Genomic DNA, 144179 nt, shown 5'->3' on the forward strand with positions numbered 1-144179 from the left:
TTTTAAATCCGGAGTTGGAGGATTGGGGATCAAGGATTCGTGAGGGATCATCTCTTCAATGGAAAAGAGAGAATCCGGTTCTTCTGAATTAGTTTGCACCGAAGCATTAGGGTCAAATAGTGGTACTGACTCTAATAATGCATGGACATCCCTTATGTACGAGTCATCGTCAAACTCCGGATTATCAAAAGAAAGAAATTGGTGTATCTCGTCTGGGGGAAAAGAGTTTGCGAAATAATCATGTTCCAGACTATCAACCAAGCTAATCTCGCCCTCCATTATAGGATCGGGAAACTGTTTCATTAATTTGAACCGCGTTGAGTTAAATGAGAAAAGGTTCGAAAGACAATGTCATTGAACCGTCCCGACAATTTATAAGAGCGTTGGCAGTTGCAAGGAAAGGACGTCCCAAGATGATAGGGATGGAGTCACAGGCTACTTCAGTATCTAGAATGACAAAATCAACTGGGTAGTAAAAATCTTGGACCTTTACTATAACGTTCTCTACTATGCCTTTTGGGTACTTGATGGAGCGATCCGCGAGTTGCAGAGTCATATTGGTAGGTTTCAATTCATGAAGACCTAACTGCTTAAATAAGTAGTAGGGAAGTAGGTTAACACTGGCACCTAGGTCTAAAAGCGCAGTAGCGGTATATTTGTCGCCCAACGTGCATGGTACAGTTGGTCGACCTGGGTCCTTGTACTTTACCACACCATTGGTAGTGGTAATCGAGGGAAACGGCCAGTGAGGAACGCTTGTTGAGGTACATTAAATGCGTCGTTTGGTGGTGCACATGTCTTTCAAAAACTTGGCATGCTTGGGCAAATGCTTTTAGCGCATCTAGGAAATGTAAGTTTATGGTAAATTTTTGAAGGTTTCACGGATCTCATCAAAATGTTAATGTCATGTTTGTTCTTTACCAAGCGGCAGTGGAACGGAGCTTTTGGACGGAATCGCATACAAGGATCAATGGTATCTTTCCTAGGGGCGTAGGTCTAGATTTTGATGGTACAACCGTCCGTTATAGGTTGCGAGGTAGGAGTTGGAAGGACGTTAGTCGTGGCTTCCGTTGATTCCTCGCCTGGCATACGTATATTATTGTCGATGGTTCGGCCAGAACGAAGAGTGGTAATGGCATTTAACTCACCCTGGCTTGGATTACTAGGTCCTGGTGCATTGTTCGGTTCAAAGGCAGTGTTAGTAGGCTTAGGGTTTGGAACTGCTTGGCCAGGGAACACGCCCTTTTGACTTTTATCCTGAGCTAACAGCTGAAGGATTTGATTCTGTTGATTCATGTATGTCAGGAAAGTTTCAGCCATTTTATCGGCTGTGGATTAGACTAAAGGGGCAGCAGGAACTAGTTCACGGTTATTATTCACAGGTTGATTTTGGTAGCCATATCCTTGACTAGCGGGAACAAGGTTGCGGTTGTTTTGGTACCCTATATTTGCGTTGTTGGGAAAATTATTTTGCCCTTGCTGAAATTGTGGAGGATTTCCTTGACGATAGGAATTGTAGTTCGCAGGTGGTCGTACAGGAACGTTGTTGCCACCTGAAGGAGCTTGTTGTTGGACAGGGGGTGCCCAAGCTAAATTCGGATGTTGTCGCCAAGGTGCATTAGGGATGTTGAAAGCACAAGCCTCTTGAAGGTTGGGGGGAGGACACTCGTATACCAAAGGACAATAAGAATCGGCGTGTTTCGGGACTTAAACAAAGAGGGCATGGGGAAGCGTTGGCAGCCATGACTGTTTGGGTTTTGTTCATTTACTTGTACCGAAAGAGCATCAACCTTTTGTTTAGGGACTCGATTAGAGTTTTAATTCGGATCGGGTTTGACCTAGAACATAGGCGTAACTTTGGTAGGAGTGTCTTTAGAAGACCTAGAAGAATCGGTGTTTCCCCGATGGGTGCCGTGAAGCCTGTTTCAAGAAAAGTGTATCTTGATGAAATGCGCCCTTGTCCATGAAACAACCGCCGTTCATGATATCTAATGTTTCCTTTTGATGGTCGAGAAACAATTAAAGAATGAACGGACTAATACAAATGATGTCGAGTTGATGATGGGGACATTCGAGAAGTAGATCGATAAATCTGCTCCACGCCTTCGAAAAGGATTCATGGGGTGCCGGGCGAAAGAATTAAATCTTTTGAAGCATTTCGTAGTTTTTCTCCGAAAGTATAGAACTTTATCATGAATGTTTGAACAAGTTTGGCCCATGTGTCAATGGATTGCGGCGCTTGTCCGGCGAGCCAAACTGAAGCTTTATCAGCTAAGGTGAAGGGAAACAACCTAAGCAAGACTTGTTCGTTGGTAACGGTCGGATGGCGAAAAGTGGTGACTACTTGTTGCATCCGACAAAGATGATTGTATGGTTTTTCATGGTCTAAACCATGGTAAACAGGTAACAAACCGAAAATGTTTGGCGGAATACAAAAATCACCTACAATCGCATCGAGTTTAATGCAGGAGCGGGTCTTTCTGTAAAGGCGATATAGAAATCCGAAGGGGTTTTCATTTGTGAGATTTTCTTCACCATAATTAAAGGAGATAATGGAAAGCGGAGATGTTTGACGAGGTTGATTTACGGAGGAGGAACTATGCCTAGGAGATAACATAAGCAGTTGTTTCTTGTATTTTCGGCGATGATATGTAAGTTCTAATTCCTTATGTTTACGGACCGTAGTCTCATACAAATATGAATTTTAATTTAGTGCTCATAAGGAACGAATAATGACTGGAGTTTTTTAGAAGTTAGGAAGGAGGGAGTTGAAGCACGTCTTCTTTGTTGCTAACTTTCGGCGGGGAAGCTAGGATAGCGATGTGAATATTCAGCAGCGAGGTTACCCGAGAGAATTGAGGGAGGTTGTTCGTGCTAGCACGTTCCTTAATTAGGCAATCTCAATTTTTTTCTCAAGTTTCCTAGGCACTGATGGAATAGGATGATGATTTATGATGATGTATTATGCGGGGTGTTATTAAAATGATTTAGATGAAATTTTTAATTACTATGATTTTTTTTTTTATTATTATTATTTTTTTATTATTTTTTTATTATTTTAATTTACGTAATTAGTGTATTATGGAGACGTGATTACGAAATATGCAATTAAAAACGATAGATGCTAAAATAGAAACTAACTAACATATACTAGTTACGCAGAAAGTCTACCCATACAAATCTATATTACCTATACGTGCAACTATGTGTAAGTTATCGTGAGCTAGGGGAATGTCGAAGCGAACTCATGCAATTGAATCTGCGTCGTGAATTGATGTAACATACACATACAAAAATATTCTAAGCGGTGGTTTTGGCTAGGCATATATCAAAATATATTGAATCATATTAATTGTGTTACATGAATATGTGATGACGAACCACCTTTACATGCCACGAGTTCTCATGCCAACATACAAATATACGAGGTAAAACAGGTTATAGCAAATAATATCCTCGACAAAGTTTGAGGAGTTTAAAAGTTTGAAACACGGCGCCCCGCGATTCCTGATATAGCGGCCGACTACTCCCAAGCTTATGCTTACTAGAAAAAACGGGACCAAAGAGCCCAAAAGAGTCTTGAAAGGAAAGTGGCTCAGACTGAAAACCGGAGTGTTGATACTCCAGGTTAGTTTTGCTTGCTTACTAATTCAGTCTCGTCCGAGACTCTTTTGTCTGTTTAGTACTTCAAATTCCTACGGAGTACTTAGACTGTACTAATGAAAATAAACAAACTTGGCTCACAGTTATTTGTTAGTAGAAAAAATTACGGTAAAGAGTTAGTATTGTAACAGAAATGAAAATTAAAAAGATGATGAGGTAAAGGAGGGGTTTTTATGGATGTATTCCAGTTATTACGTTAAGTCCAGAGTCCTTCGGCGTGCAGCGGCGCCATTTGATAAAACAAGATTTACACACGTTTATTGGTTTTCAGTTACTTATTTCCTTAAGTCCGAGGTCCACAGTCCAAAGTCCGAGGTACAGTCCAAGTCCAAAGTCCAAAGTCCAACGTCTGTATAGTCGTACGTTTTAGTCAAGTTACCTTACTCACGTGGGATTGGTAGGATAGGTGGAGTAAGGGATCATCCAAACCTTAGGGCTCGGATAGGTTCACAACTGGAGTTACACTTTAAGTGAGTAGGATTTTTAGGTTTCTTTTTAGTTGGTTTTTAATTAAAATAACGGTAATGCAAATAAAATAAATTACTACGGTGATTATATATAGGTAAACAAAAGTAGAGAAACAGGGAGAGAGTTAATCATGCTCATGCAAGAATCATTTTTCAACAGGTTTTATTACCAAATCACTACATCTCTAATTCGCCTCGTTTCGAGACGGCCGAGTATTGATCCCTAGTGCATGCCCACATCTCTAGGTCGCATCTCACTAGCATAAGGAGTTTCGATAATACCTCGTCTCTGGTATATTATTTCAGCTCCTGGCACAAGTTCACATCAGCTGGACGAATTGGAGAGTTGTCTGACACAAGAGAGTCGCGCGCGAGACATTTTGGAAACTTTATATATGGGCCCGTCCCGCACTGGTTCTGTTCTTTTGGAAACTTCGGCTCTAGTCAGGCTTTGTTGGGTTTCACGGGGATTGAGTGGGAATTCCAAATATTCGTATTCTTGTATCGGGGCAGCTTCACTAGCCAACGTCGGCACCTAGATTTATCGATTTGAGCTCGGAAGTTTCTCGCTTCTTTTATATGTGGGGGCCCGCTTCGACCGGTTACGTTCTTTTGGGAACCGGCTCTAGTCGGGCTTTGTTGGGCTTCACGGGGATTGAGTGGGAATTCCAAATATTCCCGTATTCCTGTACTTGGCAGCTTCACTAGCCAACGTCGGCATCTAGATTTATCCGATTTGAGCTTCGGAAAATTGCTGCTTCTTCATATGTGGGCCCGTCCGCACTGGTTCATTCTTTTGGAAACTTCGGCTTCATTGAGGTCGAGTGGGAAACTCCAAATATTCCGTATTTCACTGCCCGATGCATGTTTTATCACTATATTCATTTTAATTGCGGAAACCTGCAAAAGTACGAAAATATAATTATTGCATGATTATTAAACACATAATCGACCAAAATGCTATGTCTCTCGGGGTTTAATATTACAGTTTTGGGTGCTTATCAGTTACCCTGGTTTACACTAGTATTAGATTTATACCAAAATTGAAATGCTCGTTTTCTAACCTGACAGTGATACTTAATATGCCCTTCACCACCACAATAATAACAAACAACAAGAGGCCTAGGGCCTTTCAATATGAGTAGTGGAAGGGCGTGGTTGAGACACGCGTTCTAAAGAAGATGGAGTTGACTTAGAACAAGTAATAAGACTATCGTGATCACTGGAACACTCCCCAACACTTGGGATTGTATCCAAAATTTCAACATCATTACACAGGTTTGGAAATGTCATATTCGAGTCAAAATTCTTCTTTAAAAGATCAAAATCAGTTTCAATACATTTTTGCCTTTCCTTGATCATGTCAAACTCACATTCCAAAGATTTATTCATATCACTAAGAGTTTCATTCTCCGCTTTCAATTTATTAGCAACATGCATAAACTCATTAGCTTTGGAACTCAAAACAATGTTTTCACTCTCAAAAGATAGCATCTTGTCAGACAACTTCTCATTTTCCTCAAGTAATTGTTTATTTTTCTCTAACAACTCAAAATAATCCTTAGCAACTTTCTCATGAAAGTCATTCACTACAATAACACAGCTAGAGTCAAAACATGGAGTGGAAGTACTAGAGAGAGGGACGATGGAATTAGGACATGAAGAGTTAACTTCAAGAGTACTATCAAGAGAGAGTTCATCAGATAGAGTATGCACTACCGCTTTTAGTACATCATCATCATCACTATCAGACAACCAAAAATCATCATCCAAAATCGAACTAGCATCATTATTAGTGCTTAATTGTTTGCTAGCAGTCTCGACCATATTAACCTCGTATATATTCTCTAACTTTCCAAGTTGTTTGCTCACATCAAAAACATTAAGCTCGACTGTCATATTACCAAAAGAAACTTTCATGACACCATTCCTACAATTTATAATGGCATTAGTCAGAGCGATTTAAAATGGTCTACCAAGAATCACAGAATATTTTCTTTAGAATTTTGGACGGGTTGAGTATCAAGAACCACAAAGTCCACTGGAAAATAAAATTTATCTACTTGAATCAAAACATCTTCAATAACACCACGAGGGATTTTAATTGATCTATCGACAAGTTGTAATGTTATTGGAGTGAACTTAAACTCTCCCAATCCTAATTGCATATACACGGAAGGAAGGGAGTAAATTCACACTCACTCCCAAATCAACTAAAGCTTGCTCTATCCTATGACTTCCTATAACACATGAAATGGTGGGACAACCTGGATCTTTAAACTTAGGTGGAGTTTTGTATTGAATGATTGAGCTTACTTGCTCTGTGAGGAATGCTCTCTTTTGCACATGCATCTTACGTTTCACAGTACACAAATCTTTTAAGAACTTGGCATAGGCAGGAACTTGCTTAATAGCCTAAAGAAATGGAATATTTATATGAACCTTTTTAAAAACATCCAAAATTTCATTAGATTGTATACCTTTCGTTGCTTGAACCAATCTTTGAGGAAAAGGAGTTTTTGGTATATAATGTGGCACAGGACTAGACTCCACAGGAATAGAAGGTTGCCTAGAAGCTTTACTAGCATGAGGACCACTAATATCACTCTCCTCACTCTCATGCTCTCCCAAATCAGACTTAACCTCTACCCTAAGCATCTCAACCTTATTATCAACATGTTTACCACTCCTAAGTGTAGTAATCGACTTTACTTGCTCATGGTGGTGCCCTTGGCTCAAGTTAGAGCCTACCTCATGTTGACCATTTGGATTAGCTACTGGTTGACTAGGAAACTTACCCTTGTCCCGCTCATTCAAAATATTAGCAATTTGACCCATTTGAACTTCCAACTTGGCAATGGATTGTGAGTTCGAGAACAATTGTTGTTTGACATCTTTTGAAATTGAAAATTGGTGCGTGTTAAGCGATTAATGGCTTCCTCCATAGGTGATGAATGAAAGTTTAGGTGGTTGGGGTACATATCTTGTTGTCTTTGGGTTGGAGTTACTAACTGGACTTCCCTGGTGTATACCTTTAGACCAAGACAAGTTAGGGTTATTACGCCACCTTTGGTTATAACTATTATTAGAAAAAGAGTTATTGCTTGGGTTACGGTATGTGTTAAAGGCATTGACTTGTGCAACAATGGGCAATTATCAATAACATGATCAAGACTATCGCGACAAAAGACAAACGGGGTCTCAACATTATTAACTTGGTGGAGATTTTGTCTCTTTTTTCTAGCTCAAGAGCCTCAACTCTTCTAACTAAGGCAGCTATTTTGGCATTCGAGTCAAAATCTTTATCAACGTGAAACATAACATTCTTTGTAGTATTACTAGCCACCTTCTTAGGCTCACGACTAGTTTTCCACTGCTGAACTTTTTCAGCAACGTCTTCTAAAAATAACCATGCATCATCCACAGTCTTATCACAAAAATCTCCCGTACTCATGGTCTCAACCATGGCCTTAGAATTAAAATCAAGGCCCTCATAAAAAAATTGTACCAGTCTACCTTTCTCAAGACCATGGTTAGGACACTGCAAGAGTATGCCTTTGAATCTCTCCATACACTTCCATAACGACTCACCCTCATTTTGGCAGAAAGATGAAATTACTTTTCTAAACGCAGTTGCCTTATGATTAGAGAAAAAATTCTTTAAGAATACAATGTATAATTTTTCCCAAGTCGCGATAGAATTAGATGGAAGAGTGTGAAACCAACTCTTCGCTTTCTCCTTCAAGGAAAATGGGAATAACTTCAATTTTATAGCATCGTCACTAAACTGTTGAAGCTTAACAGTCCCACAGATATCCTCAAATTCCCTTACGTGAAGATACGGATCTTCCTCATCCATTCCCCTAAACTTAGGAAGTAGCCCAAGTAGATTGGGCTTTAACTCGAAATGATTAGCATTGGTCGGTGGAGGAACGATGCAAGATGGTCGAGTTGTCCTAGTGGGATAGATAAACTCCTTAATGGATCTAGGTACTTGGGCAACAACTTCGTTATTATTGCCTCCTTCCATTTTTATTTATTTATTTATTTATTATTATTATTATTATTTTAAGACTCTATAGGACGACACCCTAACAAAAAGAAAACTAACTTAATACATAAGACTATAATTAATGCAAACGATGCACACACACAAATAATATCAAACAATTTTATTTCAAGCCAGATTGAATTTTCAATAATGTTTAATATATTTGCTCCTAAACCCAAATAACACGATTCCCAGTTCTTGTGCAAAAGCACCGTCACTCGATCCACGTGTCAAAATGGCTTTCCTAGTGAGCGGGCTAAAACCTGTCCTAATGCAATATGCCTAAGGCTGGGCAAGGTGATTTAACCTTCCTAGATGCAAGAAACAATGAAAACAAGCAAAACACACAAAACAAACAAAGTCCAAGCCCACAAAGGAAAAAGACGTACCTCCGGCGTGAGCCTTCAAGGGCTACTTGCGACGCCGGGTGACGACAAGCAAGCAACTTCACAAAGTCCACAACAAAATCATGACTATCAACCTTGTAAGAAGAAATCTTTGCTTAACTATCTGCAAAAATAACTAAAATTAAACACGTAAACTACGAGTCACGATAAATAAAACTTTAAAACTCAATTGTGCCACTACAATCCCCGGCAGCGGCGCCAAAATCTTGATATGAAATTAGTCGGTCTAAATTAATTAGACTAATCTAACCCTAGTTAAACTGCAAGCGCACAGCTATCGTTGAAAATAGTTGCGACGGCAAACGGGTCGATCTCACAGGGACTGCTACTTAGAACAACTGATTATTTATCCTAATGCGAACAATGGTGGTTTAGAGAAAGATTGAATTAACTACTCACTAAACTATTTAAACTATGAAAACTATAAACTAAATAATTGGGTTTTATCAAATGGGAAGAACTCCAGGACTATAGAATCCACCATAGACTTCTGTTTATATTTCTAAGAGTAATTTTGATGTTCCAGATTTAATACGAGTAGCATGAGGAAAAGGTAACCCTTGCTTTCTCAATGATATGATCATGATAATCTTAACTAAACATGTATCTTCTAAAGTTTCGGCACTACAGATCAAACTCAAAAGATTACTCGTCTCTTTACGGCACGAATAATATCTAAATTTGACGTCAACAGTTAAAACAGGCTTAACTAATAGCAACGAATATCGAACTATAAAGCATGCGTGACATACTATATGAAAGATATAAGCTAGCTAACAATACATAAAACTAGAAGAGTATAACAATTTAAACTAACTAGAAATCATCGAAATTAATCAAAAAAACACAAACATTAGCCTAAGGTTTCATCTGCCCTAGACTTGGAGTTTAGCTATACATAACAATGAACAGAAAAACGAAATTAATAGAATAATTAATCATTGCAAAAACCGTAGTCTCGCGTTGAAGTCTTCTCCTCCAATTCGTTCTGTCCCCAAGTTTTAATCTGCGTACTAACTCGAACTCCACTTTTTTTCTCTCTTTCCTCTGTTTTGATGTGTTCAGTAGCCCCCTCTCTTGTTTCTCTCTTCTATATATAATGGATTAACATTCAGAGTTTGATTTGAATTAGAAGTATCTAATTTGGTAGAGTTGCGTGAAATTCGGGATTGGATTGCAAACCCAAAGATCGACCTGCTCACGTCTCTTAGGAATTGGATACTGTTTTCTCCAAAAGAAAAACGGAATTAGAAATAAGGGTTTAAGCCCATGGGTGATCAGATGGTGCGGTTCAGTCAGTTGGGATTTTTGATTGGTTCGGGTGTTGATTTGGATCGCCGAAATTAGAGGGATCGGTTTATGGTTTCTTCTGTTCGTGCGAATTGAATTTGGAGAAGGAAACTGTTTGATTCGGTGGTCCAAGGTGCAACATAGTTAGAATATGGCTTGGTGGGTTATATGTTTGTATGGGCTTGGAAGTGTGGGCTTTGATGTTTAGTTATGGGTTGGTCTAATTAGTTGTACATGGGTGCACATGGTCCAGTCTTCAGCACCTCCTTTAGTCATGTGAGTTTAGACTTTAGATGTTGGCACATAGCTCACAAGCTTGTAATGTTCACGTGCTACTCAATATCTTTGAGCCAATATATTCAAGGCCCCATATCTGCCAGTTCCCATAGATTAAGCCCTCGACTGATCTCGCACCATATACGTTCCATGCCAGTCCGACTAGAACCATTGTACTAACTTCGATCAGCGCTTTACTCCCCCGGAATGCTGGCGACAACATAGTAGTTATGCATTAATATTTCCACGTTAACTCCAATTCCTGCAAAGTCACTAGAAACACAAAAACTAAATCAAACAAATGAAATAAATGAACTAACTAATATAAACCTGGGTGTAAATATATGTAACATTTACGTGTTTATCAGGCAGTAATAGGACCCTTAATAAATTGTTATCAATTAAAAAATAATCCACTCAAAATTTGATGAATAAAAGGACGAAATTTTACAAATTCAAATGTGAAAATGGCTTCCCTTTTCTAAGATAATTCTTAAAATCTAATTCCAAAAAAACAATTCTCAGTCCAATTCCCAAACGACCCGACTGGGTCGCAGAAACTAAGCCCAAACGATACCGCTAAATCGTTGGGACACCGTCAAATATTGAATCCAATTCCCAATCAACCGGTTGGGTGTCGCAGAAGCTAAGCCCAAATGACATTGCTAAATCGTTGGGACACCGTATTGAATTCAATTCCCAAACGACTCGGCTGGGTCGCAGAAGCTAAGCCCAAACGGCACTGCTAAATCGTTTCGAAATAGAAAATGCGGCGTGTGGGAGTTGCTCGGTGTCTGTCTCTATTATCAAACCATACCAACCTTCCTTTTCATGATGACAAGGTTCGAGTTAGACAAGGTTCGAGTGTTCTTCTCCTAGTATCACTTGGAAAATCACTAAGATCCAAGTTTTGGCACTTCTCCAAGTCCTCCTTAAGCACTTCTACTCCGATGAGAGAATAATCAAGTAGGTGATGTATGTTCTTTCTTTCACCATCCGTTTCTCCATTTAAAGAGTGGCGGCTCAAGTAGGTCATCGCGACGAGACAAGTCTTCGACAAGTTGCTGAGAATCTAATAGATATTGTGATATTGATTCACTTTCCGACCATTTCAAATTTTCAATACAATCGTCATTATAACCCAGCATGTGATTTTCCAAATCTTCTGATATTGGGTTATTATGATCCTCAAGCACCCCCTCCAATGGTACGCCATCATCTACATTCCCAGTTACAAAATTCTTGAACTACAAAAGAGGAAGGCAGAATATCAGTATTACATTGAGAATAGAATATAAAATAATTTGAGTGAATCACCTCTAATAAGAAAAAGACTCGAGACAACAGACAATTCTTGTACCTGAGAAGAGTTTACAATGTCCCATAACACACGTTTTTCTCCATAATCAACATCAGAATGATGCCTTTCGGTACGAGGGGGTTCGGGAATCACAGATTTTGGAGTCAAACAACATAACCATTATTATGTACTACCATTGAAAACACCCTTATTTGCATGTGCTTGGTGTGAATCAATTTTTGGTTTTTGGTTTTGGTAGGTTTTTGTTGAATTCGCGGAGACAAAGAGTGGTAATTGGTTATTTCGGGTTTGTTTTTGTTCGGATTTAGTGATGTGTCTGCCCAACACTCTCTCATTCAACATAATTCCGGACCCCAAATTGTAGTTTCTGGTCCGCCTTCCAACACAAAATGAACATGACCTTCAAAATTTGAGTCCAATGGCTCCCTATCCCTTTAAAAGTAGAGCTAAAGTAAAACACATTTTACTCTCTATCATTAATTTTCTCTTTATATATACTGGATTCTATTTCTATCTCTATTTCATTTTCTATTTCTCTATATATATAGAAAGTAAAAAAATAGAGATAGAAAGTGAATCTTTATTGACTTTAGCACTATTTTGCACTACTTTATTGACTTTAGCTATATTTTGTTGACTTTAGCTCTACTTTATTGACTTTAGTACTACTTTAGCACTACTTTGCACTACTTTTAAAGGGATAGGGAGCCATTGGACTCAGCCTAAATCCCCAATGGAGTGAATGAGTGATAGACTGATTGGACTCTGAGACAAACAAGGTCACGTGATATACTTTGCCTTCTTTTAGTGAAGCCCGCGAGAATTGGTCACGTGGAGAAATCAAATCACTGAGTCACCTCTGTACGTGTCACACAATCCCAAAACACGATGCCCATTCAGTAACTAGCATATTTTTTCACCATAACTCAAAATCTTCTCTTCCAAGTTCGACCGACCTCTTACAACTAGCCAACTTCTCCATCAAACCAAATAATGCATACGTGGAATTAAAAGCGCGAATCACTCTTTTAATATAAAATGCCTTTCATTTCACTTTTATTATTCCTCACACTCATTTTTCATTCTCTCTGAAGAAAAAAACAGAGAAAGGAAAAATAGAGCGAAGAAAGAAAAGATGTTGGAAGATCAGGTGGCGAATTTGTTACAGAGATATTTAGGAAATTATGTTAAAGGACTTAATAAAGAAGCGTTGAAAATCAGCGTTTGGCAAGGTTCGATTCATCATTTCATTTATTTTTCATGATCATCTCGTTTATCAAATTAGTCATTTTATGAATAAGTTTTAAATTGAGGAGTTTGCACGGCACTCATTTAAATTGTTTATTAGGACATACTGACTACATCTCAATACTACTAAGATAAGGTCTTAAATTTGATCGCTTTAGATGTGGGAGTGGATGAAATAAAATACAAGTTTCTAGATGGATGTTTAGAATGACCTGTACACTTAAAGTTAGTGACGTCGAGTTTATCTTGATCCCGTAACCACCTAGCATTAGTGGAGTATATGCGAATAATGATACTATTTTTCTAATGCTTTGAATATAGAACGAGGTGCAGCTTAAGGTTTGTGAATGGTGGGAAGATAATCTCTTGAATACGAGGTGATGCTAGATGTGTGATAAGGAAGCGATTTATATCTTCTTCCAAGAGGTTGTATATAGGGGGAGGGGGGGAGCCCCCCAAGATTTTGTCAAAAAAAAAAAAATTACATATGTCTTTGTGTACTTTGTACTTGCTGTAGACTATAGGTTGCTGATGAATAGTTTACTGTTAGATCCAAAAGAAAAAAGTAATAGTTTACTGACATAGGGCTAGGCCCCTAGCTGATGTTAATCTATGCATATTAGAATTGGTCTTGCATAAGCAAGTGTCTAAAGGTATGCATGACACATTGACACGAGGGAAATCAGCAGCAACTATACTGTTGTGCAATGAGATTTTCTTTATATCAGCATTGATTCATGGTCGCTGTCAAGTGTAAACTAAGAAGGCCCACCATTCATTACATACTCAACCAAAAAAAGTTGAGAAAGGACGATAGGCTATCTAATCTCTCTCTCTTTTTTTCCCGCTCATATTTGATTCTTTCATGGCCTCTCTCTCAACTCTCATGACATCTTTAAGGAGAACTAAAGCCCAAAGAAGCAACACATTGTCCAAAGTCTAAAAGCACACATGATGGGAAATGTAATGTGCCACTGTTGTATGAAATGCCGGTGGCACTGGGTTGTGCATGGCCAAAATTTTAAAAGATCGCCAAAAAACATTTTTCGTAATATACGTAGTACAACCCTCGCTGTTTTAAATTCCTAGATCCGTCCCTGTATATAGGGTAAAAAGTAGGAATATACAACTTCATTATTATGGTTTAAAGCTGTTTTTGTCTAGCGAAGCATTTTTCACAAGCCATTGTGTTGACATTATGGAAAGAAAGGAACTTGCTGGTATTTGACTATTTGAGAAAAGAGAAGAGGAGATTCACGAGATCACAAAGATAGGGAGACCACGGAACTACTTTTAGATTGGGCTTTTCTTAGCTTCAAGGGGGTGAAATTTTTTAATTCATTTGTAATGGGGATATTTTATTTTATTTTATTTTGCTTTATTTTTATATTTATTATTATAATATCCCCATTTCATAAGATGAAATGGGTATGCAATTGGGACATGCTTGCACTGTGAGAGTAATTATTGTAATAGGGGGTCTTTGGTATTGAGGCCGAGTAGCTCCTACCCATGGTGGCCTATCGAGTTGTAATCTCTTTGTAGATTTTCGTTAATGTATATATTGAATTTTTTGATAAAATAAATAAATAATGCTTTCAAAATGTTTTACCGGTGTAATAATAAAAGAGCAGAGAAAAGAATGACATGTTATTGGATTGTGCAAACTTTTGTGGTTAATTTTTCCAATTGATGCAAATAATGTAGAAAGAATAATACGTTTGGTTAAGTGGAATCGCCTAGTGACCTCCAGTTACGTTAAACCGTGGTCTAGATAGGCACCTTCATCTTCCTTTAGGAGTGTCCTGCGACAGACTAGCCTGGTGAATTGCTCTTTTGCCTCTAATATTTATTATCTTTGAAAATATAGCTACGCCTCAGATTGCGGATTGTTTAGGTAACATACTGTTGCAGTGCTCCATTGTCTTTTTGGAATATAAAGAGTTGGTTGTATTATGCTTACTAATTCTTGAGATGGAAGTGCAGGGGATGTAGAGTTGACAAATATGCAGTTGAAGCCAGAGGCACTTAATGCATTGAACTTGCCTGTTAAAGTTAAGGCAGGATTTTTGGGATCAGTGAGGCTTAAGGTTGTTATGCTAACTTAATTTTAAATTAATTAGTGAATTAAAAAATTGTTTCCTTTGTTACTGGCTTCAGAATATTGATATGATTGTCATCTCCATATCTTATTTAGGTTCCTTGGAGCAGGTTGGGCCAAGAACCTGTTTTAGTTTACCTGGACCGTATATTTATATTAGCGGAACCTGCAACTCATGTCGAAGGATGTAGTGAGGATGCCCTCCAAGAAGCTAAGAAAAGTAGAGTGCGAGTAAGACAATAGTACATTTATATTGTGCTGTGTTTTATGTTAGATGTGTTATTGGATACTCAATGCTTATTTATTGTGATAACAGGAAATGGAGATAAAGCTATTAGAGAGTAAGCAACAACTGAAATCAGAGATGGTAATTGATCATATAATTCCTCAGTTTCCTGCAAGTTTATTTGTGCTCTGAATATTTTAGTTTTCTGGGATGCTAGAGTTCTGTGCATGTTACACATTTTGTTCAAAGTATTGATGAATGCAAGGTAATGATTTTGATTTATAATTTTTCATCTATTGATTGTGTAATGCATCATTCTATTGCAACGGGTTGGTTTTAAAATGCCAACCACGAAAGAATATACACTTGGAAAGGAATTTTTGATTTTTGTGGATGAAAAAACAGATGATGAGGGAGAGTGTTGTTGTCTTCAAAGGAGAGTGGAAAGTTCTAGCAGCTCAAAATGCGTGGAGACGCGGGAAAATAATGAGATCATGAAGAAGATTGTTGACGTACATTTGACTGGTGTAGTGGTTAGGAGCCTAATCTCTTTCATTGAAGAGGAGGGGCCAACTATTGAGTAGAGATTTATATTTAGAAAAAAAGAACACATCAATTGAGAAAGTTATGGAGGTGGTTGTGGTGGGGCTGCAGTCAGAATGAAGGAAGGTTTAAACAATTGATTTTTGAGATCAGGCTACAAAGCAACTGTTCTGGGAGGTGTGTCTCACACAGTAACATCGTGTTCAAGGAAGGAGGAGCGGGTGACATTTGGTTTACCCTAAGACCGAGAGGGAAGGAGTGGCAGAAGGAAATTAGGCAGTAGGCAGTAGGCAGTAGGCAGTAGCTAATAACTCTAGCACCTGTCCATGAAGGTCTTAAGGGAAGCCAGCCATCCTACCAAGAAACCCAAGATACACTAATGAAAAGGCCTAGACACTATCTAACAATTAGTCAGATGAATCTAGGACACATAGACTAAGTAAAACATTTATTGTTGTTAATGTAGAAGAAAGTTTGGAGAAAATAGTTTGGAGAAAAAAGAGAGGATATGGCTTTCATTTATTTCAGCCTTGTATTACTCTTAGGGTAAACCTGTGTTGCATGGGTACTCATACGAGTGTCCAATTTGGACACCGGTACGGAGATTTGGACACGGCATGGTCTAAAAAGCAGATATGTTGACACACCTAATATTTTTTTTAATTTTAATTTTTTTATTAGAAAAACTATTTGGCAATAAGGTTATTGAAAAGACAAGTAAAATTATGTGGTTACAGGATCTCAATTCTAATATTTTATGTTTCTGTGGGTCATATCTTATAAAAGATACATTATCCTACACCTCTTACTGTAGAAGTGTAGGTGTCGTATTTGGGTCGTCCGCGTCACACGCCGACACTCCAGTGTCGGACACGGTGACACGAGACACAACAGAAAATATGAAGTACCCATGCAACAGAGCTCAATATATATCAGAAAATAACAGGGGTTTCACACTAAGTAAGTGACATTGACACAGATACGTGCGAAATATAAAAAATTGAGGTATATCACATACAATATGTCTGTGCCGTGTCCGTACGGGGTACGTATCTGACACGGATTATTTTCAAAATATGGTGTGTCCATGTAACATAGGTTTTACATAATAGAAACTTCCTAACAAATTCGGGTTGGGAGTAGCGCCCCCGAACCCCCAATGGAACATCCACACACGAAAGACGCAATGTCCTTAAATCCCTTGGGAGATGTCCTCTTAGAACATTAACAGACCACAAACCCTTCTGAGAAATATACCAAAAGAAACACAAGGGAGACCAAAAAAAACAAAAAAAGCGAAAAAATCTGATAGACACTGGACCCCTAGAACAGATCTGAACAACTGAATATATAAGATGGTCACCCTCCTCTTTGTTTTCGAGATCTTTGAAATTTCGCTTCCTTCTCTCTAGCTCCTGCTCTAACCTTCTTTTCTCAATGTCGTCATGCAGAACTGTTTGGGGCTGAAAAGGTTGATTAGAGGATAAGAAGGGAATGGACTATGAGTTGTCGGAACCACTAGATGACACGAAGTTAATTTAGAAGTGATTTACCATATAAAATATACAACTCTTAGTGGAATGTGATGGCTGACAGCCTGACAGTAATAGTGCAGTTCAATTAGTTTGAGTAACAGTAAGGATGAAATAATGAGAATTTCTGTTGTTCTGTGTTTTTTCCCCTACAAATAAATGAGACAATGAACTGTAATATGCATTACTTGTTTTCGACTCGGAACTACTGATTTAACATGCCTGTTTGCTTGATTATCTTTTCTACGACAGAATACATCATGGCTAGGATCTTTAATCAACACAATAATTGGGAATTTGAAGCTCTCCATCACCAACATTCACATTAGATATGAGGATCTTGAGAGGTATAAACCTTCTGGATTTCATTAATCTCATTTTCCCCCAGCTAGAATAGAAACTCATAATTGCCATTCTGTAGCAATCCGGGACATCCATTTGCAGCTGGTCTGACCCTAGACAAACTTTCAGCAATGACAGTCGATGAGAATGGAAGGGAAACATTTGTCACTGGTGGTGCCCTAGAGCGTATTCAAAAGGTGCTTTTTATGTACTATCCCATTATTATTTGTCATAATTTGTTATCATTATTATTGATGTTATTGTTATTATTTTCTTATTTAATAAGTTCCAAATATTTGAAGCTCCATCACTGCGGTAGTCTATTTGCACAAAGCAATCACTGAAAGGCGGGTTATTGCTTCCTGTGGTCAACTTCTTGGATCTACTTGTCTAAAATTGATCTATCAATCAATCCAAAGAAAATGATGTGGTCTAGTTGAATATCAAGTTAAAAATCTCAATAAACAATTGGAAACAGTCGTAAAGTTAGTCCACTATAGCTTGATCAGTACATTTCTTTCTTTTTTCCATGACATCTCCTGGTCTCTGATGGCATTGGGCGTTTTGGTTCTGCATGTCCAACTAAACATTTACTTGTGGCACCTCTAGTCCTGTATAAATCTTTAAATTTCATGTTAACGTACTTTGGTTTGAATTACGTAGTCACTTTTTACATATAATTTGTGATCTCCGTCCTTTTGGTCTCGGTGAAACCACTGTATTGAAGATGAATGTCCATCTTAAAACGAATTGGTAATAAGTGGAGAGGCCCCCAAGACTTGTATACTTTTATGCGTGGCTTAACATATCCCATGTGGGACTAAACATCTCAACACACTGCTCTGTAATATATCATTCAAAATATTTTATACACTTTGAAATGGCTTCATATACAGCACCAAAGTCTATCTGCCTTCATTATCATAAACCTCACTTTTACAAAATATGTTGAAAAGCTTATTTCATGATTGCTGTCTTGTAATACAGCTACATAGCTCCAGTTTCCATAAAAGGCGTACTTTCGTTGAACAGAGTGTCTTGGATTTTCTTTCCGAAATCATTTTAGCTATGCATGCAATTTGAACTTCTATAATGACATGTGCTCCTTATCTTTGTGACATATCACTATGCATTTTCAGTTGTTACATTTCATAAAATTAATTCTGAGATAAAGTGGAACAAAGTATCCGGCAGGAGAGTACAGCCAAAATTTAGTGAAATTCATGGATTAATGAACTGGTTATGATTGTCATGTTTTGCAGTCCGTAGAACTTGAACGGCTGGCGTTGTATTTGGATTCCGATATTCGCCCATGGAGTATTTGTAAATCATGGGAGGATTTGCTTCCATCAGAGTGGAGTGAGGTATACTTCTCTCTGCTACAAGATCTTTGGAATCTCCATTTCCTACTGGTGGATGCAATCTGCGTTTATATCAAAATATTATGAGTTTCAGGTGTTCGAAGTTGGTAGTAAGGAGAGCAATGCTAGTACTGTTGTAAAACCACACAGTTACGTCCTGCAACCAGTTACAGGTAATGCAAAATACTCGAAGCTGCGTGTAGACGAATCAAAGAGTTTGGGCCAACCTCTGCAAAAAGCAGCTGTTTACTTAGATGATGTTACACTTTGTTTATCAAAGGTATGCTTTAAGCTCTGTATTCCTCTTCTTTGTTTATTGAAAAAAAAAGGAAAAAAAAAATCCTCTTCTTTGGTGTTTAAAAGATGAAAAGTTAGTTTCAATAACTTATGCGTTTGCAGGATGGATACCGGGATGTTCTCAGGATGGCTGATAACTTTGCTGCCTTCAATCAACGCCTAAAATATGCTCATTTTCGTCCAAATGTCCCGTTAAAATCTGACCCGAAATTGTGGTGGAAATATGCATATAGAGCTGTATCTGATCTGATGAAAAAGGAAAGGTACAAGTGTTAACTTTTTTCTCTCTATTTTTCTTAAACCATGTCTCTGTTTTGTAATAGAGAGAGTTCTGCTATTCCAATTTTGTGTAGGGTGTTGTACATCACAATTTATGTGACATGAATATGTCAAAATCTAAGCAATGGGAATTTGATTAATTATGAAAATTTTCACATCTGTGCAGTGGAAAAGTGTTTTGGGAACAGGTCTTGAAGTCTACAAGCTTACGCAAGAGATACATATCACTTTATGCAACCCTACTGAAAGCTGATCCTAGTCGGCTGGTAGTGGATGACAATAAAGAGATTGAGGCATTAGATCGTGAAGTGGACACGGAAGTAATTCTACAATGGAGGTATGCTCATTTCACGATTTCACAGGCATATTAAACTTGTTCTGCTTGGGTGAAACTGTTTTGGCTCTGTTTGGCCACAATGATTTCAGTAGTGCGTAACCATGTTTTAGGTAACCAAGTAAAGTTGTGGGTAACCAAAGAGTTGGTAGTTTAGAAGTTGTTTGGTCTTCACAAAAAGAAGAAATGATGTTCACATCCAAATGTTGTAAGCACAATTATAACTTCTAATAATGAACAGAGAAGGCAAGACCCAACAATATAATTACGGGGATAACAAGGTGATGCACTAGTGTGCATATAGATATGAACATGACGCCGAAGAATCACGAACTGGTTGCTTGTGACAAGTTATCGCTTGTAATCACCCTGCAAATAATCAATAACAAGAACACACAGAAAACTTTTCTCACACAAACACAAAGTTTTTTAATCAACAACCAAGTATGGCCAAAGGCTTACAACTCAATAATAACTAAAGGAACTAATGGATTTAGAAACTAGTTTTCTAATTCAATTATAGAAACTAAAACAACTAATTTTTGTAATAAAACATAAACCTAAAAATAACCTATGCTAAAAACACCAAAATAGCAATCAAACTTGCTTCTAAAATCCCTTAATAATTAATAATATGTGAACCAATATGGGACTAAACCAAGGGTTTAGAACCTTAGAATACATCAACTCTCCCCCTGTTCAAAAAAGTTCGCCCTCAAACTTGCGCTCACTTGGACACTCTAGAAGGACTTGCATCACGTGTGACCACACCTACTACACATGCATCACCATCATCTGAAGAAGGTTGAAGAATGACTCTGTTTTTCTGCCAATTCGAAGAATAAGTATTGTACTTCCCGCTGTAGATGACATTCCTATCATACAACCATGGACGTCCCAACAGTAAATGACCAATATCCATATCAACGATGTCACACCAAACATGATCAGAATAGTCTCCAATAGAGAAAGGAATAGAACACTTCTTAGTAACTGCAATCTTAGAAGAATTATTCATCCACTTGAGATTATGTGGCTGAGAATGAGTAACCGTTTTCAAGCCAAGTTTCCGAACAATAGTAGATGACACCAAATTGGCACAACTTCCAGGATCAATCACTACAGTGCCCAACTTACCACTCATGCTACATGAAGTACGGAAATTCTGGTCTCTTTGAGAAGGTGAGGAGTGAGGCTCAGTAGGCACAGGAGATTTTTCAACCATAAGCATTGGAAAACCTGTATCAGCTGGAGTTAAAGTGCCCTCTGTCTTTAAGTCTTGTGTTACAACTTCTGTCACAAATTCACTCTCAGCTACCAAGGCTTTCTTAATAGGAGGCTTCTTGCAATCATAAGCTTTATGCCCATTTGTTCTGCAATTGTTGCAATTACCATCAAACTTGGGTTTAGTATCAGTAATCTCAGAAGAAGATGTACTAGAACTCTCAGTGCTTAAATCAGTGGTACTTTTATTTATTCCCAACCATTTATCCAAATACTTAGCTTTATGTTGGGCATCTGCTAAAGTGTCAGGGTCAAACACCATCAAACACCAGGAGAACATTTGGAATATTTGGCTTCAAACCATTGACAAAGCAGGAAACTCTAATAGATTCACTCTCTTGAAAACCACTACGAGCATAGGCAGAAGTAAAATCATCATACTAATCATCAACATATTTCATACCTTGGCGAGAGTTAAGTAGTGCTTGATGTTGGATGTTTTGGTAGTTTAAGGAAGGAACTCTGGTCGCATAGCTGTTTGCAAATCACCCCAAATGCGATAAGGTAACTAAACCCTTTATGAAATAAGCCGCTTTTTAGTTTGCCACCATGCCTATGCTCTACCCCTGAATCTCATAGCAATATTAGGAGCTTGTTTATCATCTGGCATATATTTGGCTGTAAGCACATCATCAACAATACCTTCCCAATCCAGGTAGTCATTAACTTTGGTAGTGCCATGAAATTCTGGGATAACTTCTACCTTAAAATTTTGCTCCCAACGTGTGTTGTTGCTCGTCATCTCTAAGTATTGGTACACGCTATGCTTGTGGTAAATTTGTTCGACAAGGAGCATTAATAAGTTCGTGCAATTCAGCAAAATTATCATCAATTTTTTTATCCAATGCGTCAAATTTCGCATTGTGGCTAGCAATATCAGCAGTCAAACCATTCAAATTTAGCTCCATAGCTTCAAACTTCACATTAAGCTCCTCAATAGATTTGACACGATGAGTTGCCATTTTTTTTTGTTTTTTGTGGACTGGTCTGGACGGACAGCACAGACGGACGGACAAACAGAACAGACGGACGGACGGACAAACAGAACAAGACGGACAGACTATTTTGGGCTGAACTTAAAACAGATTGGGCTTTGGGGAAAAACTAGGGGTGCAGATGGATACTCGAAAATCTGAATCCGATTCGTATTCGAAAAATCAGATATTATCTGAAAATTTCGGATATCAGATTTGGATTCGGATAAATTTTTCTATCGGATACGGATACGGATTTTGGTGATATCCGTTCCGATTTGATTTATTAATATAGTTAGATACACTACGTGTGGTGGACTGGTGGGGGCCTCCACTAAGGCCTGATATCCGAAAGAGTGCTTTGTAAAAACCACAAAAGCAATCACCAAAAAAATCATATATTAAACCATGAGAAAGCTAGTGTTTTCTGTCACTTGCAAAGTTAAGATTGAGAACCGATTAAATACAAAGCAGGCTACTCCAGTCGGTAAACGAGCGAAGCATCAGCAACAATTTCCTCACTTGTTGTTTATGAGTCTAATCGCTTTAGCTTCTTCTCCTCCAAACTTCTTTTTTTCTTAGTGCCTGTTCTTGTTTTGGTTACAAAATCTCTAACAGTTGGGGGAGCTGCCATTTTAACTTGAGGTAGTTCTTGGAGCTACTCGATCGGTTTTGCCAACCAAACTTCGCAAAATCCATCTTACTATCCTACTGATTTGTGGTTTTGTGAACGGATTGGATATTATCCGATATCCGATCGGATATCGGATTCGATTCAAATGCCACTGTCACACATCCTTCGGATACGGATTCGGATGTGAGTGACAAATTTCGGATTCGGATTCGGATGCGAGTGACAAATTTCGGATTCGGATTCGGATGCAGGCATATTCGAATCCGAACCTATCCGTCTGCACCCCTAGGAAAAACAATAGCTGGGTTAATAAGGACTTAACTAGGAAGTGGACTGAGTGGCTTACTAATTAAACAGAACCGGGTGTAAATAATTAAACCAAAAATAGAAAGTCGGCTACTGTTTGCACGTAGTGTGAACTCAAAGGACAAGTTCCTAAAACCAGAAAAGGAAAAACACGAACACGAACAGACTTTGAGGAGGAGAATAGCTCAAGAAAGTTAAAACTACTTCCCAGGAAAACTACTCAAGAAAGTGTAACCTTTTTTGTTTTTGTTTAATTACGTAAAAGAGATTATATTAATATACTAAAAAAGGATTACTATAACACTTAAATTATCAGCCAGTAGCTAATTTTTCATGATTCATAACCCTAATACATCTACCCCATCACCCTAATACACCCAATTTGATCTGGTGGTAAAGTTCAAGTGGTTTAATGCTTACAAGATTTTTAATGCTTACAAGACCTAACAATAGTGGACATAATTGGAAGAAACATAATTGTTAAGTTTCCTTTATTTGTAAGACATCATTAACTTTTTTCTGTAATTGATGTGCTTCACAAAATTTCTTACATGTTGTTTGCTCTTGGTTTAAGTGCAGGATGTTGGCTCACAAGCTTGTGGAGCAGTCAACAGAATCCTTAAAAAAGCAAAAGACGAAGAAATCATGGTGGTCACTTGGATGGTTGTTAGTTTACCTTGATTTTATTTTTCTTTTGTGCTTTATTGCTCTATTTTTTAAAATTATTATTAGTAATTATTGATATTATGATGCTTGAGGCTTAGTAAAACCTGATACTACTCTCAGGACCGGTGATGCTGCTAATGACGAAGATGAGCCTTGGCATTTTAAAGAGGAAGACTGGGATCAACTAAATAGAATTATAGGGTACAAAGAAGCTGATGTTGGGCTGGAAACGCAAGACAATGGGAATGTGCTTCATACCTTCTTAGAAGTTCACATGAAACATAATGCCTCAAAGCTTGTCACTCGTCAGCAGTGTCTTGCTGAATTATCCTGCGAAGATCTTGATTGTGTTATAAAGCTTTATCCAGAGGCGAAAGTGTTTGAGGTGAAGTTGGGATCTTATAAGTTGTCATCTCCCCATGGGCTCTTAGCTGAGGTTTGGATTTGATATTGAGAATTACATGCTGATAGCTTCTAATCTTCTTGTTTTGTTATTATGAGCTTAGACTCTGTTTAAAATTTCATGCAGAGCGCAACTGTTGATGATTCTTTAGTTGGTATTTTCTCCTACAAACCTTTTGGGACCAAGTTTGACTGGAGTTTGGTTGCGAAGGCGTCTCCATGTTACATGACGGTACGCTATTTTGCAGTAATTCTGTTAGGTAATATACAAAATTGGAGGGAACTTATGGTGATACACTTTCCTTGCAGTATATAAAGGACTCTATTGATCAAATTGTCAATTTTTTTGAAAGTGGGGCTGCTGTCAGTCAGACCATTGCTCTGGAGACTGCAGCTGCAGTACAGGTATGGTCTTGTCCTATGAAATTGGCAGTGGTGTATATTAATGTGCATGGGCTTGCCTCTTTTTACATCTTGAATAGGCGCGGCACTAAGACCTCATTTACATTCCTAGTTGGGCCTGTGAAGTATTTTTTTCACACCTTGGAGTTTTAGAACTTCTTGTTATGCACCTGTTGACTAATTCTTAATGCTGAGGTCTCTGTTCTTTCATGAAGATGACAATTGATGGAGTAAAGCGTACGGCTCAACAGCAGGTGACAAAGGCATTGAAGGATCATGCAAGGTAGATTAGTCCGAAATGTTGGGTTTCCTGTTTGGCATATTTAATTTCTTTGTTTGTTATTGAGTAAGAGAGAAGGAAAGGAAGAAAGAAATAAGAGATGGAGCAGAAGGGAGAGTACGTCCTCAATTGATTCGAGCTCTCTCGTTCTCTTTTTTATAAACAAAAGATAGTAGGGTTTTATATACATTCAGAAAAACCCGTGCTGCCATCTAGAAAAATACCTCCTTTAAGATAAGAACTCTAATGGCATATTCAATTAGGAATTTCCGAACCTCCAAGTTTTGTGTTATTAAACTTACGGATAGCATCACTAGGTTATATATATTTTTAGCTCTGAGAGAGGAAATTTATATTTTGCTTTAACAGGTAATTTCTTTTTAATTCTAAATTGCTGATGTACTATTATTTGTATGCCGCGACTGGCGGTGGGCACTAATGAAGATGTTGAAAGACATCTCTACTGTGAATTTCTCCATTGTTCAATTGATTGTAAATGGTGGAGGCTGGTACCAGAGGGAGGGAGATAGGACGGAGGAGGCAGGAAGCGTGGCTGAGAAGGAGTGACGTTAGGTGCTTGAAGAAGATAAAGGCGTGAAGAAGATGGAAGTTTTTTAAAGAGAAGAAACCTCAAGACGGTCACAATTCGGACAGAGAAGTGTTTCCTGTACACCCGTAGCCAGAGGATTCACTTTGTATGTGGAATATTTCATATGAATTAAAGACATCAGTAGATCAGATTTGTAAGAGTATGACACATTTTATAGCAACTATATTGCTCGGATACGCTAAGATAGCCCTTAAAATGAAGTGGATGCTGGCAGAATTGGAAGTTGATCAACTTTAAGACAACAGGATGAGTTAGAAGGGAGTGTTTATGATTATGAGGAGGATGCCAAGGTCGATTCACGTGTTTGGGAGAGGAGATAGGAAGGTCTGATGATGACTGGGAAGGGGCACATTAAGGATAGGAGATGTGCGTGGTGCAACATGGGGGCTGTGTGGATTGTTTGGGTGGTATATCGACTGGTTACGGCATGGTGGCACTTCCTGGGATTCTGCCATCTGTTGTGTTCGTTTTATGTTTTTTTATTTTTTTTATTGACTTGTACCTTATGCTTTCAGCTTTATGTAATTGGGCGTATTAGCCTTTAGGCAGGGTAGGGTTCCTCTTTTGGTCCTGGAATTTACCTTCGGCTTGTTTTGGGTATATTGATATAATGTCCTTGGCTATATCAATGTAATACCTTTTATGGACAAAAAAAAAGAAAAATCCACTACATGGTTTCAACAATATAGATTAGGAATTGACGTATCCAACATTTATACCAACCCTTTGGAAATCCTTATTCTCTACTACATACTTCTCTGTTTGATGAGTTGACCCCTATTAACTATTTTGAGAATTTAATTTAATAAATTTACTGAGTAATGGAGATGGACAACAGTTAAAATAGTTAAATAGGATCTTAAATAAGAGACATAGTAATTAATATGGTGTGCTACTTTCATCTAGAAACTTGGTTATCTGATTTGATGCACATTATATTCATCAATGGCGATGTTCATTTGCTGCTAGGTTTATGTTGGATCTGGATGTTGCGGCTCCAAAGATTACCATTCCCACCAACTTTTGCCCAGACAACTCTCATACAACTAAGCTTCTACTTGATTTAGGGAATTTGGTTCTCCATACACAGGTTCTTCCGTGGATTTCATCCTGCATCCCAGTTGATATATAGAGTGACATGTGCACAAAACTTGCATCTTAAAAAGGGAAAAATAAATGAGTACTAAGAAAATAATTAGTACTTTGAATTCCTATGCTTCATTAATTCTGAATTGGTGTTTCTGCATGAAAAACAGGATGAATATGATCTGAAGTCACCGGAGGAGAATGATATGTACTTGCAGTTTAGTTTGGGTTTAAGTGATGTATCTGCCTTTTTGGTGGATGGTGACTATCATTGGAGTCAAACTCCTCTTAATGTGTCGGACAGTTCTTCCCTATCAGATCATATAAGTTTCTTGCCAGTTATAGACAAGTGTGGGATAGTTTTGAAGCTTCAGCAGGTGGCCACTGTACTTGATGTTTCTCTGCGTATATTTTTATTGTAAAGTCTGAACTGATACAAACCCGTTTTCTACTCTCATCATCTACAGATTCGGACAGAGCGACCATTCTACCCATCAACAAGAATTTCTGCACGCCTTCCCACCCTTGGATTCCATTTTTCTCCTGCTCGTTACCATAGATTGATGCAAGTTGCAAAGATCTTTCAGAATGAAGACACTGAGAACTTGGATTCTCTTCGCCCTTGGGATCAAGCTGATATCGAAGGATGGGTGTCTGTTCTTGTGTGGAAGGTTTGTTTGGCCTAGACCCTAGAATCCGCATCTTTTTTGTGTATTTTTTGGTAACGAAAACACTTATTTTTCTAAATCTCTGATCTTCTACAGTTTCGTGTTGTAGGGTGTAGGGAATAGAGAAGCAGCGTGGAAGCGCCGATACATTTGCCTAGTTGGTCCATTTTTATATATACTGGAGAGCCCTGGGTCTAAAACATACAAGAGTTTTCTCAGGTTAGTCATCTATAAGTTTTCATTGTCCCTGTATAGCATGAAAATATTGAACTGCATTCCTCTCTTTCAACGGCTACAATATTCCTACCAAATATTTTACTGACAAACCACGAGTTAAGGTCTGATATCTATATTTTCTTTTCCACTCACATGCACTATGCACTAGTAAAAATCATTAGCTTTGGCCCGTACGTACTTATTCCTTCTATTTACTTATGCTTTCTTATGTCCATTATGTTCAAGAGTAGCATTTATCAACCCAACTTACTTTATACCTGGTTAATGGCAAACATGATGGAGTAGACACTTGGGAGGTCCATTGGTGCACTTTAGAGTTTCTCTTTTAAGAGCAAAGTTTCAGTATGTTAAGGGATATTTCTGAGCGTCTACCAGACAAGTAGACACAGGAAACTCAAAAAGACTTGCATTAGGGAGACAACGCATCCTATGAGATGCCGACTATATGATGATGTTGTTCTTCTAAGTTACATTACATCAGTAAAGATCACTCTTCCTCGTAAGAACTGGATTGGATCCTTTTATACCATATCCTATGTCATTGTTGTTACTGACAAATTTCATTAAACTTGTCCAAAAAATAAAAAACAATTTCATATTAGTTGTGCGTCCGCTCATGTTTATCTAGTAGCAATGGCACTGTCTAAATCTGTTATCTTGGTTCAGCCTTCGAGGAAAACAGATATATCAGGTTCCGACAGAGTTTGCTGGCAATGAGGGGAATGTCTTAGCTCTTTGTGAAGCTGGGCAATCCAATAGCAAGGTTTGTTCTGATCATCAATATTTTGTTTAAAGTTTGAACTGTTTCAAGATCTTTTAATAATTTTTTCTTGTCTTTTTATTTTGATTGGTAATGTTGAAAATCATATCACCACATTCAAAGTTCAAATATTTGCTAAAAACTAGTCTCGAGGACCATCTGCCCCCTACCCAAATACATGCATAGCCCTAATATAACCTACCACCAATACAGAAGTTGGAAGACAGCGAAGGAAATATGAAAAGAGGAAAACCAAAAAAAAGAATAAACAGAAAAAACAGAAAGAAACCAAGGTATCACCACCATGCCATTACCAATGCCCAACAAAACGACCATCAGATCACACATCTTCCCCCTATCGTCCTCCCTTCACCTCTCTTTGCTATCAGCTTCTCAATCAAACTCAGAACCAACACCATCATTGTCTACATCGAATTCCTCCTCTGAGCACTCCAGTTCCAGCCTGGCCTCTTTCTCGTCGTCTTCTAGGTCTTCAAAGTCCTTGCTTACCGCGGTCCGCATGTAATCTCTCATCTCTTCCATCCTTCGCTGGTCTCTGTCATCAAGCATTTCCAGTGTCTTTCCTTTCTTCTGTATCAATGTTTTTTTTATTCTTCTGGTTTTATCTTCCTATATCATGAACTTTTTTTTTATTTTTTTTTTTTGCAGGTTGTTGAAGATGTCAATGCCGTAATTTTACGTTTTGATTCTGAAGATTCTAGGAGAACTTGGCAGGGGCGTTTTCAAGGGGCTATATATCGTGCATCGGTATCTATTTGTAACACCCAGAACACTAATATTTTAATTTGTTCTATTAGTATTGTAGTGTGGACACGTTCGACCAGTATAGCATCAGCGGGTTAGAATTGTAATATCAAATCATATTGAGTTAGTTTATGGAGTACGGACTACACCCATACAGTATTGAGTTGCCTCATTTTCTTTGCGGTTCGAGTTAACTCGCGAGTCAAATCGTGGTTTTTTCCGGTTCCTACAACACTGCCCATACTTGTTTTTCAGAAGTCATTTTGGTAGAATTATCTAAAATTGCCACTCTTCCATTCGAATCATTGGGTCGTAAAAATTATACATAAACCAATAACTATAACTATAAGAAACCTGGCAAAACTTTCTTAAAAATCCAAAACTCATTTTGGTTCCCCAGGCCAGTGCATTCTCGTTCATATCCTATAAGCTATATGTTTGGGATGTTTCTGTAGTGGCATGGATTTCAACTGAGATCGACAGCACTCTCTTTGCCCAACTTTTCTTCAAGTCCAGTAGTTCGTAGCAACATTCAATCCATGCACTCTGTGCTTCGCAAAATGCTTTTACTCCTTTGCTATCACCTTAAACTCTTTAATAATCGGAAATATACATTTACCAATAAGTGCGTCAGCTTGGTGCATTTTTGGACTTCCCTATCATTTTCAAGGTGATGAAGCCCTACATCCCAGCTGATTTCCCCCCTGGATTCCAGTTACATTTGTTTAACCGTTGAGAGTTTTTGTTGCGATATACTACTGTATAATTGAATGGAGGAAAAGTTAACAAAGTGGAGAGTAAGAAAACATAATAATTAGGTTTTATATGAAAGTAAACCTTTCAAATAATGAAGAGGATGAACAGTTTTTAGACTTTGGTAGAAGGTGGAGTGGGGAGTTGCCCTAACGAGAGGAAAGACTCTAGAACTACTTGACAGTAGGAGAGAGGAAGGAGTTAGAAAACAGGAGGGTGGTCGACTGCGATGATGAGTCTGGGGAGAACATTGATTATCTGTACAATCCGGAGCACGAGAAGCTAGACTTGGAGCTGTCGAACGAAGAAAGTAATAGGGAGAAGAGGGTCTGTGAAATTTTTGTGCTGTATCTTCTTTTGTTTTGTTTTGATGGGTGGGGTGAAAGCTCTTCCCTGGTGGGATGTTTGTACTAGGGGTTTATGGAAGGTGCTATGGGGGTCTTGGTCTTGTTTAATTAACTACTCAAGTATTAATGTATTGTCTTTTGATTACAGTAATGAATTATTTTTCATGGATCCTAAAAGAAAAAAAAACCTTGTAAGTTAACTACTGGGTTGTTTCTAATTACATGCCCTAATAAGGATTTACTTGCTAGCAAAGCAGTCTAATATGAAATCTAGCAAAAAAATAAAATTTCTTTGTATAGCATCGATCAATTAAACAAAATCCTTCATAATATACAATATTTTAAACAAGTGCTATTATAAATATTTTAACCTGTAATTTACCAATATTTTTTTATTGATTATCATTTATCAAGTATTTTAAACGGGGAAACAAGTGCCGGTCTACTTCTTTCCCATTGTTTTGAGTTGAGTGATCCCGATCTGTTGGTAGTATTTCGACTTGAAAAAGCTAGTCTTATGCTCGGTAGAGACTCCCCTGCTCTCTGTGTAGCAAACCTCTTTCTATTCTCCCAAAGGAATTTAAATTTGGAAGAGTTACCTACATACCTCTAGTCATCATATGGAGAAACAAACAAGGTAGTCTTTGAAAATGTGGAAGAGGAAACGTAAAGTATTATCCTTTATATTATAGTATCCATTCTTCTTTAATCCATTACCATTGAACTTTAAGAGGTTATTTTTGGGGTTCTTGTTGTAATTGAAGCACAAGGGCCCTGTATGCGGGATTGCTTTTAGTTTTGGTTGGTCTCGTATAATAATCTCGAGCTCTTTATTTTTTACTTTTCTCATTTCTAGTACTATTAATTTATTATTATTTTTTTCTTATGCTTCTTCACATACAAAACCTTGAAAAAACCATATGCCCACTGATATTAGATGGTTTATGGTGATTTTGACGCATGGTACTCAATGTTTTCTAATTTTTGTTGACCTGTACATATATGCAGCACTTTAATGTTCTGCTGTGGTATGAGATATAAAACCACCTTTATATGGTGACGGAGAAAACCTATTCTTGGATTTGTTTGCAGAATTCTGCTTCTGTCACTGGTATGTCTGAAACTTCTTCGGATTCTGAAGATAAAGAAAGTGAACTTGTTGATGGAAGTAATGTAATGGATCTGTTGACCATGGAGAAAATGTTCATTACCGGAGTTCTTGATGAACTAAAGATCTCTTTCAGCTACAACTGTAATGTAAGCTCAAAACAATTGTTAAAAGTTTATCACTTAATTTGATTCTTTTGTAAATTACTGTTGAACAGAAAGGACCTAATAACAAATCTTCTCTTGCCCATTCTTCCCGCTAGAGCAATCCAAGTTTCATGAATATGCTTCTATCTGAAGAAAGTCCGTTATTTGAGTTTCGTGCAAAAGGTGGTCAGGTATTTTGTTACTTCACATTATGAATATTCCTTGTAATCTTACTATATTAGAAAAATATGGGGGTCGATGAACAGTAAGTTTGGTGTATGTCCTAGGGGTATTTTAGTAATTTTACTGTTTAAAATATTTTTTTATGGGCAAAATAGTAATTTCATTGTTTAAAAAAAATGAAATAATATTTGGGTTAACTAGTATTACCCCACTAGATGAGCCAATTAGGATTGGGTGGGGTAATACTCGTTAACCCAAAATATTTTGTCAACATCAAGGGCTCCACATCATTTACTGTTCACACACACACACACACACACATATATATATTTTTGGTGTCACATTGGTGGGCTCTATATGTTTTCAATACATTTTTTTTTAACATTAGTGGGCCCTACGTGGCTTGGCCACGTGCAAGAGGCTAGTCTCTATATATTTGATTGTGTTTTTTATGTAATTTTCAAAATTGTCTAATTGAATAAGTAGGTGGAGCTGTCAACTAGAGGAAATGACATGTTCATTGGTGCTGTCCTGAAATCGTTGGAAATTGAAGATTTAGTTTATTGGGAGGGAACGAGTCGGCCCCGCTATCTTGCACGATCCTTGATTAAGAACACAAACATCCCGACTATTGATTCAACTCCATCACCTGGTGATGCTAGAAATCGCAGTAGTAGCGGGACCGAAGTAGCTCAATCTGATGGAGAGGATAAATTTTTTGAGGCATCGGAGAATCTTAATGATTTTGTTGACTGTCAAGTCCAGCTGTCAGGAAATATATCAGAGTACTTAAGCGCTGAAAGGAGCTTTTCTTCTGGAAAAATTCCCATGAACCCGCCCAGCTTTAGTCGTATTAGTGGTTTACTTCCTGATTCTGAGCCTCAGCGGGGGAATGAAAATTTCAAATCTGACACCTTGGATAGTTTTGTGAAAGCTCAGATTGTTATTTATGACCAGATGTCTCCTCTATATAATAACATAGATAAACAGGTTTCTTCTCCTCACTAGTGCTTACTTTCATTAGCTGTTTTATTGAGTTGTTACTTCAATTAAAATGTTTAATGGTACTTTGCAGGTTACGGTAACCTTGGCCACACTATCATTTTTTTGTCACCGACCAACAATTATTGCGATTCTGGAATTTGTGAATGCTATTAACATTGAGGATGAGAGCTGCAGCACTTCAACTGATAATTCCTCAACATCCATGGTACAACTTGATGAAAAGAGTGGTTCACCTGATGAAGAGTGTTCTTCTACAATTCAAGAGCCCATTGTTAAAGGTTTGCTAGGAAAAGGGAAATCCAGAGTCGTTTTCTACTTACGATTAAATATGGCCCGTGCACAGGTTATATTGATGAATGAAAATGGTACTCAGCTTGCTACTCTGTCACAAGATAATTTACTTACGGATATCAAGGTATGCTGGCCTGCCTATTTTCAATAACTTCTTGGTTTATTGCTCATCTTTTGTAAAGTTATTTAATCTCTTTTGTGTTCCCCAGGTCTTCCCTTCTTCGTTTAGTATAAAGGCCACTTTGGGGAATTTGAGAGTAAGTGACGACAGTCTCCCTTGTAGCCATTCATATTTCTGGGTTTGTGACATGAGAACTTCTGGGGGCAGTTCATTTGTTGAGGTAAGCTGTTTCCTTAGTTTTATACAGCTCCTGAAATTATGCATTCTGAAATACCGAGTGTGTAGGGTTGTTTTGAATGACTAAAAATAGTTAAATGTTGACATTCTTAGTCTATACTGGTATTCCTTATCTTATAATTAATGTTGTTATTGCTGTTATTATTACTACTATCATTCTTATTACTACAATTGTCAATAATATTTTTTTGGTTGGCGTGCCTGTTTTTAATTAGATCAGTACCTCGGTAATGCTGGTGGGGTTCGAATCCCAGACCTCTGGTTTCATCACCCAAAGGTTTTACTAACTAAGCTAGCTGACACCTGCGATTATTATAAGTATTATTAATATTATTAATATTCCCTTAACTCCTTGTCCACTCTTCTGAACTTTAGAAGTTATTAGGCAGTCACTATTAGCAGAATGATATTCTAAGTTGATAGGGTTTAACTGCAATTGGAGAGTGTTCGAGAACAAGGAAACGGAAAGGCACAATATTTTGGTGGATATTATGTTGCTATCGTATGATTGGTCGAGGAACGTCGCCATCTTTAGGAGTTGAGGTTTCCTGATTTTATTTGTAATTGGGATACTCTAGTTTTATGATTTATGTGTTTTGGAATCATGTGGGGTTCTAGTAGAAAATCTGAGTTCCTTGGTAAGTAGAGCTTTCTTGTTTGTAATAGTATTAGGGGAATGAAATATAACTTTTTCGGATCAAGAAGAAAAAAAGAAAGCAGAAGGAGATTCTGGCAGAAATTGCTTCAGTAGCGGTCTTGGTCAAGAAAAAAAGGATAAAGCAGAAGGAGATTCCGACAGAAATTGCATCCGTAATGGTCTTTGCCCTCCTGTTGTAGAATCCGACACTCCCTTTAAGCAGGAAAATCCAATCTGTCACAAGAATCAATGTTCTGAAGATGTATCTAATTCTCATATAAGCACCGACTTTGGCCTGAATGCTGAAAATTAAAATTCAAAAGATTAAGAATGTGTGTAATTGGGATGGGATTGTGAGATGAGTAGGTCTTTGTAATTTGGGGAACGTGGGGTGCTTGTGTGAAGTTGAGCAGTTCATCCTTACTTAGACCGGATAAACTTGTAATAGTTACTGTATTATCTGTATAAAGTGAATTTTACTGATATTAAAAAGCAAAGGATTTGCTCGTAGCTTCTGGACCGTCAGTGATCTATCCACATCAGTGAAAATGCTGGGTAGAACACACTTGTATGGCTGTAGAGAACAGATTAGGTTTTTCTCAGAGAAACAAAACGGAATGATTATGAAAGCACTCTGGAAATACTCTACTTGGCTTATTCACGACGTTGACAACCTTTCATCCATTCGAGGTTAAACATGACTTGTGTTCTGCAAATTCTCTGCTGCCACATCGTCACCCTTTTCACCAATGGCCTCTTCAGACTGATCATCTGTACCCTCTTCCCTCTTCTGGTGTTTTCTGCTCTCATGAACCTCTCTCCTTGTTTCATGGCCAACAACCTAGCAGTGCAGTGCTTGGCCCAGGCAGGAAAGACTAATACAGAGACATCCTCTTTGTTCCCATCCTTTTTAATTCCCAACTTTATGTTTGTTCCAGAAACATTTCAGGGCATTTCTCAAGAACCACTTGCCTTCATAGTTGTTTTGTGAGCTCCAAAATCAAGACCTGGGCACATGTGAATGTTTGATAAGTTGAAACACTGGAATATCAGCACAGCACTTTTGGATTAACCGAGTGATCAGATCTCACTGGAAGCTCTGGAAATCCTGTTGGGTTCAATATACTCTTGTTAGTGGCTGCTGTGTTTTTTCCCTGCACCTTACATCTCGTGGACAGAAAATCCGCCAATCTTTCCATTCCTTACCGCCAGTATCCAGAACTACAATCACATGAATTTTCCTACTTGAAGTGAACTCATTCTGAAAGCTCAACCTGTTCATATTCTTTCCAGAAATGTTCTGCATGACTGATCTGTTTCCATTGCCTTCGAACTTGAAAATCAGGCTGCGTAACAGGATAATGGGAGTGTCAGACAGATTGTTCATGGTTGAAAGGAGTCTTCTGCGATTATGCGAACGGAATTCAAGTGTTTAGGCGCTTTAAATTCTTACATGTGTCATTGGGATACCATTGTTGATGGATCGATATTATAGTTGGAGACTGGGTTGGTTAGCTACCTTGCCGCGTTGTTAGGGATTTTTTTCTTTCTTTATTTGTTTTTTTATTATAGTTTTTAGGGGTGTCTTAAATTTTTGTCTCCGCTATGGGATGCTTTGTTATGTTTTTCACTTCAGTGAAAATCTTATTGAGTTATTTTTTCCGAAAAAAGAAAGAAAGAGCTATGCTCAGAAATTCAAGCACTCATCCCGACTTGCTGGCAAGTTAGGCCAATAAAATGTTACTCGCGCAACCGATCTTAATATGTTCTTGTCTTGTTTCTGCGAGCATTAGTTGTACCATTTTATGTTGTTGTCATGACTTGCTCTACATCTAAGCAGTAATATTTTGACATTCATGTAATAATTTAAGAGAATTTTTAATGATTATGCAGCTGGAGTTCACTTCATACAGTGTTGTCGATGATGACTATAAAGGTTATGACTATAGCCTTTTCGGACAACTATCTGAAGTCAGAATTATATATTTGAATCGCTTTATTCAAGAGGTAAACATCATGGTGATTAATAGTCGTTTTCAATTGCATTCACATCTCTCATGTTTTGTCTTATGATTTCCAGATTGTTAGTTATTTTATGGGCCTTGTTCCAAAGGACACGAAGGGTGTGGTAAAACTGAAGGATCAAGTAACCAACTCGGAGAAGTGGTTTAGCACGACTGAAATTGATGGATCACCTGCTTTAAAGTTGGATCTTTCACTTAGGAAGCCAATAATAGTGATGCCTCGGAGAACAGACAGTCATGAGTAAGTATATATCGTCATGTGTTCCTTAATTGATTTTACACTGCTTTATGCATGAAATTATATGACTTCCTTGGTTAAACCACTTGTTTATGCCCATTGCAGTTTTTTGGAGCTTGATGTGGTTCATATAACTGTACAAAACACCTTCAGGTGGTTTTGTGGTGATAGAAATGAGATGGGTGCTGTCCATGTGGAAATAATTACAATCCAGGTATATTGCATAAGACGAGGATAACATGGAAATCTTGTTAAGACATTATGACACTACATGATCTAATTCTACTCGGAGCCTTCTTAAAATATCTATCTCGTGGAACAATTTTCGTCATCTGTGTTACAATAATGTACGTTACCTATGATGTTTCTTATCCTGCAGGTTGAAGACATTAACTTAACTGTTGGTGCTGGAATGGGGCCAGGTCAAAGTATTATTCAAGATGTAAAAGGGCTTTCTTTTGTTATTCGTAGGTCACTTAGGGATTTGTTGCATCAAATCCCGACTACTGAAGCTGTTATCAAGGTAAGTTACGGATAAAAAACAGCTTTCTGTTTATGTTTACAGGTTTTTTGGTTTATATTATTTATGTGATTTTGATCTTTAATCTCCAGATAGAAGTTCTTAAAGCTGCTTTATCTAACAAAGAGTACCAGATAATTACAGAATGTGCACTATCAAATATCTCTGAGACTCCAAACAGTGTACCTCCTTTATGCCAAAATAGTGCAGACTGTTCCGATGATCTGGAGCTTCTGGAGCCTTCAATTCCTTTGCCCTCAGATGTTGAACGTGAATCCCTCAATGAAAAAGCATGGACTAGTATGATTCTTTCTGTTGCACTTGATTTGGTTGAGTTGTCGTTGCATTCGGGTGATACAAGAGATGCTTCTCTAGCTACTGTTCAGGTACTCAATTTTGATCTTGATTTCATTCCATCTCCAAGCGTATTGGATTTAAGTTTTTGTTTTTTTTTTGGAATTTCTGATTGTTTCCATGAATACTTTTTGTTAAGTATAAGCATGCTAAGGACATAACACATACTATTAGTCCTACCTACTCAATGTGGGACTAAAACCCTATATTGTAGCACACTCATACTTGTACTTTTTAACACTCCCCCTCAAGCCGAAATATACACAATTTATATTTAAGGCTTGCAATTACAATGACGAGCCCCAACAAAATACATAGATACCAGTGAAATTGTATTTTTGTTAGTGGAGAAGAAGCTTGGAGAGGAAAGAGAGTAAAAAGATATGTCAGTTTTCCTACAGGACGGAAAAAAGCTTCAACTACGAAAAAGAGGGCTTGCAAAACGAAAATACATTTTCCGAAACACTCGTTCCTCGTTAGAGGCTCAGGCCAGTAGGCCATTAGAGGAGGAAGAAACCAATATAGATAAGGACAAAAATTAGAAACCAATATAGATGAGGACAAAAATTCTTCGCCAAAATCTGGCCGCCGGTGACCGGAAACGTGAAACCCTGGGTCTGGGATACCAACTAAAAATCTAGAATTGTATTGGTTACAGCAAAAGCGAATGGTTACATTGGACTCACTCTTCTTAAGTAAGGACATAACACACACTATTAGTCTTACCTACTCAATGTGGGATAAAACCCTACTGTATTGCGCTATACTTCTCAACTCTTATGTTGTTTCTGTAAGCTTTGAGTTTCTTCTAAGTTTGTAGAATTCATTTACAGTTTACTCACCTGTTTTCTACTAGATATACACGGGCCTTTGGCCAAGCCCGTGGTATAGCATCCATGACTTTAGTCATTTATTATAGGCAAATTTTTGAAAATTACAACAAAAATATTAAGGTTAAATGGGTTTGTAAAAAGGCAGACCTTAAACTTGTTTTTTGCTAGATCTTTTTTGGTTTTTCGAAGTTTTTGTTTCTTTAATCTCATTTATTGGTCTGTTACATTACTTTTTGTTTCTCATTTATATTATATTTATATATATACTAAGGTAAATGCAATTTATGTCACAATATGTTTTTCTCGTAATTGTTAGATTGAATGGATATCTGGCATTCTTTGCAGGCAACTGGTGCTTGGCTTCTGTACAAGTCTAATACAGTAGGAGAAGGCTTTCTCTCAGCAACTCTCAAAGGTTTTTCTGTGATTGATGATCGTGAGGGAACTCAACAGGAACACAGGCTAGCAATTGGGAAATCCGAGAGTCTTGGTTACAATGCTCTTATCCCAGCTCATGGTGATTCTGACAAAAACAGCGTTTTGTCGGATAGTAATGTGATAAAACAAGACAATGTTAAACTAGTTCCCACAATGCTTATTCTTGATGCCAAGTTGAACAAGTCATCTACTTCTGTATTTTTATGTGTCCAAAGGCCTCAGTTGCTTGTTGCACTTGATTTCTTATTGGCTGTTGTGGAGTTTTTTGTTCCAACAGTTCGCAGCATGTTATCAAATGAAGAAGATGAAAACCCCTTACATATGGCTGGTGCTATCATTCTAGAATATCCAATTTACAATCAGCCTTCTAAAGAATTCTCACTCTCACCCGAGAGACCTTTGATTATAGATGATGAAAGATTCGGTCATTATATTTATGATGGGAGAGATGGCATTTTGCATTTACAGGATAGAGAGAACATTGATCTCTGTAGCCCTAGCACTGAGGCCATTATCTTTGTGGGAAATGGAAAGAGGTTGCAATTCAAAAATGTTCATATAAAGGTATTCCTGTACAGAGGGCTTGGTCTAGTCATCTATTTTTTTTAGTTCTTTTCAAGTATTAAATAAGGGTTGCCTTCCTGAAGTATGTTGGGAATCAAACTGTTTTATGCTAAATTACATTGACATGGACCAAATGCAACACGGATAATATTTAAAATATGGAGTGTCCATGTAACATAGGTTTTATGTAATTGGGCTGCAAAACTATTATATTTATGTTAATGAAACGATTCATCATGCAGAATGGGAAGTATTTGGATTCATCTATTTATCTTGGAACCAACAGCAGTTATTCAGCTTCAGAAGTTGATAAGGTGTTCTTGGAAAATGGGAATGAAGGTATTCCCCAGCATCCTTCAGAGGAAGGGGTCAATGGTATAGCGGTTCAAAATGTTGCGGCTGACCGATCCACTGAATTCATCCTTGAATTTCAGGTTAAGTGTGTGTGACCTCTCTCTCTCACTCTCTCTCTCTCTCACACACAGACACACACATTGAGTTTATCTGGTTTCAGGGTGCACTCTGCAATTCACTTCTTGTTTGCACTATTCTATCTGTTGGTAGATTAGTTTTTTTTTTAGTAGTTTATTTTAAAAATACATACTCCTTAATGTCATTATCCATCATTTCCTTCACAGGCTATCGGTCCAGAACTCACATTTTACAATACTTCAAAAGATGTTAGAGAATCGTTGATGCTTTCAGATAAACTTTTGCATGCAGAGTTGGATGTGCTTTGCAGGTCAATATCTGTGGAACTCTGTTTTCCTCTTTTTTGGTTTTATTGTAATTTCAGTTTAGGATGCGATTGTTGTGCCAATGTGATGTTTCATAGAGGCGTCATTGCTGTAAACGGTTAAAACTTATCCCCACAGAACTTAAGCCACTTGGCATCCCAGTTGCAATCCCCCTCAATGCCTTGAAAGTTGAAACCAACAAATTGGGGAGCTAAAAATACCTGTCTCAAATGATCCAGTGTTTAAATAGCCTTGTACAACCGCTTCCTTTGCCAATTGAAGCTCCACACATGTCCTCCCTGATGCGAATCATCTTGGACTCTTGAACTTCTGGTTTCCTCATGCTTCTTTTGGAATCTTGTGCCTTGGGATTCATTTTCTGACCAAGATATGCGAACAAGATAGATGTATGTTCATTGCTTATCAGGCTCTTTCGGGCTGCACGGTCATGTATGTCGCACAGACCCCCTGGTGGACGTGCCTGTGACGATTGGTATCGGATATATTAAGTCAAGCTTTTGGGCAAGATTCTTTCCGCACCCTAATGACTCCTGATCCGAGTACGACCCCGTGATCACATTTGGTGCTCCTTGATGCTGTTCAGGGAGACTCTCTATGCGGTGTGTGTGGCTCAGAGACCTACGTTAACCAGTATTTTGGTTCCTAGCAAATATGGGATTGGTGGGGCCAGCAAAATACTGGTTAATGTAGGTCTACGAGGCAAACAAATCCCAAGCATCAAGGAACACCTAATACCGACTTACTTCGGTCTAGTAAGGGATTATGGGGTCGTACCCGGATCAGGATTCGTTGATGTGCAGAAAGTGTAGTGCCATTGGCTTGATTTGATAGCTCTGCTACCAAACTTCACAGGCACGCCCTGAAGCATATGCAAGAGGGGTCCATGCTGCGTACATGATCGTGCAGCCTGACCAGTACAAGCATGATAAGAAATACTGCTTGAACAACCTCACAGAATATGTCCTTCTAGTTACTTTGTATGAGGTGATGTATAGCAATAAATGAAAATTATGGCTGATATATATTTCTGGTATTGACAGGCTTGTTTTGAAAGGTGAAGATATTGAAGTGTGCGCAGATGCACTTGGATTAAGAATGGAGAGCAACGGGGTCACAATTATAGAGCCTTTTGATACTTCTATAAAATTTGCAATTGCATCTGGGAAGACAAATATACACTTCGTTGTTTCAGATGTATTTATGAATTTCTCCTTCAGCATTCTGAGGCTGTTTTTAGCAGTAGAAGAAGATATTTTGGCATTTCTGAGGATGACATCAAAGAAAATGACTGTGGTCTGTTCTCAATTTGACAAAGTTGGAACAATACAGGGTAAAATTATTTGAGAATCTGTTTACCCAGTTTTCTATGTTGATAATAGATAAGAAAATCTTTTCCCTTCAGATAACGTTTACACCCTGACTATCTATTGGGTGTGCAGATCGCCACAATGACCAAACTTACACCTTCTGGAGACCACGTGCACCTCCTGGTTTTGCTATTCTTGGAGATTATTTAACACCAACGTCAGTAATTTCTAGGAATAATCTTGTTTAGTCTACACTTAGTTTAAGAGTTTCACCACAGTAATGTTATTCCTTGCTTCACATGATAGGAGTAAGCCACCTACAAAAGGAGTTCTTGCTGTAAATACCAATTTTGTACGAATCAAGAGACCTTTATCTTTCAAGCTAATTTGGCCATCACTATCATCCAAGGCTACTTCTGACTTCGAAGATACTGATGACATCATCCAAGACTCAGCACAGCCAGATGACAGCAAACTTGAAAGAAGCTGTTCGGTTTGGTTCCCTGAAGCTCCTCCTGGTTTTATTGCACTGGGATGTGTGGTCTCGATAGGAAGAACTGAACCACCTTCTTCTGCTGCTTTGTGTATTTCAGCGTCTTCAGTTTCTCGTTGTGCTCTGAGAGACTGTATTACAATAAGTTTAGCTGAACGGTACATGTTGACTTTCGGCCTTTCTTTTTCTCTTTCTTTGGTTGTTTCTATTGTAAGATACCACATCCTACTTTTTCTTGTCTCTGTTACTTAAATTCATGAAATATCTGCTTACCGAAAAAATAAATAAGAATTTATGTTATTTCCTAAGTTACATTGACACGGACACTTGTGTGTCCGTATCTGACTTGGATACGAAGTGTCTGACACATCGAAATATCAGAAGTTGAGGTATGTCACATACAAGATGTGTCCGTGTGTATCTGAAACGGACACGGGGATTCGTATCCGATACGGATGGTGTGTCCCTGTAACATAGGTTATTTTAGTTAGTGTCACAAAAGAACTATGGGACACTCAAATAGACATGGTGCAACACTAGTGTCGTCATGTCATTAATGTCTGATTGATTTTCATCAGTTTGCTCTTTAGCGACCACCAGAAACAATATATGTTTATATTGTCACAATATATATACACACTGCGGATCTTGTTTTTACATATTTGTTTTTCTGCTGGTGTTTTCTTGATTTTTTTTTTTTTTTTTTTTCTGCTGGGGCTTTCTTGATTTTCTGTAGTATATTGTGCTTTACTATAGAAACATAATATTAGAGTACTCGGAATGATGATCATTGAGTGTGTTGAATTTTGGCATGGTCAATGGATTCTACACAACCTTTACTGTGCTGCTTGTACACTAGGCTATTACGATGACCAGTTGACCATGTTAGCTGTCCATTTATGTGCTATTATTGTGTTCTTCCACAGCTCAGTTGTGCTCTTTTGCTTTTCCTTTTCAGGTACCCACCTACCCTAGCATTTTGGCGTGTTGATAATTCAGTGGGGTCCTTCTTGCCTGCAGATCCTGTTAATATGGATTTGATAGGTAGAGCATCTGAGCTGCGTCAGGTAAAATTTGGGTGCTTCGATGGCTCTTCTAAAGCATCTAAAAGTTCAGACATCCAAGATTTTTCTCTCAGCCAGGATGGCAACGACCGAAATCTGCATTCAGAAAGGTCTTCACTAGTTAATTCAACACGACACTTTGAAGCTATAGCTAGTTTTAGACTGGTCTGGTGGAATCAAGGTTCAAGCTCTAGGAAAAAATTATCAATATGGCATCCAATTGTCACAACAGGGAAGGTTTATCTCGGTGATATTGCTGTTCAAGGGTGTGTACTACTATATATAGTTTTCTTTGGTTTTACTTTTTGAACTTTGCGTTGATATTTATTTTTGATTTTTGGAATACAGGTACGAGCCTCCAAACGTATCCATTGTTCTTCATGATACCGGGGATGAAGTTCTTTATAAAGCCCCTATTGGTTTTAAGCCTGTTGGTCAGATTAAGAAACAGAGGGGAATGGATAGTATATCTTTCTGGTTGCCTCAATCCCCTCCAGGATTTGTTTCCTTGGGATGTGTTGCTTGCAAGGGTGCACCAAACCAAGAGGAGGAGCTAAGGTCATTAAGATGCATACGGTCTGATATGGTAACCGCGGATCAGTTTTCAGAGGAGAGTATATGGGATACATCAGATGTGAAGTCTATAATCAAACCATTTAGCATATGGACAACTGGGAATGAAGTGGGTACGTTTGTTGTCCGCACGGGTTACAAAAGGCCTCCCAAAAGATTTGCTCTAAGGCTTGCTGATCCAAATGTATATGGGGCGGATAATACAGTCATCGATGCAGAAGTTGGAACAATCTCTGCTGCTCTTTTTGATGATTATGGAGGCTTGGTGAGGACTTCAATACAAATCTCTCTCCCCACTGCCCTACCCTTCTTTGATTCCCACATTATTCAGGATACTTTCAAAGCATCTGTCAATAACTCTTTGTGCATACAGAAATGCACAATGCACAAGAAAACTTAATATCTGAATTATATTAGGATTGAGTGGGGTGATGAATAGAATATCACCTTATGCCTTCGAAGAAATGACTGTAGAATCTAATTAGTCCAATGTTTAAAAATAAAGTGCAAAGAGTAACCTGTTGATGAATGATGATCACAACAATCTGTTCATCCAGAACTTTTTGTGTGTGTTTGTCTATTCTGACTGTTCATAAGAAGTCAGTGGGATGATTTTACTGGTTAGTCGCACAAGTTTTTTTTTTTAGATAATTGTCATAAGAGATATTTAGTGAGACCAATTAGGGGTTGAGTCCTGAAAAGGTTCACAGTTTCTGCAGACTAGATATCTACTCAAGTGCATGATACATCGTAAATATGTTTGAGTCATGTCTCTTACTAGTCTTCTGTTATTTGGCAGATGGTTCCTTTGTTTAACATTTCATTAAGTATGATTGGGTTCAGTTTGAATGGAAGGCCAGACTACTTAAGTTCGACTGTGAGCTTCTCCTTGGCTGCTAGGTCATATAATGATAAGTACGATTCTTGGGAGCCTCTTGTTGAGCCGGTGGATAGCTTCTTGAGGTGATATTTCTCCTTTGTACCTATACTTAAATGACTTGGAGCTTTAACCTTTTATGTCAGTTGTTGATTCACTTGATTCAACTGTTGGTTCACTTGTCAGTTGTGTATTTGTGTTGTATAATCAGCATTTGCTTTCCTTCTTTATTTTGTTGTTGCTGCATTCCCCCCCCCCCCCCTCTTTTAGTCTCTTACCCATATTCAGGACAGGTACCAATATGATGTCAATGCACCTGGTGCTACTTCGCAGATACGTGTGGCCTGTATGGGGGATCTGAATTTGAATGTTTCGGTATCTAATGCAAACATGATTTTTCAAGCGTATGGAAGTTGGAATAATCTTAGTCATATCCAGGAATCAAGTATTAAAAAAGTAAGTTATGCCAGTCCTTTCTCTGTCAAGCTGTACGGAATCTTTTGTAGGATGCTTTATCTAGTCTAGCTATCACTATAATTGTACTTAGCTACAGTATTAACTTCAAACTATTTTCGATGACAGGAAGCAGTTCTAGCAACTCTTGATGGGAGATCTATCATTGACATCAATCACCGGAGAAATTACTACATCATTCCACAAAACAAACTTGGTCACGATTTATTCATACGAGCTACTGAAATGCGGGGACTCGTGAACATTGTTAGGATGCCATCTAGTGATATGAAGCCACTTAAGGTTCCAGTACCAGAAAATATGTTGAATTCACACTTGAAAGGAAAAATTGGTAGGAAACTTAGGACGATGGTGACTGTTATCATTGCAGATGGACAGGTAAATTAGCTTTGTTTGAATGGCAGAAATAATTCGATTTCATTGAAACAATTATTTTATTTTTCTTATATGGTCCCTTTTTTTCAAAAGCATGATTATAGAACGTTGATTTTTTTTAATATAGTATGTTTTCCACCTAGCATCAAACCTGTAATAGCCTCTTCTTGTAGAAAGACTAGACAATTAATAGAATACATCTATGGGATTCTTGTTCTTTCCGTTTGGAGATTTTGGTTAGGTAGTTGGTGCAGTGACCACATAGTGACTCGAGAACCCTAAGCGCCGCCTGGGCAGCACCTTTGACCCGTCAACCTACAGTTTGACCTCAAAAACCATTTAAAACCCTATGTTCTACACTGTTCTACACGGTTAAAGTAAGTCAATAGCATATGCCACATCGTTTCTTGCAGTTTCTAAAAACTTATGAATATATTCTTTAAGTAATAAAGTATACTTCATAAACATTTAGAAATTATTAAATTACACAGGGATAATTCATCCACACTTGCATAGCTTTCACGTTACATTACGAAAGTTGATGAAAAAAAAAAGTTGAACTTGGAGTAGTGAAGTGAGGAATCTAAAAAAGAAAGAAAGAGGAGGATTTAGAGTACAAAACTTACCTGCTGTGTGGTGGAGACTGGAGACGTGAATACTGGAGTGGAGTGAGGAATATGATTGGTTTTAGAAGAAAAGGACATTCATTTCTTCCTCAAAACCGCTGGACTCTGACTGGGCATTTTCTTTTCTTATGTATCCTGGGCATTTTTGGGGCTGCCCTGTTTTCTTCATACTCTTAATGCTTTTTACCGCTTTTAAAATGCCCTGCCTAACAAAAGGCGGAAGCCTGGGCGGCGCCACTGCTGATGGGCAGCCTTTCAGCTCGGCGAAGCGTTCTTGTTAAAAACCCGCCCAAGCGGCGCCTTTGACAGCACAGCCTATGAGCTCTACTACGATAGGATATTTTGTCTAGTCTGATCGTGGAGGTTTCGTGATTCAGCACTTTTAGCAACTCATAATTGCATATTGCTTATTGGATATATGGTTTAGCAGTGTATTATATTTTCTCTCCCTTTTTTTGTTGAGAAGGTTTAATCCAGTTTTTTTCCATGAGTTATACTGCTGTCCAGATTGAGTATGCAAAATGGGAGTGCGCTTTATTCCATTTGCTATATTTTTTGCAATGCAGTTTCCTTGTGTTGAAGGTTTGTCCACTCACCAGTATATGGTGGCGATCCGTCTTTTTCCTAACCAATCTACACCTAGTACTTCAACATTGAAGCAACAAAGTGCACGAACATGTGGAATATGCTCAAACCCATCCTTATCCGCTGGCCTTGAATTGGTGAATTGGAGTGAAACATTTTTCTTCAAAGTTGATAACCTGGTATGGAGAAACCTGACATGTATGTTTTTATTAATACGTTTGTCTTGATCCCTAAAAAATAGTCTAGAGATTACATCGAGGAAAAGATATGATTTTATTAGTTATTTTATTTATCCTTTTATTTGATTCTGTTTAATCATAAAGAATGAACTTCTTTCCTGATTGCTTGCATATATGCTTTCAAGTATTTTAGATGAACAACATAGCGTGGGGATAATAGTTGCATTAGAACTTAGAAGAATAAGTGCTTGGAAAATGATGTTTAAAGAGCTCTGACTGCTTCATGATGATCTGTTTCTTTTAAACATATCTTTGTTAAACCTATTCTTTACTTGTGACTTGTGAGGTATATATAGATGTATACAATTCAACTTGAATTAACATGTGCATAATATGACAATAATACAAGTCAATTATGGCACAACAGCTCATGGCTCTACTCTCTTACACTTTCAGTAATTTATATAGTTGGTTTACAATTAATGAAGAGTCAATAACCATTGTTTTTACTACAAGCAGAGCGATTTTCGGTCATGTGAACCAAATTATGCCTGTGATCCAATCCAGCTGGCTTGAAATGTTAAAACGTGTTTACTGGACTTGTCCCGAAGCAAAGACATTTCTATCCACTTATCAGTTCAGTTGAAATTTATCCCAGCTGAAATAAATTGAATATTTACCTTTTCGAAACGCTCATACAGGATCAGAGAAACACTCCCCCCCCCCCTGTAGCATCGGTTCAGGTTGTGATTTTCCCAGCTGAAATAAATTGAATATTTACCTTTTCGAAACGCTCATACAGGATCAGAGAAATACTCTCCCTCCCCCCTATTTGTAGCATCAGTAAAGGGGTATTCTTCTTCAACTAAAAGAAAACAAATGGAAGTCCCTATGGTGTTTTGGGTTGGGTTGGAGCCCGTTATATGAACTCCACCTTATATGAACTCCACCACCTAAAATAGATTTATAAGATGAATTGAGGGCTGATTTGTGGTGAAGATAGTTTTCTCATAATGGAGAATCTTCCTACAAAAAATCAGCCCAAACAAAAATGTTTAACATTATCAAAAATTGTTTTGAAATTTGAAAAATCTGGACCGTTGGATAATTTTATAACATTGTAAGCAAATTTTGATACGTCTAGACATCTTCAAATGTGCTGAATTTTTCTAAGGATGATCTATATTGTGGGGAGAACATCTCCACCAAAAATCAGCTTCTAATTCATTGTTTTTCATGGAGTTTTTTTGGAGTTCGTATAAGTGGAGTTCATATAACGGGCAGGGAATACGAATACTGTAAATTCTGTTTCCTCAGAAAAAAGGAAAGAAAAGAGTTTGAACTTTGAAGGTATTGTTCCTTGTGTTGGAACATTAGTGGAACACTATGGATTTGGAATAGTGGAACACATAAATTAGGCAGACCCTTTATATTATCCATATAAATTGCCAGAGAATATATTTCTACTGGAAAGAATCTTCTTTATTGAATGGTATTGGAATTGTGTCAGCATAGTCGAGTGACTTTTCTGTCCATATTGTTCGGAGAGATTACTAATTCTACTGTGTGAACTATGAACAGGCTTATACTTCGCAGACTTTGAGTTCATGGTGATCTTATGCTTTTAGTTTCCATTTAGCTTCTATTGATTTTTCACTTATACTCCTGCAGGATAATTACATGGTGGAAATGATAGTAAAAGACATGGGAAAAGGTACTCATTTGTTTGATATTTAGGTGTTTGTGTGTGTCCCTCTTTCTTGAACTATTACGGTTTGCAGGTGAGAATGTTGGATTCTACTCTGTGCCCCTAAAGAACATTGGAATCAACATCAGTGATAGATCAACTCCCTATGATTTAATACATGATCTGGGTTGGATAGAGCTAGCTTCAGGAACACCTGCGGTGAATTACTTCTCCATATTATTCACATTTCTTTGTTCTATCTACACCAAGAACCAAGGATTGCTTCTGTCTGTCCTCTGGATTATTGTATAGTAAATCTTCATAGTGGAGATTCTTCTGTTGGTTAATAAATTGTCTGCTGTGCAGAGTATGCCTCAAGGAGATGTTTATGAGAATTTTAATGGGAAAATCAGATGTGCCATTCTCTTTTCAGCCACATCTGAAGTTGAAGATGATAAGCAAAGCTTGAACAACGGAAGGAAACCTGGACTTCTTCAAATTAGTCCTACCAGGGAAGGGCCTTGGACTAGTGTGAGACTAAACTATGCTGCTCCTGCAGCGTGTTGGCGACTCGGTGATGCTGTTGTTGCCAGTGAATTAATTGTTGAGGATGGTAAAAGATATGTTAATATACGTTCCCTGGTGTCTGTTAGCAACCACACAGAATTTGTTCTCGATCTGTGTCTCAGTTCCAAAGATTCTTCTGAAACTCAACAGTCTGTGGATAATTGCAGCAAGCAAGAAGAAGAAGAAAATTCTGAAAGATTTGAAACCGATGAGTTCTTTGAAACTGAAAGATATGACCCAGAAATAGGTTGGGTTGGTTGTTCCACTCGTCCAAACAAAATTGACCCTGAAGGTGGAAGCTCCTATGAGGTGAGTGCTTATTATTTATGGTGTACCAGTTTACCATATTGCAGGTGCTCAGCACCACACTGTATAATGGGCCTCATAATTGTACAACCCAGTATCCGTTTGAGTGCCATCGTGTCTGTTAATCTCAGTATGGCCTAGGACCTACGTTTCTGTGGTCTAATCTGTTTTTTATATTTTTAGTCACTTAAAACTGTCATTCTTGTACAAAGTTTTTGAACAGAACATCGCAATATTTTGAAACGTACGCATCCAAGGGTCATTCGGTGAACCACCCAAAAAAAAAGAAAAAGAAAAACGTAGGAAAGAAAAGAGGAGGTTTTCAAGGATGGTCATTGTTTTTTGCAATCCATAGCGTATACCATATAATACATAATTGATTCATATTAAAAGGAGGCTTTTTGGCTTCTCTTGAGCAGGACATGGGCGATTCGTTATCGATTTCTCTCCTCATATATATTTTTATCCTTTTCGCAGGATATTCTTAGAGCTGATTTGCCATCAGGGTGGCAGTGGGTTGATGATTGGCATGTCGATAATGCATCAGTAAGTACGGAAGATGGCTGGGTCTATGCCCCTGACCCTGGCCATCTAAAGTGGCCCGAGACGTACAATCATTTAAAATTTGTCAATTATGCCAGGGAAAGGAGAATGATCAGGAGGAGAAAACGTATGACAGGCAGTCTTAGGCAGAAAATATCAGTTGGGTTATTGAAGCCTGGAGATACTGTTCCACTTCCTCTTTCATGCTTGAGAACTCCACACATATTACAGTTTAGGCCATGGAACGCCAGTAACAGAAATGAATATGCTTGGAGTTCAGTTGCAGAGAGGGACAACCAGCTTGACATTTCTAGTAAACCTGAAGAGGTTTCCGAAATATGTGTAACATCACTCTCAGAAGCAGAAGTACTCTTGCACTGCTCGTGCAACGAAATAAGGGGAAATTCTTCATCCAACGGAAACACCCAGGGAACATGGTTTTGTTTGACTATTCAAGCTACAGATATTGGAAAGGATATTCATTCAGATCCAATCCAGGATTGGAATCTTGTGGTGAAATCTCCTTTATCACTTATTAATTTCCTTCCTCTTTCCGCTGAATTTTCTGTTCTTCAGAAACAAGCTAGTGGTCAGTTTGTTTCCTGCTCTCAAGGAGTATTTCATCCAGGAAAAACTGTAAAGATCTTCAATGCTGACTTAAGACAAGAACTATACTTTTCACTCCTTCCACAAGGAGGATGGCTTCCAATACATGTATGAGATTTGATACCAGCAATTTTAGATTCCTAAACTTTTCTAGTATGTTTCTCCTGATATTTAAAAAAAATCCCTACTGGTTCTCCGCTTTATCCTTTTCAGGAATCTGTTCTTTTATCGGATCCTAGCGGCAGGGTCACTTCAAAAACTATAAGTTTGAGAAGTACTTTTTCTGAAAGGTTTGAATTTGATTATTTTCATTTTTCTGATAATTCTGGAAGGTAGATAAAGATTTAAAAAATGATTGAGTCTCTTACTAGTTTATAGTTTATTGTGATGCAAAGAAATATGTTTCACTCTAATACTGGGATTCCCCACTATTGTATTATGCAGGATAGTTCAGGTAGTTCTCGAACAAAACCATGACAAAGAGCAGCAGAGAGTGGCAAAGGTTGTTAGGATCTATGCTCCTTACTGGTTCGCTAGTGAGAGATGTCCTCAGCTGACTTTTAGGCTTGTGGAAATAGCAAAAATGAAAAAACGAACTTTTCCTCTCTCCTTTCCTTCAAAGCAGAGCAATGAAGTGATTCTTGAGGAAATCACAGATGAGGAACTACTCCAAGGGTATACCATCAGTTCTGCATTGCACTTCAAATGCTTGGGTCTCTCGGTGTCTTTAAGTCAATTAGGCAAGGGTAATTTTGGACCTGTAAAAGATCTTTCATCTCTTGGTGACATGGTAAGGTTCATTCTAGAAATTATAGATATCGCGCCATCTCCTTTTCTCTTTAAGGAAGAAAATGCATTTTAAAATAGCTTCTTCTTAGGATGGGTCAATTGATCTCTATGCATATGATGATGATGGAAAGTGCATACATCTCTTTATTTCTTCAAAACCATGCCCCTACTCCATGCCTACAAAGGTAGTTCTCCTTGCTATTAAACATTTTGTTGGTTCTCTACTTCCAAATTCAAGAACAAAATATATTGGGACCTCCAGGTGATGTTCTAAACTTATCCTTCCCTTTAGGTGATTTGTGTTCGACCATTCATGACATTTACCAACAGAATTGGTCAAGACATTTTCATCAAGTTGAGCAGCGAAGATGAGCCCAAGGTTCTGCGTGTCTCTGACTCGAGAGTTTCATTTGTATATCGTGAAACGGGATCTCCAGAGAAGCTTCAGGTAAAAAGACTTTGCAATACACTCTTTTTTGTTTTTACTTCTCAATGAATGAATTGCTTATTCCAGCAAAAATAGATTGCTACTGTTCTTGATAATGATAATGATAGCATTAACAATAACAATAATAACTATTAAGAGTATTAATAGTAGCAATAACAATATAAATAGTAATGGTGAAATTTAAAGTAATAATAATTTTTAGTTAATAATGGTTACTCATTGTAGGTATTATCATTGTCATCATCATAACTATTAGTATTGCTATGAGTATTTGGGTTGTGGTAATTATTTCTGCTGCTGCTGTGGTGGTGGTCATTGTTGTTGTGGAAATCTCAATTATGACTTTCTGCTACTTGTGTACGGAAAATTCACATCAGTTAAGTGGATTAGCTGCAATTCACATCTCATATGAAGAGAAGCTACATAATCTTTTATCATTTTTATTTTTTTTTGCTTCCTGGAAATCTCAATTGTCATTTTCTTCTAGTTGTATACGGAAAATTTATGTACATAAGTGGATTAGCTGCAAGTGACATCTCATATGAAGAGAAACTACAGAATCACACTGAACTCTCTCAAGTAATGGACTTTGGAGTTCCCTCGGTGATAGATGAGTTTCCTATTTCAAAATATAATAGAAAGACTATGCTCCTATTAAGAATTCAGGACCCAGCAGTTAATTAACAAGGTACTCCAAAGTTTTGTGGAGTTTGGAGTTTGTCCTTTTTGGAAACAACAACAACGACAATCTACTATTATTTGGGGCAGGTTGATGCTTGGGTTACCGTGGATTGTACTTGGTTAGGGGGTAGCTTTATGTGGCGTAAGGGGACTTGGTCTACGGTGTTAGCTGCTTGCAAATGTCCTTAGTGTTGACGTAATAGAAACTTTGAATACATCAGTAATACATCTTTTACGTATCAAAGTAAAATACTATAGTATAACACAATGCAATGATGTATCGATGACCAAAGTTAAGTTGAGTATCAGTTACATGCTAAGTACCATGGACACTTCATATTCTTATAAAAATCAGTGTTGGACACAGACACACGGTCACATTGTGCATAGGATTTTCAGCTAGGACTTCTTCTATACTCTAAAAGACTACGAAAACAATCATTTAACATAGTTACAACTTCATGATATGTCGCTTTCATAGTTACTTATTTGTGAGAAGGTGCTTTGTAAGGTCTTGTGCCCAAGAACTAGTTATGTACCTAAGGGTAGTAATATTTTTCTTTTAAATCAGCTGTGTCCCTGTGTCCTGCTTATATAGGTTTATATAGGTCGCTTTGTCGGACATTCACAAAATATTTTTAAAACATATATAAAACCATGGAGGAACACAAAACCTGTGTCCTAAACTCCTAATGCAATTACATGGTACACAAAACCATTGAGGAACACAAAACGAAACCTGAAATCCCAAAATACAACATTAAGTTAACAATAGGATAAACATATATGTTTGATCCTATCCAATTACACTTACAATTGTGAACTGATGTGAAACTTAACTTCTAGGCTTCTTCAGAGTTTCTATATAAGCAGCTAATTACACAGAAATATTTTTGAATGTGTGATCGATGTGTGTAGGTCCGATTGGGTGATACAGATTGGTGTATTCCTTTTGAAATTATGAAAGAGGATACCTTTTTTGTGGTTTTGAGGAAGCAGAATGGAGCTAGGAGATTCCTGAAGACGGAGATCCGAGGCTACGAGGAGGGATCAAGATTTCTAGTTGTATTTCGTTTAGGGTCTGAAGATGGTCCTGTCAGGTATGTCCTTATTATATATTATTGCTCTGGAAGATCATTATTGTACTAATATTGTTTAGCAGAAAGTTTTTATAAGTAATTATTGGATGTGTGATACGTTGACCCCTTTTACTGTTAATTGTGTATGGCAACCTAATGCAATTTATCGCTTTTAACATCTACCATTCTACCCTCAGTTTCATGGGATAGAATCCTCAAGAAATTGCAAAGTATATCTTTTTGATAAAGGATTAAGGAGTTCTTATGATTATATACTAGAATGGATCCCATGGTTGAGAACCATCGCCTTTTTAACTTCATAGTATGATGGGACGCCATTATTTTGAAAATTCATATTAGTTAGTTCTTGTTGCATGGGCAGCCACAATTTGAGGCGAGTCCCAATTCGTTCCATGTCAACACGGATGCGGACACAGAGAGAGAGAGAGAGAGATGCATCGATTTATGTATGCACATGTTTAGTTGGATTATCTACTTCTCTACGGCTGGTGGTCCTTCAACTCCACATGGTTACCAATTATCTAACGACCATATTGGTAGTTTGTTAATCTACTTGCCCCTTATTTGCACGTCTCTTTGAATACTGCCCTCCATGGCCTCTATGGCACTCTGTTCATCTTCTGTGCTAATTTATGTTGAAAATTTTATCTGTAATTATCTTCTTTTTTTCTTTGTTTTTCTCGTTTTTTTATTTGTAAATTTAGTTAAATCGATAAACAGTACTGCTGTACCGTAGTACGCGAATACCCAACAGCAAAGAAAATTAAGAGCACCCGACCAACAGGACAAACCAGCTCCTTGGAGCAACTCAGATTGACATGGTGTCAAAAAATTAGCTGTTCCCCAGAATTATCTTTCCTAAGGTGTGAGGTCTGTACCGGTGTTAAATTCCACCACCTATACCTGTCCCTATACAATTTCTATGCATAGCCTTCTTTAGCTTCTTGCTAGTGGGGTAAGGGTCTATGGCTTTGGCCTATATTATTGTATGCATTTCTATGGCATCAATAAATCTTACTATACAAAACACAGAGTCTGTGCTCCTAATGTATTTATGAAGAATGCTGTCCACCACAAGAAACTATCAAGAAAATGGACATAACTGATTGTATGCCTGATCAGCTCAAATTGGATGGTGCCAATTAAGTTATGAAAGTGCCCTTTCAGCCAATAGGTTCTTACATGGTTTCAAAATATCTTCATCATGTGCTCATAATTGACTATTTTTTTTTCCTGGTTTGGGTGCATATTTACATACAAATCAAAGAATGTTTGTATGTTTCACTTTTTTTGAATAATTTTATCTATATGACAGCTGACCATTTGGAGTTTGGTTTGACAGATTTGAGAATAGAACAGTTAACAAAAGAATCAGCATTAGACAATCTGGATTAGGTGATGATGCCTGGATCCAGTTAGAGCCTCTTTCTACCACAAATTTCTCGTGGGAGGATCCTTATGGTCAAAAAATGATTGATACAAAAGTTCAAAGTGGAAGCATTACTGTTGTTCACCAATTTAACTTAACAAGGATGGAGAAATCTTCTTCAGAGGAAAGTGCACTAGAAGTAAAGTTTCACGTTGTAGAAATTGGGGACTTAATAATTGCTAGGTTCACTGAAGATGTACCATCACAATCAGGTTCTCTGGAAGGAAGTTTACCAGTATACTGCAGCACTTCATGTATGCCAAGCAAGATGCAGAATGATACTGCACCTTCAGAGTTTATTATCGAATTAGGAGTTGTTGGTATTTCTGTGATAAACCACAGACCAAGAGAGCTCTCATACATATACTTGGAAAGGGTCTTTGTTTCATATTCAACTGGCTACAATGGAGGTACCACTAGCAGGTGACTACCTTGATATATTTTAAGTGTGTTTCGTTTCGTTTTTTTTATTATTATTATTTTCTCTAATCTTGCTTCTGGCACATGAAAGGTGATGTAATTGCAATGGGGGCATCTTTTTCATTTTTTCTATTTTTTTCTATTATTTTTTTTCTTTCTTTCTTTTAAGCAGATAATCGAATTTTGAAACCATGAACTACTTTGTTGTGTTCTGTGGGTAATTTCTTTACGTTTTTATTGTAGTATATTGGGGAATGGGGGATGCTTTTTTAAAAAAAAATCCTTAATCAGTAAAAGATAATTCAGATCCAAATAAAAAAATAGTATGATCCAAATGGCTAGGTTTACCTAGTAGGAGCTAAGATTCTACAACCTAACTGACATCTTCCACCACAATAACAAGCTTTATACAGCACTTTACCCGAATCACAAATAAAATTATTGAGTCTCAACTCTTTAAAAGCGTGGGACCACTTGACTAGTCAAACATTATGTTCTTGAACAATGCCCAGCTTTCAACAAGCCTTGGGTGCCGCTGGAGGATATCAAGGGAAGCGTAAGGGAGATAATTCATTATCCATGTCCTCCCACCTAGGGCAGCATGTATAGCAGATGACGTTCTCAAAGCATTTTTATGAGAGCTTCGGGTCGGGGGTGCTGCCCCCAAACCCACAATGGGCCATCTGCACACAACGAACCTAATTCACCCCTCGGGAGATGTCCTCCTAGAACTATCACGGAGGCCTCTCCCCAACCTCAGTGTCATGTCAGAAAGAAATAGTGCATCCTAATAGAAGATTGTACCTGCAAAATCATATCATGCATTCTTTATTTCATTACTATTGAAGATGGGCATCCAACTTAAAACCAATTGGTGATAAGTGGAGAGGTCCCAAGACTCAAGTATTTTTATGCGTGGCTTAACATATCCCATGTGGGACTAAACAGCTTAACATTTACTAAGAGTAATGGCAGAAGGCCCTGGGGGCGCACGTTCACTACACTACCTTCTCCGAACTTGTCCACAATGACCTTAGTGATCCCTTTCTCCACAGCAGCTTGGATTAGTGCTTCATTTGTATAGACTGGGTAGTTGCATCTAAGTCCCCTTCCTCTTTTGACGGACAAAGTTTATCATACCTCAACCATGGAATTCTCTCTCCACCTTTGCTTATAAAGCTTCTAACCATCGTTGCTCTTTGTTGCTTTAGTTTTAGGAAAAAATGAAAGAAAAAAAGTTGGAATTCGATTGATAGTGGCTCTGTGCAAAGTATCCCCCACCCTCCTTCCTCCTCCTCTCCCCCTCCCTGAGTAGAAGTTATTTCTTCTACCCCGCCAATGTACGAGATTTACTCACACCCTTGCTCACTAGCAAAACTCGTGATTATGTTTCATTCCCCCACTGCGTACTCTTTGGATTTTGGACTTTCAGTAAAAACTGTTCTCAATTTGGATACCACCAACTTGAATTTTAAAACAAGACTTTTGAAAACTTTGACATTAGCTAAAGATGCCCAAACAAAGAACATATATTATCAGCAATTTTTTTTTTTTTTTTTTTTTTTATTTTTATTGGTAAGTCTGTTTTTAAACGAGATCAGTAACTCATTGGTGCGGCGGGGGTTCGAACCCTAGACCTCTGGTATCATCACCCAGAGGTTTTACCAACTTTGCTAGATATCGGCAAATTGCAAGTGGGATATTGCTAAAGCATTTTTTTCGGGATGATTTTGTTGTTTTGGATCTCTAATAAAATAATAATGAAACCAATGTCTATTTGAGAGACAGAGAGAGTAACACCCAAGTCATTTGTCCAACTGAAAAACGCTATCGTACCAGTCTAGTGGATGTTTGCTTTTTCGTTTTCCTTTTTGGTTGTTTTGAAGTACATAACTTAAGAGGGAAAAGAAGCGCATCGGTAGCATGCAACTCTTAAATGAGCTGATGCCTTCTGTATGGTAAATTCATCTATTGAGGTGGTATAGATGACAATTTATTTGTGAGTTGTTTATCAGCATTTGTCAAGTGAAACAGATTTATATTTTATTTCAGTGTGGGGTTTATTAGATATCCTATCTGCTTGTGCTAGAAAGAAGCACTTCCCTTTGTCACTAGAAATTTTCCCGCATGGATTGTAGGAGCTGCTTGGTCCATTTTGTTTCCATTTCTGCACTTCTATTCTTTCATCGAGTTAACCATGTTTCCATGCTATTGCTATTCACAGGTTCAAGCTAATCTTGGGTTATTTACAAGTAGATAACCAGATCCCATTAACGTTGCTCCCTGTGCTGCTGGCACCTGAACAGACAAGTGATATACATCATCCCGTTTTCAAAATGACTATAACAATGAGTAATGAGAATATCGATGGTACCCAGGTCTACCCATATGTATATATACGGGTAATGCTTCGTTTTGTATAGTTTGTTCATCTTATCTTCTTTATATCTTAGACATGACAGCTTTTACTTTATACTGTCTGTGCTTAACCCATCTTCATTAGGTAACTGATAAAGTCTGGAGGCTTAGTATCCATGAGCCAATTATTTGGGCAGTGGTAGATTTCTACAAGAATCTTCGGTTGGATCGAATCCCTAAAAGCGATACTGCCGCACAAGTCGATCCAGAGATACGAGTAGAGTATGTGTCTCCCTTATTTTAAAATTTATCCTGTTGTATTTTTAATTTTCATCTTTGTAGCTTTGGTTAATTTTTTTTTTTTTTTATTAAACTTGTGTGGGTCGTCATAGTTCCACCTTTCCCTGAGATAACTGCAAAATGATTGAGGTTCATCCACATTGGCACTTAGGGTTCATCATACCCTCATTGAGGGGAAGAACCGCAGAAGAACAAGTACTGGTGGATGGTTTTGTGTGGTATTTCGAAAAACAGGTGCAATTGGGGGTTTGGGGCCTGAAATGTGTTCATCAAATGGATTTTCTTAGAAATTTGTTGTTTGCGTGGCAATAAAATGATTTTCAAGATAATGTTAAGATGTCCCAAGAAGAGTTTGAGCCACATCTACTGTCGAGGACACACAAGATACCCACCCAAGTTAAGGGTACTCAGAAATCCTTGGGGCGGCGCTTAGGGCATATCATGCTTATCATTTTACGCCTTGGCTCACTTTTAGCCTTGGACAGTGTGAAGCAAAGCACTACAAGAAAAGTTAATTGTTCATACCAGATTACCATGGGGGTTTAAGAAATAATGCAGCGTGGTTTTCATATTCCCTACATGTTTCTCCATGTTTAAAGCTTGTTCGGGTACTTCCGTACTTGGACATAGTCAAAACAGTGATGAAGCATTGGCTATTGAAAACAAAAATGACTAGTTGCTCAAAATTGAATTGGATAGACCACTTGGAGGGCCAGTGTTGAAAATATACATAATCTTTTTCTTTTATAATAATTCTGTCATCTTGTTGAAGGGGACACCATTCTAACATGGTTCTCTCGTGTGAGGAAAGAGAAAGTGTGAGAAAACACGTCAGTGATACTTGATGTGGTTTTGTACTGGTATCATTTTTAGAGCATTCCTAATGCAAAGGCAACTTTGTTACCTCCACATAGGTGCCATTAGGAAATTGTTACCTAGATAGTATACTCACTATACTGACTAAATATGCTTATATGAACCATCCCAATGTATTATGTAACTTGCCTTGCTTTTGAGGCAGATTCTTAAATCCATTCTGAAATGTTAAAGCACCAATCAAAACGAGTTTAAAAAGCTGTTAGAGTTCTAGGAGGGCCCAGTCCGCCCCTCGGGAGATGTCCCATAATGCTACTTTAGTTGTGTGCGGGTGGTGGCCCATTGGGATATTTTAGGCAGTTTTTATTATTGTAAACCTTTATTTTTCATATATATATTGAAGTGATACAAGGCCAGAAGCAATTTAGGCCGTATCTTCTTTTTCTCCAAACTTCTTCTTCTCCATTAACTTTTACTAAAACCAAAAGAAAATAATTGGGAAAAGAAAATATGGATGGATTCGTTCATTCCGCCAAAACATAAGGATATTTTAATCTAAGGAAAATAAAGTGAGGCTTTGAGGAAGAATATCGTGTTGGTCCACTATCTAGCAAGGCCAAATGGTTGGCAGATCATCTACCAAACTCTTCCATGTGGGCACTTTGAATTTTGGAAGGAAGGAAGCTTGAGGATTACACTAGGAAAATGATGTGCATAAGCTGGTAATGGAGGTCAAGGAATATCTCTTTGATTGGGCATGTGCTATTCCATTGTTTACGGGTGTAAAGTTTGTTGATATTTTGGTGTGATTGGGGTGGGTTAGTTAGATGAGCGAGCTATTTTAATTTGGGGTTTTGGGGGGTTTGAGTGGGGTCGAGGAGCTCTTTGCTATTTGGACCTAGTATATCATTCATTCAAAGTGTATTTTATTGATCCAAAAAAAAGTGGGATGGAGTTCTTCGAAATCCACTTTTATGGAAAATTAGTGATCCTTTCTTTTGCCTCGAGCACTATCAAAGCGTACTCCTTAACCAAAACTTGGTGCAACATTCTATGAAGAGTAACCAAAGAATGAAGTGCGTTTGATTACTTAGCAATATATTTTAGCATGAAATGATTTCCATCAGAGGTTTCTTCGATGTAGGATTACAAATTGACTCATACAATTTCTTGTTTCCATTTATTTCTTGGATGTTTAACAAAATAAATTTTAGTTCTACTTGTAAGAAAACAGAGTAAATTGTGATTATAATTTCTATAATACTCCTGTATCGGACACGTATACGGAGTGTCTGACATGGCAAAATATAAAAACCTAGGTTACATTGACACGCCGTATCGGACGAATTGTCGGGCGGCAAAATATCAAAATTTGAGGTAAATTACATGCAATCCGACGGATTTTTTTCAAAATATGGCGTGTCCATGTAACCCAAGATGTAGTAGTAAAAGGCGTTAAAAGCACCTAAAGGCTAACACCCTCTTGTGCCTTAGGCTTAAGGCGATGGCGTATGCATGAGCCCCGATCGGAAGTGAGGCGTAGTAATAAAAAAAAATAGATATATCAAATAAAAAATAAAATAAATATTAAATATGACATGAATTATTACTGATTTGCTTAGCCAAACTTTAAAATTAATTTTATGTGATTGTAAACATAAAACCATTGTAGTCATTTAAAAGAAAAATCTTAAGCAATAAGTAAAGAGCAAAATAAAACTTGTATCTCTCAGTACAATTTAGCTCAACTTCAATAAACTAAAATAATGAACCAATAGAATTGAGTCAAATGAGTTTTTCATAAAATAGAACACGTGATTCAATTTTAGAATCCCGTAAAACTTCATTTAAAATTTAATCCATCTTTGTGTTTTCTCTCAATCCATACAACTTAACAAAAACTAGTCAAAATTAAGTTTAAAGTGTACTCCACAATGAAACTTACTAAATTTGTACAATTTCTTATATCATACAACAATTGGATCGAGTGTCGAGTGTAAATGTGTCACGTATAGCAAAAATTGTAAAAAAAAATGAAAAAACTGTAAAAGTTGATAAGGCGTGCGCGCCTTGTGCGCCTCGCACCTCGACAAAAAACGCAAAAAAGCGCAAAAAGCGCACGCCTTATATTACCTCTTGCGCCTTGGTCAAGGCAAGGCACTAAAAATGCGCCTTGCGCTTTAGGCGCGCCTAGGCGCGCGCCTTGACTACACTGATGTAACCTAGTAAAAAACTGAGGAATATCACACACAATATGTGACACGCCGATATGTATCTGACACGGATGATGTTAGAAATATGGCGTGTCCATGTAACATAGCTTATTTCAAGGAACTTGAATTATAATGTGTTCTTCCACTACTTTCTTTTTCAGCTTAATAGATGTTTCAGAAGTGAGACTGAAGATATCATTAGAAACAGAGCCAAGCCAGAGACCTCATGGAGTTCTTGGCGTGTGGAGCCCTATATTGTCAGCTGTTGGGAATGCACTCAAACTTCAGGTCAGGTTTCTACTACATTCGTGTAAATGTGACTTCATCAATAGTTTTCTCTTTCTTTTGGGTTTGGGGGGGAGGGAATGATACTGTTTTGTTGTTCTTAGTATAGATTTATTCTACACGCATAACTTCAATAGTAAAGCCGGAATTCTATGTGGTTTTGCTCTGGATCACTTCTTGCCAGTTAAATTCTTAACATTGCCACTTAACTACATAGCCGATTAACATTGTGAATTTCCTCTCTTTGTTTTTCCACTGTTTTATGACTATTTGATTTTTACGAAATTTTTACGAAACTAAGTACAAAAGCAAACCGAATGTGATTTTCCTTTAAATCACTGAAATTTCCTTGGTCGTCCAAAAATCTGTCTGACCTACCATTTACTCACTAATTGGTGTTCAACTTCCTTGCAAATGTATTTTTCAAAAGTTGAAATTCAGTACCCTACCTAGATTGAAGTTCAGATTTTCTTCGTTGGGAAGATCCACCAAAATCCTCCAGCACCAATATGCTAACACATGCCACCCTAAAGCCTACACCCATCTTCAAACAAAAATGTACACCAAAATTACCTTAGGCGTCTCTTCCCACATTATTACCCAATACCGAAAGCCTACTCTCCTACCTTTTATGTTTTCTTACTGACACCAGTGCTCAAACTTTACCTACAATCGTTCTTCAATGTGGAGTGAGACCAAGGGGCGTTAGCTAGTGGGTTTCGGACGGATCAGGGGTAGACCCAGTAGTCGAAGCAACTGCAAAGCTCCGCGAAGTGGGGGCACGAAGGGACCCAATGTCGACTCCCTAACTCGGAGTCAAATCCTATCCTATAGCTTAAGGCCTGCTTAGGATCAGCGCAGGTTCTAAAGGATCTCGACCGTAAGGCCCCCTCGACCGACCCATCGAAGGGCGAAGCCCGGAGTATAAGAATGTTTAGTGCTACTTGAGAATTTTTTTCTACGCAGGGTGGCCTTTGGAAGCGTTCGCCGGTAACCAGCCCCATATTCTGGGTGTGCCATGGGGGAATATTTCCGCGATAATGGAATGCACGCATTAATAATCTATGATGATCTTAGTAAACAGGCGGTGGCATATCGACAAATGTCATTATTGTTACGCCAAAGTAAACCTCTTTAGCAGGATTTCGGGTCATTGGGTCACGGTACAAGTCACACTCCTAATGACAAATCCCTCTTAGAACCACTCCCGGGCCACTCCATCGACATACAAATTTAATTAAGACTTGATTTTTTGTGGATATAATCTTTGATAGCATGCCCACAAAATTTCATACTATTTAGATATGTCTAACTTTGCGAAAACTAGGATTTCATTTTGAACGTTTATCTAACAGTCCGGAATATTTCATAATAATATTTGATTAGGTTATTAATGGTGGGACATATTTGAATGAGCTGAAATTTTGTGGGCTTGTTATTTATGGTGGGAGATTATATCTACAAAATATCAACTCTTAATTCAACTAGTAGGATGAGATATGGTTTTGTACATTTTGGGAGTGGCTCTATCCCTCCCATATATATATATCATATTATAAATTATAAATTACGAAGACCACCCAGTCGAGAAGCTTATTCATAATCCTATAGAAATGTGAAAGTGATGTGAACTAAGATTGGCGGAAGCTTCAATCAAATCAATGAACAATTCACTCAATAATATAATTTCATTAAAAATCGAAACATTCTTTCATAAATCAAATAACTTAGCCAAAAAACAACCTTAGAACTAATGGAGGCACACTATTCTATTTATACTAAACCCAACACTCTTCAAACATAACCTAAGCCGAATGGGCTTGGGCTTGGACTTGGCCAGAAACATAAAAACAGTGAAATTACCAAACTACCCTAATACGCCTATTATATCAGAAAGTCTTTGTTTTGTCTTATTACGTGTGACCGGCTGTCAAAAAAAGAATTGCAATCTATAAATATGTTTAAAAAAGGAAGGTTGTTTTATGGGGTAACCAAAGGGCAGTTGTGCTTCCATATGTATCGGTTTAAGGCTGTATTTCACTCAATAATACTTCCCAAGCCGCTTAAGTAGTGATGAATTATATGCCTGTGTCAACCATTATCATATCAACGTAAGTCTTGGGCACATAATGACAACAGTCCTTCAAAGTAATGCCACTAAATAAACTTCTTTTTCATTGTTTCTATGCAGACTTGAACGTCTGACCACCTAATTCTACGTTCAAAAGTAGCTGCTCTAAAGCCTTAGCTTAGTTCTTAATGATTTTTAGTTACACTATAATCTGTCGTATATTTGGTCTTTTATTTATTTATTCATTCATTTATTTATTGTTATTATTTTTATTTTTATTACTATTTTTTATAAAATTATGTTACAACTTGGTTGTTTATCACTATAAGTTAATGTGATACTTCTCATGTCAATATGGTGTGCATGCTTCTGTCCAGACAGATACATAGACATTAGAATAATTGTATAATGGTCAATATTCATCCACTACAGTTTCCCTTTTTCAAGATGTATCGTGTCCCCACAATTTTTTTACCTGTGGATAATATGTTAATTCATCTATCTCAGGTTCATCTTAGGAAGGTCATGCACAAGAATAGATTCATGAGAAGAAGTTCGGTTGTTCCTGCTATTATGAACCGTATATGGAGAGATTTGATCCATAATCCTGTACATCTGATTTGTTCGGTTGATGTACTTGGTATGACAAGCTCAACATTGGCTTCCCTAAGTAAAGGATTTGCTGAACTCTCAACAGATGGGCAGTTTCTGCAACTGCGCTCAAAGCAGGTACTCTTTGTGTTTAAATATTAATCTTTTATGCATAAGCACTGGATATAGACTGAAGGAGAATATTACTACCACATTAAATCAGGTATGGTCAAGGAGAATTACTGGGGTAGGAGATGGAATTATTCAAGGAACTGAAGCTCTTGCACAAGGTTTTGCTTTTGGAGTGTCTGGTGTTGTGACAAAGCCTGTTGAGAGTGCCAGACAGTATGGTCTCTTAGGACTTGCACAGGGTCTTGGCCGAGCTTTCCTGGGATTCATTGTGCAGCCAATGAGTGGGGCATTAGATTTTTTCTCATTGACAGTTGACGGAATTGGAGCTAGTTGTTCCAGGTGCTTAGAGGTATTCAACAACAAAACCCCACTCGAAAGAATCAGAAATCCCCGTGCCATTCGCGCAGATGGTATAGTTAGGGAGTATTGTGAGAGAGAAGCAATTGGGCAGGTATTATTTCTTTAATTCTTTTTACTGAAATTCCTTTTTGTGCTATGAATGCACATTTTTGCTAATTTTGTTTCTTCAAAAAATTTCTATGCATCAATATTTTAAACTGAAAAATCCTTGATTCACAAATGTGATGTAATTCATTAAATTAGATCTATGTGATGCATCTACTCCTAAATATGGCTAATCTAAAATGAAATTTGAAGACCATTTGAGTATTTAGTTGAATTTGAGAAGTCGCGAAGTAGTTTATTCGAAGTCTTCTAAATTGTTATTGTTCGAAATATCCTCTAAAATCTAAATACTTCATTGCAACCCTCCTTTAACTTTGTTCTTCCTTAATATCTAGGAAAATTTAGATTTCTTTGATATCCCTTGTATATCAGAATTTTTAGTCTCTGGACACAATTTCTAGTGTTGTGCTAGTATGTGACAAGTATGTTTAAAATTGTCCCAAAGTGTAAGATGATTTATTGAGGAAATATCACAATAACCATGATATTTACACATTCATTAGGGCGACCTCAGAGTGATATATATTGCTTTGTCCCTTTGGAATCTTGAGATATGCCGTGATATTAGGCGAGATATTGCTAGATAATATGTTAGCATTCGGTTTTGTTTTCAAGCTGTTTGTCTGAAGCTAAAGAGAAGGTGTTACTAGTTCCAGTTAGTCTGGATGGATTATTAGGAGGATTTTTGATGGTAAGTGCCTTCTAGCTTAGTTGGTAAAACCTTTGGGTGATGATATCAGAGGTCGAACCCCGCTACACACTATTGAGTTACTGATCTCTTTAAAAACAGGCTTGCCCACACATTTTTATGCCCATCAAAAAAAAAGTTGTTGATGCACATAAGGGTTGTCTATGCCAGGAGACACTATTAGAGTAAAATTGAAGATCCCTGTAATTTTCTCAGTAGAGGTTCATACGCTAGTTTTGTTCCTGACTTCTGAATATCTGGTTGCTTCCTCTTTGTGCGGCTAGGTCCATAAGGTCAACCGAATAAACATTTAATGCATGTAAATTCTGCGATAGTATATTGTCAAAGTAGAATGTCTGTAGACACAAGCACCACCTGCCAAGATGTGCATGGCATCCATGTCAGTGTTCTCTTAAATCGGTTTAAGGTTTTCATTATGTGAATTCACTTTCTATTTTCCATTTTCAGATGATTCTTTACCTCGCAGAAGCAAGTAGGCACTTTGGTTGTACAGAAATATTCAAAGAACCATCAAAATATGCATGGTCGGATTATTATGAAGAGTTCTTCATTGTCCCTTACCAAAGGATTGTACTCATCTCGAGCAGACGTGTTATGCTATTGCAGGTGTGCACTGCACAGACTCTTAGCCTATTAATATAGCACTGTCTTTTGAGATCCCTTTCAGTTACTTTTTGATCCTAAACTCCCAACTTTTTCTGTCCAAATCTTGGTAGTGTATGTCCCCGGACAAGATGGATAAGAAACCCTGCAAGATAATGTGGGATGTCCCCTGGGAGAATCTCATGGCATTGGAGCTGGCAAAGGCAGGCCATCCCAAACCCTCTCACTTGATTCTCCATCTCAAAACTTTTAAGAGATCGGAAAACTTTGTCCGACTCATTAAGTGCAGTGTTGAAGAAGACGAAGGAGGAGAATCACAAGCTGTTCAAATCTGCTCGGTTGTGTATAAGTTGTGGAAACAATACCAGGTTGACATGAGATGCGTAGTTTTAAAGGTCAGTACTGCAAGGTAGATCTTCTTTGACAGCATGGAAGCTCTTTTATATAGCAACTATAATCATATGCAGGTTCCTTCAAGTCAGAGACATGTATATTTTTCATGGGAAGACGCTAATGGGAGGGATTTCCGCACCCAGATTAAGCCCATGATCAAACCGAGAGAATTTTCTTCTCTCACTTCTATCTCTGGTGAGAGAAGATTTGTAAAACATACTATCAACTTCCAGAAAATTTGGAGCAGTGAACTAGAGTTGAAAGGTCGATGTACATTGTGCCGAAAGCAGGTCCTTTATTGGTCTTGTTGTTTCTTCTTTCCATTCACTTTGTTTTACCTGTATTTCTAATTAATGATCTCCATCTTTTAGGTATCAGAGGATGCTGAAATATGTAGCATTTGGCGACCAATTTGTCCAGAAGGGTAAATAACAATTTGTCATTTCATATGTCGATCCATGAAATGTATTATTCGTTTGTTCAAGCGACTTTCACCAACTGGATTGATTTTTTTTTTTTTTTTCCTTTCTTAATGATAATACATTTTGGTTATTAGATTTTGGTTCCTCCAACACACTCACGATATAAGTTAAAGTTAATTGGTCAATAGGTTTTGCATCTCAAGCACTTCTCGAGGTGCATTTAACCATTATTTGAGTTTGAAAATATCTCGAGATGTGTAAAGTGGGACCAACCTAATTACCCGATAAATTTAGCCCAAAGCCTGAATACACATTATGTGTAGTTACCAAAATATGAAACCCCTACATCTTATTTCCGTTTGCTTCAGTGGTGAACTACCTGCTAGGACAACCATTGTCTTTGTTTTACCTGTAAGAGACAAGTTTGTTCCCATTTGCAGTGCAATTGTCAGATTTGTGCTGTAAATAGTGTCTATGTTTTGTTCTCAGGATTGACAGTCAACTGACCTGGAGAATGCAAAATTGGTTTTGATTTTGCAGATATGTCTCCGTAGGGGATATTGCTCGCATCGGCACCCATCCTCCACATGTTGCTGCTTTGTTCGATAATATCGAAGGAAAATTTGCACTCCCTGTAGGCTATGACCTGGTATAAGTCGTCGAAATACTTGATATATAGTGTATGATTGATCTGATTTAATTTGAATGCTAAAAGCCAACCTGGCAGTGTAGTCATTTTCTGATTGTCCAATTTAAATGATTTTGATGGGCCATATCTCTGTCAGAATACCCATCCATATTGTAGGGACTGGATTTCATCCTCCTCTTCTGTTTACTTTATTAGTGGTCATGCTTATGTTTGAAGCTCAACGGGTGCCGTGTTTGCAAAAAGGGAAATAAGTTTTTAAGGTTTTTTTTGTAGGTGTGGAGGAACTGCCCAGATGATTATGCGACTCCAGTATCAATTTGGTATCCACGCCCCCCTGATGGGTTCGTCTCACTTGGTTGCATTGTGATGGCCGAATACACAGAACCGCATCACAGCTCGGTGTACTGTGTATGTGCAGATCTTGCAGAACAGACTGTTTTTGAGGAACAAAAGGTATGGACTGCACCAGAATCATATCCATGGGCCTGTCACATCTATCAGGTCCAAAGTGAAGCCCTTCAATTTGTCGCATTACGTCAAGCAAAAGAAGAATCTGATTGGAAGCCCATGAGAGTTGTCGATCATTATCAACCCACTCAAACATTAGAAGGTTCATGAATACTCACCTAAAGACGAATCCCTTTCTGTGTATTTACTTGGTGCTGCTTGCTGCTCTATAATTTTGTTGAACATTGTTGTATACTTGTATTATGGGGAATTGAGTATGTAGAGAAAACGAGTTGCAGTAGGCTCAGGAAAATTTACCCACGGATGTTGCATGTACATTAAACCAAAAGTGAGGTATAATGAAAAGAGCGTAAAGATAAATAGTCACTCTTTTTGGTGTTTTACCATGACTTGATCCCATGACCAAAATAGCTAAATAGTCAACCACACTATCAACCGATCGATGGGGTCGTGCTAAATGGTCACTCTTTGACTTGTGTAGAAATATTACTGAGGTGTATCCAACATCTTTTGCCAGGAACTGCTCTTTTGATTGCAATCTATTTATTCCTGTAGTATTCTTTTCCATCAAGTTTACGAGTCTGATCGCAATAACAGAAAAAGTCTCTTACGTACCTTTGGATTATTGCTGTTGCTACATGTTTTCACTCCCATGGTATGGTCAGTTTGTGCAAATATTGATTTCGTTACAAGCCCATTTGGGGGACAATAGATAAATTTGACAGAAACAGAGCCAGGGTTGGTTAGTGCACTTATAAAGCATAGTTTATACTATAATCTCAAATGTACCCTCACAATAGAGAATAGATAATCTATTATAATAAAACAAAATGGATAGATAAAGGGTGGTTGGAATCGTCTTGGGATCTGAGTTAGATGTGCGTAGGGATTTGCATAGACTATTTTGATTCAGACTATTTTAATTAGAGGGTTTTTTAATACAAATTCAATGTATGCATTGGTTATACATTGGATGTCTAATGTAATCAATATTTCAATTAATAGTAATATAATGAGCTAAAAGTAAGTATTGGAATGAACCACATAATTTGTGTCCAATTTATACATTGGATGCCTAATTTAAGGAAGAAACCAAAACGTCAAACTTCCAATAGACCAGCCAATTAATTCCACCATCAACTACCGCTTAAACCAAAGCCGGTTATAGTTACACAACCAAAATGGTTGTCTAATTAATGCCCCCTCTTCTCAACACTTAATTCAACATCTCTGACTCCAGTCTCTCTCATCGCCTTGATGCAGCACTCCTATTTTCTCAAGTAGGTTCTCTTTCGATTGTTTGATTTTTTTCCCCTACAAACGTCTCTTTTCATTCTTTGAACATTTTTTTTGAAACTTTGAACGAAATTGAATATAGGCATTTTCATTCCCCTTGGATTGTCAGTTTCAAGCATAAGATGGTGATTTGAAGTCGTTGGTAATATGACGTTATCTTTGTTGGTTTATTCCAAGATAAAGTTGTTTGCCAAATTCTAATGGCTTTTCACAATCTGATTCAAATTTGTTCTAGGGAAATTAAAATATTTGTAAAACAAACGTTTTTTTTTCTTTCTTTCTCTCTCTTCCTCTTCATATTTACTGCTTGAAGCCTTCAAACGCCTTTATTGAGAGCAATTTAAGATCTGAACACATTTTATCTTTGGCTATGGGCTATGCATGTCCTACCTTCTCAAATCCTTCAAACATGTCTCAATTGTGATTTACGTACAACCTTCAGGACCTTCAATCAATCTCATTAATCCTTAGTTATTGGTTGTTTTGTCCGTGCAGTTTTAGAATCTCCGGTAATTTTGTAGTTTAAATAGGAAGCCACAAATCGGTTCACGGTTCACGGGGATTCTTATAAACTGTTTATTCCGTTAATATTTCTACTCTGTTTTTATTGTTAAACTTTTCTATACTCATACTCTACCGAGTGACTTTTTATATATAAGAACCTCAAACACACATTTGAAGAACTTTTGTGGATTGACACCTTTTCTGCGAAGGCCTATCTGAATACATTTTTTTGTTTCAATGGTCGTGTGTCCTCAGGTCTTATCAAAATAGCTCAATACATGTTCTTTTTTACCTAATAATGCAAGCGCCATAGTACAATGGAAAAGAACATGCAGGGTTATCACCAAAAGACATCTCATGGGAAGTGCTTCAGCGGTCACGCAAAGAGGTGTTACGAACTAACATGCCACATCTTAAATTTTTTTTTTCCAGTCGATATGGTGAATTCTACAACCTTATTTGTAGAAAACTGGTAGTTTAATTCTTCATGAACTACATAGGAATTTTATTTGCTTGCTTTTTTGACTAATTGTTCTTGCATGGTGTTTGTTCAAGGTATTTGTCACAATTCTCTTCAGTCGTCCACGACTTCAATTAGGCAGCTCATCTCCATCACAGGTCCAACACCAGCCTCAGGTAGTTTTACTTGACATACCACATCTCCTAGGGTAGTTTTAATATTGAGTTTGAGAAGTTGTCTTATATAATGGTTCAATTAGTTTTGATCAGGCCTTTTTTAATTTGTCTATGTTATTGATGTCAGTCGGTATATATGTATAGATCGAGCTTACTAGCAATTATAAATATAGTATGTTTCTTATGCTTATGTTTCAGATTTTCCCTAAATTGATTATATTTCCTTTTTTCTTTCTCAATCAAATTAAAGAAGAAAAGCTCTGTAGAAATTAGTTGGAGTGCAGGTTGTTCTACTCTGTCTACTCCTTCTCAGGTAATCACGTACAAGTAGTTGTTTGTGAGGTTAGGTGTTATAATCACTAAATTGATCTTTTATTTTGTGTATGAAGTTGAAAACGTTACTGGTGTGCCTACTACATGCCTACCATATGGTTGTGAATTGTGATTAGTAGCTCTGTATGTAGTTTCATGCTTCAAAATTTGTTTCTAATAATGTATTTTAGTTTGGTTACTTTTCCTTTTAATATCAGGGATCAAAATTGCTTACTTTAGCAATGTGTAAGCATTAGCAGTTCTTATCCAATGCGGCAATTAATATGGTTGTGAATTGTGATTAGTAGTTTTGTAGTTTCATGCTCCAATTTTTGTTCATAATAATGTGTTTTAGCTTGGTTACTTTTCCTTTCCATATCAAGGATTAAAATTGCTTACTTTAGCAATGTGTAAGCATTAACAGTTCTTATCCAATGCGCAAGCACAAGCACAAGCAGCATGAGCCTTGAATGTGTGCATTCATACACCACAATGGGTTTAGGCTGGACCACGTTTAGCACAGATTCAATGTATCATATGAAGTGAGGTATTCATCTTCTTTTCTTTTACAAGCTGAACCATGTCTTGCTTTCTTTTATTTTTCTCTTATTTATTTATTTTAGAAAAATAATTATTGGTATAGTATGTTTCCGTTTGTCATCATGGTTGGGGGGTTTTGACCTTTGAGTTTATTGTTCAAGTAGGAGATTGTAAAAAAAGTTGATTTGGAGTTGGGTACGGTTCGATTATGAATTTGGTAATTCGTTATAGATTGGATATTGATTACTATGCAATAAGTCTGCTTAAAAAATGGCTACATTTTTTTAGTTGTTTTCATTTACACACTTTGCTTTGATCTACTCGATATAGTTTTATCGAAGAAAAAAGAAAGAAAGATCCACTCGATATTAGTTTTCAACATCTCTTTGATTTTAAGACTTGATTTAAAATTTTGAGATAATTTATATTTGTGTGGATTGAGTTATTTGTAATGTTTGTTTAGTAGATTTCCAAATGTGAGCCAAGCTGATTTGGTTGGAAGATTTGGAGGCTATTGGAGAATGTTGTCTTGGGGAGTCTGACATAACCGAAACAACATGATATTTTATATATGTGGATGTTAAAGGTTTACTACGACTTAAGTATGAGTGGCTACATAGTTGTTGATTTTATTAAAATAAACCGAATCTAAAGTCTTTCAACTTATTGGTTAAATTAAGAACTTAGTGTTGTCTTTTTCTAAAAGAAGCATTGTTGTTAAACTGCTAAAGTGGTGAAAGTAAAGAAATTTTATACGGCCTTTTTCTATCTATATATACACAAATCTCAATTATGTCAATTTTATTGGATAAGAACAGAGTTGTGTTTGTGAAATTAAAGTATGTCCATTCACCCCTAAATATACTTGGGTGCTAATTTTGAATTTCTTAATGATATTTTACATATCGTAGATTCATGATGCAACATTATTTTCTCTAAAATCTTCTAGGTCGTTGATTTTTTTTATTATTATTTTTTTTTTTTTTTTTTTTTTTTTTTTTTTTTTTTTAACTTAAAACTTTGCATCGGTAAAAAATATTTGGTACCTATATTTTTGATAAATTTGTATTCGTTTTTATTCTAAGGAGGACAATGCGTAAATAGAAAATTTATATACACTGGCAAAAAATTTGTTAGCAATTGACAAAATCATGCTTAGTCACTCGGCAGAAGTTACACTGATCATGATTAACAACATATCTCTACAACTTCCCTTGAAAAAGGTATGTATTTAACCCCAAACTGTTTCTCAGCTTTTGCAATAATTTGTAGATTATTAATTGCGTATTTCTTTGTCTGTTTTGATTTTGTATTTGTAGATTAGTTAAAGGATTCTAAATGGGGCTGAAATGATTATGTATTTGTAGGTATTTATAAGTTGTTTTCATTTAACGGTGTTTTCATCCTTTTCTTTTTATGAATTTAATAGAGCAATCTTCTTTCTTCTTAATTGAAAAAGAATTTGGTATATATCTTCCTCTTATTGACCGTATTTTGATTTTGATTTATTTTTCTTCCCTAAATAATAGTATGATACTAATTGCATCATCCATGGTGTTTTAATGATGGTTTGGTGGGTTATGTGATTAGCTACTTCACTATCACACTGTGTATGAGCACACATGCTGACCAATGTGTTTAATTATAATAAATTTGATTCATGTGTTCTTTGATGAATAGTTGTGTTAAAGGCATGGAACTTTCTTCAAATTGATTGTGTAAGTTCATATTTGGGTTCATTTGTTACAAGATTTTATGTAGAAGTGTAGAACCTGAAATTGAATTTTGCAATCATAATTTACTGTGCGGTTGTATTTTATTCTATTTTTCCATTATTTTTCTCTTTACCTTTTCTCTACTAGCTTCTATTGGAGTTTTTTTCCCCCAATTATTTGTGGTTCATTTTCTTTTACTTTTACATACAGATGCATGTTATGGTTAAGAGGAAGAAACAATCATTCACCTTTGTGCAAGATGCGCATTTGTGCTGTGGGTGTGGGATCAGCACTGATATATATATATATATATATATATATATATATATATATATATATATATATATATATATATATATATATATATATATAGCTCCATTCTATGCAAGAGATCTTCAAGGAATGGCCTACGACTATCACACTTTGCTTTGGAGAACTATTTTCTTGCGTCGCATGTTGGCTCATTTTGAAGTTTCTATAATTTCTGGACTTATGAGGACTTAGGATATTAGTTAAGGCGACTTAGGATGCATATGGCCATGGACAACAAGTTCAATGGACAGAAGAAGACTCCACTTTCACCAGATGATATTTAATTGTGGTGTAGTCTTATAGCCGTATCTCCAAAGTGGTGTAATTAAGCTTTTTAGCATATACCACTAGTAATAAAGTATAGATGTCACTAGGATATGTATTGTTTTGAGGATAACGAACCTCAATGTAATTAGTGTAGCCCCGACTTGGTTTGGGGTCCATTCTATGGAAGTGTTTATTTTCACCCTATCTTTTAATTTCATGTCTTAATCTTCAATCGGGGAACATGAGCAAATACAAGTAAACAAATGAACTCTACATCATTTTTGTTTTATTTTTCTAACATAATGCAAATAAAGAAACTTGATAAACATTCCATCGGTAATACCTAGATTGGACATTGGAGATCTAGGTTGTATTTTCTATTTGGATTCGTTGAAATTTCATATCGATCTTCATTTCTAACTTCTAATTTGTTAAAAATAGGAAAAATGGAGAATTAATTAGTACAGTTCTTTATATCAGGTTCAGAGATACTATGTTTACTATTAAATTTGCTAAATAGTGAATAATGAATAATAAAGATTCGTTGTTTATGTGTTTTGGTGATTGATTGAGGTAACAAAGATGCAAAAAATTGTTGTTTGTACTAAATTTAGATTGTTGAATTCGAAATAGAAAAGAGAAAATGGTGATAGCGTTTGCATCAAAAGTTTAGACTCTGAAAGTTTCATTTACAAGGTTGTTTTTCAACTCAATTTTTCTTAGTTATTCATTTCAAACATTTTTTGTGAATAGCTTTTTGTATGTAGTACTATTGGTTGTAGGATGTGAAGGAAGATGAGTTCACATTCTGGTTCAATAAAGTATTCTACCAATATAAATAATCGTAAGTGAAGGAGTAGATGCATTTAGAAAAAAGTTAAATTGCATAACCAGATCAACTTTTTATTGTAAGATACCTCCAAGGCTCCAACTACCAAAGGGCATAATTTTTCGGTCTGAGACACAACCACATACTGGCCATCCACAAAATAAACAACCACTTCAAAATAAAATGTATACAAATTTTCCACATAGGCCACACATTTGAAAATACTTGGGTGTACAAAGATTAATGCCACAAATAACATAATAAGCACCCCATACCAAATCGTGTCGTAGGCACGGGTGATACCTAGTCTATTATAATAAAACAAAATGGCAAGACAAAAGGTGGTCGGGATCGTCTGGGGATCTGAGTTAGATGATAATAGGTGTACGGTCTAAATCATTTTGAAACATCTTTGAGTAGTCTTTTAAAGTACATTAATATGTAAAAATGCCAAATAAAATAAGCTTACTTGATACGTATCAATACATTATGTTCAAAACATTCAGGGGATCTCTTCAGATGTTGGTTGAATGCCTCATTTAATTTCCTAGGACTGCCAAATTAATTGGGTTTCCATCCCTCCTCCTATGTCAATTAGAACGCCATCTATTCCTCAAGTTTCAATTAGATCGAACACTAATTATACTTAATTAATTATTTTAATTATATTTGAAAATAGAAAGAAAACTCTTATACCGTAACTCCTCTCTGGCCCAGAAATTTCATTTGACAGACTTTCCAAAAAAACGAATTATTGTTTACACTTTACAACTTCTTCTTCTCCCAATGCCCTATTTCTCTTCCCCCTTTCTTCATCTCTATTAATACAGCCATTAGTGTTTTCCTTATGTTGCTCTACTACCATTTATTGCAATTACTCCACTGAGTTAAACCAGATGCTTGACCATATAACGCATCTGATCGGTAGCTACTAAATTGCTTCTCTCAAGTGTATAAAACAGCAAAGCTCCCTCTCCCAACTCCAATAACTCTCTCACCAAATTTCTGCCGTCAACATTCCTCTAGCAAATGTAAAAGGTCATATATTCATCTTTTACACAATGCTGCTTTATTCATTGTAATAATTTGCATTTAATTTTTTGGAATCAAACAGGAAACTGTCAGATACACGCAAAGGAACATACTGATTCGCAATTACTTTGTAGGTGTACTGAGTTTAATTGTTTCTTTGTCCATTCCCTACAGGGGCAAGTCTTCCAGCAGCGATAAATTTCCGGGTATGTATTGTCGGCCCCCCCCTTGTGTGTGTGCAAAAAATTCTTATTGATTTTTCGCTCTTTGTCTGTATTGGTGCTTCATGTTTGGTATAAAATGTAGTCTTATATATTTTTTTTTGTGCAACTTAGTGTACAAAGGAGAACTATATAAGTTAGGTGCTCATTCTACAGAATAGAATTTAATTAAATTTGAGATGTATATCACTCATCTTTTTTGTATTTCAATGTTCACTTAGTGATTGTTGATGTTAAGTTAAACACCATCAAGCAAAAAGAGTAGTGTATCACTCCCATCTCATTGTTCCCCACCTAGAAAGTCCATCATAAGAAGGAACTCCTTAGCACAACAAAAATCCATACGTGATTCTTGAGTTCCAGGAAGCTTTCCAAAGTAGAGGTTAAAATGTGTTTTGCATAGATATGCATTACAAAATTTTCTTTTCTCTTTCTACGTAGCAGAAATAAGAATAATAAATGTTACACTGGTGTGGATTTAGTATGAACACTCTGCTGACACATACTCATCATACCACCATAGTCCCCCCCTCCCCAGCTTAAAAAATGAAAAATTTTATACTTTAAGAGTACCTAGCTATTCACTTTGAAAATAAATCGCTTACAAAACAGGGTAGACAATACAATACTAAATAGATTTATGATTGAATAAATATCTCTTACTTTGTTTTTGTTTTTGAATTGTTACTTTTCCAAACGTAAGATTGGGATTAATGGATACAATACCAGTGCAAGTGAAAATTAAGGAAACTGAGCATGTGATACTGCAAAAAAGAACTAAAAATGAATGTGCTTGAATTTCATTAGGCATGCCAACATCGGTTATTGGTCTAGATTGCACTCTGCTCAAGTTCGGTCTGACATAAATCTTCAAAGCGTCTTCATATATAAGTTGATATCAACATTTAGGTCTTCTTTGCTTTATTATAGCACAAGTGCAAATAAAAAAACACTACTAATAGGAACTCCTCTTTGAGGTGCGTGCACCTCAATATGGGTTTCGTTGTTTTAATTTCAAATCTTTATTATTTTTGGTGCGCATTGATTTCATAGCTACTAATATATTCAAAGTGCGCTTTGTAAAAGGATGAAGGTGTGGGAGAAGTTTTAGTCTCGATTTGAGAAGTTGCTGGTATATTATTTATGTTGTACTATGACTGATCAAATTCATTGCCAAAAAATTTCTTATGGTTTTTAGTGGTCATACGCTCATACCGATGTGTTTGTCTAATGATCACTTGGTAGTGTGTACCTTTAGCTTAATGCACGATATATCTTTGATTTGATTGATTATCATACTTAAATGGTAAACATTGGTGTTATTGTTTTGATTGGCATTGGATATCATAACTACTTTAAGAGTTTTACCATGTCCTATATAATATATGTGTATACTTGGTAGAATGCTATAACTACTGTCAGACTTGGATAACTTTAATTTTTGGTTGACAAAGTCTGCTTTATATTATTACTTTCTTGACTTGCAAACCCCCTTTTTAATCCATGACTTAAATATAACGTAGAATTTGTATTATCAATTTGTCTTTTACACTTGAACTCTTAATTTTGAATGAATTTTTTTTTCTTTTCATTTCAAGAGAACCTAGCACTGGGATTAAACTAGCTGTAGGACAAACAATTTGCGTTTAAATAGTTTCTACCAAAATAATAAGAAAGTGAAAGAAAAGAGAGCTTTGGGCCTAGATGGCCTGCGGTTTATAATCTAATTTATTACTGATATAGTGATATACGTTTCCTAAGAACTTTTAAAGTGGGAGTCTGGGATTTCAGTTTTACAATGAAGAAAATTAAGTATGGTAATTAAGGAGTTTCCAAAAGAAAGTCTAAAGAGACGGGCTTCAACTGTGGGCTTTCCTAAATAGTCGAAAAACTGTTTCGGATTTTCAAGAGTATGCGTAGCTCCCTTTTTGCTTTGATCTCTTTCTTTGTCTCTTAGTTCTTCCTATCTTTTTTTTTCTCCTAAATTTTAATCATCTCACTTTTTTCCTTAGTTCAGTCGTGACTCATTTCTCCCCAGGCATTTGGTTGTTTTTTTATAGACCAAAATTCAGTGTTTAGAAATTTGAATATTAATCTTGGTTGAAATGTGGACAGAGATTTCAAGGAAGCTGAAACACAAGAATACAATGGAAATGCTTGATTCCTTTGAAACCCCTCAAGAACTTTTCTTTGTTCGTGAATTCGAACAGGTAATTTGTCAATTAATATGTTAGGTACTGTGTCTGATTATTTGCTATAGGGGGGAAATTTTGAAGTTTTTGGGGATTATAAGTGCCTTCATGAAGATAAAGTTCAAGCTATTGTTGACCAACAAGTACATACTTTGCTCAAGTCAAATAGGATGTCAGAACTTTCTAACGGTTCTTTAACTTTCTAACGACTCTTTCAAAGGGGTAATTTGGGCATTATGGAAAAAATGAACAGTTCTGTTAGAGGTCTGAGACAGATTGGGGGTCTAATTGTGATGATTTAAAATTTGGGGGTTAAACACAAAATGGTACATAAGTTTAGGGGGATAACTAAAAAAAACCATTTTTTTTAAAAGAATTGTACCAGATGGGCGATTAGATGCTATTATAACTAATGAAGAATACTTGGGTGGATGCTCTTCAAATTAGAAGTTTATGGACTTTTGTTGATTTTGCTAAGTTAGTTAGTTTTTAAGAAATTTGCCTAAATAGGTTGATATTTGTGGAAATTTTGTAAGACGGTGTATTGGCAAAGACCTATATGGTTGTGTGAAATATTTTTACAGTGTATGATTTGATTTAATGAAATTAATATATTTTGTTATGATCATTGCGAATTGATATGGGGTTGATGTGTTTATCTATGTAAGTTGCATTAGGTACAATCTGCAAATAAAAAAGATTCAAAATCGTGCAAATAAAAAAGCACTATTTTGCCATGGCAAGCTTGAGTAGCTATAAACACCCTTTTTGCAACGCTCTAGATGCAGCTGATAACTTAAACCTTTTGCAACAAACAAAGTGTGGCTAAAAGGTTGCTATTTGCGATGCCTCAAAGCGTAGGTAAATGTACACTTTTTGTCATGCTTAATAGTGTTGTTACAAGTTATCTATTGCAACGTCAAAAATTTGAAATATTTTCAATATCAATTAAATTTGAAAAATAGAAGTAGCAACGACCGATGGCGTTGCAAAAGATTGGGAGCTTTTGCAACGCCATACATTGCGTCGTAATTTATCTTTTGTGACTCACTTTTTAGCAGCGCCTTAGCGACGCCCTATTTGGCGTTGCAATTGGTCTATTGCAACGTTGTTTAGGACTTTTAGCGACGGTATATGGCGCTGCAGAAAACCCCTTCTGTTGTAGTATTGAATGCTCCCATTCTCCATTAAATACATATTGGAGACTTTTCCTTTCCTCCCATGTGAAACCACCTCCCCACATTTACTCCACTTTAATTTGATCTTATCTCCAAACAAATCAAGCCAAAACTAAACACTATTTTTACACAAAAGTCTAGTAAAGGCATTTAAAGACATGCAAGGTGTTAATTTGTGCCAATAATTTTCACATTTTGTCTTGACTTGCTCCATGATTGATGACTCATCCAATCTTGTAGGCCTGCAAAGTGGGTCCACATGCTGTGTCCAGTGGCGGGCTGGGATTTTGGTATTTTTACAACTTCCTGCCTTTGAGTAAAGCTCATCGCACTGATCGTCTGAGCATTTTACTAGTCGAAATTGGAGTCATGGTTCAAGAGATATGAGCTTTGAAAGTTTGATAGATGCTTCTGTGCACGTAATCCCGTTCTAACTTGATTCTGTTCTATTTGAGTCTCCGGGCTTTAGTCTGGCTTTGTTGGGTTTCACATGGGCTTGGTAGGAAGACTTCAGATATATACACTATTCCCGTGCTTTAATACAGGTTTTATCATTATTTTTATATTAACTGCGAAAACCTGCAAAAGTACGAAAATATAATTATTTCATGATTATTCACACATAATCAACCAATTTGCTATGTTTTTACGGGGTTTAATATTACAATTTTGGGTGCTTATCACACCACCCCCAAATAGCACTTTGCTTGTCCTCTAGCAAAGAAGAGACATTAAATAGATAAGTGACAAAAAATGTGCAGTCCTAAGCTAATTCTCGTTTCGCAGAGTACAGTTGCAATAACGATATGCAACAAGACCTTAAACCACTAGGAATTCCCTAGTGGATAAGTTATAACCTTGTGAGATTTTTCTAGAGAAGATACTCACAAATTTCATCTATACTACAATGACTCAATAACAAAAACTTGTTTCCTAAATTAATCTCAGATATCTATTCATCTCCTTAACGGGGAACGAGGATTAATTACTTTGAAACTCAAGTGAATATGCATACAATAATTAAAACATCTACATATGAACATGAACGTCCTTAAATAGGTTCCCACAGGTATGTGTCGAAACACAAATTCACTCTTCATTTTTCCACTCAGGTTTCGCTAACTCCAGCACTGCACACGTTTCCTCACATCTCAATGACAAGCAGAGGAGCCAAGGTCGATAAATCACATATACTACTTATTATCACATCATCCTACTCCTAATTGAGCTATATATCTTTATTAGGTATTATGGGACTTAGGTGGTGGTGTAGAAGAAAATGCAAATTGAAAATAAAAAATGACAAGTATGATAGAATAAGGTCTTCAAGATATTTACACTAGAGAAATCCTTGTTTTCTTTTCCTGCTTCTATATGAGTTTCCATACTTTGCTCTTAAGTTATATATATATATATATATATATATATATATATATATATATATATATATATATATATATATATATATACTTTCAAAAGCTTAAGAAAAAATAATTTTATCTTTCTTTTCTTTTTCTTTCCTGAGGCAAGTAACTGATTTGGGACAATTATTTCTCTTTATTTTTATACATTTCATCATATTTCTCATACTCATCATTTGAGTAGGTTTATTTTATTTGGGGTTAATAGATGGGTAAGGAATTTTTGGTGAAAGTGAAAGGTTTGATGAAAGGTGGGGTGACTAGCGGTAAAATTTGTAACAGGTATGAATTTTTTGCTATGTCGATCCAAATACGGCCTAAATTCTCGCCTAGGGTTCGGATGGTGATCAAGTAAGTAGAAGCGTGATTTTCTCTATTCGGAAAAACTACTCCTCTGTGTCATTACTCACATATCACATATATCGAAGCTTTTTTGTTAGATTCTCACATGATTGATAATTTAAGTAGACTAATTGTGAGTTCCAGAAACTTATTGCTATGTACAATCGATGATACTCAGTGCATGAATACTCATGAAAAGAAGTAAAAACTATTGTGTACGTATTATCTTAAGTTTCTTAAGAACAAATCCTAATTCGAATGCTAATGCGAGATTTCTAGACAATTTTCATCATAGAAAAGGAAACAAGACTTTGTCACTAAGTACATTCACTAAAAAGAAACTATAAACTATATACAACCTACAATTTCCCTAATTTTTGCTATAGGTTTAAAGCACCCCCAAACATAATGATGCTTAGTCCTCGAAGTATCAATATATAAAGAAAAAAATTATCTAAGAACCGTGAGCAAAATTAGGGCTGGATCGCTGTAATAGAAAGTTATTCTAACATAATATATTATACATAAATAAACAAAGAAAACCAATAACACACTAAACATAACTATATACATTTAGATATATATACACAGTGGCCTACTCAAATTTACCATCCAGTAGGACCTGATGTTCTCGCGTCATCTCAAGTGAAATGCATTTCCTTAGCATTGTGCCAATAGATAATGGCTTACCAAATGGTGCTCCACTATTATTCCCCCGACTTGTTCAAATGTGCCAACATATCATTGTCGTCAGGGTAGCAACGAATGTACCTCAGGTACCATGAAACCTTAGCGAACGAATTATTATGTTCGCCAGGCACATAGAATCTACTTTAACCTAGTCGTTAAAAGTAGCCAAAAATTGTGGAAAATATGTCCTCATAATTCAGCAAGTGGTTACATGTAAAAGTAGATATTGATGCCAAATGGTGCGAGCTCTTTCCAGATTGGTGATAACACAATTTATGATATCAAAGAATGTATGACCTTTAGCAAGCTCATTGAATACTACACAGGCAACATCATTGGCAGTAGAAAAATGTCAATCTCCCATGATGTTCAAAAGGATGAACAACATCGCATTCCCCACGTTCATAGTCATGCTTGCTAATGGAATGGTAGTTTCTTTCCATCTGCCAGGTGCAATGCCTTCATCTTTAATTGCAAGACCATCACCATATGCTCCACGAAAAGCAAGCCATGAAAAGGAATGGGTAGAGTTCTGACTGATGTATGACCATGTTGCCGGCTCGTGATAGGGAAGATCCAAAGTTAGGGGAAGTGTTGGCTCAGAAAAAGAAATCTTGGGCATGATTAAATGCTTGTGTGTCTCCCATATAGGCATAAAAGTATGTAGTCAAACTTGGAGAATAAGTTTGGCCAAGTCGAAGAACTAGGGAAGACCACCCGATGTTGGTGATGTAATCACGGAAATGAAGGCCATAAGCATTGGAATCCATTATAGCCTGGAATGATTGCTCAGGAATGATTCGTGATGTAGCCATGCTTGATGAAGATAGTTCAATAGGACCAGAGATAAAGATAAGGCAGGGAGTCCTAACATACTATCAATCAGTGTGAGAAAACGTCCAAAATGAAATAGTCACGTTGCGTGAAACAATGAGATGGTCGCAAGAGAATCAAGTATGTCTACCACGCCTGATAGATAAACTGATATAACACTACTAAAAAAATGACATATTATGACGTTTGTTTTTTATCTATCTTGACGGCTTTGTTAAAAACCGTCAAGATAATATTTTATGACGGCTATTGCAACATTATGTCGTGTATGACACAAGCGTCAAGAAAATATAATAAATTTATAACGGCTGTTGCAACATTATGTCGTGTATGACACAAGCGTCAAGAAAATATAATAAATTTATGACGGCTGTTGTAATATTATGTCGTGTATGACACAAGCGTCAAGAAAATATAATAAATTTATGACGACTGTTGCAACATTATGTCGTGTATAAGACAAGGGTCAATAAAATATAATAATTTTATGACGGCTGTTGCAACATTTTGTCGTGTATGATACAAGCGTCAAGAAAATATGATGATGTTTCTAAAACAGTCAAATTAGTAATAGAATAAACCGTCAACCTTCTCACAATTTTTTGGGCACTGGCTGGGTTGAACCATTTTCGCTTTCACTTAAACCATCAACAACTTAACAAGTAAAAATGACATTCAATTAAACCGTCAAAAACTTAACCTAAAAAAAAACCAAAATCAATATACTCCTCACTAAGAATTGAACCGTCAATAGACTCCTCACTTATGCACTACACTACAACTGTCATTTTCTAACGGAGCCAATTTTACATAAGTAACGGTTATAACTGTTATTTACAGTGTCACAGATATATCCGTTGGTAATGGAAAATTGGGAACAATCGTTAGAAAATAAATATTTAGAATGACGTTTTTTATTATTTTTAATAATTTGGTCACGCTTATGTAACATTTGTATCCGTTAGTAAACCAATAATAAAAAAATAAAATCGAAACAAAAAGAAAGAAAACCAAAAAAAATATCAAACAAAAAAAAACGAAATAACGAAAATAGATAGCGGGGAAATTTTGGTCACGCCCCTTTCTGTTCTCTCTCTCTCTCTCGTAAACCCTAACTAGTTAATTCTCTTCAACTCTCTCTCTCTCTTCCTATAGATTCCTCGCGACCTTTATAGTTGAAAGGGAAAGCAAAAAATTAAGGGAGATCTGGAGAGAAAAAAAAACTCTGAAGATTTGAGAAAGTCGATGTTTTCACTTCGTGCTAGCTCCTCCTATTCCTTTTGATTGATGTTCGAATTAATAAATAAAGTTAATCAATGTTTGTTTGAAAATAACAAACATAAAGTTTCGCGAACCAACGTTGATACATGTTTTTCAGTACTCTCTCTATCTGTCTCTTCATTTCGAATTATTTTTCTCAAATTCTCAATCTTCGGTTAAGTTCTAGGGGGTTTTGACGCTGTAATCTTTGAGAACTTGCAGACAAAGAAATTTGTTCTTGTTCATGGAGAAGGGTTTGGAGCATGGTGTTGGTATAAGACTATTGCTCGCTTGGAGGAAGCGAGTCCGATTCCCACGCCATAGATCACTTGGGATCCGGGATCGATCGAACGGATACATACAAGATATCAACCTTGGCTGATTACGCTTAAGCTCTTGATTGATTATTTACAGAACTTACGAAGAAGAAAATGTGTGAGTGTGCTAGTGATGGTGTGATCCAGATTATTCTTTCATATATTTTGTCCGTAATCTTTTTGGACAAGATTGTGATATATGCAGTTCTTCCTCAAGGTTATTTTTTGGTTGGCCACGGTTGTGGAGGTGCACGATCTCATATGCTTTGGAGTGTTGCCCAAAACAGATTTCAAAAGCAGTTTTTTTATCATGCTACAATGGTTTCGGATGGGCGAAGCCTTTTTGTGTGTTTTGAAGAGGTATGTTACCTGTAATTTCTTATGTGATCATAATTAAAACCAAATTATGGTCGTGAAGATGATACACACATCTTTCTCTTAGCTTGTGTTTCACCAACTGGCGACTCCTACTTGTGCTTTAAGTTAGTAACTTAGTACAGTCAAATGTCAATCATATATCTTTAAACTAAGAAATAAAATTTACAAACCCCTATTGGCTTTTGATCAGTCAAGTAGGACAGGCCCGTGGGACTCATACAATGATACAAGTAACTGGGTGGCCCAGCCTAACGATGTATCGGCTAGTATGTCTATATGTGTAGTATCTATTGTCTTCCAAAACTTTCAGTCAACTTGGATGACGCACACTGGTAATAACATATTGCTCTAGGAGTTAAATGTAATTCCAAGCTATAACAAGTTTACCTGCGGATGAGATCAAGGGATTGAAATACTTAAACTCGTCATATTGTTAGGGGTCAGATCATACGCATAAAACCAAACTCCTTAGTGCTTCCTTCATAGAGAGCTGAAATTAGAAACATCTCACTCATAAGAAGATATTGGATCAGAAGGCAGCCTCATGTTTTAAATATCATACGATATTTAATACTTCTAAAATACTTGCAACTGGGATTCTACTTTAAATTTTATCTTCTAGTGGGATTAAATTTACTTTGACGCACATCCTCTAACCCCAAATTGTCGAAAATTTTATCGATTGTCTGTGCATGCATGGTTTGTTATAGTTACCAATGCTAATCAATTCATTCATATTAGCCTGAAGTTTTTCCACTAGACATTTTGAATTATGTAGAACACAGATTCAACACCATCAATGCATCTCTCCATAGGTCTAATTTCTTACTTTTTTTTTTGCTTGGTAATTTTGTGTATACAGATCAGATATCCTAAAGTGGTGTACGTTTAGGGCTTAACCAACATGATTCTCTGTCATAGTGGCGTTGATCGTATCTCTTTTATTTAGTAGTTATATGATTATATTTTTAGTTTACTTAATTAAGCAAACTAACACATTCTTCTTCATATTATTTTTTAGGTTACAAGTGAGATAGCATGGTAGCTCGATTAAGTTTGTTTGAGATGGATCAATTGATTAGCAATTTGTTGGATGAGTTATATAAATTGCATTATTGTTGGATTATGACTTGATTTTGAATCAAGTGTTTGAGTTATTTAATTTTTTTCTTCGTGAATAAATCATGTAAGATGAACAAGTTCTTGGAATGATTTATGTTGGTAATAAAAGTATGATTCTTGTTTCCGTAATGGACTTGAGTTGTCAAGGTGTATGAATGCATTGGGTTTACAGGAATTTTCAGATTTACAGGAAAAAAAATGAAGAAGTTATGACGGCTTCCAAAGAACTGTCGTGTTACATACCAATTCTTGACAGTTTTTACTGTTAATTTATTGACGCTTTTGTTTCTCATGGCAACGCTTAAATAAAAACAGTCATAAAGAAGGTTTATTTCTTGACGCTTTTTCTAGTAAAATTATGACGGTTAAGTAAAACATGTCACGCAAAAGGATCCAATTATGACGTTTATAAATGAATTTTTGTCATATTAAGTTCGAGTATTTATGTCAGCTTCTTTAGAACCGTCATCAAAATTATGGCGCTTTTGGTTAACTTTTATGACAGGCTCTATAATGACGGTAGGTTTTTTAATGAAAAAACGTCATTAAACTTGTTTCATGATGGCTAAAAGTCGTCATCACAAGTCATTTTTTTAGTAGTGTAAAGAGAAGTATCCAATAAAGTCTAATGGGATTGATGAAAGAGTATGGAAGAAAATAGGTCCCTCCTGTATTCAAATTTAAAACAACAGTTTAAAATTTGATTGAAATGACTATTTATTAATAACAACTAGAATTATGACAATCCTAGTAGGCATACTCCTTAAACATATCTTAAGAAAAGAATACACAAAGACAAACAAACAATTTTGATTATTAGAGAACACAACGAAAAAATTTATTATTATTATTATTATTATTATTATTATTATTATTATTATTATTATTATTATTTTAAAAAAATTAGGAGAAAAATTATCATGGACCAGGATGACGATGATGGTGGTTATGGGGACGCAGATCATGCACAAGACTGTTTAGTTAATCAATCTGTTGGCTAAGTTGAAGCTGAATGTCCCCCTGGTTGGCAATGAGCATGGTTTGGTTCAATGTCATGCATTGCTTAATTGACGTTCTTGGAATTCCAGAAGACTTTTGATGATGATTTCTTGGCATGCGTGCAGTTCCCGCATGCCTTGATGAAGAAATCGACGTCCTGCCATTGGATTAAAAATGTTGTGCAGAGCATCTTCATCAAAGAAGTTGTCAGAGGAGGCTACATGTTCTTCGGTGTCTTGGGTGTCCCCCAGGTTCATGTGAGCCTCTGGAGTCCAAAAACATGGGACGCAATCATGGTTGAGTGTAATTAGGCACTCTATTTTGAGAGGAATGGTTGGGTATATAGATTGGAACTCCCAACGCAACATGATTTGAGTCACGCCTAGTTCTCCTGGTTCTGACAATCGAGTTCCAAAGAAATAGGATGATGCAAAAATCTTCCCTTTTAGTTTGTAGAACCCAAAGTAGATGGAGGAGGGGTTTAGAGATTTCAGATGTTTTTGAAGTTCCAACCACATTGTGGGCTAACCAGTGGAGTACAGCTCGTTGATTTTGCTGCAACGATCGCTGGAGAACAACATGGTTTTGGGGGCTAAGTTCGCCATAAGAGACAGTTGTAAGTATTAACTGCTTGACGGTGTCGAATATTGGTATCTGAAGATGTAGCTCAGGGTACATCATTGGTATTTGAATGATCTCAGAGATAATTTCTAGAATTAATTCAAACTACCGTTCATTGGTTCGGAAGAAGAATTTACCGTTTTCGAAATTGCTATGTCTATAGAACTTCATAACCAAATCTTTGGAATAAAAAACTTCCAAATGATGTAAAAGAGGCATCCATCCTCTTCGTATAATTTCAGTGTCAAAGTATGGATGAAACATGTCAAAGTATGGAAAAAAAATTGCTCGACCACTATACCTCTTGGTGGATTCATTGTAATTTGAATTTATGGAATAATGGAGAAGTTTGAGTGAAATGTATATGGTGAAAGATTTCAATCTTATAATAATTCACAGATCAGGATGGAATGAATGGTTAGATCCTGAATTAATGTGTGGACAAGACACAAGTGAAATATGTGTTGTTGTCGCACATTGCATAATTATGTAACAGTACATAGCAAATAGACGTAGCTATGCATGGTTGGTCTTTTAATGTCAGATTCCCAAGACAATTAATGGGGTGTTCACAATATTAGAAAATATAGAGGAAGGTTTCACATGGCAGTTAGACCAACACGTATTTTCTATCTTGTGTTGTCAAATAGGGCATTTAAAGTCACGTCCCTAAAACTGTTACTGAGGTATGCAAAGAGATAGAATGTGCGGAGAAAGGGGCCAAAATATAGTTACACCTACACGTAAATTTTGAATTGATATAGCAAACCTCAATAATGGAAGATGGTTAGATTTTATAGAGTTGCATGCGCGGCATTTGTTAGGCTTTCCTAAATAGTGTGCGCAACTTGCTTTGAACACAATGAGTCGAGATAGATTTATTTTTGTGAGTGATTGATTTTTTATTTATTTATTTATTATTATTTTTTATGGGTTTTTATGATTTTTTTTATGATAAGGTAAAAATACAATTAATACACACAAAAATTAAATAGGGAACTTCTCCATTTAATACGCAAACCGTACAAATGTTTGAGAATTATTTAACACACCACGTACACTAACATACAAAGCGACAAAGGAAAAAAGAGATATAGCAGGTTACATAGATCTAGATATTTTGGAGGATGTTATGCATAATTAACAATATTACAACGATAAATACTGTTATCAGGAAGACCTTGAATGCATCATCACGTTGCTGCTTTTCGAATTTCTCGATCGGATCCATTTTGTTGAAAAAGATGAGAGTTGGGGAAGATTAGTTTGTGGAGAGTGAGAGAATGGGATGAGTGAAGTATGGTGAGGAGGGTCAAATTTTATAGTCGAAAATATGACCATTTGGGGGGAAGCGTGCAAAATAGAGTCGTTGGGCCTAGTGGTGGATCAGACCGCTGGCATAGTTATGGATCAGTCTGTTGGACTTACTTTTTAGGCCCAATGCATAATGCAGCAGATTAACTCCAAATGCAACAGATTACTTTTTAGGCCCATTATGTCCTTAATTGTTCTGAAAATTTCAAACGTGGGTTATGGATTCATTTTAACTCAAAATGGGACAAATGAGCTACCAAAATGATCAGCATTAAAAATGTCATCTAATGGTATATAGCCAGCTCATAGTCAAACTTGTTTTTTAAAAAGGTGGAAGAAGCATGTACAAAATGTGAAGGGGTTGAGTCCTGTGGAAAGAGAACTCAACCCTTTATTTTTTTTTAAGGGAAACAGAACTCACCCCCCCTTTTTTTTTAAGGGGTTAAGTACTGTGGAAACAAAACTCAAACTTTTTTTTTTTTTTAACTATATACAAATGTACAAAGGAAGAGTAACATGTTTGCAACACTAGACGGCCAGAAGACTCTCCACGTAAAATCCTAGGCAACTGTCATGTCGGCACTGGAGCGAACCCAATCCATCCAGATTGTTGTGTAACCTTTATGTTTTAGGGGCCTAGGTGTAGGACGGTACCATCCTTGACCGTGCGAGGGTTGCAACGGTCTAATAATATTACCCTTATTACATATGGTATAGCCTCAAACTGCCCCAAAACGAACTCAAGTATGAAACAGCTAGGGGTTGGTATGGTGGAATCCATTGCCCGTGTCCCAAGTAGGCAACATCCGATGTTGAACACAAATCTCGTTGGGCACAGTGTTAGTGCTAGTGGAAAAAAACCGAATATATACATGTTGAGTCTTTTAACGTCAGATCCTCAAGATGATTTTCAACCTGTGGGAGCAACGACACGGCAGCGAAGTTTATCCTACTCAGCTGGTGTTAGACAAAAATATACCTTATACCGGCAAATATTGGATAGTAATTTAAGACCTGGACAGAAAGGTGTTTGACAATGCAAACACCACCCCATCCTTTGTGCACGTCGTTTATGAGCAAAATTACTACGACCATTACCTATTCGTGATGAGTGAGACTTACACCAAATGATTAGCTGAAGTTCGCGAGGAAGAGAGTAGAAAAGGGAAGAGAGGGAAGGAGGAGAAATCTTTGGTACCAATTGTTTACCAGAAGACACGTTTGCTCGATTATCAGAAGACATTTATACTCAGTTTTGAAATAAAGTTGTTGTGGACTACGATTCCGGTGCTTGCAACCACACACTCTAAGAGATTTAAGAGAAGAATAGATCGAAAAGAGGGCCCGGCTACCAAAATGGTGTACTTCCCCTTTTTAAAACACATGGAAGGAAGTACACCAGTGAATCTAGTAGTCTCTGTATACTGGATCTTAGAGAAGTGTCTTTACGATACCTGGAGAGCGTAACTCATGATAATGTTTAAGGCGTTGCCCATTTACTTGAAATTCGATGTTATCGTTTATATTTTTCAAAGAGATTGCCCCATAAGGGGTGACATTAGAGACAATGAAAAGACCAGACTATCGTGTTTTCAATTTTTTTGAAAAAATGTGTAATCTTGAGTTGTACAACAAAACTTTTTGACCAATTTTGAAATCTTTTTTCAATATGTGCTTTTCGTGCACTCTTTTCATGTTGGCTTTATAGGACTTTGAGAGATCATATGCATCACTCCGAATTTCTTCAAGCTCATTTAATTGCAATTTTCGCTTCTCAGCTGCAGTATTGATATTATAATTGAGGCTTTTAATGGCCCATAGAGCACGATGCTCAAGTTTAACCGGCAGATGACAAGGTTTTCCAAAAACGAGGCGGTATGGAGACATCCCTATGGGTGTCTTAAAGGCCGTTCAATATGCCCACAAGGTATCAGATAATCGGAGAGACCAGTCTTTCCACTACACCATAATAGGATATTTGCAACACAGTCTTTTTTTACTTTGCAACGGTTATTTACCATTAGCAAGTTGCCAACGCTATATAAGCGTTGGTAATGTTGTTAAGTGTTGCTTTAATTCGGGTGAATTTCATGAATTTATTTCCAACGCTTAAAAATCGTTTTAGAAGTGTTACAAATCAAAATTTCGAAAATTTCGCGAAAGAGGGAAACCAAAAAAAATCGCGCTCTATTATTTCGGTCGAAATATAAAAGATAACTTCCGTCTCTCTCCTCTCTCTCTCTCACCTCTCTCACTGCCATAGCTGCACCCACGGTCATAACCGTTGAAATCTTGTGTGAAAGTCTACCACTGCCGCTTTTAAGGTGACTACTTTCTCACCTTCCTCTTCTATTTCCATTAGCAATGAAAATAGTGAGTTTTTCTTAAAACTTGAAAAGGAGTGAGCTTTTGACAAAAGAAACTTGTTTTTATTGATCTACTGGTTAAATAAGATGGAACTCTACATCATGAACTTAAGGTTAAGGATGAGAAGACTCTCTTCGTGAGAAGTGAGAAGCCGATCGCATTTTTAATTTGCAGTCAATGCATGCGTGATTTTATTGTTTTGGATTTTATTGTTTAATTATTTTATTGTTTGGGTAGGAACCCTGATGAGATTCCATGGGCTGATACTGGAGCTGAATATGTTGTTGAATCGACTGGTATGTTTACCACCAAGGACAAAGCTGCTGCTCATTTGAAGGTTTGCTTTCGTGTTCTAGCCTCTAATGCTTGTTTATATTGACGGATCTGTGTTCTGTGGTTTGTAAATGTTTATAAAAATGGGATTATTATATTATAGTCCACGAAGCAGAGTTTTCTTATTGATACTATTTTGAAATGAAATAGTTGTAGTCGGTTAATTCTAAAATGGGGTTGTTATGTAGTTTGTTTCTTAGTATGTGCAGTGATCTGAGTCTATGCAAACGAAGTGACAGTTCAGAGTAGAATAATGATATTTAAAAGTAATTAAAATTTGTTTGGTTGGATATATATCTACTTAAATACTACTAATAAGATTGAAATGAATTTGATTTCATTTTATTCCTAGAAGAAATTCTATTGATAGGATTGAAATGAAGTGGATTTCTCTATTTCATTCCTGGTTGTGTAGTTTTTATGTATTGACTTTCTTGTTTGCCTCTACTATGGTTGCATACTAATTATATATATATTGTTTTCTAAAATGTGTTGGGTTGTCAATGCACAGGGTGGTGCTAAGAAGGTTGTCATTTTTGCCCCAAGTGCAGATGCTCCCATGTTTGTTGTCAGTGTCAATGAGAATGAATACAAGTCAGACATCAACATTGTCTCCAACGCAAGTTGCACTACCAACTGTCTTGCTCCCCTTGCCAAGGTTTGTTTATATTTCAATAGTGTTAAGATTTTCTGAAATTCAGGATCTCTGCTGTTAAAAAATGATTTCTTTTGTTAGTGACATGTTTTATAATATGGCAGGTTATCAATGATAGGTTTGGAATCGTGGAAGGTCTAATGACTACTGTCCCACTCCATGATTGGTAAGTTGAGGGCAGCGATGTTAGTTTCAGTTATGTGTTTCCTTTTTTTTCTTTGGGGATTGATTTGTATGTTTCTAAATGATATTTCGATTTAGCTACCCAAAAGACTGTTGATGGCCCATCAAGCAAGGATTTGGAGAGGTGGAAGAGCTGCATCCTTTAACATCATCAAAGCAAAGACTGGAGCTACCAAGGTATTTAGTTGAACTACTCTTCCATATCCCCAAGAATGTTTACAATATTTGGTAATAAAACATGTTACATTCCTTATGGAATAGCAATGTTTTCTGTTTTCTTTGTTACTTGTTACATTGTCGGTGATGCTTTAATAATTTATAATTGTATTGTCTTCTCTGGTAATGAAGGCTGTAGGAAAAGTTTTGCCAGCACTAAATGGTTTCGCTCACTGGAATGGCCTTCCGAGTTCCTATTGTTGATGTCTCTGTTGTTGATCTCACCGTGAGACTTGAGAAGAAGGCTTCCTATGATCAGATCAAAGCTGCAATCAAGTAAGGATTGTGTGTATTGTTTTTATCATCTTAATGAAAGTTCAACTACTAACTGTAATCAAGTCCCTGTGTATTCTAACTTACAAGTCTGCAATGCTCAGGGTGGAGTCTGAGGGTAAGCTGAAGGGAATCTTGGGGTACACTGAAGATGATGTGGTTTCCACGGACTTCATTGGTGACAATAGGTATGAATTGTTGTTGATGTTACGTTCTGGTGTCTTTTCAAGGAATGTTTGTTCAAAATCAAAGTTTAGTTAATTTTTCCAATGGGGCATTTGCTTTGTCATGAAGTCTCCAACAAACAAACCTTTGATAAAAATATTGTTTTTAAGATGTGGCTGCATTGAATTTTTTGAATTGCTTGTCCAGCCAAGTGGCTCAGTTGTGTGCTCTACAAATTTTCATAGTATTTTTAATACACGTGTTTTATGTTATCTTATATTTTCATTTGTTAATCTTGTTTTTTTAAAACTAAATTTGTTCTTCAAATTTTATGAAGGCATGGGATATGTGTCAAGGTGGTTGTAGTGAACTCTGTCCAAGAGAAACTTAATATGTTTTTCTCGATTAACCGATCTTTGTTTTTAAAAGTTCCTATTTTGTTATGCCATCATTCAAGATGAAGCTTCAAGTATTTGGTGAAAATGTTATAGGACAAAGCATTTCAGTTTTTTTTCTTTCCCAGTTCTTTTTGTGGTTGAAGTGTTTGGCCATTTCTGTTGACTCCTTTTGACATCACATGATGTCATTTGGTTTGGTTTTGAATTACATCAGTACGGTATGGGATCCTAGATGGTCTTTAATGTAGGTTATAGATGAATGATTAGTTTTTGAAACCTTGATATTTTCTATAATTTTCAGTGATGTTTTACCATATGTTGTATGACCATTTAACAAAAAATAAAGTTTTAATAAAGTAAAACTAAATACTGTTTATACTAAATACTATTTTCTATAATTTTCAGTAATGTTTTACCATATGCCTAGTATTGGAATCAATCCGCAATTCATTACGTTTACACATGTAACGATGGAATCGGATAAGTATATATGTGTACGAGAAACATCACCGCAGAATAGTGTTGTTATTATTGATATGAGTATACTTAATCAGCCGTTGAGAAGGCCTATTACTGCTGATTCCGCTTTGATGAATCCTAATTCTAGAATTCTTGCTTTGAAAGGTGAGTTGTTTGAAATTGAACTATTACTTTTTTAATTACTTATGATCTGTTGAATTGTTAATCTTAGCAGTAACTCCATCTGTCAGTGTCGTAGCATCCACCTCACAAGCTACTCGCGGTTTTAAAACATGGTCCACTACTGACTTTGCCCTCCTGATTTCATGCAATTCGCTTGCTACCAATGTGTGCACTTCAGAGGGAAAACACTAAATAGTAACTCCCTCTGCAGAATTCGCACCCTCTAAAGTTAAATACTCAGTGACTCCCTCTGAAGAGTGTTTCTCTGTAGTGTTATACTCCCCTACAGACGCTGCAGTTGTCGCACACTCTAGGTGAGATTTCTCTGCAGTGGAATTCACCGCTGCCTTCTCCGTAGCTTTCTCCGGAGCTTTCTTTGTCGGGTTGCGCTCTGCATCCTCATGGACAGCAATGCCCTCATGTACCACAGAGCCCTCATGGGCAGCATCAGCACTACCCTCATGCTCGTGCTCAAGATCCTCCTGATCCTCAACCACAACGCTAAAATTTGCAGCAGCCCCCTCATGTTCAACAGCAACCCCCTCATGTTCTTCAGCAGCCCTCTCATGTTCGGCAGCACTAGAAATCTCAGCAGCCCCCTCGTGTTTGGCATTAGCTCCCTCTTGATCAGTAGCACCCTCATGCTCATGGGATTATGCTGCCACAAAGGTTTTAACCTTGGAGTAGTTCCAGGTTTCTTTCTCAAAACTATGTACTTGTTTGTTAGTGTTCTTGTTGTGTGCTTGTTGCAACACATGTACAGCATGATTATAAAAATTAAGTTTGAGTGGTTTTTCCATTGTTTGTGTTGATTTTGAACGTTTTGTTGGCTTAACGGTATTCCTTATTGGCAAATCTTCTAATTGGGCATCAAGATTAACAATTTGGAAATTATTGATGCAAGGGGATACAACCGTTTCTCTCATTTCTTCACGCGTTATTGAAGCTTACTTGATTGATTAAAATTTGGACTTCCTTATTTCAGTAAAATTGAGCCGTTTGTTAGTATATGGTATAATAACAACCTTGAACAGATAAACTGACTGCAGTTTAGAATATTAATAGTCTAAAGAAGTCATCCATAAGCTTTAACTACTCTTCTGACATCTATTCTTATACGTGTTTAGGCTTTTGATGATGAAATTGGAATTCCATTCATGGAAACTAGTGCCAAAAGTTCTACAAATGTAGAACAAGCTTTTATGGCCATGGCTGCTGAGATCAAGAACCAGGTACTTATTTTCCTTTGAATTTTTATATTTGAGGATGAATGTTTAACTGAAGGGCTAATCTACATTACTCATTCTCAGAGTTTTGGGTTTCACTACTAGATACGATGCTTTTGCGGATTTTTCATTAATTTAAAATTATTTTTCTTAGAAAAAAAAATGATTGACTTTTGAGAAGATCTCCATCCTGGTCTTTTCAAGCAAAGTAGACATGATATTTCCGATGAGACCTGGGAATTTGGGATGTGGTAGACAATAATCATGGCAAATGGTCAACTTTTGTTTTTGTTTACAATTTAATTTGTTGATGCATTTACTTGTTCGGAGTACTAATTCAATGTAAATAAATCACATTGCAGTTCTAGTAAGTGTGGTAGTAAGTGTTTAAGTCGACCATGTGTTTCCTCAATGATAAATAATACTATTATAGCCACATAAATTTGTTTGTAACAATATGTGTCTCTGTATATTTATGATTCTGAATTTCTGATTGCTTTCCAGAATGGCAAGTCAACCGAGGGGTTGAACAATGCTAGGCCTCCTCTTTGTTTCGGATCCGAGGACAATCTGTTAGACAGAAGACTAGCTGTTGCTCTTCTTAAAGGAAGTATATGCAGGAGAATATAGATTTCTGTCTTGACCATTTGCACTGTCATGGCATGTAATTCTACCCTACTTTACTGGGAGGAAAGACCGGTCAAGCCTCACCTTGATTTATGTTCTTTCTTGTTATTTCAAATGTTATTGAAATTCAATTCTTTGTAGGTTATTTAATTTTTCAATTTTATGGGTATTCAGTGACACAAAATTGTGGATGCCATTCATTTTTTGTAGGTTTAGATGGTCTCGCTACAAAATATGAGAAATTATTATTTTTTAATCAGCAACACATTAGCAACGGTTTATAACCGTTACAAACGACTTTTAAATTAATTTTTTAAAAATTAACTAACAACTTTGCAACGCTTAAGAACCGTTGGTAATATTTTTTAACAAATTACTAACGCTTAGAAAGTGTTGCAAATGTTTTAAATTTGACTACACACTAGTTATAAAAAGCGTTACAAATCATGACTGCAACGGTTAATAAGCGTTGGAAATTTCTGTTTGCAACGGTTAATAACCGTTGCAAAATTCTATTTGCAACGTTTATTAACCGTTGCAAATATTTCCAACATTTTGCCCATGCTATATTTGCAACACTTAAAAAGCGTTGCGAAAATTATTAGCAACGGTTTTTTGCCGTTGCAAATAGCCTGTTATGGTGTAGTGTTCCTAGATGGATTAACTGTTTTCTCTAAAATGGACTTAATATCTCTATTAGAGACTTCTACTTGGCCACTGGTCTGAGGATGATACGGAGTGGCCACCTTGTGGGTGACTCCATATTTCTTTAATAACAACTCAAATTTTTTAGGGTTAGCTAGTATTACCCCCCCCCCTACTAGATAAGCCAATTAGGTCTCCCCCCTAAGTACACACAAAAAATAAGTCAACTTGGGTTGACCGTGTTTCTTTTGTGTGTATTTTGGGGGAGACCCTAATTTCCTAATTGGCTCATCTATTGGGGGGATAATACTCGTTAACCCAAAATTTTATTACAAAAATATTTTTCTCCATCACTAATGATAGCTCTGGGAATACCAAAACGAGAGAAAATATTTTCTTTTACAAACAAAACGACAATCTTATGATCATTAGCACGACATGTCATTGCCTCAATTTATTTTGACACGTTGTCAACAGCTACCAGGATGTAGAGAAAGCCATGAGAATTTGGAAAGGGACCCATGAAGTCGATGTCCCAAACATAAAAAATTCGACAATTAGAATTGGATTTAAGGGCATCATATTGCGTTGAGTAATGCGTATTAGTTGTTGGCAGCGAGTGCATGCTTTGCAATGCTCATGTGCATCTCTAAACAGTGTTGGCCAATAAAAACCACATTGTAGAACCTTGGCCGCAGTTTTCTTACCACTGAAATGACCACCACAAGATTGTTCATGGCAGAAGGATAACACGTCATTATGTTCCCAGTTGGGAATGCAACAACGTATTAGTTGGTCTGAACAATACTTGAAGAGGTAGGGATCATCCCAGAAATAAAATTTCACAGTGGAGAAGAACTTTTTTCGGTCATCACGAGACCAAGATGAATGGACTTCCTTAGTAACTAGGTAGTTTAATGTATATACTCTTATTACACCCTATGAAGTTACTTGTCTTATCTTACTTTTCCTCTTTTAATTACTCTCCTCCTTTTTCTTTCCTCTCCTTTCTTTTTCTCACCACTTTCTTTATATCTCTTTCTCTTTCTCTAACTGCCTCTTGTGGTCCGTTGATCTTCTTTCAATCTAGCATTCCCTGTCTTTCCGCATGTCGCGGCGGTTTCCATGCAGTTAGGTTACCGCGGATTCGATCCCCTGCTGCCGGTCTTGTACGTATCTCCTATATTGCATCGGCCCACTTGATCCACAAAACTCTCATATCATGGATATGCCCTATACAGATGCCCCTCTCAGTTTGGTTGGCATTCGGCGGTCCCTATATGGTCCGCGGATAGCCAACGGAACCAAGAACCACTCTCCTCTCTCATTTCCCCTCTTGGCACGTGCTCCGTCAGCATTCACACGTGTTCAAAATGCACGCATATCAACCCTATCTTTCCGCTTTTTTAGGCCCCACGTGTCACCTTCCTCTTGGTCCTTTTTCTCTGGAGATTACCTCTTTGCCCCTGTCTCTTAGAATCCCGCTCAAACATCTCTCTTCCCTTAAAACCCCCACTCCAATATTTTATTCTCACTTCATCTTCTAGCTTTTTCCCCTTCCCTTTACTGTTCTCCATTTTCGTGGGCTCTCCAGCTTCGTTCAAGTCTTTCTTCCTCTTCGCTTTGTTACCCCTTGCTGCCTTGCATCTCAAGTTTGTCTCCCTCTTTTCTATCCCATCAATTGTTATCTGGTTATAGTTATTTGCGCTACTTTCCATCTTTTTCCCTTCTTATTTTGTTCTCTCCATTGTCGCTTCAGTTGCGTTCCTCTCTTTATTTATTCTGTCATGTCAGAGTCTGAATCAAGGAGCACCTCATCCACTAGATCCACTGGGTCGGAGTCCTCTACTCCCAGATCTAGCGGTCAGACTGCGGCTAGATCTAAATCCCCGGACTAGGGCTCTACCAGCCCTGTTGCTGAACCGTCTACTTCGGGAAGAAAAACCACTCTTCCTCCCCCACCGTCGTACCACTGTAGACCTAACTTAGATGCATTTAAAGCTGCTTATGGTATCTCGGCTGACGTGGTACTTGAACACGTGCCTGGCATCACCCAATTCCCTCATTTGGTAAAGCCGCGGCCCGGTTGCCTTATCGCTACTGTAGGCCAGATAGCGGCTGGATTGCACTTTCCATTAACCCTTCTTGATGTCGAGGTATGCAACCACTTCAACATTCCACCGTGCCAAGGCATAGGTAACTTCTGGCGTATCTTTTATGCCGCGAATCATTATAATGAAACCCACTCTCCGAAAATCCAACTCTTTGATATGATAGCTCACTATTATATAAAAAAGAGCACCAAACTTGGTAGTATAGGGTACCAGTCTTTCTGTACGCGTCTGCAGAAAAATTCCTTTGTCCTCCACATCACTACTTCTGATAAGGTCTGGCATTATTATCCTTTGTATGTGTCGGGTAGTTTTATCTCCGCTGACCTTCCCTCTAAAGTTTCTCTGAGGAATCTCAGTTTCCTTAAACGTGGTACGTAAAATCTTTTGATCCGCGATGCTGCTTTCTAACCTTGATTTTAATTTGTCTTTCTTTTTCGATTCAGGTTGGAGACCAGACTCGCGATCCCAAATTTACCCCGGAATATCCTCTGAAATATTTCAAGGACTCCGTGATCTGGGAATTGCCCAGTGTGAAGTTCTCGGCATCGATCCAGAGAAAGGTAACCCTCTTCTTCTCGATCCCTCGTTGAAAAACATTGGTAAATACCAAGGACCCCTATATCGCCCGCCACCTCCCAAAGAAAGACATCCCAAATCCTCCCCGCTCCATAAGAGAAAGGCCCACAAGTCCTTCAAGTACACCACCAAAATATACCATTCCCAAGCCGTTGCTAGACGATCCGCCGCTCAATCCCATCCAGCTGTCCCAGATACCACCGCCCCCTCTTCGTATTCCGCTTTAGCGGACTGGGAAGATGATTTTGCTCATCAGCCTTCTACTACTCCTACCCTTGCCATGGCCCCCAACAAGCTAAAACTATGGGACAGCGACTCTGAGAGTGATGAGCCCACCGAAGTTGCGGCTAAAAGCCCCCCAACCAAGATGGCTCGGACCGCGCCATCAAACTCTGCTGAACCACCTGTTGCACAGGCGCGGCCCATGGGTCCCGTGCACCGTCACGGGAAAGACCCCCGCCCATCGGGGCCCCCATCTTCCAGTGCGGCTGATGTGTGGCAACCTCAATTCAAGGCTAGAGATCGTGCTATTACTATTCGGGACTCGGCCTTAAAACCTGCCGTCGCGGCATCCCTCTTCTTCAGCTCTCATCTTCCCAAGGACCAAGCCTATGGTGACTCTAGCTCACTGGCCTCTCATAGAGCATCTATCTACCATGGCTGGGAAAAGGTTTGTTTCTTATCTTCTTCTCTATCCTTTTTATTACACACCTTTGTAACCGGTTTTATTTTCAGCTGAGTCTGGATGTTGGCTATGTGTTGCGCGGCCTCACCAGCACCCTAGAATCTCTGGAGGTCGCAAAACCGGAAATTTAGGGGCCCGACGGTTGGAAACCAAGGTATGCCACACTAGAGAAGGACCGAAACGATCTTCGAATCGTAGCTGTGAAGGCCCAAAGAGCTCTCCAGCAGGTTGAAGACAAGCACCACGATTATGTAGCGGGTGTTCGTTACTTCCAAAATGGAGAGCCAGAAGGAGGCGAATAAGCTTGCAATCCAAGCCGCTGTGGACCAAGCCGTGAAGGATGCCGCGGATCGCTTCCGAAGTCTAGTGGAGAAGAAGATTGCCCACGAACTTAACCAACAGCTTGAAGAGCTCATTGTGGCCAGGCGTCTTCTTCCAGCTCTAGCTCCAGTACTTTAACCTCAAATCTCAGCTCCTACACCGGTCACTTCCCCCATAGAAGCTGCTACACCAGTGCTACCCCTACCCACTCCCAGTGCAGCTACCTCACCTATATTTGTGGATGATGATCTTGCTTCCGCTGTGGATGTGGATGGAGTTTCCTCTCATCAAGACGTGGTAGAAGAACAACAGTGACGCCGCTACATTGTTTGAATGTATTTGGCCTTTGTATTTTTGTACTTTTGTAATCCACATACTGTGTTTGATAAAAGTTGAATTAGTGTATATGTTTTTTGCCTGTTTTTCTGGGTATGCCCAGCAGGTCCTCCATCGAATGTGTTTGTTTGGTTCCCTCATCTCATATTGGGCAATTAAAAACTCTTTAAGAAGTGTAATTTCAAATCGTACTTTGAGGTTTATGTTGAGTTGTGAAGCAAGTTTAGCGTAGCTTTGTTTCCCAAATTGACTTCTCCTTCTGCGAAGTTTGCAGCAACCCCACTGTCTTTGGGCGGATGCAAAGCCTGATGGGGCACTCGATTGCCCCCATGTTTGTTTCGGACCTGTGGTCTGCGAAGGACTCGTCCCCCCTTCTGTCTTTGGGCGGCTGTGAAGCCTGATGGGGCAACTCAATTTGCCCCCCATGTTTGATTCGGACATGTGGTCTGCAAAGGGCTCGTCACCCCCCCCCGTCATTGGGCTGCTATGAAGCCTGATAGGGCACTCGATTGCCCCCATGTTTGATTCGGACTGGGTCCCGGGCGAAGAACTCGTCCCCGCTGTCTTTGGCCGGCTGTGAAGCCTGATAAGGCAACTCAATTTGCCCCCAATTTGATTCGGACATGTGGTTCACGAAGGGCTCGTTCCCCCCCCCCGCTATCTTTGGGCGGCTGTGAAGCCTGATGGGGCACTCGATTGCCCCCATGTTTGATTCGGACCCGTGGTCCGTGAAGGGCTCTTCCCCCCTCTTTGTCTTTGGGCGGCTGTAGAGCTTGATGGGGCAACTCAATTTGCTCCCATGTTTGATTCGGACCTGTGGTCCTTGAAGGCTTCGTCCCCGTTGTCTTTGGGGGCGGCTGATGGGGCACTCGATTGCCCCCATGTTTGATTCGGACCTGTGGTCCGCGAAGGACTCGCCCCCCTCGCTGTCTTTGGGCAGCTGTGAAGCCTGATAGGGCAACTCAATTTTCCCCCATGTTTGATTCGGACATGTGGTCCGCGACGGGCTCGTCCCCCCCGCTGTCTTTAGGCGGCTGTGAAGCCTGATGGGGCAACACAATTTGCCCCCCAGTTTGATTTTCTCTACTTTCTATACCGATACACACGCAAGCCTTGTATTCTTTATTTATCGACAAAATAAACTTTGACATGAACATCATTTGTCGGTCTTCATAACTGTCACCACAATACTCTGTGTTTAACAGAATTGTTAACATACCCTACTCATGGAATTTTTTCAATATCCTAATATTCCATGGCTTCTCTATCTTGTTCCCCGTTACTGTCTGCAACCCATACGTTCCAGAATTCCCCTTCTCTCTGATGATGTAAAGTCCCTCCCAGTTTGGCCCTAACTTTCCTTCATTTTCCTTCTTGGTGGCCGGGGTCACTCTCTTCAGTACATAGTCTCCCACCTTGAAAGATCGCGACTTTACCCGTTTATTATATTGTCCCTGTAAAGTTCTATGGTACTCTTCCAACCGAATACGGGCGACTTCTCTTCTTTCCTCAACCAAATGCAAGTCCGCTGCTAATATCCTCTCATTCATCCCTGTTTCCACAACCTGTGTCCTTAGTCGTGGACACTATCATCTCGACTGGTATGACTGCCTCTACTCCATATGCCATTGCGAATGGTGATTCCTTAGTGGATGTTCGCGGTGTAGTACGATACGCCCATAACACATGATTTAACTCATCCGCCCATGCGCCTTTCGCTCCTCCAATTTACTCTTTAAATTATCCATTATGATTTTGTTCGATGCCTCAGCTTATCCATTTCCTTCTAGATTGTAAGGGGTTGAAAACCCCTGCTTCACTTTAAACGCCTGAAGAAACTCTCGCACCTTTCCCCCTATAAATTGCGTTCCGTTATCTGCGATGACTGTATGCGGCAGCCCAAACCTACAAATGATGTTCTCCCATAAGAACTTCTTCACGTTCTCTTCCTTAACCTGTTGCAAGGCCACACCCTCCACCCATTTGGTAAAATAATCAGTCGCAGCCAACATAAACCTCTTTTTTCCACTCGCCATGGGTAGAGGCCCTACAATATCCAGTCCCCACATGGCAAACGGCCAAGGGCTGAACACATTATGTAGGGGCTCAGCTAGTGCATGTATGAAAGGTGCAAACCTTTGGCATTTCTCACATTTCTTGGCGTACTCCGTGACATTTCTCTTCATATGGGGCCAGAAATATCCCTGTGATATTAGCCTGTGAGCAGTTGTTCGCCCCGCGGAATGACTCCCGCAATCACCTTCATGTACCTCAGCCAGAACTTCTTGAGCCTACTGCGGACCAATACATTTTAACAATGGTCCGCTTAAATTTTTTCTGTAAAGGTCATCCCCCAGCACTGTGTACCTCTGACTCAACTGTTCTATTATGCGCCTCTCTTGCTTATTTTCTATCTCTACTCCTTTCAAGAAAGCTTTTATCGGTTCCATCCAACCCGGATCCCTCTCCGTGGTGAGCTAAACCCCACCCTCCTCTGATGTACTGGGTTTGCTCAAAACCCTAACTTCAATAGCCCGACCCTCAGAACCAGGAAGAACCACCGCAACATAAGCCAATGCATCAGCGTGTCTATTCTCTCCGCGGCCTAGGTGGGCAAAAGTTATTTTGTCGAACTTGCTTGCTTTACGCTGCAGGATTTCCAGGTACCTCGCCATCCTTGAGCAGTGAGCCGCAAACCCTCCATTGACCTAACAAATTACCAAATTGGAATCTGAGAAAATAGACAATTCGTTTACCCCCAGATCTTTGGCCAAGTCTAGTCTAGCTATCACCGCTTCATACTCAGACTCATTATTTGAAGCTGCGAACCCTAGTTTCATAGATAGCTCAATTTGAGTGTTCTCCGGAGTCACTAGTACGACCCCAATTCCATTTCCTGTATCAGTTGCTGAACCGTCCGCGAATACTCTCCACCCATTGTGGATATCCCAAGGATCTAAAGGGTCGCGAATAACCTCCCTTCCAATTCCATTACCATTTCCTCTCCCCCAAGTGGGGTCCTCAGCCGGAAATTCGGCCAGAAACTCCGCCATGGCTTGCGCCTTTTCTGCCGTCCTTATTTGATATGTAATCTCATAAGAACTGAGTAATACCGCCCATTACAGCATTCTATCTGACTTCTCGGCCTTTAACGCTTGTTTGAGAGGCAAATTTGTTACTACCACCACAGAGTGAGCTTCGAAGTAAGGTTTCAACTTAAGAGCTGAAAATATCATGGCCAAAGCGTACTTTTCAATCCTACTGTACCGGGACTCTGCGTCTAGTAAGGGTTTTGCTTTGAAAGTACATAGGCTTTTCTATTTTGTCGATCACCCTCACCAAAACTGAACTTATCGCATACTCGCTAACACCAAGATACAAGTGCAACTTCTCTTCCTGCTACGGCCGCGATAGCAAGGATGCTTTCCCTAGATATTCTTTCAATTCCTGGAAAACCCCTTCACATTCCGCGATCCAATGGAAATCAGGTGTTTTTCTCAGCAAGCGGTACAGAGGCCGACATTTATTTGAAGATTTGGAAATGAATCTATTAAGTGTCGCGACTCTGCCCGCCAGCCTTTATACTTCCTTCACATTCTGTGAGGACGACATTTCAACCAAAGATCGAATTTGCTCTGGATTCGCCTCTATGCCATGATGGGTGACTATGTAGCCCAGAAACTTCCCTGACGTAACCCCAAATGTGCACTTCTTGGGGTTGAGTTTCAGCTTATGCTTGCGCAGTATGGCAAAAGTCTCATAAAGGCCTTCTAAGTGCTCTTTCTCCATCATATTTTTTCCACCATGTCGTCAATGTATATTTCAATCCCCTTTCGAATCTTGCCTTCAAACATCTTTTCTCCCAACCATTGAAAGGTAGCCCCTACATTTTTTAAGCCGAAGGGCATCCTGGTGTAACAATAGGTACCACCCTCCACTACAAAGGTGGTTTTCTCCTGATCTGGCCCGAACATTGCGACCTGATTGTATCCCATCGAGGCATCCATGAAGGAAAACACCTTGAAACATGTTGTTCTATCTACTAACTCATCCACCCGGGGCATAGGGTAACAATCTTTGGGGCATTCCTTGTTTACATCTGTGAAGTCGACACACATTCTAACCTTGCCATTCTTTTTCGGTACTGCGACCACATTTGACAACCATTCCGTAAACTCAACTTCCCTGATTATTCCTGCCCCCTTCAGTCGTATCACCTCTTCGCGAATCCCTTCCGCGTATTTGGGCCTTATGCTTCTCATTCTTTGTCTTACCGACTTAGCATCTTCATTCATATGCAAATGATGACATGCATATTCTGGGTCTAAACCCGTGATATCCACGATAACCCATGCAAATATATATGTATTTTCTGTTAAAAACTGCACCAGCTTGCACTTCCATTCCTCTGGCAATTCAGCTCCTACTGAGGTAAACTTTTCCTCATCTCCTACCCCAATGTTCACTACCTCCAGCTCATCCAATGTTTTAGGTCCTGGCAAAGGCTCGTACATTTCCGCGGCCACTGCCTCCTATGATTGCTACGATGATCCTAGTTCGCGTGACGACCCCTCCCTCATTATGTCGCGGACAATACTCTTTACTGTAACCTGATGGATGTTCTGCGCTGCCACTTGATCCCCCCTTATCTCATACATACCCCCACTTGTAGGGAAGCGGATCACTTGATAAAAGGTTGACGGGATAGCCTTCATTTTTTGGATCCATCTTCTCCCTAGAATGGCATTGTATTGAGAACTAGAATCCACCACCATAAATCTAGTGAATACCGTTGTCGGGCCTGCTGTAACTGGTAACACCAATTCTCCCATGGGCTCTGTCATACTGCCATTGAACCCATACAGATTGGTTTGAGGAGCTTTCAACTGATCTCTAACGATGTTCATCTCCTCCATGGCCCCCTTAAACAACAAGTCCATTGAACTTCCGCAGTCTATCAACACCCTTTTTACCAGATAATTGCCCATCGCTATAGTAATCACCAATGCATCCTCGTGCGGGGAAATTACTGACTCCAAGTCTTTTGGGATGAACATTATGCTTTCCTCATCCCTCATGGTTCCTCGAACTAACCGCGGTATGCTCACCACCTCATTCACCTGTTGTAGGTTAGCTATCTTTCTCATTTTTTCTCTGTGTGCATTTCTTCCCAGGGTTTCTCCGCTGAAGATTACATTGATGGTACCTAGAATTCTAGCTGGAGTTGAAAAAAGCACGGAACACGTTATTATTTGTGTCGTTGTTTGTGTTACGTATCTTTTGTAAATCTTACTTAGCCTATTAAATATTGATTAGTATAGTGGCTAGCAAGGTATCAATCCTACTCTAAATAACTAAGTGATGATAATAGAAATTCCTAATTTAAATTACTCTAATGGATGCAAGTAAAAGATGTGGCTAAGTAATAATTAATATATGGTTGATTTGATTTGAGATTTAAACTATGCATAAACTAAACTAAATTAAATATATGAATATGAATCAAGAGAAAGAATATCTTGGGAGAGATGAATCCACCAAAATCATAGAATTAGTCTAATAAATCTATCTATCATGCTTAATATAAATCACCAATAGAAACTCACCATACCTACAAACCTTTGCTCATAACCATGATGATAATATGTGGCTTTCAACGTGCTTTCTATCTTTCCATCAAATACTTCTTCAATCTCCAATGATATCTTCTATCTAACCAAATTGTGCTTTAAATGGCATTCAATATACAACTCTAGGTGCCATGGAAAATCCACATGTGGCATTAACCATACAACTAATTGAGGTGCCATAAAGAATCCAATCATCACACTAGAACACTAAAAACTAGAAGAAAAGAATCTAGGGTTTGTGGTATTTGGCTCTACACAATCATGAATTACCCTAAGACCTCCTAACCTCCATAGGAGCGTTAGATCAATGGACGAATAAGAAGAAACTCAATGAGGGATTTAAACTAAAACATGATAGAAGAAGAACTAAACTAAAACATACGAAAAAGGCTTCATTTCCCCTCCCAAGAGAAGGGAGATTAGCCCCTCATACTATGCTATGAACACAATATGAAAAGGAATAATCTTTATAGCTATTAATGGTGAAAAGGTCTGAACTTTCTTCTCTCTTAATTCTAGATCTAAGATGCAAACACTAAATTTCCTAGATAATGTAAACTCAGGTTTTTGTGCCTTATATATTGGCTTACATGCTCGTCTGGATAGAGATCCGAATTCTATGTTTATTTGGTGTCAAATTCTCTATAATCTTTCTATAAGCAATCTGAGAAAAGTTCAATTCGTTTGGACCAAAATTGGACGTGGCCCACTTTGCCTTTCAGGCTATTTCCCAAGCTGTAGCTTCTGACAACTTTCAGTTTCCTAATTCTTGTGAAACTCTGACTTCTTTTCCATGTTGATCTCATCTTTCTATGAAGTCGAAATTAAGGCTTTGAGATCAAATTGAAGACTCTTCTAACTCAATTATTATCCTCTTTTAGAGTCCCATTAGGCTTGGCACTTATGGAGACAAATATGATGTTTTTGCCCTAGGCCTTTAGCTGTAATTCCAAGTGACTCCTTTTTTACTTGTTTGACTTCTTTTCCCTCCATATTTCATATTTAAGTTCTTTGACCTACAAAAACTCAAATTGCATCATATTAGAATATTTAAATATAAAATGGAGACTGACATACACATAATTGGGGTTATAAATCATTACTTTTGAGCACTTATCACAACCCCCAACTAGCATTTTGCTAGTCTCTTAGCAAATATGTGGTATACTAGAGAAGTGTTCAAAGCTAACAATACTAATTAAATAATAAACTAACTCACTTTCGCAGGTATCGCGGTTATATTTACCATATGCAACAAGGCCTTAAACCTTTAAGTTACCCTTAAAGGACGAGTTATAGCCTCGTGAGGGTTTTCAGTTGATATACCCACAAAATCAATTTTACATATGAACTATGGTGAAATCTAGAGAAAACAACTTTTTCAGTTAAAATGTCTAAATCAAAAAGTTATTACTTATCATACCCATGATCATAAAACATTAGGCTAAGGTTCTATTCATAAAGATAGAAAAGATTGACTAATCATCCTAACTAGAGCTTATTCATTTTTAACCATTTTGATTCCTTTCTCTTTTCCAAGCAACGGAATTTCTACCTCACCTTTGGATTAGTATTTCGACTTCAAATCTCACCATTTCATACACTCACAAGCAAATCTCTCTCAGATAAGTTTTCTATTTTACCTCTATATGCAGGGAAATGAGTAAAAAATAGAGCATCCCACATATTTAGTTAGAAAGACGGAAATTTGCAAATATATAAATAAAGTCTCATGGAAAGAATGTCAATCACATTTGAAGTGTCGGGTCCTTCACTTTAACATCCTCTCACCTATTGTACACTTCATATCATACTTTAGTGATAAGTCTGGGTATTAAAACAGGGCTTAGGACAGGTTAACAAGAAAAGGGTAAAAAGGATTCAAAAATTTCTGAGAATATACTAAAGACTTTGTGCTTTTGACCTTCTTGGAAATTTTCTTCACTTGTAGACTGCAACACTTGAACTCTATCACTACTTTTGCTCAATTATTTATATTTCTTTTTTCTTTTTTTCTTTTTTTGAGCAAAATGAATGATTTTCTTCATTTGACTTTGGTAAAATTTCCTTCAAAATCTTCTTTGTTCTAGCTTTCTCTTTAGTTCTTTAGAAATCCTCAGAAATATGGATAAGGCTTATAATATGGGATATACTCCTTATCTGGAGTTGGGTTTAAGATGATTGGTTTAAGAATAAAAGGTTTAATATATAAGGCTCAAAAGTGGTTAATATGATAATCCTACTAGGTGGGATAAAGGCTGATTGGTTCACTATTTGACTTATCAGTATGATATTCCGCTTTGAATAGACTACAAGACCTAATGGCTATCTCCCCAGTTGATGCCACCTCGTGATTGACCAAATCAAGAATAAATGAGACTACACAACGAATTTAAGCACAGAAAAATGGTTGAGTCAACTTGGACTCAGATTTACATAAAGACTCTCAAAGGAATTAAAATTGAAAGGCTTAAGTCTCACAGGTCAAGTCTCTGTACTAATCCTCTAGTTTGGTAGAAGTTTAAGTTGCTCTTTCATTTGAAATTCCTCTAGTGGTGTATTATATGAACTTACTTTAGACTAAGACTTTTATCAGTGAGATCTATTTCTAGTAATAGAAACTTAGTCTAAAAGTCTTACTAATCCTGGTCATGACTTATAATTTCCTATTTCATTAGCCCGGTTTAAGCGATAAAAATATACTTTTCACCTAGAATCACCATAATTCACATATAAACTTTCCAAATATTGTAATTAAAATATTGCAAAATTTTAATTCTCACCCCCCTAACTAAATTAGGCATTGTCCTTAATGACTAAATAAAATAACTGAAAGCTTACCATAATTGAAATAATCAGAGAAAAGGAGGGATATTATCTTAAATACGTGCAAAATTACATCAGCTCAAATCTGTAGAATTTATATCTTTAACAAAAGAAATAGGAGTAATGATTCGTGAGGAATAAAATTACTACAACGACTAAATATTTGTCATGTGCATGTCCATAGAGTTATATGTCTCCAAAAAGGTGGAGGTAGAATGTAAGAGTTACATGTACAAATGACATGACTGAAAATTTTAAACAATGAATAATAATAATAATACTAATAATAATAACTTAAATTAATAGTTTCATTATTGCAAGATTTGTCTCTGCCTACAAATAAGAGTGATAAAACCATAATAGACAATCAAGTACATGAGTGATCATTTTAAGAAGTACTGGAATACATAATCCTAGATAAAGGACTCTATTTCGATTTTGGATGACCTCTCTTTTGAACGGATGTTTCACTTTGTTGTTCGAGGAGGCGTAATAATATGTTCCATCAACTCCCTATCATTTGAATATTCATCTCCTCCTTGTTTTTCTGATAATTATACAATTTGTGCATACCCCTAAATAGTGTTAAACCCATGTCTCGCACATTCGGATCCATCTGAGCATCAAAGACACTAGTGTTTTCAAAATAAGGAGGTGGGGAATCAGGGTCGTGATGAGCTGGTGTCATACCAAAAACTGGTTCACCCTCGTATGTCAATCAATAAACTAGGCTCCCAAAATCCAGGTGGACAGTGTAAAATCTGCCTAGGAATCTGTCCTTCTTTAAGTTCTATTCCTTCCGCCTCAACTATTTCTGCACTAAACAATTCTAACTCGCACAAAAGCCTAGTGATAAAAGCTGGAAGGATGAGATACCCATGATTTGCATTTTTCCTCTCCATAATATTCTTCATTATAGTTTTTCCCAAACAAATTTTGCTATCCCTCTTCATTAGCATAAATAGAATATGACCACCAGGTTCATAGATCGTAGAAAAATTACTCGACCCAATGACATTATCACAAATCCAACGATATGTCAAATTTTGATTCACCTGAAGGGAGCAAACTTGGACACGATTTGCAGAATCTACTTCTACTTTTTCTCCAAGCACGGCTCGATAATCACATGATTGTTTCGCCTTTGTTTGTGGTCCATAGTGTGCTGAAATTCCCATTTTTTCGACTAGAAAAGCAGGAGTGATGATGGTGGGTTCAGAGTCATTATCTCAATACAATTTCATTTTCCCATTCACCTCTTCATAATCGATTCTGCAGTCGTAGAAACGGCGAACAATACCTTCATGATATTTGTCTCCATTAGAATAAAATAGACAGTCCCAACCCCGAGTTTCGCATTCTTCTTTTAAAAATCCGTTCATGGCATTGTTATCAAACAACTCTCCATAACAAAGTTCAGCGTGAATCTTTCGTTCGGTCGTCATGTTCAACTGTTTGCGAACTTGTCCTCGAGCTGTCATAATGCGTATGGCCAAAAGAGAGGGTAGGATAACACAACAACACCACAGGACAAATACTGCAAATAGTTGCTCAGTAAAAAAAAAAATCGTCCTGTACACAAAAACCTTGTTTCTCCGAAAATTTTCAAGCCTAACTACGGCACCATTCCTTCTTCACAGGTCAATACCCCTAAATACCTTCACGTTTTTCCCATTCTCCTCCGACAACAGCCAACCAAAAAAAGAAAAAACAGAAACCCAAATTCAAATCGAGAATTTCAACAACCCATAACGAAGCTGAGTAGTGATACGCAGGCATCGCGGTTAATATGGAAAGCAAGACGTCCAAATTTGGAATTGACCGGCGGTCAATCTTGCCGGTTAGCAAGTGTTCCACGTCTTGGATAGGCGCAACTTACTGGGAATTGCAGCGCCTGGTAATGGGTTGAGTTAAATGACGATGAGGTAGTTGTTTGTTGTGATGGATGCGGCTGGAAGGGTGCGGCTTGTGATGGATGCGGCTGGAAGTGTGCGATTGGAAGAAGAAGAAAGAGTGGTGGGTGCGTCTGGAAGAAGAAAGAAATCGTTTTTTCTCTTTCTTTGTTGTTGGGCATTTTTGAGTTTTTAGGCCCAAAATCGATTTCAGAGAGTTTGACTAGGATTGGGATTCAAAACAAAGTGGGATTCTAACTTACTAGAGAGCTAGTCTGTAATAGAGAAGAATTCCACCTTACTAAAGCACAACTTAACATGTATATGCATCGCGCATACACTTCAAAGCTCATATCAATTTAATTTTTATTCATAAAAATCAATCACTCACTCCATAAACTATTGATATTTTAAGAAATTAAAAACAACTAATCCCATAACAGTAGAAAATAAAATTAACTTCTATGTAAACTCTTCCAAATACTGTACCATAACGAGGAAAAATAGATTAATTCTCCGTACTCTTGATACTTCAAGCTCCTTCCCGAACCTTGTCATTGCTATCAATGTGCTCAAAAATTATCTTCCAAACTTCCTTGTAGGTACAATTTTTGTAAATATCTTCATCACTCCAATAACACCTCGACAACAACTTTCTTCCGTATTTGATGTCCAATTTAACCTTATAATCCCAAGCCAAGAGTCTAGAGCGCCTAAGAGTGATGTGTAGTGCATTGACTGTTTCAATTGGGACCCAATCTTTGTAGTGATTCTCTAAGCCTGGACACAAGTGACGTATCATCTTGCAAATAAAAACGGGGAGCACTAGCTTATTGGTGTTCCTAAGAAAGACGTATACGATTTGTGTTAGCATTCTATAGAATACGTTGTAGAATTCTCCGTTCTCCAAAGCCTTTAGTAAGTGTAGGCTATATTTATCAGCGGAAAATAGATTAGGATCACCGAAGATATTGGTAGAGATCCACATCAAAGCTAAGGCACGGTTTCGAGCAAAGGTGTTTATAGGGATGCGCTTGCGATCTATTACTTTCAAACCTGGTCCTAGTTGCTTCTCGTAGGTGAGAGCCCCATTCTTTGGTTCTTGGTTTAGAAAGTTCCTATTGATTCCTCGACTCATATCCTCCACCAATCCTGCTAGTTCACGCCTAATCTCTTCATCTTCTACTCCAAACATCCTTGCAATCACTTCGGGGCTTATGCAGAAGTGCATGGTTTTAAGAGATCCTACTAGGTATCCTATAGTACTGAAGGTTTGAAGACAAGAATAGAATTCACGAACCATCTAAGGAGAGTAGGTGTCTTCTGGTGTATAAATCAAACCAGCCCAGTTTCTAATTTCTAATTGATTTCTGAAGTAATGTCCTAAAAGGTTGTTAAACAAATCTTGGTAGCACTTCTCTGGTATGATCTTGGCATCTGGAGAGAGATTGATTTGGGTGAATTCAACAGTCTGGAATGTACCTAAGTTCATGTAATTCATTGTAGCACATGGTCGGTTTATGATTTGAGAGGTATTTGCGGTGAAAGCGGTGAAATATGGAGAGTATGGGTCGATTTCTTGACATGTTTTGGCTATGAGATCTGAGAACGAAAGAGATGTAGAACGTATTGAAATAGTGAACTCGGGGAGATGCTACAAAGTATAGCTTTATAGGAGAAGTTTCGGATGTGCTCCACTTCTCTCCTAGTCAGAAACGCATAAAGCTACTGACTTCGACCTTTGGGTAGATTTCTATTCCTTTTTTAACTCGAATTCTATAGACTACCTGACTCTCTCTTCTTTCTTTGCACGAAAATATTTAGTCTTTTGGGTTATGTTGGACTATCCTAAGTCCTCTGATCCTAGTTAAAATGGAATTAGTATAAAGCTAACGAGAGTTGAAGTGGAAGTAGGAAAAATTTTCTCTTATATAGTTAAAGCAATGTGAGTTCAGTGAGGTTTTTATTTATTTTTTTTGTGAATTTTCAGCACAAGGTACGCGTCTCTCTCTTCTTCTTCTTCTTCTTTTTTTTTTTTTAAGAATAATTTACTATCTATTTAAACTACTTGGGTTGCCTCCCATAAGCACTAAGTTTAATGTCGCCAGCCGACACAAAGGGGGGACTTAAGGTACCCCTCTAACTAGCTTAGGTAATTAATTTTATAAATTTGTGGGTCTTTTATAGTCAGATTCCCTAGACTTAAAACTTGTTTGTAATCCAATTTTTGCTCTTTTATCTTCCTTCTTTGCCATGCGTGACCTATACATTTTAGTAGAGGGCGAGTCATCTTAATTAAATCTTTGATAAATCTACGATTAAAAGTAGCTTGACATAAAGATGCTTGAATGTCTTCTATTTTTTCATGAGGTTGACCAGTGTCTAGTGGATGGGTTGCATCTAGTAATGCATTAGTTTGGTGTATAACACTATGCTTGTTATAATTTGTGCCTAATTGTGATACACATGATAAAAATGGATCTTTGTGATGAGTGTTTCTAAAACTTTTATTAGCTATTGTGTGTACTACACATAGATCATCCATCCTTTCCGTATCATCGTCAGGGTTTCTAAATAGTGTAAATATGTTTACATCTACTCTCATATTCCCGAAAGTGATAGACATGTTCCCATTCCTACAATTAATTAAAGCTTCTGCTGTAGCTAAGAATGGTCTACCCAAGATGATAGGAATTTGGTTTCCATTTGTAGGTAAAGTGTCAAGACCTATAAAATCAACGGGGTAATAAAAATCAGAGACCTTGATAATCACATCCTTTATTACTCCTCGTGGAATCTTAATAGATCTATCAGCTAACTGTAGTCTAACATTTGTTGGTTTCAAATCTTTTAACCCTAGTTGTTTATAAACTGAGTATGGTAATAAATTCACACTAGCACCTAAATCCAATAATGCTTGATCAGTGTAGTCCTCTCCTATTCTACACGTAACTGTAGGACTACCGGGGTCCTTATGTTTTACTATGGCTTTGTTTAGTAGAAAGGATGAACAACTTTGTGCAATAAAAGCGTCCTTAGGAATATTTGTTTTCTTCTTTACTAGGTCTTTTATAAATTTAGCATATGAAGGTATTTATTTAATTGCACTTAAGAAAGGAATATTGATATGTAGATTTTAAAAAATATTCATGATCTCATTATATTGTGCTTCCTTTTTGTTATCTTTTAACCTAGAGGGGAATGGTGCGGGTGGAATTTTTTCGGTTACCTGCTCTTTGGTTTTTTTAGTTTCAACTGGTTTTTCCTTATCTTTTGTTATAACAACTTCATTAGAATCAGGTATGTCAACTTTGTTATCTACTTTCTTTCCTGACCTAAGGGTAGATATTGAGTTAACTACCTCTGTGGGTGCGGATGAAGGGGTGGTTTCAACTTGATAAACATTTCTACCTTTTGGGTTTTGTTCAGGTTGGCTTGGTAAGGTTCCTTTGGGTCTCTCGGCTAGACTAGCTAGTATCTGATTGAATTGTTGGCTTATCTGTTGAGTCATAACATCAAATTTTTGGTCAATCCTTTTGAATTCATTCTCGGTCTTGGTGGCTAAAGCTTTCATGGTTTCATCTATGGTGTTGGGTTGGGTTTGGTAATTAGCCATAGGATCAATGGTTAATTCTCTGTTCAAGTTTGTTTGTTGTTGTTGTTGTTGTTGTTGTTGTTGTTGTTGTGGGTAATACTGTGGAGAAGGTGCTACCGCGCCTCTATTATTCATGTATTGTTGCCTATTGTTCCCTTGATTACCTTGAAAACCATATTGGTTTTGCTGAGGAGACATGTTTTGTCTCCATGAATTGCTTGAGTTATTCCTAAGATCTGGGTTATAGTTGTTGTTGTTGTTAAAATTATTTTGATAACCCTGTCTTTTGAATGTATTAAAAGCACAAACATCATCAGTACCTTGAGCAACAAACATAGAGCAAATTGAGGTGTCATGATCTGTAGTAAGGCAATTTTCACAAAATTGATTGACACTCATTGCTTGTTGAGGTTGATTATTCTTTGGAGGGTTTAAAGTGAATGAATCAAATTTCTTGTTTAAGTTTTCGATTCCTGTGGTTAAACTAACTAGTGTGGCTTTTAATTCTTGATCACCATCGTTTCTAACCTCATACATACCTGGTTTATTAAAACTTATCCCCCCATCTACCCATGTCATGTCCTCATGGTCACTACTATTGGCCCAATCCTTAGAACTCTCAGAAAAGTTTTGCAAAAAAGTGTAGGCTTCATCAGGAGTAAGACTAGTAAATCTTCCTCCATTCATTGATTCAATTAACTGATGGTTCATAGGTGAAAGACCTTTTATAAAGTAATGTACTATATTAAGTATGTCAAAACCATGATGTGGGCAACGGACAAGTAAATCATTAAATCTATCCCATGTTGTATGAAACTCTTCATTAGGGTTTCCTTTGAAGGTTGAAATAGCCAATTGCATGGCCTCAGTTTTACGTAAAGGGTAATATTATTTCATAAACTTTTGTGATAGTTGCTCCCAAGTAGTTATAGAATTAGAGGGTAGGGATCTCTACCAACGTAGTGCGGCATCCTCAAAAGTCAAGGGGAACAACCTTAATCTAGTTTCTTTGGGGAAAGATGAGGTGCTTTAAAAGTACTTAATATGCTCAAGAACTTACTCAGATGATTATATGGTTCTTCATTTGTTTTGCCATAATATCTTGGCAACATATTAAGAATGGTGGGCTTAATCTCATAGTTATTGTTATTGTCGGGCATCACTATGCGATTCGGGTGGTTGAATCGCGATAGGTTGAAACAAGGTGCTAAGAGTTCTTTGATTAGCCATGGCGGCTAATGGTACTCTCTCCGGTGTATCTTCTAAGTCTACTAGTGGTGTGTGTGTTTGATTCAGAATCAGATCCCGAAGTTTGATGATGGTGTGGTCTCCTCCAAAACCGAATTGGAAGATTGTTCCAAGAATTAGCTCTTCCGATTAAACATTTGGGGGGGTGAATCAAAGAAACCAAGTTTTCATGCACTAGATAATAAAGCTATATAAAATAATCTAATATGCACTTAATTAACTAAATTATATTATCAAACTATATGAGACTAACTATTAATGCTAATTATGAAACCACTAACAGGGGATTCACGGTGGAAGAGAAGCACTTACTGTTATAGCAAGCAAAACAAGTCCAAAAATTTTGAAATTTTTATAGCAGCTACCTGATACGTCCAGAAAGTAGTCTGTAAAATTTCAGAGGAATCAGAGCTTGTTAAGTTCCTCTTCTTTACTGTTAAATCCCGCAAAGTCCAGTGAAAAAGTTTTCTGCACACACTGTAAACAATCGATTGAATAAATAAGTAAGTAAAAGAGAACTAAAAATCACGAAATTTTTACTAGAGTCTCCTGACGTGTCAGGGATGATCCTGTAAAAAGTTTGGATTATTTGAAGTTTTATAGATCCTTTTTCTCGACTGTTCTTCCAGAGACCTTGGTCCTGAAAAGCTGCAGAAACACACTGAAAACAAGCAACTAGTTAAGTGGTCAAAACAGGTCAAAAATTACTCAAATGTTTACTGGAAGCTCCTGAAAAATTGAGGTTCCTCCTGTAAAAAATTTAGAATTTTTTATAATGTGCAAATAACTCTGCTCGACTGTTTTTACAGATGCTTGCGTCCTGAAAACTGAAAACGGGGTACTGCAAAGACAATGTTAGTTACCCAGGTAAGACAAGTACTAAAAATTCGAAAAAAAATTCCAATAAATTATCAATACTGTACAGATTAACTCTGTAAAATTTCAGAATTTTTTGAAATTTATAAATACGTTTTCTGTACTGTTCTTTTCTCTTAAACAAATACAAAACTTTATGAAAATACTTTCTACTATGCAAATCTAATTGAATTATGCTAAATTAATCTAATTATGCTAAATATGCAATTTATACTATATGAATTCCTAAATTAAAGTAATCTAAATTAAATATTCTATCACCTAATCAATTTAGAGTGGGCAGCGGCGCCATTGAAAAAAGCACGGAACACGTTATTATTTGTGTCGTTGTTTGTGTTACGTATCTTTTGCAAATCTTACTTAGCCTATTAAATATTGATTAGTATAGTGGCTATCAAGGTATCAATCCTACTCTAAATAACTAAGTGATGATAACATAAATTCCTAATTTAAATTACTCTAATAGATGCAAGTAAAAGATGTGGCTAAGTAATAATTAATATATGGTTGATTTGATTTGAGATTTAAACTATGCATAAACTAAACTAAATTAAATATATGAATATGAATCAAGAGAAAGAATATCTTGGGAGAGATGAATCCACCAAAATCATAGAATTAGTCTAATAAATCTATCTATCATGCTTAATATAAATCACCAATAGAAACTCACCATACCTACAAACCTTATGCTCATAACCATGATGATAATATGTGGCTTTCAACGTGCTTTTTATCTTTCCATCAAATACTTCTTCAATCTCCAATGATATCTTCTATTTAACCAAATTGTGTTTTAAGTGGCATTCAATATACAACTCTAGGTGCCATGGAAAATCCACATGTGGCATTAACCATACAACTAATTGAGGTGCCATAAAGAATCCAATCATCACACTAGAACACTAAAAACTAGAAGAAAAGAATCTAGGGTTTGTGGTATTTGGCTCTACACAATCATGAATTACCCTAAGACCTCCTAACCTCCACAGGAGCGTTAGATCAATGGACGAATAAGAAGAAACTCAATGAGGGATTTAAACTAAAACATGATAGAAGAAGAACTAAACTAAAACATACGAAAAAGGCTTCATCGCCCCTCCCAAGAGAAGGGAGATTAGCCCCTCATACTATGCTATGAACACAATATAAAAAGGAATAATCTTTATAGATATTAATGGTGAAAAGGTCTGAACTTTCTTCTCTCTTAATTCTAGATCTAAGATGCAAACACTAAATTTCCTAGATGATGTAAACTCAGGTTTTTGTGCCTTATATATTGGCTTACATGCTCGTCTGGATAGAGATCCGAATTCTATGTTTATTTGGTGTCAAACTCTCTATAATCTTTCTAGAAGCAATCCGAGAAAAGTTAAATTCGTTTGGACCAAAGTTGGACGTGGCCCACTTTTCCCTGCAGGCTATTTCCCAAGCTGTAGCTTCTGACAGCTTTCAGTTTCCTAATTCTTGTGAAACTCTGACTTCTTTTCCATGTTGATCTCATCTTCCTATGAAGTCAAAATTAAGGCTTTGAGATCAGATTGAAGACTCTTCTAACTTAATTATTATCCTCTTTTAGAGTCCCATTAGGCTTGACACTTATGGAGACAAATATGACATTTTTGCCCTAGACCTTTAGCTGTAATTCCCAGTGACTCCTTTTTGACTTGTTTAACTTCTTTTCCCTCCATATTTCATATTTAAGGTCTTTGACCTACAAAAACTCAAATTGTATCATATTAGAATATTTAAATATAAAATGGAGACTGACATACACATAATTGGGGTTATAAATCATTACTTTTGAGCACTTATCAGGAGCCGACACCCTCTCCTCTTGACGAACCTCTGCTACAAACTCCTTGAGCATCCCCTTTTCAATCATTCTCTCCACCAACCACTTCAAGGCGTAACATTCATTAGTTGCATGATTCCTGATTTGATGATATGCACAGAATGGTTTCCCTTCCACTTCCACTGATGTATTCCGCAGACCCTCAAAATACTGTTTCCCCTTAATTAGAGGCAAGATTTCCTCTAGAGGCCTATTAAGCGGAGTCTGCTCCATTTCGTGATATGGTTTCCTTTCTCGGATATCCCTTCTGCCTCGGTCCCCCGTCCTTTCCGGACCACGGCTTTCCCCTCTATACACTCCTCTTTCTCTTTCTTCTACCTTACTTTTTCCCTTGGGTTCATCTCTATCCACAGTCTGTACTGCCTTCCCCGATCTCTTCTGTTCCTTCACATTCCTCTGCATTATGTCCTCGTATCGTATGTATTTCTCTACCTTTGGATACAGAGCATGCAAAGAAGTTATTTCGATCTTGGACACTGACTCGTGAACTCTGGTTCCCGATCTCAAGCCGTGCTGGAAAGCTATGACCGCTATGTGTTCATCCAAGTTTTCCACTCGCAATGTCTCCTCTTTGAACCTACATAAAAACTCTCGCAATGACTCCGCGGACCTTTGTTTTATGTTAAACAGGGCCGCGATATCAACCACCCTTCTTTTTTTATGTATGAAGTGGTCCACAAATGCGTACTCCAACTCTTCGAACCTTTTGATGCTCCGCGAAGCTAACCTGTAATACCAATCTGAGGCTCCCCCCTTAAGACTGGCGGGGAACATCATGCAACGAAGCCCATCATACTTATTTTCCTGCCATAACGGCATCTGTTGCTGAAAATGGTGCAAGTGATCAGTTGGGTCTCCCTTCCCATAATACCTCTCAAACCTGGGCTGAGAGAACCTCTTTGGCACTTCCGAGTTCCATATCGAATCTGCCAGCAGATTCTTGCTGAGGCTTGCTACCTCCTTCTGCGCAGCGCTCTAGCTCGTCTTGTCTGCAACGCGGTTCATCTCTCTATCCTTCTCAATCATTGCCTGTACCACCTCCAGTGTGAGACCGGCAGTTTGTTCCGCATCCGGTGGTGGATGTTCCTCAGTCTCACCTTCCCTTTCGCTGCCTTGGTGATCTGCTCTGTCCGTTTCCCCCTGTGTGGTTTCCCTTTCCTTTCTTAGTTCGTCATTCTCGTTTCTCAACCTAACAATCTCCTCTTGAAGAAGCCTAGTGGCGTCTGCCGCCAAATCTGACACCTCTTCCTCCCCCACCCCTTCAACCTCGACACTCTCTGTTTCCTCTGCAACCTCTCTAACTGCTGTTTTCTTTGGTCTTCCCACTCCCTTTTTCGCTACAGTGGCCATTTTCTCTCTTCTATTCCCCACAGACGGCGCCAAAATGTATATACTCTTATTACACCCTATGAAGTTACTTGTCTTCTCTTACTTTTCCTCTTTTAATTACTCTCCTCCTTTTTCTTCCCTCTCCTTTCTTTTTCTCACCGCTTTCTTTATATCTCTTTCTCTTTCTCTAACCACCTCTTGTGGTCCATTGACCTTCTTTCAATCTAGTGTCCCATGTCTTTCCGCGTGTCGCGGCAGTTTCCATGCAGTTAGGTTACTGTGGATCCGATCCCCTGCTACCGGTCTTGTATCTCTTATATTGCATCGGCCCACTTGATCCACAAAACTCTCATGTCATGGATATGCCCTATACATTTACTATATCAGCGTACCAAGGAGACGAAAAGACTAAGTACAAGTGTTCATCAGAAAAGGAATCACAGATAGGTTCTGGATCATTATCGACATCACTGACGAGTGGTGATAAATGGTCGGCAACAACATTCTCGCAACCTTTTTTATCTCAAATTTGTAGAGTAAACTCTTGCAAGAGGAGGATCCATCGAATTAACCTCTGTTTTGCATCTTTTTTCACTAGTAGGCAACGAAGTGTCGCATAATCAATATAGACTATTGTCGAAGAACCAACTAGGTAAGGACGAAACTTAATCAAGGCATAGACAACAGCGAGGAACTCTTTTTTAGTGGTGGTATAGTTACGTTGAGCTTCATTAAGAGTTTTACTAGCGTAGTAAATGACAATGGGTTTGTCGTCTCGACGCGTTGACCTAGGACATCTCAAATAGCATAATCGCTAGTGTCACACATTAGTTCAAATGGTTTAGATCAATCAGGTGGTTGAATTATATAAGTTGTAGTCAGGGCGGTTTTTAAGGTCTCAAAAGCTTGTTTGCAATTGAAATTAAATTCAAAGACGGCATCTTTAAGCAAGAGATTTGTTAAAGGTCGAGCAACTTTAGAGAAATCTTGAATAAATCTCCTATAGAACCCTGCGTGGCCTAAAAAGGCACGTATATTGCAAATTGTTCTTGGTATAGGAAGAGAAGCAATTTTTTCAATCTTAGCTTTATTGACTTCTATTCCGTCATTTGAAACAATATGTCCTACAACGATGCCTTTTGTAACCATAAAATGACATTTTTCCCAATTAAGGACGAGATTTTTCTCTTCACAACGCGCAAAAACGTGGGAAAGATTTGATAGGCATCTATCGAAGGAGTTACCGTATATGGAGAAATCATCTATGAAAACTTCCATAAAATGTTCAACTATATCACTGAAAATGTGAAGCAGAGGCATTACAAAGGCCGAAAGGCATTCGTTTATAAGCAAAGGTGCCAAAGGGACAAGTGAACGTTATTTTTTCTTGATCAGCAAGATCAATTACAATTTTTTTTCTTGATCAGTAGGATCGATTATAATTTGAAAATAGCCTGAATAACCATCAAGAAAATAGTAATATGCATGACCCGCTAAACGTTCAAGCATCTGGTCAAAGAAGGGAAATGGGAATGAGTTACCGCATTCAGTTTGCGATAGTCAATGCATATTTTCCATTTCATTGGGATGCGAGTGGAAATGCATTCATCTTTATCATTTCACACCAATGTAATTCCAGGTTTCTTGGGAACAACGTGGACTGGACTTGCCCAAACACTATCAAAGATAGCGTATATAATACCCGCATCGAGTAACCTTAAAATTTACTCCCTTACCACATCCTTCATTGCGGGGTTTAGACAACGTTGCTGTTTCTGCAACGTCTTGGCATTTTCTTCAAGATGTATGCAATGGGGGAACACACTAGGGTCAATTCCCATGATGTCATCGAGAGACCATCCAAAAGCAGAACGGTGTTGTTGAATGACATTAATTAAACGGGATTCTTAATCGGCAGTCAACTTGGATGAAATGATAATTGGGTGACTACCATCTGGATCAAGATGTACGTATTTTAAATCCGAAGGAAGAGGCTTTAAGTCAGGGGTGGGAGGAATGGGTATCAAAGCTAGATTCTTGAGAAAAGTCATCTTCCACAGAGAAAATAGATTGATGTTCTTCCAAATTGCTCGACATCACGGTAGTAAGGTTAAATAGTGGTATTAACTCTAATAACGCGTTTACTTTCCTGAGTGTAAGAGTCGACATCAAATTCGGAAACACCAAAGGAAAGAAATTGGTGTACTTCATCGTCAGGAAAAGAATTTGCTAAATACTCTTGCACGAGGCTGTCAACCATGCTAACCTCACCATCAATGTCAGCCTCAAGAATTTGTTTCATTAACTTGAACACATTTACCTCGACTAAAAGATTTCCAAAGGACATGGTCATGGAACCATCCCTACAGTTTATGAAGGCATTAGCAGTTGCTAGGAAAGGACGCCCTAAGATGATAAGAATGGAGTCACAGGCAACTTCCATATCCAGAATGACAAAATCAACAGGATAGTAAAAGTTTTGGACTTTTACGAGGACGTTTTCCACAATGCCTTTTGGATACTTAATGAAACGATCGGCTAACTGTAGAGTAATGTTGGTAGGTTTAAGCTCATGAATACCTAACTATTTGAACAGGTAATATGGAAGTAAGTTCACACAAGCTCCTAGGTCTAGTAGTGCAGTAGTCGTATATTTGTCACCCAATGTGCATGGAACGGTTGGTTTACCAAGGTCCTTGTATTTGACTATACCATTAGATTCAGTGATGGAAGAGAACTGTTTGGTGAGGAACGCTTGTTGAGGAACATTCGTTCTCCTTTTTGTGGTGCACATATCTTTCAAAAACTTTGCATGTTTTGGCAATTGTTTAAGGGCATTGAGAAAAGGTAAGTTGATTGTCGAATTCTTAAAAATTTCTAGAATTTCATCAAAATTTGTGTCCGGTTTATTCTTTGCCAAACTAGCAGAAAACGGTGCCTTAGGTCAGAATTTGGCATAGGGATCCGCTTACTCGTTTCTAAAGTTATTAGTTGGTGGCGTGGTTGGAATTGGTGCTTCCAGCGTAAGTTCATTATCAGAAATAGGGACATTGGAAGTTTCAGCGACCTTTGGTTGATCATCTACCAAACGTATTTGATTGTCTACAGTTTTGCTAAATCGCAGAGTAGTGATTACATTCACCTCACCTTGGTTTGGATTATTGGTACTAGGTGCATTGGTGAGTTCAAAGGCAGTGTTTGCTGGCTTAGGGTTTGAAACTCCTTGTCCAGGAAACACGCCTTTTTGACTCTTTTCCTGCGCTAATAGTTGAAGCGATTGTTGGATAGACGTCAGTATTTGAGATTGTTAGTTCATGTAAGCCAAGAAAGTCTCGCTCGTCTTATCAGTAGTGAGTTGCACAGGTGGTGCACCAAGGACTAGTTCACTATTAGTGCTGAGAGGTTGAGGAGTATAGTCGTAACTTGGATTGGCTAGAACAAGGTTGCAGTTAGTTTGGTAGTTATAATTAGATTTACTTGGAAACTGAGTTTGACTTTGTTGGTATTGCTGATTATTTCCTTGACGGTATGGAATATAGTTGGTGGATGGTCGAATAGGTGGATTGACGAAACCTGGAGGAGCCATCGATCTGTTGGGTATTTGGGCACCAAGCAAAATTCAGATTCTATCTCCAAGGTGCATTAGGAATGTTGAATGCACAAGCCTCTTCTGATGGTTGGGAAGAGGAGGCATATAACAAGGGATAATAAGCATCAGGATAGTCAGGACTTAGACAAAGATTACATGGGGAGGTGTTAACGTTCATGACCTGTTTTGGGAGTTGATCGTTCACTTGAACTACGAGGGCATCTACTTTTTTAGTTAGGGATTCTATCAGATTTTTTAATTCGGGATCGGGTTTTACCTCAAATATATATAGATGTAGCTTTTGTAACAATATCCTTAGATGATCTAGAAGAATCAGTGTTACCCCAATGTGTTCCTCTTGTTGCTTGTGTTTTCAAGAAAATTGTATGCCTCAGTAGCTCCTTTGTCCATGAAGCAACCGCCGTTCATTATATCAAGTGTTTCTTTTTGATAATCGGAAAGTCAATTAAAGAATGAACAAACAAGGACAGCAGTGTCGAGCTGATGATGAGGACATTCTAAAAGAAAATTAGTAAATCGACTCCATGCTTCTGTAAAAGATTCATGAGGATTTTGGCAAAAGAATTGGATTTTCTAAAGCATTTCAGTAGTTTTCTTCTGAGTGTAAAATTGTACCATGAAAGCTTGTACAAGTTTATTCCATGTTTCTATGGATTGTGGCTGCTGTCCTACTAGCCACATTGACGCTTTATCAGCTAAAGTGAAAGGAAACAACCTTAGCAAGACTTGTTCGTTAGAGATGGAGGGATGGTGAAATGTGGTGGCTACTTGCTGAATCCTACGAAGGTGATTGTACGGTTTCTCATGGTCTAAACCATGATAAACAGGTAACAATCCAAAAACATTGGGCGAGATTCGAAAATCACCAGCAATTTCCTCGAGTTTGATGCAGAAAGAAAGTCCTTCATGTAAGGCAATATAGAAGTCTGAAAGGGGCTTCTCAGCTGGTGGAGTTTCGTCTGCCATAACGAAATGAAGTTAATGGCGACAAGGGATTTTGATGATTTTTATTAACAGATGAAAAACAGTGTTGAGGTAAGAACTTATGCAATTGTCTATCGTACTTTCTCTTATGATAAGTATGTTCAAATTCTTTATTATTACCAGACCTTAATCTCATGCAAGCATAAAATTAGATCTGATGCACAAAAAGAACTTATTATTACTTGAATTTTATTATTTTCTTAAGCATTAGAAGTGAACAACGTAGGCCTAAGCTGCTTCTAACGTAGTAGTGAAGCTAGGAATACGTGTGCATAAACCAACAGCTAGGTCACAAAAAAGATATGAGGGAGGTTTTCCGTGCAAGCACGGTCCTAATTAAGGAACCTCAATCTTTCGAGTTTCCTAGACACCGTTGGAATATATTTAATATTTATGTGATTTTTTTTTTAGTTATTATATATATATATATATATATATTTTTTTTTTTTTTTTTATTTAAGTTATTTAAAATTTATGCAGAGGATAAAGGCACAAAATATTTATTATTATTATTATTATTATTTTGTTAAGTTAATTAAAATTACTAAATAGGCATATAAAATCTAATAATGCATAGATAATATACTCAGATGTAGCTAGAGATTGTAGCATGTGAAGATATTCTACTCAGACGTATATAAATACTAATAGGCAAAGATACATCATCTATAAATATTTCTATACGAACAGGCAAATACACATAAGTAATACTTATATGTAGACTAACAGGCAAATATATATTACGTATACGTATATCTACGCAAACAGGGAAATTGAAACTACTCATACGTATCTAGATATGGTAGCAGGCGAAGATATTCTACATATTCGTATATATATTGATAGGCAAAGACGTAACATATACGTAAAAACTAAAAGGGTAATGTATTATATATAGGCTAATATACTACTCGTGTTTTGCATAATAATTTGATTTCTTCAATACTCAGTGAGATTGCGAATGTCATATAGAGAGCAGCTTCACCCCGAAGGGTTTAGAAACAACTTACCCAACTCAAATTTTAACCCTCATTGGAATGTTCTCCTCTTTCATGACAAAATCAACTTATTAAACAAGACAGTTTTCTAAAATGATGAATTTGGAAGGGAAAACAGTGGATTTTGACCTCCCAAACGGCTACCACAGAGCTATAGTGGTGACAATGTGCGCGCCGCCGAGATCTTTCTGAATTAAGGTCACACGCGTGATTCTGACAACTGAAGCCAAAGTTATGGCCAAAACACCACGATTGCTATGTGTACAACTCAAAAGTTATATATGCCGACATGCAAATATATTCCATCCATACTTATATATACGCTACCATGGAAAGATATTCTATTAACGTGTATATATCAACTATCATGCAAAGATTCGCTACGCAGACAGATATATAAATTAAACGGCAGAGATATTCCATTGATATATATATATATATATATATATATATATATATATATATATATATATATATATATATATATATAACAGGCAAAGATATACCGGTACCACTTACGTGTATAGAGATGGTATTAGGCAATGTTAAACCACTCATAAGGTAATATATATGCTAAACATGGAACAATATTTTAACATGCTAATATATCTATATGTTTAAGCAAAACATATTATTACATAGATACAAACATAACATGCATATATACGATACATATCATAGCATGCCTTACAATTTAAAAGATACAAAACGTAGAACCTATAAGCGTCCCGCAACTCCGCCAAAGAAATAAACGTCCAATCGTGAGCTCACGTGTACTTAGTGAAATCAGATCGTACTGATAAAATCCGAGTCCTTAAAGTTCTACAGAGTCCTTAGAAGTTCCTAGAAGTCCTTTTCCAAGTCTGGGTCCGAGGTACCTGTTTGTGGAAAAATACTCCAGTGAGCACGTCAGGCACGTTGCGGCAAACAAATGGAAACAAAAATAAAAAATGAAAGAGATGAAAGGTTTAGAGATGGGTGGGGGGGTTCCCCGTTGAGTTAATTCAGGTGTTTAGGGATGTTCCTTTGGTCCTTAGGCGTGCAGTGGCGTCATTTGATGTTAGCCATTTTGATAGTTTAATTAACTTGAAGACACGATTCCTTAAAAGGTACTACTAATCAATTTCACCTTACTCATGTTTGCTCGCGTGTATAATTACAGTAAGGGTGTTCGTCCAAACCTTAGAACTAGGCCAATTATCACCTGAAATTTAAATTTTAGTGGGAACTAGTGAGAAGGTTTTTGAATGATCTATTTCTACTTCCTAAAGACGATTTACTAAACAAATTATTAGAAATTACAAGTTTGTTTCTTAAATAAAAGAGAGAGAGAAAGATAGGGAAGGATTAATCTTACTCATGCAAAGATTAGTTTCATAACTTTTTTAGAAAACAAAATCACTACGTCTCTAAACCCTAGCACAATATACCTATCTCTAAACATATCATGCTAGCATATGGAATTGAACTGATATTTCATCTCTAAAATATCATTCCAGCTCCTAGTTCTATTTTACAACAGTTGATCAAATATTGGTCAATCTCTGTTATTTTGGGACAGGATGAGAAATAGAACTAACCTAAGTCTCTAAGTAGTAATTCTGGAATCCAAAATCGTAGCCTGGTCTTCACATGAGCATCATTAACCCTCCCATTAGGAGGGTTTTAGCTCATGATCCTAGGAATTATTATGTAAGATATTTTATGTATGCTAAGTTAAAATGAAAAGAACAAGAAAAAGAAGAATGTAAAGAGCTGAATTTAAGCTAGAAGGTAAGAGATTTTTATTCAGAAAACTAAAATGGCTTCCATTAACACTATTACAAGAACTTAAGTTTTTGCTAAAAAATAAAACATGCATGAATGAGAGTGAATGCTCCCATTCTCCATTCAATACATATTAGAGCATTTTCCTTTCCTCCCACGTGAAACCACCTCCCCACATTTACTCCGCTTTAATTTGATCTTATCTCCAAACAAATCAAGCTAAAACTAAACACTATTTTTGCACAAAAGTCTAGTCAGGGCATTTAAAGACATGCAAGGTGTCAGTTTGTGCCAATAATTTGCACATTTTGTCTTGACTTACTCCATAATTGATGACTCATCCAATCTTGTGGGCTCGTAAAGTGGGTCCACGTGCTGCGTCCAGTGGCGGGCCAAGATTACGACATTTTTACAACTTCCCACATTTGCGTAGAGCTCATCGTACTAATTATCTGAGTAGCTCACTCGCCAAAATCGGAGTCCTAGTTCAAGATATATGAGCTTCGAAAGTTTGATGCTTTTGTGCACGTAATCCCGTTCTAACTTGATTCTGTCTTGTTTGAGTCTCCGAGATTTAGTCCGGCTTTGTTAGGTTTTACATGGGATTGGTAGGAAGACTTCAGATATATACACTATTCCCGTGCTTTAATACAGGTTTTATCATCATTTTTACATTAACTGTGAAAACCTGCAAAAGTACAAAATTATAATTATTTCATTATTATTACACACATAATCAACCAATTTGTTATGTCTCTACGAGGTTTAATATTACAGTTTTGGGTGTTTATCAGACCTCATGCAACTCTACGTACAATTGCACCCTGATGGTTATTAATATATGTTGTGTTATTCCTATGCTTTTTTTTCCCCCAATAATATATGTTATATATTCCAATGCGAAGCTTACTTAATTAAGCTCTTACCATACTTGATGATCGATATGGGTGTTGATAATTAGCAACACTCTACCATAATATAATGGCAACTATATACAAAGTGCAAATTTTTCTGTTGGTTACAATGCATTGCGAAAATTAAAAAAAAAATCATGGTTTGAGGAGGTTGCAGTTTATTGCCTAGGCAAGCTGTGGAACTTTAGCTTCCTTTCACAGTAATAGTCTAACAAACATTCTGTAGACATGCCAATCTACGTTTCTGATGTAACCATTGTCAGGATTTTCACACATATTATCAACCAATCAAATATTTCAGAAAGGAAATCCACGTACCGAGGCAAGTGAAAAATCTAAAAAAGAAAATTGATGAAGTCATTGACATGATGAATTCCCTCTCATGATCAATGTCTACCCATACTTTGCTTTGGATGCTGATCCTAATAACATTGGATTGAAGTACACAATATTCGAATCAGAAACTCCAGTCTTTTATGATCAAGGCATCGCATATTATAACCTCTATGAGGCTATGATAGATGCATTTGACAGAAGGCCATGTGGAAACATGTATACATTTGCAGCGAGCGAGAGATGGTGAGATTTTGTGAGCGAGTTGCAAGTGGAAGAGGATAGATCAAAGAAGGGGAGAAGACCGAAAGAATAAGAGATAGAGCTCGTAGGCTCAATTTCTTCATTTCGTTGTGGCTGTTTTAGTTGTTTCTTAAATTAAAAAGTCTTTAATTATTTCTTAAATTAAAAAGTCTTATAATCACCGTTAGATCATCCCAAAACTGTTTTCTCCCTGACCATTTGATATAACAACATAAAAAACCTAGCTGCTTTATTATATAGATTGTTAAAGGTACGGTATGCAATTTTCCTCTTCTTCTTCTTCATAAAAACAGTTTGTTCTGCTCATGTGGGCATTGATTTTGGAATCAAGCTATTGAATTATAATCGATTTCGGTTCTAAATGCTCCATGTAGTCTCCATCGAATATGTCGACCACTCTAGTGCCATCTAATCTCCCCGTAACTAGCATGATAATTCACGTAGAAACAAAATATAGTGTATCTATCGTCAAAAGCGCCTTCTTAACATGAGTGAGGAGCAGTTGGTGATGGAGCGAGAACATTGTTATCTTCGTGACAAACAGCATTGACAATCAATGATAGAAGAGCAAAGACAGAGAGAGAATGACGATGCAAGATATTATCAACATGACAGTGAGTCTGATAATCACAGTAATGAAGACACCTCAATCAACCTCTCGTAGGTGCCGACTAGCAAAGTCGGTAAAACCTTTGGGTGATGATACCAGAGGTCTGGGGCTCGAACCCCGCCAGCATCAAAGAGTTACTGATCTCATTTAAAATAGGCTTACCAAAAAAAAAAAAAACCTCTCGTAGATGCTGTCACATTTGCAACTACCAATTTCAATGTGCATGGTATTCATATATATACAAAGATGAAGTACTCTACCCATAATTCTTTTTCTAACTTTTACTACAAATTGATTGTTTATTTTCATTTGGGCCAAAATTGAACTGTGATTTTGAGTTGACCGTTTTGTCCATCTATATTTTCCTAGAAATGGCTGGAATGCCATACACGTGATTTACTTGTGGACACTACACCATAACAGCTTATTTGTAACGGATATGCATCCGTTACAAAAAATATTAGTAACGGTTATCTTACGTTGACACAAAAGCATGAGTAATATTAGTAACGAATATTTGTAACACTTATTATCCGTTACAAAATTTACTAATGGTTATAAAGTGTTACTAAAATTAATTTCAGTAACGGATACGTAACCGTTAGAATGTATTAGTAACGGTTACAAAAAAAATTATCCTCCATCAGTAAAATGTTTCTAACGGTTACGTATCCGTTACTAATGATTTATTGTTTTAAAAAAAATTACTTTTCCTAGACTGCACACCACCTACAGTGTTACAGCACCTAAACATGCACCTGCACCTTTACTCCACAATATATCAACCAAATTCTTCTATTCATCCATAAACCTTAATATTCATTGCACAAAATACACATTTAAGAAACAAAATATTTATTCCACTACTATCAAAAAGTATAACTTCCAAGTATTTAAACTCATACTAGAGTAAAATTACAACATGACAATTAAATAATACATGTGCTTACAAATACAAACTAAGTCTTCTTCCGACAGAAAGAAAACTCCTCCCACCATCTTAAAAGCCAACCAAGTGGGAAAAGTTCATCAACTTCAAATTTCTTGCCCTACACAATGAAGAAAATGTGTCAAGGACTTGGATAGAAAAAAATAATTGCCTAAGTTTATAACTTAATACTTGTAACACAACAGATCCATTAAGCTTGCACATTGTTGTTCCGAATTATGTTCTCAAGTGAATCAAAATTTGTTTTGTACCACAAATTATATTCTAAGGGTAAAATAAAAAACAATTTAAAAAGAACAATAAACACCTCAAGCCATAGGAATATTTGGCTCTTCTAAATTATGCCTTGTAATCGACATAAGAAGCATGCTGCAAAAAGGAAGTCTGATAACCTCATAGTCCACATTTCCACCCTCAGAGTTCAAGTTTTAACAAAGCAAACTAATGCTTATACAAGCTAAGTGACTTTTATACGGTTATCGGTTGGACTAGTTTGGAAGTACGTATTGCATATCACATTGTAGAGATTTTCTTACTATATACAGTGTACACTAGTTTTTAGCCTCTGGGCATAAGTTATCTTCAAGATCATGATAATGGTAAAAATGTTATGACGACAACACATGTAAGCATGTAATCTGCACTTACGTGATGGATTTCGCTTGATTGACTGAAAAATCTTGATCACAGGGGTCAGGTCCACTTGGCAAGGATCCAGCAGCAAGACCATTGGAGTTTTAATAATGTAGTAGTACCACCCCCATAAGGTATTACTGCAAAAATGTTGGCTAGTGTAGGAGTAGCTACCATGTAATAACATGCATCATCCTGATCAATTGTGACAAGAACTGAATAAGACAGACCCACATGCACATCCAATGAATCCAGTGTGATCTGACTAGTGTATGATCCTTAAGTTTCCACTAACACCATTTTATGGTTCTTGATTCTGAAGTTTAAGCTCAATGCACTGCCTACATTAGAGATCCTGAGCCTGTATGTTTTGCCTGCCACCAACAAAAAATCAAGCAGAGAACAATATTATATATAATTTTTTTAACGATTGAACAAGTAACCAGATCGACTTATACAAAATTTCTTATTGAACTTCTTACATCTACCAATCCCATAACAAAAATAATTCACAATATGAAGGATGACACAAAACAATATCCACAAACTAGGCTAAGTCAAACGAATTCAAAAGACTACAACGTTATGATGGACATATGGACTATGAGGTTAAACTATCATCATCAATGTCCTCGCATCAATTACAGATTTTGAGGTTATTCTTTCTTTTTTGGCGCACCAAATGCTAGAGTACGAATAAAATTAAGAAGGTAAAGGAGGACAGGATGGCCTACAACTACAAGAACATCAAGAAAGAAGAAGCAAACAATGAGAAAATAAGAAACATGGGACCAATCACCACAAGATTGTATCCCAATGATAGCAAGTATCTCAAAAGGCTCGCCCTCAACCGACTCAACCTGGTTTTTGTCTAAGCCTCACTCCTTTACAAAGTATTTAACTCAACAATAAATGACAGTTATCATGGACCATTAGTTCACCAGTAAGCATTCATTTTTTTCTTAGATCGATTGGGAATGAAAAGTTATAATATGTAGAGGAGCAACAATCAAATCTCCGATCAAAATATAGGGCGACTGAAACGATATGTCGCCATTATTACTCTATATCAGTTTCCTTTCAATGAAGAGACACACAAGTCTCTAATTTCTCTTAATAAAACAGAGGATTCTAGCAATCGAAACTAAGGCTTAGTAACATCACATCTAAAAATAAGAGTGACAAATATAAAGGATACAGATCCAATGAACAATTAGCTTATTGAGTAGTTTAGTACTAGGCAGTCAGTGGCCATATCATGACACAAAAAAACGTAGTTGGCTGCTTTTGTATGTTATTATAACCTGAAAATCATCTCAATTAGTGGCATTCAATTCTCAATTTCTGATCAAGACTTACCCACTGAGATCAAGCAATTCTAAGTTTGGATAGCTTGAATGCAATGGCAGCTACATATGCATTTGTGATTTCTGAACCAAGTACAAGAGACGGCATGCGCAAACCACTGGCACATCAAAAAAACTAAACACTAATCTTAGTCAGCACCTCATCTTCAATTGTATTCACTCCTATCATTTATTACACTTTAGCATAAATATTCACTCCTAGCACTTATTACACTTTAGGAAAGACATAATTTCCAATCCCCCATCATTAAAATATGGAATCAAAAATACTTCTAAAATAGTGTAAGGCAATTTACCTGTCCATAAGTTGATCCATATTCAATTATTATCCAATAAGGAGTTTGAGTGAAGCCAATCAAATATTCTCACCTATATATATGTACATGGTCTTGACAGCAAACAAATTAACTGTAAATATATAAAATTTCAGCTGAATCACTATCCGATATGAGTCAAATTAGACACTACGAACAAAGTAATACTAACAAGAGGGGCATACAAATCAAAAGCGTTAATAGGTCGGGGATAACAAAGTTGGTTGAACACGGAACACATGTACTATGTAGTACAGTTTAAAGGCTCCTCCTTGCAAAAGAAGCCTTAGCAACCACAATCCTTGCTTCACTTTTCCTACTAAAAGCCTAAGCAAATACAATTCATGCTACTAGAAAAAGAAGCCTGAGCAACCAAAAATCTTGTTGCACTTCTTGATTACATCCAACAAGAAAATCAAACCCTAGCCAACATGAAAACAAAGTGGTAAAAATCTTGCAAGTAATCACACTTCAACTCATGAAACAAGTCCATAAGTTGTAAGCAAAAGTAATAGCACTTCAACTCATGCAAAAGTGCATATATGAGACATGCCATAAGGCAAAAAAAAGTAATACTATTATCATAATAGAGAACAAAAGAAAAGACGGTTTGCATTGGACAATAACCTGACCTTTGTTCCTCCATTCCAGAATAAATGCAACCTTGTGGCATGGTAAGTGTGCACACTTCATTAAATGACCTTGTTGTAGCCATCGGATGCCTAAAAAACAGTTCCTCGTGTGGCTGAATTGTACCCCACTAACCATCCACTGGAGAGTTTAATTTAAGTCACACAGATGAGTAAATCCCGGTCAAATGTTGCTACTACCAGTAGGGGCAGATCTACATGACGGCCAGGTAGGGCCTAGGCCCCCCTTCAACTTTGGTGAAAAAGAAAATTACAAGTCTCAAAGTATCTAAACATCCCATAAAAACAGACAAGTTTCAAGTGAAACTTTAAAGGCCCAACCGGCCAAGCCACCATTTCAAGTTTTCATTGAATTTTTCTCAAGACAAAACAGTGAAACACCCTATGATCTTTCCCTCATAGATTATTAGATTCACCAACTAAATCAGAGTCACAAAATCACTAATTGAATCAGTTCATCTCTTCAAAATTCAAGTTCAACTAAACTTTCCTCTTTCCTAAATATAACTTCATATATTTTTTCAAAAACTCCAAAAAAGTTTCCACAAAACCAACATCTCAAGCTACATCGCCACTAAATATTGCAGTTTGATTTTTTATGCTCAAAGTCTTTAGTTGTTTACTTGTTTACATATGATGTAACATAGTTTTATCAATTATATATCTTGTTAACAATTATTTATCCAATAGCCAAATTAATGTGGTAAGCTTATAAAGATGTTAGGAAATTATCAATCACCATTTGCTTTGTATGGAACCCCCACCCCCTAACCTGGAGGAAAGCCCTACCTCTGCCAGTGACTACCTACATCATGCAAGCAAAGGAAAAATAGAATTTCACAATAATGTATGTGACCATATAGACTATTGTAGTTATATTTTATAAGATAAAACTCAGTTAAGTTACATAGAATTCAAGGTAAAGTCTAACCAAACAACACTATTTTAAGTAAAAAAAACAATTAACAATGTCAGGGTTCATTTGTCATGCCTGTGAATTCAGCAAGAGTCTAATTTTTCAAAAAATGGACTCTATGGTCAAACAGTTTGGATTCTCTTTTTAACTCGCCTAAAGTAAAACAGTTAAACATTTTATACTATCTCATGCAGCCGCTTGGAATAAGCAAATCAGCTCAACTGAAATGCTACACAACCAACACTAATGCCCAACACTTGAACAATACTTAATATAATTAAATAGAAACCCTAGCTCAACACTCAAAATTCAGCAAGCAAAAGTTCCATTCTAAAAATTAAGATTCCTTTGGTGTTTCCCAGACCCCAAACAAAGGAAGATAAATTAAGAGCTTGGGAAGCATCCTTTTGTTACTCATTGTTTCTAATGCCTAGATCATTGATTAACTAAATGGAATTCTCCAAAGACTCAGCTTCATTAATTAACTAAAAAGAATTCTCTGAACAAAGTACTGTCCTTAATAGCTTCAATGGCAAGTGCACCTTGGTGGAACCAACATTTATTGTTCTAAAATGTGAACTGTTTTCAAATGTAAACATGTGTACAACACTACAACATATTACAAATATAAGTTGTATCCTTTCCAGTACCATCCATTTGTCTTCTTAGAAAAAGCTCAGGTACTTTTGAGTACCACCCTCACAGAAGTTTATAAAGAGATAAAAAAGAAAAGTGAAAACAACAAGTAAAACATACCAAAGGAAGCAGGCTTTCCCCAATATTCCAATAGAAGTTCAACCATGACCTGAAAAAAAAAAAAAAAAAAAAACAATGATTGACATGCTATATAGTGCACAGACTTTGTAACAATTCCAACCTGTAATTCTTGTCAAAGGAATATAGATGTATCACACCTTGGTCATGAATTGCATAGCCTTATGCACTAGATTGCTAATTCTCCAAGCAAGTCTACTTAAATGTAACCAAAACTCCAACCTGTTGTGCTATTTTGAGAACAATTTATGAAGGCCAGATGAATAACAAACTTTTAAAAATAATAAACTAAGTAAAAGACAGAAAAATAAAGGATGGAGCAATAAAGGAAACATAAAAAGAAGCTGCAAATTTTCAGATTAAACCAACAAAGAAAAGAAGTTGTGCTAGAGGTATCCAAAACCTAGGGAAAATGTTCTTGTAACAACCCCGCTTATGGACATCCGTGAAACCAAAGGACCACTGGGCAAACATAGCTATTTTAGTTGTCAACCAAAAGATCGGGCCACATATCTGGAAAGATGTTGAATGGATACAAAGCTATCATATCACAAATGAAAAACTAAGTACTAGTTACACAGGAAGTACTATAAGTATATAACATCACAAGCTAACTAAAATCCACAAGAATGAAAGACAAGTAAAGAATAATATATCTAAGGAAAGAATGTGAAGAATTGATGTTTATGTAAAACCTATTTTGTTCATTGTTGTACTCAAACAGCTTTCCCGATGAAGAGAAAATGATGAGGCCAAGCTGAGCATCACAAAGGACGGAAAGCTCACGCGCCTTCTTTGACAGACCCCCTCGGCAAAGATACAAGGACAAAGAATGAGATCAAATAAAATCTACCACAGATAAACATGGATGGAGATAGAAGATTTGTTCAAAAGCAAGATGCCTCCATACAGACTAATATGATCCAAGAAAAGAGAAAGTAATGTGTAGACCTTGATACCAGTGACAAGGATCGTCTCTTGTTGGTTACTGTTCAATGAATCTTTGGGGCTTCATGATGGATTGGCAGAAAGTGATCGATTTCTGTTTAGTAGAAAACAAATAAATGACAAAAAAACATGAATTAATTAAACCAGAACACCTTCCATATAATTGAAAAAAGAAAACAGTCATCAAATTGCTTACTAAAGAAAACATCCTATTTGCACTCATTTTTCATATTAAGTCCCTCCATAATCGAGAGGATATATAGTTTCAAGATGTTATGTGGAGGAAGGGACTGTAAAAAGGCGGACCACGAGAGCATAACAAAAGATGTGTCAAATGCATTACAAAATGACTGAAATCGGTAAGCATGAGAATTTCTATAATCACGCCTACTCGTTGTGTGCTTGGGGCATAACTGAACTATGTTCCCCAGAATAAGCTGTCATTGCTTTTTACACTTGTAACCGTGCTCTCAATAAGCTCAATAAACCTCAAGTGTGTTAGAATTCAGTATTTCATACTATCTATTAAATGGCTTGCCACATTCCCAAACACCTAAAACTATCAATTATCAAATAAAGTATACCATTGCAGACACTTCCATGAACTTATACAAGATGATTAGTGGCAGATATTTGCAAAGGTGGAAAAACAAGCAAGGCTTAAACCATCAACTGCAGTATCAATAATTCATATCACAGAGCATCAAATGACAAAAATAATGCATGAACCTCAGTACAACCTATGAATAACTGAACTAAATTCAGCTGTAAGTTAATTAAATGCTCAAAACTTAACTAAATATATGAAATAAAAGCTACTCGTTTCATAAAAGCAATTGCTAGACTCAAAAATAGGGATTTACCCCATCCTTTAGAGAAAAGAGAGAGCCCCAAGTTGACACAAAACTCTGTACTCACTACTTCAGCTACTGCAGTAATGGATTCATAAAATTTGTAGTTAATAAGATGAGGAAAACAATATTATGTTCAAAATATTAACAAAGTTGTCATTTTTCAGGGAACATGGACCAGATCGAAAGCTTTAAGAGTAAATAAAGTTTTACCTTTAAAAACCAAATTATTCAAACTTCCTTTCGCCCAATTAAGCTCTTTCAAAATTAACCCTAGGTCAAAAAATTAATTTCAAGACAGTCATCAAACTTTGTACTCTACGAAACTGAAATACTATTTGAGAATTACAGATCTATTTAAATGAAATCAGTGAGAGAGAGAGAGGGTGTTACATACCTTGCAGAGAGATGAAGGTTTTGGCACTTTAAGAGAAAGCAAGGAGCATCTTCAAGGCGATATCTCATAACTGGGCGATTATGAAGGAGAAAGAACAAAAGGAGGGAGAGAGGATGACTTACCAAGAGGAAATCAAAACCCTAGTTTCTAAAGATCGGTAAGAGAGAAAAAAAAAGTTTTTAGTTTTTATTTTTCTTTTTTCTATTATATTATGTTTTTGTATGTAACTTTGTCACACATATATAAGCGTGAGAAAATATCAGAGAAACGTTACATAATAATTCTAGTATTTGCACAGGTGCTTACTAACGGTTATAAAATTTGCTAACGGACAATGAATGTGAAAAATTACCTAACAGATATATATGTGTCACTAATCAGAAATCTCAATTGTTGCAAAATCACCCAAATGGTGTAGTGGGACCAAATACAAATATTATTATTCCAAGTATGACCAAAAACTAAAAATTCCAAATAATAGTCACATACTTGACAAGATCTAAGATTTGATTCAATTGCCATATAAGAATCTTTTTGCGACCACTACTTAACCAAATTAATTAACATACACACGCAAATACGACCCAAAAGTGATGGTGGAAACAAAACAAAATGCATATTATTAATTTTTGCATAATTGTACGAATTAAATTGTCTCGATCATTACACTACTTTTTTTGTGGTAGGAGCAAAACGAAACTTAACGAATATTATTATGAACACCGAACACATTTGAATATTATTAGAGATTAGAAGATGTTTGTTTTTCAGTAGCTTTTATACTAAAATAATTGTGAGGTATTGTTCAAATTGAAATATCTCAAGCCTAAATTTGAACATGATTCTTACATCTATATAAAGATGACCAATTGCATAATACCTCGTACGGTTTATTACCAGTATTAGTCATGGGGTTGAACAATCTATTGTTGATTCAATCGCTATCATTAGATATAAGTTAAACTAGAATATAATAAAGGTTGGTAAAATAGAGTGAATATTTGAGTGGCCAATCTATACAATTAGAGAGTTAGTTTTAACTTTCAAGGACGCGGTGGTGAGCTTATGCTAATGGGGGAGGTAGAAGAATAGAGGGGCATAATAGATAATATATATAATTTTTTAAGGGTGATGAGCTTATAGACGTAACAAGAGGAGAATATTAGCACCCTAAAGTTATTGTTTAATGGTACCGAAAACATAAAATTGTACACCCCAATTAGCGGCTAATTTGATGTCAATTTAGAATTACTCATTGTATTTAGAGTTAACTACCAATTACATGAAAGATGCATCATAATTAGAGCATACAATCATATCTCAATTAGAGCAAATTTACTCCTTTTATTAAATGCCCAAGTCTTCTCTCAAAATTAGGGTTTGGCCCTCAAACTTTAACTATAAATTAGAGTTTGGTCCTAAAGGTAAATGTGTCAATATATAAAATATGAATGGGCAACCGTCAATTTTGGCCCAAATGCAAATAAACGATCAATTGGTGACCAACTGCAAGTTATCCAATTTAAAAGTGGCCCAAAAGCTAAATAGCCCTTTAATATATTAGGATCACGTAGGCTATATCTATGACAGGTACAAATATAACATATTGCAGTAGTATCTGGTCTCTGTTCATTACATACTTTTTTTTTGGGAAACTGAGTTACCAACTTGATTTCTCATAGTTGTTTGTAAGTAATGAAAGTTTTCATCCAGCACATGTTTGTACCATTTGTACTCACGGATACTAATCTTGTTCTCTTTTGTTCCATTAGGGGCCTTCCATGGTGTATAAAATCAGTTTATCATGCAGTGATGTGGTCTTTTTTGCACTTGATACCATCATTCAGGCCCATGTTTCCTTAGAAGATGTTGTGATGTAAATGTTGGGTTTTTTATTTTTATTTGTAACCTCTTCGAGAACTCGGTGTGCAACCTTTCAGTTAATTGTATATAGAAGATGTTGTGATGTAGAGGTTGAGTTTTTTACTTTTACTGCTCTCAAATTTGTAACATGTCTCTTGATTTTGTATCTACTTTGTTTGGCCTAAAGAAGCTCAAACTTATTCGAGTTGTCATCCAAAAATATATGATTCCATCACAGTTGTGTGATTTTGTAGCTTTTTTAATTTGATTAGTCATCCACTTCTAAAAAGAATGAACTTCGCTGTAATTAAATCAACCAACCATCTTTGTGCGTATAAACAGCTCACGGTACAATTCATGCCCAAATGGTGCGGCTAATGTGTAAAACTGAGACAAATGTCACTTGGAGTCACCGAAATGACATATATCTAACTACTATAAAAAATAAAAAAATTGCTCCAACCTATAATGATTTTTGGACTCCAGACACATTGTGTTTTCCGATTTTGTCCTTATTTCTTTCATTTTACAACACCCATATTGTAATCAATTAGTAAATTGAATTTATGATTAGGAAATGTGTAAAACCACTCTCTGTTCCCTTAAATATCCCTACACAAATTACCATAACTAGCCTCTTGCACGTGGCAAGCCACGTAAGGACCACTAATATTTAAAAAAAAATATATATTGAAAACATATAGGGCCACCGATGTGACAAAAAAAACTATGAACAGTAAATGTGGATCCCATGATATTGATGTTGAAAAAATGATTTTTCATTTTTTTTTAATCAATGAAATTACTATTTTGCCCATATATAAAAAAACTATTTTAAACAGTGAAATTACTAAAATACCCCTGGGACGTACACCAAAATTACTGTTCATCAACCCCCATATTTTTCTAATATAGTAAGATAGTGATATTTTGTTTTCCCATTTTGCCCTCATCTTTTTTTGGATATAAGACCACTATAGGTAAAACTGCTTTTGTAAATTTTTACTTGAAAAAGGGTAAAAATTGTCATTCAACTCCAACTTACTATTTGTTTAAGAAAAAGAAATCATTCAGCGCCAACGTACTATTTGTTTAAGAAAAAGAAATATGTGAGTCTCAAAATTTGTCTTCATTATGCCACATGTTGACAAAGTGCTTGGAAGAAGAAGAAAAACATTACTTTCCTATTGTATCCTCATTCTTATCTTAATATTAGACCTTACAAAATCAGTAAATTATTTGGAGAATTGGGCAAGTAAGTAATTCAATCTCATATCACTTTTAAATAAAGTGAGGTCCTAATTTATTGATGTCGCAAAGCCAAACAAAATATGAAGTAAGCAAACTCTCTCTCCTCTAATTTTCTACCAAAATACCAAACCTATATTTCTCCTATGTAATTCTCTTTTTTATTTTTATTTTGTTTTTCGAATAAATAAGACTTTTTTTTTTGTTAAAACTAAAACTTTTATTAAATCAAACCAAACGAGTTTTACATATTCCCAGAACATCATATAAAACATGCATATTTACAAACATTGGAACCTTATGCCACCATACAGACGAGAAAGGTGGAAGGAAAGACAAGTCTCCAGCTGGGCCAGTTGAGAACTGTACATTTGATTGCCCTAACACGCGGAAGTTCTTTACTTGATCAGCAGCATGTGAAGCTATAGCCTCTGCAGAACAATTTGCTTCTCTGTAACACCAACTGAAGTGTACTTCTTGAAAGTTATGCAGCAATAGCTTAATCTGAGTAATGATTCTAGCTAATAACCAATTAGAGTTTACCTTTTCATCTGTCAAAACCTTAAACAGCAATTGTGAATCTATCTCTACTTCGATCTTCATATATCCTGTTGTTGTCAGAATTTGAAGTCCATATAAAAGAGCAAGGAATTCTGCTTCATTGTTGGTTGCATAGAATATAGGAATAGCTGCTCCCATTATAAATTTTGCTACTGAATCCCTTAGAATACATCCTCCACCCGCATATCCTAGATTTCCAATAGAAGCCCCATCAGTATTCAGTTTAACAAATCCTTCTTTGGGTGGAAACCATTTAACATAAACCAGAATTTTATCTCTGTGAATTTGGCGGGACATGACTTCCTGAACTAGCTGTATATGTTTCGAAGCTCTGTTGATGTATCGAACTGGATGAGGACATTTACCTTTAAACCTTGTGTCATTTCTTGCCATCCAAATATTCCACAATACCCCAACAAAGTAGCAACACTGCACATCGCCATTTTGCATTGTCCTGATATCATTTATGATGCTCACTAATTGGTCCTTAAAGCTAACACTATTCATATTCCTCTGATCAATAAGTCCGCTCATATTTGTTCCACACCAAATAGCTCTAGAGAAAGAGCACTCAAAGAAAACATGAACCTGTGTTTCAGGGAATCTCTCACACAGGGTGCATTCCGGATAAACCTGAAAATGATGAGATGCCAATAAATCCGCTGTTGGGACGACACCTTGCAAGCATTGTCATACAAAAAATCTTTGTTTAAACGAGACTTTCATCTTCCAAACATGTTTGTATATATTGTTATATTGAACTGCTGTATTTGTTTCATTAATCAACTGAATGCAGCCATTGTATGCAGACTTCACTGAATATTCTCCATTGTCCTCCCATTTCCAAATCAAAGTATCCTCCTCATTTGGTGTAATAGGCATAGAAACAATTCTCTCCACATATTCTACAGGCCAAAATTCATTCAACCTATCCCAATCCCAGGTATTGGTATCCATGTCAATAAAATCAGAAACAAGGTGAAAAGGACAGTCAGGTGGTTTCCCATTAAGGTCCTACAAATCCTCAGAATGTAGAACCTATTTTTCTTCCCATGCGTCAATAGAAGTACCAGTCCCAAGCTGCCAAACCGATCCAGCATTAATAATGGTTCATGTTTCACAAATCTTTTTCCACATTACTGATGAAGTAGGTTTAACTTCCGCCTTTAAAAAACTGGAGTTGTGAAAGTACCTCTGTTTCATTTGATGAGCCCATAATGATGTTGGATTCAGTAAATCCCATCCTTTCTTTGCCAGTAAAACATAATTTTGTAATTACAGTTCCTTTATACCCAGCCCTCCATTATTCTTTGATATACATGCTAAACGCCAAGGGAAATAGGACTTGCTATTTTCGTTTCGATTACAAGTTTCATAATTAACTTAATGTCTAAAATACATACTAATATGATCAATTACAAAAAAATAAATAAATAAAAATAAATAAATTATTCAAAAAGTTATGAGCAGTAACGTTATGACAGCTGAAAGGACTTGCGGCGCAGCTTGTTGCACGTTTATCCTAATTATTTGTAAAATTCGTTATCAATATCAATAAAATTTTCACTTAAAAAAAAACAAACTATTGAAATTTAAAACACTACAAAAATAAGACTTATTTTTCCAATAATAATACAAAAATAAGATACACTAACTATGTCATAATGTTTTCAAGTTAGATTTTAAAATTTCTAATTAAATATGCATAAGAGTATAAGAATCATCTTTGTAGTACATATATTATGTATGTTCACGCTCATCGAGTGTGCCTAGAGTACTAGTATATATATATAGTGTGTGTGGAGTGCTACACATTATAGTGGAGTCCTAGTAGCATAGTGCTTACAGCCTCCATCGAGCCTATATAAGGGTGGAGATGCTCTATGAGAGGTGGTACTTTTTATCTGACTCAACACTTCCACTCCTTTTGAAGTTGTAAGCTTTGTGGGGTTACTAGTACTATAGTACATATTCAAGTTTCCTTATTGTCAAGAAAAATGAAGAGCACTTGGTATATATGATACGCCTTCCATCACGAAAAAACCTGATCTTCCAATCTTGTTCTCTGATAATTACAAACCTGCACAATAATTTTATTCGCTTAGTTTAACAAAGTCGTGTATATGTATGTGTTTCAATGTCCTTTGTGTTTGTGAAAATGAAACCAAACTCATTTTGGTGTCATAAAAATGATTCTCAGTCTTTACAAAAAAAAAATTGATTCCTGTAGTACAAAAGAAGTTTGCACTGAAAAATTATCCCTTTCTAAAGGAGAAACAAACTAAAAACTGCAATGTCAAATTCATTTTGAAAATATGCAAGAGATTTTCAATCCTAAGAAGGATGGATGTGCTCAAAAGAGAAAGTAAAATGGATTCCCTTGTCAAACTAAAACCTCGATAAGTTAATACACTTGGGACCAGATAAAATATATTAATTAGACAGGTTCATCAGTAAATTAATAATGGTATTAAATTAACAAAAAATTGGTAAAAACTACCATTTTTCGAAATCACTCAAAATGACCCATTTGAAATGCAAATAACCCAAAAAACCATTTTTCGGGTGAAAATAACCCGCATGGACAAATAATCCAGATTTAAAATAATTGTTTTCCAATTTTACCTTTATGTTGTTTTGGTATACACAATGATTGTTCATACCCCAATAGATATCGAGATCATACAACAATCATTGTGCATACCCCAAATAGGTGATTATCCATACTCCAATAGGTGTTGAGATCATACATTATGTAGAGGTATGAACAATAATATGTTAATTGTGCATAGGTATGCACAATGATTGTTCATATACCAATAGGTGTGCTCAGTAATCATACATTATGTTGAGGTATGAGAAATTATTCTGCATGCCCTAAATAGATATGAACAATCATTGTTCATAATTCAATATGTGTTCTCACTAATCATACATTATGTTGAGGTATGCGCAATGATTGTTCATGTTGAGATATGAACAATAATTGTGCATACGACATATGCCAGGTCATTTTGGTTAGGTTTGGCCTTTTTTTATTTTACGTCAGGGATAAACTTGACTTTTTACTATCCAAGCTATTTCTTATTTCGCTTTATAGGTATACTTGACCTTTCATCTACCCCGTTCATTGCCAGTGATTAAATAAAAAAGTGGTTTTGTGGGTTATTTTAGCATCTATTTTGTCTCTTCTACAAATTACTCTTGTTAAATTAAAGAGGTTCTATTGTATATGGTTTTATCGGTTATTTTCATTTGGAATCTGTCATAATGAGTGATTTCAAAATCTACCATTAAAAGTGGCCTTAAAAATCCTTTAAAATGGGCTTTAGCCCAATTTCTTGTTGACAAAATCTACCATTAAAATTGGTATAGCCATATGATTTGAATTGAAATCTACCGTGGAAACAACATTTAATTGATTATCGAAAAAAAAAACATTTAATTAGCACCGACATAGATATTTGGATGGTCCATATTAAGATATTTTTATCATTTGGTATTGGTATTCATGGTTCATGGTTCATGGAACATTAAAAATATTTGTAAAGAATAAACTCTATTTGAGATTCCTTATTAAGAATAAAAAATATCATTGTGCTCTTTTTGCATGATGATAAGAACGAGAGGGATCCAAATTAAGTAGCATGCTTGGAAAATATCTTAGAGATATCTTGGAAAATATGGTTCCAAAGGGCAAAGAACCCCAGTCCAAAAAAGCCAACCCAAAATAACCATTTTTTATGTTCATGTCTAATGTATATTACTATGTTGCTCCAGTTGCCATTGGACACTATCACACCAGTAAAAGTATGGAGGGATTGACAAGTAAGAGACTAATAGGGTGTTTGAAAACGTGTGGGCCTTTCTATGTAATTGGCTTAGCAAATGCCATGATAACAACAGAATAAATTTGTGGACAAACGACTGTTTGCTGTCCACAAGACCTCAGTTTCTTATTGGTGGAGTGGCTGCCCAAAAAAATTGTGCCTACTGCCCGAAAAAATTGTTAACCAATAAAATTGTGCTGTTTGTGGACAAGTCTGTCCACAAATTCGGTCTCATAATAACAATGCCAATTGTGAGAATATTTTCCCCAAAAACTTACTTAATGAATCCAAATTCCAAACCCATCTAGCCCACTTCAATTTAATAATGTATTTTTGGCAAAAGCACGCTTATGCACTTTTTTTTTTGGTAAACTGCACATATTTTTTTTTTTTGTGATAACTACACTTATGCACATATGAAATTAACAAACTAGAGTATATTGTCCAATCGACCTATTTATGACAATAATTTATAATTACATTGTAAAAAACAAATTATAATGGGTGATTTTGGACACACCCATAAAAATACTCCCTTACTCCATAACCAACTTAAGTTTTTGTCATACTCCAATATTCGTTTCAATCCAATAAAATCCTCAATAATCGTCTCAATCCAACAAAATCTCCCAAATTAATATGGTGTATTTCCATTAGGAGTAAAATGATTAAAATAATAATAATAATAACGTGTTTTTTTAGCATTCATTCTTTTGAAAGAAGAAATCAATAGTATTTTTTTTTTTCTTTTGAAAAAAGAAGAAGATGAACACATTCTTTTTCAGTTTTAAGTAAAGAACGTAGAGTATATAAGATTTAATATGGGGTCCCACGATATTAAATAAAAAGCTCAGATTTTTTCCGCTCGGGTGTAAAAGTGGTCTTTACACCTTACACAAATATAGTGACACCTGTCCACCTATTTCAGACCCATAACAAAGAGTTCTAACGGTGTTAGATAGAGATAAAACAACATTTTGTTTGCAATGGCAACAACACTTCCATAACTGAGTTCATCAAGAAGTATCTTGCTAGTAGACTTGATACCCAATCCTTTCACTAGCTTCTCGAACCATATCT

The 144179-nt window shown here is 37.0% G+C and overlaps 3 protein-coding genes, 3 long non-coding RNA genes and 1 other non-coding gene across 11 annotated transcripts; 3 read left to right on the forward strand and 4 right to left on the reverse strand.

Moving 5' to 3' along the window:
- The first annotated feature begins 12480 nt into the window (after positions 1–12480).
- Positions 12481–67354, forward strand: LOC147524260 (pleckstrin homology (PH) domain-containing protein). 2 transcript variants are annotated; one of them, XM_086602529.1, is made up of 64 exons: positions 12481–12707; positions 14710–14813; positions 14921–15055; positions 15141–15191; positions 17378–17472; positions 17547–17664; positions 18730–18831; positions 18923–19108; positions 19228–19388; positions 19571–19741; positions 23516–23599; positions 23723–24038; positions 24132–24236; positions 24314–24409; positions 24622–24689; positions 26266–26386; positions 26553–26759; positions 26850–27053; positions 27160–27269; positions 27954–28050; positions 28717–28815; positions 31005–31169; positions 31283–31357; positions 31836–32339; positions 32425–32769; positions 32855–32986; positions 35534–35647; positions 35721–35905; positions 36008–36116; positions 36282–36425; positions 36515–36808; positions 37955–38611; positions 38854–39045; positions 39250–39353; positions 40410–40699; positions 40809–40893; positions 40983–41327; positions 42128–42499; positions 42582–43071; positions 43606–43769; positions 43977–44139; positions 44266–44535; positions 45725–45922; positions 47594–47636; positions 47704–47828; positions 47976–48485; positions 48960–49739; positions 49845–49921; positions 50076–50421; positions 50510–50605; positions 50713–50868; positions 52468–52649; positions 53992–54501; positions 56723–56900; positions 57002–57138; positions 60347–60473; positions 63049–63270; positions 63356–63715; positions 64886–65044; positions 65155–65436; positions 65509–65724; positions 65806–65858; positions 66397–66505; positions 66779–67354. In XM_086602529.1, exons 1-64 carry the CDS (start codon positions 12611–12613, stop codon positions 67121–67123), a joined length of 13137 nt encoding a protein of 4378 aa, XP_086458655.1. In that variant the 5' UTR covers positions 12481–12610; the 3' UTR covers positions 67124–67354. The 2 variants fall into 2 exon arrangements, with proteins under 2 accessions (XP_086458655.1, XP_086458666.1); XM_086602540.1 differs by lacking the exons at positions 12481–12707; positions 14710–14813; positions 14921–15055; positions 15141–15191 and adding an exon at positions 17210–17228.
- A 752-nt stretch (positions 67355–68106) lies between these two features.
- Positions 68107–72294, forward strand: LOC147524261 (uncharacterized). Of its 4 annotated transcripts, none has more exons than XR_015218955.1 (5): positions 68107–68253; positions 69029–69161; positions 69329–69409; positions 69660–70268; positions 70728–72294. It is a non-coding gene; the product is annotated as an uncharacterized LOC147524261 (long non-coding RNA). The 4 variants fall into 4 exon arrangements; XR_015218961.1 differs by having other exon boundaries at positions 69660–69722; positions 70146–72294; XR_015218970.1 differs by having other exon boundaries at positions 69660–71979; positions 72187–72290.
- Positions 72295–89557: 17263 nt separating this feature from the next.
- Positions 89558–90830, forward strand: LOC147524262 (glyceraldehyde-3-phosphate dehydrogenase 3, cytosolic-like). The gene is made up of 4 exons (XM_086574099.1): positions 89558–89629; positions 89910–90009; positions 90517–90663; positions 90765–90830. The coding sequence occupies exons 2-4, from the start codon at positions 89971–89973 to the stop codon at positions 90828–90830; spliced, it is 252 nt and encodes an 83-aa protein (XP_086430225.1). The 5' UTR covers positions 89558–89629; positions 89910–89970.
- A 12778-nt stretch (positions 90831–103608) lies between these two features.
- On the reverse strand, positions 103609–104214 carry LOC147524263 (uncharacterized). Its single transcript, XM_086574105.1, has one exon. It carries the CDS (start codon positions 104212–104214, stop codon positions 103609–103611), a length of 606 nt encoding a protein of 201 aa, XP_086430231.1.
- A 24470-nt stretch (positions 104215–128684) lies between these two features.
- Positions 128685–130894, reverse strand: LOC147524264 (uncharacterized). Its single transcript, XR_015196918.1, has 3 exons — positions 130740–130894; positions 129396–129754; positions 128685–128847 (listed from the first exon to the last, which is right to left on the reverse strand). It is a non-coding gene; the product is annotated as an uncharacterized LOC147524264 (long non-coding RNA).
- On the reverse strand, positions 130373–130505 carry LOC147524265 (small nucleolar RNA snoR111). The gene has a single exon (XR_015206023.1). It is a non-coding gene; the product is annotated as a small nucleolar RNA snoR111 (small nucleolar RNA).
- Positions 130895–135212: 4318 nt separating the features above from the next.
- LOC147524266 (uncharacterized) lies at positions 135213–135732 on the reverse strand. The gene is made up of 3 exons (XR_015196919.1): positions 135598–135732; positions 135414–135473; positions 135213–135278 (listed from the first exon to the last, which is right to left on the reverse strand). It is a non-coding gene; the product is annotated as an uncharacterized LOC147524266 (long non-coding RNA).
- Between the last annotated feature and the right edge of the window lie 8447 nt (positions 135733–144179).

This window comes from Coptis chinensis, chromosome 1, assembly GCF_015680905.1.
Source record: "Coptis chinensis isolate HL-2020 chromosome 1, ASM1568090v1, whole genome shotgun sequence".
Classification (NCBI taxonomy): Eukaryota; Viridiplantae; Streptophyta; class Magnoliopsida; order Ranunculales; family Ranunculaceae; genus Coptis; species Coptis chinensis.

What these genes read in the sequence shown, in the direction of transcription:
- LOC147524260 (XM_086602529.1), top strand. Translation starts at nt 12,611, where the DNA reads ATGTTGGAAGATCAGGTGGCGAATTTGTTACAGAGATATTTAGGAAAT. An exon ending in CGGAGAACAGACAGTCATGA is followed by an intron (nt 35,906 to 36,007) that starts GTAAGTATATAT and finishes TGCCCATTGCAG; the next exon opens with TTTTTTGGAGCTTGATGTGG. An exon ending in TTATCATTGCAGATGGACAG is followed by an intron (nt 44,536 to 45,724) that starts GTAAATTAGCTT and finishes TTTGCAATGCAG; the next exon opens with TTTCCTTGTGTTGAAGGTTT.
- LOC147524262 (XM_086574099.1), top strand. Translation starts at nt 89,971, where the DNA reads ATGTTTACCACCAAGGACAAAGCTGCTGCTCATTTGAAG. An exon ending in AAGCTGCTGCTCATTTGAAG is followed by an intron (nt 90,010 to 90,516) that starts GTTTGCTTTCGT and finishes GTCAATGCACAG; the next exon opens with GGTGGTGCTAAGAAGGTTGT. An exon ending in GTCTTGCTCCCCTTGCCAAG is followed by an intron (nt 90,664 to 90,764) that starts GTTTGTTTATAT and finishes ATAATATGGCAG; the next exon opens with GTTATCAATGATAGGTTTGG.
- LOC147524263 (XM_086574105.1), bottom strand. Translation starts at nt 104,214, where the DNA reads ATGAGAAAGATAGCTAACCTACAACAGGTGAATGAGGTGGTGAGCATA.